Source organism: Pongo abelii, chromosome 12, assembly GCF_028885655.2.
Source record: "Pongo abelii isolate AG06213 chromosome 12, NHGRI_mPonAbe1-v2.0_pri, whole genome shotgun sequence".
Lineage (NCBI taxonomy): Eukaryota > Metazoa > Chordata > Mammalia > Primates > Hominidae > Pongo > Pongo abelii.
In genome coordinates, this window is record NC_071997.2 from 85,894,337 (window position 1) to 86,016,232 (window position 121,896).

At 40.7% G+C, this 121,896-nt stretch overlaps 3 protein-coding genes and 1 long non-coding RNA gene across 11 annotated transcripts; 2 read left to right on the plus strand and 2 right to left on the minus strand.

Moving 5' to 3' along the window:
- Positions 1–20,529: 20,529 nt before the first annotated feature.
- CRIPT (CXXC repeat containing interactor of PDZ3 domain) lies at positions 20,530–28,619 on the minus strand. Its single transcript, XM_002812059.4, has 5 exons — positions 28,384–28,619; positions 26,834–26,899; positions 26,000–26,054; positions 21,725–21,828; positions 20,530–21,422 (listed from the first exon to the last, which is right to left on the minus strand). The coding sequence occupies exons 1-5, from the start codon at positions 28,397–28,399 to the stop codon at positions 21,358–21,360; spliced, it is 306 nt and encodes a 101-aa protein (XP_002812105.1). The 5' UTR covers positions 28,400–28,619; the 3' UTR covers positions 20,530–21,357.
- On the plus strand, positions 28,577–70,134 carry PIGF (phosphatidylinositol glycan anchor biosynthesis class F). Of its 4 annotated transcripts, XR_008522148.2 has the most exons (7): positions 28,577–28,713; positions 30,506–30,754; positions 31,905–31,996; positions 33,280–33,396; positions 58,806–58,914; positions 59,466–59,588; positions 69,828–69,904. XR_008522148.2 is itself a non-coding variant. In XM_009237345.3 (6 exons), exons 2-6 carry the CDS (start codon positions 30,527–30,529, stop codon positions 69,939–69,941), a joined length of 660 nt encoding a protein of 219 aa, XP_009235620.1. In that variant the 5' UTR covers positions 28,577–28,713; positions 30,506–30,526; the 3' UTR covers positions 69,942–70,134. The 4 variants fall into 4 exon arrangements, 3 of the variants coding, with proteins under 3 accessions (XP_009235620.1, XP_063569777.1, XP_054403566.1); XM_009237345.3 differs by lacking the exon at positions 59,466–59,588 and having other exon boundaries at positions 69,828–70,134; XM_054547591.2 differs by lacking the exon at positions 59,466–59,588 and having other exon boundaries at positions 28,623–28,713; positions 30,510–30,754; positions 69,828–70,134.
- RHOQ (ras homolog family member Q) lies at positions 68,301–105,405 on the minus strand. Of its 4 annotated transcripts, XM_002812061.6 has the most exons (5): positions 104,577–104,872; positions 103,953–104,011; positions 75,153–75,317; positions 74,747–74,842; positions 68,301–70,491 (listed from the first exon to the last, which is right to left on the minus strand). In XM_002812061.6, exons 1-5 carry the CDS (start codon positions 104,716–104,718, stop codon positions 70,336–70,338), a joined length of 618 nt encoding a protein of 205 aa, XP_002812107.3. In that variant the 5' UTR covers positions 104,719–104,872; the 3' UTR covers positions 68,301–70,335. The 4 variants fall into 4 exon arrangements, 2 of the variants coding, with proteins under 2 accessions (XP_002812107.3, XP_063569776.1); XR_010136303.1 differs by lacking the exons at positions 68,301–70,491; positions 74,747–74,842 and adding an exon at positions 102,636–102,710 and having other exon boundaries at positions 75,186–75,317; positions 104,577–105,405; XR_010136302.1 differs by lacking the exons at positions 68,301–70,491; positions 74,747–74,842 and adding an exon at positions 85,327–85,520 and having other exon boundaries at positions 75,191–75,317; positions 104,577–105,405.
- On the plus strand, positions 105,284–120,648 carry LOC103889854 (uncharacterized). Of its 2 annotated transcripts, XR_008522149.1 has the most exons (7): positions 105,284–105,511; positions 106,083–106,340; positions 111,017–111,109; positions 111,812–111,924; positions 113,981–114,086; positions 115,867–115,931; positions 119,671–120,648. It is a non-coding gene; the product is annotated as an uncharacterized LOC103889854 (long non-coding RNA). The 2 variants fall into 2 exon arrangements; XR_010136304.1 differs by lacking the exon at positions 119,671–120,648 and having other exon boundaries at positions 115,867–116,595.
- The last annotated feature ends 1,248 nt before the right edge of the window (positions 120,649–121,896 follow it).

Sequence of the window (121,896 nt, forward strand, 5' to 3'; positions counted from 1 at the left end):
AACACAACAACTTCAAGAGTCACCTCACAAACATCCTAGATAGATACTCTGATATTAGTGTTACTCAACTGGAATATGGCAATGTCTGGAGACATTTTTTCTTTTCTTTTTTGAGACGGAGTCTTACTCTGTCGCCCAGGCTAGAGTTCAGTGGCATGATCTCGGCTCACTGTAACTTCTGCCTCCCAGGTTCAAGCAATTCTCCTGCCTCAGACTCCTGAGTACCTGGGACTATAGGTGCGTGCCACCACACCCGACTAATTTTTGTATTTTTAGTAGAGATGGGGTTTTACCACGTAGGCCAGGCAGGTCTCGAACTCCTGATCTCAGGTGAGCCGCCTGCCTCGGCCTCCCAAAGTCTTGGGATTACAGGCGTGAGCCACTGCACCCGGCCCGAAGACATTTTTGATTGCCACAAAACTAGGGGTGGGAGGTGGAAGTGTGTTACTGGCATCTAGTTGATAGAGGCCAAGGATGCTGCTAAACATCCTATAATGCACAACAAACGCCTCCCACAACAAAGAATTATCCAGTCCAAAATATCATTAGTGTCATTAGTGTCACTGTTGATAAACTCTGCCTTACATTAAACTCATAGTCAACTGGACCACCAATACAAGCAGTTTTCAAACAACCCAATGGTCCTCCCACTCTATTAAGAATGAGCAAGATGCCAGGTGCAGTGGCTCACGCTTGTAATCCCAGCACTTTGGGAGGCCAAGGTGGGCAGACTGCTTGAGCCCAGGAGTTTGAGACCAGCCTGGGCAACATGGCAAAATCCCATCTCTACAAAAATACAAAAATTAGCTGGATGTGGTGGCATGCACCTGTAATCCCAGCTACTTGGGAGGCTGAGGTGGGAGGATCACCTGAGATGGGGAAGTTGAGGCTGCAGTGAGCCATGAGTGTGCCACTGCACTCCAGCCTGGGTGAGAGAGTAAGACCTGAAAAAGAAAGAAAAAAAGAAAAGAAAGCACAGACAACAACAAATGACCAGATATCTGAGGAAAACCTCTAACAACAAACAGAGATCTAAACAAACAGAACGCAGCAACTGGGAGTAATAGAGACTCTACAGGAAGATGAAAATTTTTAAAAACTATAATCGATTTCCACTTAGGGCCATGACTGACTGTGAGGGACCAGATTTACCTTCTTGCCCTAAGCAGCTAGAAAACTGGGATATTTGGAAAGTATTTTCTGATAGTGAATAGCAGGCTGCACAGGACTGTGACTCCTGAGAGGGGTGAGTCCTGAAGACACATTCCATACCCAAGCAGATGTTGTTAATCTTACTGAGTCAAGAAAAACAGATTAGGCTGGGCGTCGTGGCTCACGCCTGTAATCCCAGCACTTTGGGAGACCAAGGCAGGAGGATCACGAGGTCAGGAGTTCGAGACCAGCCGGGCCAACATGGTGAAACCCCGTCTCTACTAAAAATACAAAAAAAAATTAGCTGGGCATGGTGGCACCTGCCTGTAATCCCAGCTACTTGGGAGGCTGACACAGGAGAATCACTTGAACCCAGGAGGCGGAGTTTGCAGTGAGCTGAGATCATGCCACCGCACTCCAGCCTGGGCAACAGAGTGAGACGCCATCTAAAAAAAAAAAAAAAAGCACTCAACCCAAAAGAAAGCACAAAAAGAGGAAAATAGGCACAAACAACAGGTAGGACAAATAAACAAGTAGCAAGTTATTAGATTTCAACCTAACCACTGAATAGTTACACTAAATGAAAATAATCTAAACACTTCATAGACAGGCTGAATTTTTTCTAAAAGTCAGACTGGATAAAAAATAATACCCAAATATAGGCTGTATACAAGAAACCCACTTTAATCATAAAGGCATAGATAGATTAAAAGTAAAATCATGTAAAAATATATGTCATAAAAACACTAATTATAAGAAAGCCAGAATGGTTATATTAACATCAGACAAAGTAGACTTCAGTACAAAAAATATTACCAGGGATAATGAAGGATATTTGATAATGATAAAGGATTAATTCATAAAGAGGGCATAAAAATCTTAAATGTGTATGCATTTTTAAAAAGACCCTCAAAATACATGAAATGAAAACTGAAAGAACTGCAAGGAGAAATAGAAAAATCTACTATAGTTGAAGATTTAATCCGCCTGTCTCAGTAATTGATAGTACAAGTGGAAAAAAAATCAGTAAAGCCATAGAACTAAATAACAGCATTAACTAATTTGACCTATCAACATTTCTAGAACACTGATCCAACAAGAGCAAGATTGTTGTATTTTTTTCAAGCATATGGAACATTCACCAAGATAAATCATATGCTGGGCCATACAGCTCAATTAAAAAAAAACTGTCAATATACTCATAGGCAGAAGAGAAGCTAGTATACCCATGGAACAAGAATACTCTAAAAAATCATAGAATAATAACAGTAAAACCTTAGAAATTATAAATACACAAGATAGAAGAAATGAAACACTACAGACATGTGACACGATAAAGCGAGGAAATCTCCCATAAAGTAGAAGAAACTGCAAACACACATGCACACAAGGGGAATGGTAAAGATGAAAACTTGTGTGACATCTGAATAAAAGGAGTTTTGGAAAGAGAACAGAAAATTTGAAGGGGAGAAAATAGTCACATACTACTTTAAGAAAATTTTCTTAAAGGACATTGGTGTCTAGACTAAAAGGGCCTATTGAGTATCCAGTATATTGGACGAAAATAGACTCACCCTAAAGCAAGTCATCATGAAATACTGAGGATGAATGAAAGATGCTACGAGTTTCCAGGGGGGCAGGAGCAATAAAGGATCTGAAATCACAATGGCTTCTTTCAACAGCGACACTGGGATCTAAAAGATAATAGAGCAATGCCTTCAACATTCTGAAGGCAAGTGCTTTTTAATTTGAATTTGATACCTTACCAAACTATCGATTAAACATGAGAGTAGAATAAAGACAAATTCTAGAAATCCAAGGTCTCAAAATTTTACCATCCATGTATCCTTGATCAGGAATTTACTGGAGGATGTGCTCCAGGAAAACAATGGAGTGTTTAGGAAGCTGAGGTGGGAGGATCACTTGAGCCCAGGAGTTCAAGACTGTACTGGGCAACATAGTGAGACCCTGTCTCTACAAAAAAATAAAAAAAAATTACTCAAGTGTGGTGGCGCATGTCTGTTGTTCCAGCTACTTGGGAGGCCAAGGCAGGAGGAATGCTTGAGCCCAGGGAAGTCAAGGCTGCAGTGAGCCGTGATTGCACCACTGCACTCCAGCCTGGGCAACACAGCAAGACCCTGCCTCAAAACAAACAAACAAACCTAAGGAAACTAAGAAAAAGAAAGACATAGTGATAAAGAAATAGGACATTCAACACGGAAGAGAGGTGTAGGGAAATCCAAAGGTGACAGCTGTGCACCAGCTGTAGATATAATCAGTTCATATTAGAGTGAGTCTTAAGAGACAGGTACACTGAGGGCTATCATCACCAACGTGCTTGCTGCCATTATCCTTTTTAATTTTTTAAATCTGAACCTGACCAAGTTTATCTGTATTTGGCTTGCCTAGATCATGTCATGGTAAAATTCATGTGTTCTCCGCCACACCTTACAGCTTGGATCAGCTGAAGATACTCATTTCATCCTATAGACATGTTTTCTCTGACCCATTCCTGAGAGCTGGGGGTAATTAAGATTGAGTTTAGAAGCCAAATTCCTGCTGCTGTACATGGTCCACGGTACATGACCAGTGAATGGTCAGTACATGGTCTACGGTACAGGATGGCCACATGCCTACACCATAGCAAGTGCTATGCTCCCCAATACTCATTCATTACTTTGCCTGCTGACTTTCTAGAAGGGTATTCTTGTATACTTTTCAAAACGCTGAAGCCGAAACTATGAGTTTGTGTAGCTTATCTTCTCTTAGGAACTTTTATTTTGTTTTGCCCTCTTTTGGCACAGATAGGTTTGTGCTTGCTCCTAAGCTTTTATGTTAAAACTTTCATGCTAATTTATATATAAAAATTGCAGAAAATTTTAAACATATGATTGACAGATTTGGTGACAGTAAAAAACAATAATATGAAGTAGGCTGTATCAGTTATCTCAGCAGAGGTGGGAGCAGGCAATAAGAAAGGACTTGAAAAATGCAGTGGGTGTTACAAGACCCAAGGAAGTTTTCAAGGCACACAACACACACTTCACATCTCCCCATAAAGACGTTTCTCCCTCTGTTCTTATGCACACCTTTCCCTCTTGAAATGTTCAATTCTGTCTTATCTTTTAAGTGTCAACTCTAATGTCTGCTTTAGAGAGGCCTACTCTGACCACACTCCTCACTCACTCTCTGTCACTTTTCACACTCTGTAAACATCTTGTTTACTTGGTTACTATGTACCTTTGCATAGTCACCACCTCAGTGTAAGCTCTGTGAGGGCAGAGAGCTTGTCTTGCTCACTACTGTATCCTTGGTGTTTGAAAGTGTCTGGCAAATACTAATCTCACCAAAAATGACGTTGAATGAATGTTACTGAAGGAAGTTGGTTTTCCTTTTTTTTTTTTTTTTTTTGGTCTAGAAAATAATTTTTTTTTTCTTTTTATTATTATTATTATTATTATTATTATTATTATTATACTTTAGGCTCTATGGTACATGTGCGCAACGTGCAGGTAAGTTACATATGTATACATGTGCCATGCTGGTGCGCTGCACCCACCAACTCGTCATCTAGCATTAGGTATATCTCCCAATGCTATCCCTCCCCCCTCCCCCCACCCCACAACAGTCCCCGAAGTGTGATGTTCCCCTTCCTGTGTCCATGTGTTCTCATTGTTCAATTCCCACCTATGAGTGAGAATATGCAGTGTTTGGTTTTTTGTTCTTGCGATAGTTTACTGAGAATGATGATTTCCAATTTCATCCATGTCCCTACAAAGGACGTGAACTCATCATTTTTTATGGCTGCATAGTATTCCATGGTGTATATGTGCCACATTTTCTTAATCCAGTCTATCATTGTTGGACATTTGGGTTGGTTCCAAGTCTTTGCTATTGTGAATAATGCCGCAATAAACATACGTGTGCATGTGTCTTTATAGCAGCATGATTTATAGTCCTTTGGGTATATACCCAGTAATGGGATGGCTGGGTCAAATGGAATTTCTAGATCTAGATCCCTGAGGAATCGCCACACTGACTTCCACAAGGGTTGAACTAGTTTACAGTCCCAGCAACAGTGTAAAAGTGTTCCTATTTCTCCACATCCTCTCCAGCACCTGTTGTTTCCTGACTTTTTAATGATTGCCATTCTAACTGGTGTGAGATGGTATCTCATTGTGGTTTTGATTTGCATTTCTCTAATGGCCAGTGATGGTGAGCATTTTTTCATGTGTTTTTTGGCTGCATAAATGTCTTCTTTTGAGAAGTGTCTGTTCATGTCCTTTGCCCACTTTTTGATGGGGTTGTTTGTTTTTTTCTTGTAAATTTGTTAGAGTTCATTTTAGATTCTGGATATTAGCCCTTTGTCAGATGAGTAGGTTGCGAAAATTTTCTCCCATTTTGTAGGTTGCCTGTTCACTCTGATGGTAGTTTCCTTTGCTATGCAGAAGCTCTTTAGTTTAATTAGATCCCATTTGTCAATTTTGGCTTTTGTTGCCATTGCTTTTGGTGTTTTAGACATGAAGTCTTTGCCCATGCCTATGTCCTGAATGGTATTGCCTAGGTTTTCTTCTAGGGTTTTTATGGTTTTAGGTCTAACATTTAAGTCTTTAATCCATCTTGAATTGATTTTTGTATAAGGTGTAAGGAAGGGATCCAGTTTCAGCTTTCTACATATGGCTAGCCAGTTTTCCCAGCACCATTTATTAAATAGGGAATCCTTTCCCCATTTCTTGTTTTTGTCAGGTTTGTCAAAGATCAGATAGTTGTAGATATGTGGCATTATTTCTGACGGCTCTGTTCTGTTCTATTGATCTATATCTCTGTTTTGGTACCAGTACCATGCTGTTTTGGTTACTGTAGCCTTGTAGTATAGTTTGAAGTCAGGTAGCGTGATGCCTCCAGCTTTGTTCTTTTGGCTTAGGATTGACTTGGCGATGCAGGCTCTTTTTTGGTTCCATATGAACCTTAAAGTAGTTTTTTCCAATTCTGTGAAGAAAGTCATTGGTAACTTGATGGGGATGGCATTGAATCTGTAAATTACCTTGGGAAGGATGGCCATTTTCATGATATTGATTCTTCCTACCCATGAGCATGGAATGTTCTTCCATTTGTTTGTATCCTCTTTTATTTCCTTGAGCAGTGGTTTGTGGTTCTCCTTGAAGAGGTCCTTCACATCCCTTGTAAGTTGGATTCCTAGGTATTTTATTCTCTTTGAAGCAATTGTGAATGGGAGTTCACTCATGATTTGGCTCTCTGTTTGTCTGTTATTGATGTCTAAGAATGCTTGTGATTTTTGTACATTGATTTTGTATCCTGAGACTTTGCTGAAGTTGCTTATCAGCTTAAGGAGATTTTGGGCTGAGACAATGGGGTTTTCTAGATATACTATCATGTCATCTGCAAACAGGGACGATTTGACTTCCTCTTTTCCTAATTGAATACCCTTGATTTCCTTCTCTTGCCTAATTGCCCTGGCCAGAACTTCCAACACTATGTTGAATAGAAGTGGTGAGAGAGGGCATCCCTGTCTTGTGCCAGTTTTCAAAGGGAATGCTTCCAGTTTTTGCCTATTCAGTATGATATTGGCTGTGGGTTTGTCATAAATAGCTCTTATTATTTTGAGATACGACCCATCAATACCTAATTTATTGAGAGTTTTTAGCATGAAGGGTTGTTGAATTTTGTCAAAGGCCTTTTCTGCATCTATTGAGATAATCATGTAGTTTTTGACTTTGGTTCTGTTTATATGCTGGATTACATTTATTGATTTGCGTATATTGAACCAGCCTTGCATCCCAGGGATGAAGCCCACTTGATCATGGTGGATAAGCTTTTTGATGTGCTGCTGGATTCTGTTTGCCAGTATTTTATTGAGGATTTTTGCATCAATGTTCATCAAGGATATTGGTCTAAAATTCTCTTTTTTTGTTGTGTCTCTGCCAGGCTTTGGTATCAGGATGATGCTGGCCTCATAAAATGAGTTAGGGAGGATTCCCTCTTTTTCTATTGATTGGAATAGTTTCAGAAGGAATGGTACCAGCTCCTCCTTGTACCTCTGGTAGAATTCGGCTGTAAACCCATCTGGTCCTGGACTTTTTTTGGTTGGTAAGCTATTGATTATTGCCACAATTTCAGCTCCTGTTATTGGTCTATTCAGAGATTCAACTTCTTCCTGGTTTAGTCTTGGGAGGGTGTATGTGTTGAGGAATTTATCCATTTCTTCTAGATTTTCTAGTTTATTTGCGTAGAGGTGTTTGTAATATTCTCTGATGGTAGTTTGTATTTCTGTGGGATCGGTGGTGATATCCCCTTTATCATTTTTTATTGCATCTATTTGATTCTTCTCTCTTTTTTTCTTTATTAATCTTGCTAGCGGTCTATCAATTTTGTTGATCCTTTCAAAAAACCAGCTCCTGGATTCATTTATTTTTTGAAGGGTTTTTTGTGTCTCTATTTCCTTCAGTTCTGCTCTGATTTTAGTTATTTCTTGCCTTCTGCTAGCTTTTGAATGTGTTTGCTCTTGCTTTTCTAGTTCTTTTAATTGTGATGTTAGGGTGTCAATTTTGGATCTTTCCTGCTTTCTCTTGTGGGCATTTGGTGCTATAAATTTCCCTCTACACACTGCTTTGAATGCATCCCAGAGATTCTAGTATGTTGTGTCTTGGTTCTCGTTGGTTTCAAAGAACATCTTTATTTCTGCCTTCATTTCGTTATGTACCCAGTAGTCATTCAGGAGCAGGTTGTTCAGTTTCCACGTAGTTGAGCGGTTTTAAGTGAGATTCTTAATCCTGAGTTCTAGCTTGATTGCACTGTGATCTGAGAGATAGTTTGTTATAATTTCTGTTCTTTTACATTTATTGAGGAGAGCTTTACTTCCAAGTAAATGGTCAATTTTGGAATAGGTGTGGTGTGGTGCTGAAAAAAATGTATATTCTGTTGATTTGGGGTGGAGAGTTCTGTAGATGTCTATTAGGTCTGCTTGGTGCAGAGCTGAGTTCAATTCCTGGGTATCCTTGTTGATTTTCTGTTTCGTTGATCTGTCTAATGTTGACAGTGGGGTGTTAAAGTCTCCCATTATTAATGTGTGGGAGTCTAAGTCTCTTTGTAGGTCACTCAGGACTTGCTTTGTGAATCTGGGTGCTCCTGTATTGGGTGTATATATATTTAGGATAGTTAGCTCTTCTTGTTGAATTAATCCCTTTACCATTATGTAATGGCCTTCTTTGTCTCTTTTGATCTTTGTTGGTTTAAAGTCTGTTTTATCAGAGACTAGGATTGCAACCCCTGCCTTTTTTTGTTTTCCATTTGCTTGGTAGATCTTCCTCCAGCCTTTTATTTTGAGCCTATGTGTGTCTCTGCACGTGAGATGGGTTTCCTGAATACAGCACACTGATGGGTCTTGAGTCTTTATCCAGTTTGCCAGTCTGTGTCTTTTAATTGGAGCATTTAGTCCATTTACATTTAAAGTTAATATTGTTATGTGTGAATCTGATCCTGTCATTATGATGTTAGCTGGTTATTTTGCTCGTTAGTTGATGCAGTCTCTTTCTAGTCTCGATGGTCTTTACATTTCGGTATGATTTTGCAGTGGCTGGTACCGGTTGTGCCTTTCCATGTTTAGCGCTTCCTTCAGGAGCTCTTTTAGGGCAGGCCTGGTGGTGACAAAATCTCTCAGCATTTGCTTGTCTGTAAAGTATTTTATTTCTCCTTCACTTATGAAGCTTAGTTTGGCAGGATATGAAATTCTGGGTTGAAAATTCTTTTCTTTAAGAATGTTGAATATTGGCCCCCACTCTCTTCTGGCTTGTACGGTTTCTGCCGAGAGATCCGCTGTTAGTCTGATGGGCTTCCCTTTGATGGTAACCTGACCTTTCTCTCTGGCTGCCCTTAACATTTTTTCCTTCATTTCAACTTTGGTGAATCTGACAATTATGTGTCTTGGAGTTGCTCTTCTCGAGGAGTATCTTTGTGGCGTTCTCTGCATTTCCTGAATCTGAATGTTGGCCTGCCTTGCTAGATTGGGGAAGTTCTCCTGGATAATATCCTGCAGAGTGTTTTCCAACTTGGTTCCATTCTCCCCGTCACTTTCAGGTACACCAATCAGACGTAGATTTGGTCTTTTCACATAGTCCCACATTTCTTGGAGGCTTTGCTCGTTTCTTTTTATTCTTTTTTCTCTAAACTTCCCTTCTCGCTCCATTTCATTCATTTCATCTTCCAGGGCTGATACCCTTTCTTCCATTTGATCGCATCGGCTCCTGAGGCTTCTGCATTCTTCACGTAGTTCTCGAGCCTTGGTTTTCAGCTCCATCAGCTCCTTTAAGCACTTCTCTGTATTGGTTATTCTAGTTATACATTGTTCTAAATTTTTTTCAAAGTTTTCAACTTCTTTGCCTTTGGTTTGAATATCCTCCCGTAGCTCGGAGTAATTTGATCGTCTGAAGCCTTCTTCTCTCAGCTCGTCAAAGTCATTCTCCGTCCAGCTTTGTTCCGTTGCTGGTGAGGAACTGCGTTCCTTTGGAGGAGGAGAGGTACTCTGCTTTTTAGAGTTTCCAGTTTTTCTGCTCTGTTTTTTCCCCATCTTTGTGGTTTTATCTACTTTTGGTCTTTGATGATGGTGATGTACAGATGGGTTTTTGGTGTGGATGTCCTTTCTGTTAGTTTTCCTTCTAACAGACAGGACCCTCAGCTGCAGGTCTGTTGGAGTACCTGGCCGGCCATGTGAGGTGTCAGTCTGCCCCTGCTGGGGGGTGCCTCCCAGTTAGGCTGCTCGGGGGTCAGGGGTCAGGGACCCACTTGAGGAGGCAGTCAGCCCGTTCTCAGATCTCCAGTTGCGTGCTGGGAGAACCACTGCTCTCCTCAAAGCTGTCAGACAGGGACATTTAAGTCTGCAGAGGTTACTGCTGTCTTTTTGTTTGTCTGTGCCCTGCCCCCAGAGGTGGAGCCTACAGAGGCAGGCAGGCCTCCTTGAGCTGTGGTGGGCTCCACCCAGTTCAAGCTTCCAGGCTGCTTTGTTTACCTAAGCGAGCCTGGGCAATGGCGGGCGCCCCTCCCCCAGCCTCGCTGCCGACTTGCTGTTTGATCTCAGACTGCTGTGCTAGCAATCAGCGAGACTCCGTGGGCGTAGGACCCTCTGAGCCAGGTGCGGGCTATACTCTCCTGGGGCACCGTTTCCTAAGCCCGTCGGAAAAGCACAGTATTCGGGTGGCCCGATTTTCCAGGTGCCGTCTGTCACCCCTGGAAAGGGAACTCCCTGACCCCTTGCGCTTCCCGAGTGAGGCAATGCCTCGCCCCTGCTTCGGCTGGCGCACGGTGCACTCACCCACTGACCTGCGCCCACTGTCTGGCACTCCCTAGTGAGATGAACACGGTACCTCAGATGGAAATGCAGAAATCACCCGTCTTCTGTGTCGCTCGCGCTGGGAGCTGTAGACCGGAGCTGTTCCTATTCAGCCATCTTGGCTCGGAAGTTGGTTTTTCAAGTGAATGATGTGGAAGCAAAAACAAAGTTGAAAACCACAAAAAAAGTTAAATTAATTTTGAAACATGGAACCTCATTCATATTTGTTCTCTAAAGGTTTTGTCTTTTACATCTAAGTCCTGGGTTTGATTTTTTGTGTGTGCGTGTATGGTTAAGAGATAGGAATCCAGTCTGAATTTACTGACGAATTTCCCCAGTGATCTACAATACTACCTGTGTCATATATCACTTTACATAAATGTAGTTATCTACTCCTGGTCTGTTTTTGTGTTGGTGCGTATCGTCTCAATATTTCAGCTTTAAAATATGCTTTGACACGTGGTAGAGCAGGTGTGTTACGAAAAATTTTAGGCTGGGCGTGGTGGCTCATGCCTGTAATCCCAACACTTTGGGAGGCCAAGGCGGGTGGATCGCAAGGTCAGGAGTTCAAGACCAGCCAATATGGTGAAACCCCGTCTCTACTAAAATACAAAGATTAGCTGGGCATGATGGCAGGCGCCTGTAGTCCCAGCTACTTGGGAGGCTGAGGCAGGAGAATAGCTTGAACCCGGGAGGCGGAGGTTGCAGTGAACCGAGATCACACCACTGCACTCCAGCCTGGGTGACAGAGCGAGATTCCATTTCAAAAAAGAAAAAGAAAAATTTTAAATATATATAAATGTAGAGAGAATAAGTTCTTCTGGAACTTAGGGTATATATCAGACCTTTTCCTTCTATTGTTCATGTCTCAACTTCTATTTCATATTTTTTTTCTAATGTCTTTGCTCATGAGTGATAATTACCTGTCATTTTATTTTTTTTTGAGACAGAATTTCACTCTTTCGCCAAGGCTGGAGTTAAGTGGTGCAATCTCGGCTCACTGCAACCTCCACTACCGAGTTCAAGCAATTCTCCTGCCTCAGCCTCCCAAGTAGCTGGGATTACAGGCGCGTGCCACCACACCCAGCTAATTTTTATATTTTTAGTAGAGATGGGGTTTCGCCTTGTTGGCCAGGCTGGTCTCGAATTCCTGATCTCAGGTGATCCACTTGCCTTGGCCTCCCAAAATGCTGGGATTACAGGCATGAGCCACTGCGCCCGGCCTGTCATTTTCCTTTCTTTATAATACTTGCTTGGTTTTGGTAATTAGCCTTTTAAGTGAGTTGGGAGTATTCTCACTTTTTCATTGTTTGAAAAAGTTGTGCAAGTTTGGAATTAGCTGTTATTAGAATTTTGGTATAACTTGCCTATAAAACCACTTCATTCTGGTGTTTCAATTATTGTTTTTTTAAGGAAACTATCCATTTCTTCTATTTTTTCAAATATAGATGCAACAAAGATCACAAAGAGACCGTTATGAGCTATCTTACCTCAATATATATTTTTTTTGAGACAGAGTCTCGCTCTGTTGCCCAGGCTGCAGTACAGTGGTGTGATCATGGCTCACTGCAACCTCCACCTCCTGGGCACAAGTGATCCTCCCACCTCAGCCGCCTGAGTAGCTGGAACTACAGGTGTGTGCCACCATAGGCATGAGCCATTGCGCTTGGCTTTTTTTTTTTTTTTTGAGGCAGGGTCTTACTCTGTTGCCCAGGCTGGAGTGCCGTGGTGTGACCATGGCTCACTGCAGCCTCAACATCTTGAGCTCAAGCAATCCTCTCATCTTAGCCTCCTGAGTAGCTGGGACTACAGGTGCACACCACTACATCTGGCTAATTAAAAATTTTTTTTTTGCAGAGACAGAGTCTCACGTTGCCCAGGCTGGTCTTGAACTCCTGGGCTGAGACAATCCTCCTGCTTGGGCTTCCCAAAGTGCTAGGATTACTGGCATGAACCACCACGCCTGGCCTATTTGTCATATTTTCTATCACTGGACCTTTGTGCTTAAGTTTTTGGAGAGGTTTCCAATTTTTTTCTTTCCCACTCTTCCCGGGGCTAAGGCCAAGATACAAAAGTATTCTCACTGTCTTTCTCAGCATATGTGACGGGATATTCTAGTAAACACACCGAAACTGCTGCTTTTCAGGGCTCTATGCTTTGGGCACATATCTCTGATCTAACCTCCTCGACTTGCTCAAGTCCTGGGCTTTGTCTTCCATGCATACGATGCCCTTTGAAGCATAGGCTTTAGACCCTGAGGGAATGGCGGATATTCCTAGGGCAAGCATTAGTACTTTTTTTGAATTTGTACTTTCCCTTTTTTTCTAGTCTCAGAAGATAATCATTACCTCTTGATAGTTTAATCATACTCATGTTTTAAAATTATATATATATTTCCATATGTATATGCACATGTGTGTTTATATACCTATTTTTTTTCAGGCTTTTTATTGTTGTTTAGCAAGTTTCTCTGGCAGTTGTTAGAAACTTAAGTCTATCTATTTGATCTTTAAATTGCTGTAATTGCAAATCTCTTAGCGTGGCAAATTAAAAACTAAGAAAAGAGCATCATTGCCATCTGGTGGAGAGACCTACTATTACCAATCTAAATGAGACCCAATGATTCAGGCAAGGCCTTCTCATTCCTCCCACATTTAGTAACTGAGTCCTGTCAAATCTTTAATTATTAGGTCTTTCAAATCTGTACCTTGACTTCCATTCTCCCAGTGCCTTAATCCAGTTTCTTTTTTTCTTTCTTTTTTTTTTTTTGGCTAAAATCATTGCTTTTGAATTGGTCTCCTTCTTCTTTTTTTTCTAAAGAGAAGGGGTCTCACTTTGTCACCCAGACTGGAGTGGAATGGCATGATCATAGCTTATTGCCACCTTGAATTCCTAGGCTCAAGGGAACTCCTCCCACCTCAACCTTCAGAACAGCTGGGACAACAGGCGCATGCCACTGTACCCAGCTGATTTTTAAATTTTCTGTAGAGATGTGGTCTCACCATCTTGCCCAGAGTGGTCTTCAACTCTTGGGCTCAAATGATTCTCTCGCCTCAGCCTCCCAAAGTGCTGGGATTACAGGCGTAAGCCACTACACTTGGCTTTTCTCCCTTTAGTTACTATTCTTTCAAAATATTTTCCTTGTTCCTGTTGTCAATCTTGTTTTTACACTTCCACATTAATTTGATGTTTTTATTTTTATTTTTTTTTTTGAGACTGAGTCTCACTCTATTGCCCAGGCTGGAGTGCAGTGGCACTATCTGGGCTCATTGCAACCTCCACCTCCCAGGTTCAAGCGATTCTCCTGCCTCAGTCTCCCGAGTAGGTGAGATTACAGGTGTGCGCCACCACACTCAGCTAATTTTGTATTTCTAGTAGAGATGGGGTTTCACCATGTTAGTCAGGCTGGTCTTGAACTCCTGACCCCAGGTGATCCACCCGCCTCAGCCTCCCAAAGTGCTGGGATTACAGGCGTGAGCCACTGCACCCGGCCTTAATTTGATGGGTTCTGTATCAAGTTCTTGCTTATGAGCAAAAACTGTGGAACCAATAACAGCAGTCTGGCTAGAGATGAGAACAATGTAGAAGTCCAATAAATGTTGGCTGAATTGAAAAAGTGGCATCATTTGCTCGTTTGCCTAATTTATCTAGGAAGCAGTACACGCGCAGAAATTCCCAAGCTGTTTTCTATAATAACATATTAATGAATGACATTCACATGTGTAATACTCCTGTGGGCTTACCCAGAGTTTTTTTTTTAAACTTAAAATTATTTTTAATTACAAAAGGCATACATACCTAACACTTTAAAAATTCACAGTTTTGTGAATGAACAAATACACTGATAATGCTGAGTGCCAGGGTTTTGACTGTGGAAGAAGATAAAAGTAAGGAGTAGGGAAAGGCAAAGAAGAACCCTGTAGGGTTGGACTGGAACTGGAGATAACAGTAAAACTTGTGATTTCTAATATATGTTTCCTAGCTCTTTCTGTCAAAGGGGCCTAAAAGCAATGACAACCCAGGAGGCTCAGATCATGGTTTCTAAAAACCATTCTCCACTAAAAGAAACTAAGGCTCTTTGGAGAAATGGCTGATTCCAAGGCTTTAGTAGAATGTTTTCCTTATAGTAGAATGCCACAGAATAAACATAGAAATAATAATACAATTGGAAGAATCCCCACTTGGCAACACCAGAGTAACAATTAATTCCACCAAGAAATATCACTGGATGCTAAAATGAATGTGTGAAAGTTTGTTGAGAAACAAAATAGTTATCATCTGAAAGTATTTCCCCACAAAATGCTTATTAACTTAATGTAAAAAATTAGAAACTTTACAGTAGAGTAATATAGCAGATATCACCTAAAACAAGTGATCAAAATTAACATCCTTGTAATGGGACAACTGACACCATGATACGGTGCACTGAAAAGAACAATGACATTTCTGTGGTATCCTTGCCAAAAATGTATAAGCTCAGCCTAATCATCAAGAAATACCAGAAAAACCCAGATGAAGAGTTACTCTATAAAAAGTCTATGGGTTGGGAACAATAGACACTGGGGACTACTAGAGGAGGGAGGGACAGAAGGTGCAAGGGTTGGAAAACTACCTATTGGGTACTATGCTCACTACCTGGGTATCGGGATCAATGGTGCCCCAAACCTCAGCATCACACAATATACCCATGTAACAAACTTGCACATATACTCCCTGAGCCTAAAATAAAAGTTGAAATTAAAAAAAAAATACAACTGGCCCATAACCTTAGCATTTTGAAAGACTGGTTGAAGAACTGCTCCAGAATAAAGGAGACTACAGACATGACAACTAAATGTAATATACTCCAGACTGGATCCCAGATCAGACTTTTTTTTTTTTTTTTTTTTTTTGCATATTACTGAAACAATTAGCAAAATATGAAAAAGATTTGATAATAGTAATGTATTAATGTTAATTTTCTGATTTTGGTAATTGTGCTATGGCTATGCAGGAAAACACCCTTGTTCTTTGGAAACACAAACTTAAGTAATTGGGGTAAAGAGGCATCACATCTGTAAGGAACATTCAAATGGCTCAGAAAAAAGTACTTACTCGAAGTTGATGAGAAAGGGAAACCTCTTCCTTACAGTAGAATGACAACTAATTAATACAGAAATAATAATGGAGTTAGAACAATCACAATTTTGGAAACATCCTAGTAAAAATTTATTCAGACAAGAATCGTCAAAGGATGCTAAATCAAGGAGGGGTAGATTTGATGAGGAACAGAATTGTCAACAAAGTCTCAAAGTTTCTCCTCACAAATTACCCACTAATTGCAAAAGGAAAAACAATAATGATACAGTGGAGAAACTGGACATCTTACCCAAGTGATCAAAATTAGCATCACCAATAAGGGGCAAATGGACATTCTGTGCATCTGGATGTATACCTGCAATACATATCACTTACAGCATTTCAAACCTCACTGCACAATCCGAATCTAACCATGAGGAAACATCAGAAAACCCCAAATCGAAGAATACTCTATCCTTTAGCTGTCCTGTATTTTTCAAATATATTACTATTATAAAAAATAAAGAAAAGCTGAGGAACTGCTCCAGATTAGAGAGTTATGGCATTACAACATATGATCCTAGGCTGGATCGTGGAGCTGAAAAAAATTACCAATAAAACAGCAAATGAAATTGAAATATGGACTGTAAAGTATTATGTCAACGTTAAGTTTCTGAACTTGATAGCTGTACTTGGGTAAGACAGCATGCTTGTTCTTATGAAGTATATATGTAGTATTAAAGGGTAAAGAGTATGATGTCTACAATATACTTTCTAATGGGTCAAGGATTCTAGGATACACACCCCCAGGTAAGGGAACTGGGAGTTAAAAGGTATTCGAAGGCTGCCATAAGGATGTAAAGAGTTAAGTCTCTACCCTTATACCCACTCCAGAGAAAAACAGTACTATTAGCTTCCTGTGTTTTCCATATGGATACATAAACTTCTGCACACATATGTAATTCTTCTATCGTTCTGACAGCTATATATTCTAATGGATGAATATATAAAATGTCCTTCAGTGTTCTATTGGCATTTGTTTCTAGTATCTTTTATATTACAATCTGATATCTTAACAATTAGATTCTTTCATCACTTTTACATTTATTTTGATAAAAGTTATGTTTGGCTTTAATTGTTTGTTTTTAAACTTTTTTTCTGCTTTTTATTTTTCAACTCTGGCTGTGGCATAAGGCCTTAATTCTGTCATCTTATTTTGTTATAGTGTCTGTTTGTATGCCTTCCTTTTAAAAACATTTTATGTTCATGTTTTGTTTTAGGGTTTTCCTCTTCATACAGTAAATACTTCTATTCAATTTATGACCATCATTATTATTATTTAGAGAATATGGAGATGGTTCTGAGGTACAATACAACAAAAATCTTCATAGGAGAACCTAAGTGTGGCCATTGGATGATCCATTCATGGAAGGAGGCTACTCAAAGTATGAAGATAAAATGTGAGCTGGACAAGAACTACAAAACACGCTGAAAGAAATCAGAGACGACACAAACAAATGGAAAAACATTCCAAGCTCATGAGCTTGAAGAATAATGTCATTAAAATGGCCATACTGCCCAAAGCAATCCACAGATTCAATGCTATTCCTATCAAACTACAAACATCATTTTTCACAGAATTAGAAAAATTCTGCCGGGCCCAGTGGCTCACGCCTGTAATCCCAGCACTTTGGAAGGCTGAGGTGGGTGGATCACAGGGTCAGGAGTTCAAGACCAGCCTGGCTAAGATGATGAAACCCCATCTCTACTAAAATTACATAAATTAGCTGAGCATGGTTGGCGGGCTCCTTAATCCCAGCTATTCGGGAGGCTGGGGCAGGAGAATTGCTTGAACTTGGGAGGCAGAGGTTGCAGTGAGCCGAGATTGCACCACTGCATTCAGAGCCTGGGAGACAGAGCAAGACTCCGTCTCAAAAACAAAAAAAAAGAAAAATCCACTCTAAAATTCATATGGAACCAAAAAATCAATCCTAAGCAAATAAAACAAAGCTGAGGTATCACATTACCTGAGTTAAACTATACTATAAAGAGGCTACAATAACCAAAACAGCACGGTACAGGTATAAAAACAGACCCATAGACCAATGGAATGGAACAGACAGAAATAAAGCTACACCCCTACAGCCATCTGACCTTTAACAAAGTTAACAAAAATAAGCAACAGAGAAAGGATTCCCTAATTCGATAAATGGTGCTAGAATAGCTGTCTAGCCATATGCAGAAGAATCAAACTGGACCCCTATCTTTCACCATATACAAAAATTACCTCAAGATAGATTAAAGACTTAAATATAAGGGGCCGGGTGCAGTGGCTCATGCCTGTAATCTCAGCACTTTGGGAGACTGAGGTGGGTGGATCACTTGAGGTTAGGAGTTTAAGACCAGCCTGGCCAACATGGTGAAACCCCGTCCCTACTAAAAATAGAAAAATTAGCCAGGCATGGTGGCATGTGCCTGTAATCCTAGTTAGGTCAGGAGGCTGAGGCATGAGAATCGCTTGAGCCTGGGAGGTGGAGGTTGTGGTGAGCCAAGATTGCACCACTGTACTCCAGCCTGGGCAACAGAGGGAGACTCTGTCTTTGAAAAAAAAAAAAAAAAAAGATTTAAATGTAAGACTTCAAGCTGTAAGAGTCCTGGAAGAAAACCTACAAAATAATATCTGGACATCAGCTATGGGAAAGAACTTACAGCTAAGTCCTCAAAAGCAACTGCAACAAAAACAAAAATTGGCAAGTGGAGCCTAATTAAACTAAAGAGCTTCTGCACCGCAAAAGGAACTATCAATACAGTAAACAGACAACCTACAGAATGGGAGAAAATATTCACAAACTATGCATCTGAAAAAGGTCTAATGTCCAAAATCTATAAGGAACTAAAACAATTCAGAAAACAAAAACCAAATAACTTGTGGCCAGGTGTGGTGGCTCACTCCTGTAATCCCTGCACTTCGGGAGGCTGAGATGGGTGGATCACCTGAGGTCAGGAATTCGAGATCAGGCTGGCCAGCATGGTGAAACCCTGTCTCTACTAAAAGTACCAAAATTAGCCACGCGTGGTGGCAGGCACCTGTAATCCCAGCTACTCAGGAGGCTGGGGCAGGAGAATCGCTTGAACCCGGGAGGTGGAAGTTGCAGTGAGCTGAGATGGTGCCATTGCACTCTAGCCTGGGTGACAACAGCGAAACTCCATCTCAAAACAAAAACAAAAACAAACATACACACACAGAAACAAAAAACCATTAAAAAAATGCCAAAAGACATGAACAGACACTTCTCAAAAGACGACATACAAGTGGTTAACAAACATGAAAAAATGCTCAACATTACTAATCAGATAAATGCAAATCAAAACCACAATGAGTTACAATATCACACCAGTCAGAATGGCTATTATCAAAAAGTCAAAAAAATAACAGATGCTGGTGAGGCTGTGGGAAAAAGGGAATGCTTCAACACCGTAAAAGCCAGTACAATGTAGAATGTGCCTACACTGATGGAAATGCAAATTAGTTCAGCCACTGTGAAAGCAGTTTGGAGATTTCTCAAAGAAGTTAAAACACAACTACCATTTGAACCAGCAATTCCATGACTGGATATACATCCAAATGAAAATAAATTGTTCTACCAAAAAGACACATACACTCACATATTCATCACAGCACTATTCACAACAGCAAAGACACAGAATCAACCTAGATGCTCGTCAATAGTGGACTGGATAAAGAAAATTGGTACATATACACCACAGAATACTATGCAGCCATAAAAAAGAACGAAAATCATGTCTTTTGCAGCAACATGGATGCAGCTGGAGGTCATTATAGTGAATATACACAGGAACAGAAAACCGAAGACCCCATGTTCTCACTTATCAGTGGGAACTAAGCAATGGGTACACATGGACATAAAAATGAGAACAGACATAGGGGACTACTGGAGGGAAGAGGGGAGGGAAGGGGTGAAAAACCACCTGTTGGACTATGCTCACTACCTGGGTGACAGGATCATTTGTACCTCAAACCTCAGCATCACAAAATATACCCATATAACTCACCTGCACATGTACCCCCTACATCTAAAATAAAAGTCGAAATTCTAAAAAAAAAACAAAAAAAAATGAAATGTGAGTTAGGCAAGTCCAGATTCTAGTTGATCCCTGAGAAATGTACTTTTCTCCAAGTCAATTAATCCAATCTTTAATGGATCTGGGACGCTCTCTGACCAGGTCGTTATGAGTTCCCTATGTTATAATTAAAAACCCCAAACTGATTAAGCATGAGAGGATACGTCCTGCTCTCAGAGAAATTATTATATTCTGCATTATCCTTGTAATTTTTCTGGATATGAATAAATAACAATGTATCTCAGAAAAACACATTTTGAAAAGCCTTATAAAGTTAAAACTTTAAATGCTTTTCATCAAAATGTTATGACCAATAAAAATGCCATTCATGTATCTCATCACACTTTCTATACATTTTGTAGTGATATGTATTTATACATACTGCAGTTGGAAATAGGGAATGCTTTTTTGGTCTCCCATGGTAGGCTGCAGGTTTTAAAAGCAGAAGTCCTGAACCTCTGAAGGCAACATAAGAAAAGTATTCATTTGAAACCTGTAGTGTTAAAAAAAAACGAAAGAGAGAGGCCAAGTTCTGTGGCTCACACCTGTATCCCAGCACTTTGGAAGGCTGAGGCCAGAGGATTGCTTGAGATCAGAAGTTCGAGAACAGCTTGGGCAACATAGCGAGTCCTGGTCTCTACTAAAAATAAAAACTAGCTGAGCACAGTGGCACACGCCTGTAGTCCCCAGCTACTTAGGAGGCTGAGGTGGAAGAAGTGCTTGAGCCCAGCAGATGGAGGCTGCAGAGAGCTTGATGATACCCTCTGCACTCCAGCCTGGGCAACAGAGTCAGATCCTGTATCCAAAAAAAAAAAAAAAAAAAACAAAACAAATTTTAAAAAGGGAGAGTCAAGATGTTTGCTTTATTTATTTCTTTCAGGGGGCAAGACAGGAGGTAAAAAAAAAAAAAAAAGTTTGGTTTTTGCTTCAAAGAGCTTTTCTCAGAGTAGGGATTTATTTTCATTACATGCAACATGGACAAACACTGTTCTGGTTTTCACGACAATTTGAATTCAAAGTAATATGTTTTTCTAAAATTCAGTGTATTTATTTGGACATATGGATGCTCCTTGTGTTCTTGGTCACATATTAAAGGAACTGGCACTTTGGCTGCAAGAACAAATAAACAATATCGTAAATCCAACTGGTCTTTGATTTGGGTCTAGGTTAATAACTAAAGAACCATTCAGCAATAATGGCTTGAAACATTTATATATCCTATGAAACTGCAATTAGTTAACAGGCTGCTGATTCTAATAACTATGACACCAGTAAGAGAGTGAGGGGAGAAATGTTAAATCTGGATGCCAAATTCAGAGCAAAATATCTATTATCTTCTTACTTTTGCAGTATCTATAAATAAAGTGGGGGGGGAGAATTATACGAATAATGTTAAATAAAAGTGCATACAGAACTGAGAAATATTTTCATGGAATTTGCCACTTAGTTCTTAAAATGCTTATAAGGAAAATAACCATTTACAGCAAAAGACTAGTTACACTGTTGCTGTTTAGAACATGAGAGCAAAATGAATAACAATCAAATTCTCTGGTTTAAACTTAATCGTCTTAAAATGTTATACTATAAGTTGACATCTATGCCTTGAAAATTCAAGGCAGAAAGTAAAATCATTTAGAAAGCCAGAAATTCCACCAATACATCTAGACAGATGTTTGCTTGTAGTTTTTGGTATCCAAAACCTTTTTTCCACACATCGCACAGATGCCTGAAACAAAAGAAGATATGTGATCAATCAAATCATAATACCAACTGTTTGGTTTAAGTCAATCCTGAAGCTTAAAACATAATTTAACAGCATCAGGAAAGAAAAGAAAAGAAAAAAAAATATATATATATATATATATATATACTTTTAATTATAAACAGGTTTTAGGTTCTATTTTGCCTTAGGATAAAGAGAGTGTCTGGCTAACAGAATTTATGACAGGCTACATCTTTTCTGTTAACCAAATTAGCAGCAAATGAAGTAGGTTTTATGAATAGAAAATGGTATTAAAAGAAACTTACCTTTTTTGTAGGCACAGCCCTGGCAGTAATGAGAACCTGGTTGGTGCACAGAACTTTTACAAATTCTGCAAGTGGAGAACTTATTCTTTCCATATGGATCAAATCTAGAAATTTTTTTTAAAGAGAGAAAATTGTATATTACACTAGAAACACTCTTAAATAACCCCACTTACGCAACACACAGGATTAATCCATGCTCTCCATCCCTCCATCAACCTCTACAATTGATGGGTTTAGCCTATTCCAGACGGCTACTGTCCGATATGCCTGTACATCTCTGCTCTGCTCCATCCATGTGAGATATATACTTATAAAGAATCAGTTGTACAGTATTTATTCTTGATGTGTTCATATCAATTGTATCTGTCATTCTATTTGTGTGACATAAATATCATGGAAACTGATGAAATGTGGGTGCAAAAAGAGTGACTGATTCCATAAAACCTAAGTGACTATTTTAGGATGACCAGGAATCATCTGAATTGCTATTGAATTAGGTATGGGTAAGACAACTGTTGAAAACTGGGGGAAAATCACTAGGAAAGGAACTCCACACCTCAAGCATCAATTTTTGCTCTACTTTAAAGATACTGAACATATTCTGATTGTGATTTTTGTGACGACAATCATGTAGGGCACTTATCAGTCCATTTATGCTCAAAAAGCTTTGTTTCAATACCAAATGATTAATACATCTACAGTTATGTGCTTTAATTTAAAATAAGGTATGTGTATCTTTTAATGACTGCTTACATTAGCTGACATTTTTAATTAACTGACTCAATCCTTTTAGATAAAAGGGATTCCACTATATAAAAATGCCATCTTATACTGACAGGAGTGAAAAAAAGAAATACTTTCCCCTAAAATGGCAATAATACTCTGCTTTAAATGTGCTTCCCTAACTACAAAATGAGTTTTTGTAATGATCCTCATAAACTAGATACAAAACACCATCCTAGACCTGGTGTCTTCTCTTGGGTATAGCACAACAGCCCATTTACAAAGGTTAATTTTTCCAAACTACAGGGAATATCACTTTTTTTTTTTTTTTGAGACTGAATCTCACTCTATCGCCCAGGCTGGAGTGCAATGGTGCAATCTTGGCTCACTGCAACCTTTGCCTCCCAGGTTCAAGCAATTCTCCTGTCTCAGCCTCCCAAGTAGCTGGGATTACAGGCATGCGCCACCACGCCTGGCTAATTTTGTATTTTTAGTAGAGACGGGGTTTCTCCATGTTGGTCAGGCTGGTCTCGAACTCCCAACCTCAGGAGATCCGCCTGCGTCGGCCTCCCAAAGTGCTGAGATCACAGGCGTGAGCCACCACGCCCAGCTGAGAATATCACTTTACTCCCTACAAAAGATAGGTACTCTTCTTCCTTTCAACAAGTTCAATTTGTTTGGACATGCATTTCCAGAGGCTATTTTTTCTTAAACCCATATTTTATTATTCAAAAATACACATTTTAACCTTGGAAATCTTCTTTTTTGTTTTTTTTGAGATGGAGTCTCGCTCTGTCGCCCAGGCTGGAGTGCAGTGGTGTGATCTCAGCTCACTGCAAGCTCCGCCTCGTGGGTTCACGCCATTCTCCTGCCTCAGCCTCCCGAGTAGCTGGGATTACAGGCGCCCGCCACCACGCCCAGCTAACTTTTTTGTATTTTTAGTAGAGACTGGGTTTCACCATGTTAGCCAGGTTGGTCTTGATCTCCAGACCTTGTGATCCGCCTGCCTCGGCCTCCCAAAGTGCTGGGATTACAGGCGTGAGCCACTGCGCCTGGCCTAACCTTCGAAATCTTAAAACTGGCAGAGTTTTTTCTTAAAGTAACAATGCATCTTATAAATAACGGTACCATAGATTCAAAGCAATACTGTAGTACATTTTCCAAAGTGAGAGAGTACCCAAGAGTAACAGCTACTTTTTAACGATATCAGAGTAAGTTTGAGAGCATAAAGGAAGTGGAAGTATATAAAACCATAAAATCTGTACAAATAATAGCTCAGTTAATAAAAACAGAATGGTCCTCAAAGACGTCAATAAATCAGTCAACAATATATAGTGTGACTCTGCATTAAAGATGCTATTATGTGCCAGGCACTGTATGTAGTTAAGGCTTTATTGTTGTTATTTCTAATCCTTGGGATTAGATACAGTGAGGAGGAATAAGGTAAAGCCAGCCGGATTATAACAGATAGCTTGGTTCTGAGTGCTAGGAACCACCTAACTCTGTTTTATTGCAAATGGAATGATGTACATCAGAAAACAGGTATTTATTCATTCAGCAAATATATACTGAGTGCTTACTATTACATGGTATTTACTGTTCTAAATACCAAAGATGAACATGATAGGCAAAGCCCTTGCCCTCATCAGATAATATTCTAGTGAGAAGAGGTAAACAGTAAGTAAGGAAACAGACAATCTAATAAAACAAGCAAGGTTTTCAAACAGTGGCATTATAGAGAAAATTCTAACAGGATACTAAGGCAGAGATGAGGAAAAGGAAAGAAGAGATTAGTTTAGATGCTGATTAGGGAAACTTCTCTGAAGCTGAGACCCAAACAAGAAGGAGGCAGATACGTAAGCTCCAACGGAAGACTCCTAGGAGACAGCAGCAAGTACAAATCTCTTTGGATGGGAGTGGGCTTGGCAGAACTAATAAGGACGGCATATGATGAATGAGGAGCAGTGTGGTACAATACGAAGCCAGAGAGGTGGGAGGGGTCCTATCAAGGAGGACCTTGTAAGAACATGGTAGGGGGCTTAGATTTTATTCTATGTGAAAAAGAAAACCAGTGGCAGATTTTAAGCAAAGGAACTTTGTAAAGGATCACTCTCGTTACTATGAGACAACTGGGGGAAACTAGAGAAGAAGCAGGAAGACAGTTCAATAGTTATTACAGTTCCAAGTAAGAAATAACAGTGGTTCGGAACAGGATAACAGCAGCGAGATGGACAGAAGCAGGTGGTTTCAGGTTACATTTTACATTTTGGAGGTAGATCCAAAGAACTTGCTGAATGGTTAGGGGAAGTAGGGGAAAGGGAGGACTCAGTGAGGAATTCTAGCTTTTAGGCTTCAACAACTGGATTAGAGGGTGATGCTACTATGATGATAAGACGGAAGGAAAAAGAAGTGGCCTGTTAGACATTAAATGAGGTATGTCAGATAAGCTGCTAGATTTATGTTTACAGCTCAGAGAAGTCAGGCCAGAGGTATAAATTTGGGAGTTATATATATAAAATAATATTATTTTTTATATATATATATATAACATATAGCTTGAATTTAAAGCCAGTAGATTGAAGTCACTCTAAAAGGTCGCTTGTGATCTCGACAAGAACAGTTTCAGGGCTGTTGTGGGGATAACACATGACTAGAGTGGCTGAAGGAAGGAAAGGAACTTAAGGACACTGAAAAAGTGTCTAGGTAAGACTTTGGAAAACTTCTGATGTGAAGGGGAGCAAAGAAATCGGATGGCAGATGAAAGGGTTCACGAAATTTTTTTTCTGAAAGAGAGTCTCACTCTGTCACCCAGGCTGGAGATCAGTAGTGCGATCCTGGCTCACTGCAGCCTTGACCTCCCTGGGCTCAAGTGATCCTCCCACGTCAGCCTCCTGAGTAGCTGGGACTACAGGCGTGTGCTGCCACACCCAGCTAATTTTTCTATCTTTTGTAGGACAGGGTTTCACATGTTGCCCAGGCTGGTCTCAAACTCCTGGGCTCAAGTAATCTGTCTGCCTTGGCTTCCCAAAGTGCTAGGATTACAGGTGTGAGTCACCTTACCCAGCTGAATTTTTAAGACTGGATATAATAAAGTGTGGTATCAAAAACTTGTTTTTAAGATGGGAGACTTTTTATCCAATTCTCAGGAAAAAGTAAAGTTTAGAAAGGTCAAGAAACTTGCTTAACTTGCTTAAGGTCAAAAGGCTAGACAGTGAGTCTAGATTCAAATTTAGGTCTGACTCCAAAGCTTATGATCTTTCCACATTTCCCTGCTGTCTCTGATTCATAGGATAATTAAGAAGGAGATAAAATAAAAGTCATGTTTTCTGGTGAAACTGTAAGAGAATAACACTAATATCTTCATATATTGATACAGTGAGGAGGAATAAGGTAAAACCGGCCGGATTATAACAGATAGCTTGGTTCTGAGTGCTAGGAACCACCTAACTCTGTTTTATTGCAAATGGAATGATGTACATCAAATTCACTCCAGCAGACTTAATACTAAAAGAAGGAAATTTATATGATCCATCTATGGATCCTCTTACTCACCTTGCTTTTTTTGAAGTCAAAGCTTTATTTTCATTCAGCTTTCTTCCACCACTTTCTGTATCAGAATAAAAGATATTTTAGTGGGTTATTTTTATACATTTAACATATAATATTAAGAAGTTCATTCCTTGACTTTCTACCAAAATAGTAGCCTATATCTAATTTTTAAATCCTCATTTAATAGGTTATTAAGACACTGCTTAAAAAGAAAACATTAGGGAAACAGTAAACATTTGTATAAAATACAATCATTTTATTTCTCAGACTCAAGGGAGTACTTTAGGAATGGGTCTATATTTACTCTATATAGCGTAAAATCTAGAAGCCACTACTGCAGTGTCATAGACCTTGAATATAATGAAAATGTTTATTTTTCTACCCATTGAAAACATGCTTTACTATATGTATTTAATAATAATGAAGGTAAATACTTCATCATAAGTAATTAATGATAATGAAGGTAAAATGGGTTAAAGCATTTATTCAAGAATATAAAAATCAGAAGATTAAAAAAAATTTCTCCTCAGAAGAGTGCAGAAATTAGACTCTAAATAAGCTGAATCAAATCAAATACTGTGATAATCAAATACTGTGATATTGCCATCACTTGACAATCATTTAATAATTTTGCTATCTCCTGATATTAGGAACCTGTACAAATAACTGAGAACTAAATAGAAGATATTAAATCACTTGGGGACCCAGTATTCTTTAATGTTTAATAGATAAAATACTTTGAACACATAACATTTCATTGTACAAATAATGTAAAAGCTGAAGTATTATTCACAGTAAGTATTTGGTTAAATTCCTATTTTCTAAAAGAAGAAATACCTGTGGTATTCCTAGCACCATCTTTCCACGTATCTGGAGTGATAACAGTACCAAGTTTCTTTTCACCTGTTAGAACAAGATAGTACAAGGAAAATTAAAATTTACTATTTAATAAGTGCATTACATTGTGCCTAAGGTTCACAATGGTATTGAATATCAATGCTATTACCGTAGCAGCCTGTTAATGCTGGGAGAGCAGCCAGTCAACTGAGACTCATGTTAACTGTGGCCAATGAATGACTGACCCTCAGTAAAATCCGTAGGATAATAAGATGACTTATAATAAGCTTTCACTGTTTGTTTATACTTTAAATACTTTAAAGAAATCTGGTAAGTCTATTTGTTCCATAAATATTTACTAAGCATCTATCATGTATAAACTATACAAAGTGCTGAGAAAAATAAAGTGATGAATCAGACACAATTTTAAAGAGATTATAGTATACTAATTTCTTTAACAGCAATCTGTAACCTGGGTTCCACAGGTGGATCTTAAGAGATATGTGAACAAGGTGGAGTTGTACACAAACCTTTTATATATTCATTTGTTTTTCCTGGCAAGAGTCTATAGTTTTCATCAGATTATCAGAGGGATCAGAGACCCTTCCCCCAAAAAGAACCATTCAACCAAAATGTAAGCTTAAAAAATAAAAGGTATAATAATTGAGAGCTAAAGTACTAGGAGAAATTCCATGCAGGAAGAAATAACCCTAGCTAAGGAAATCCAAGAAAAGAAAGTCTGGGGAGAAGGCAAGAGAGAGGATTTGAATATGTGGCAATAGGACTGTGAACAAAAAGGAGTAAAGAGGATGAAGGCAAACTAGATAAAGGACACATTCTGAGGAAAGGCGTAGAAAGCTTAGAGTACACATGGGCACAAAGAGTATTTTGTTTGGTCAAAATGTGAAGAGGATAAGGGTCAGTGAAGATGAAGCTGGAAAAATAAGTTGGGGCCTTAGTGTGGAGGGTCCTGAACGCCAGGTTCCAAATATAGAATCCCCAAATTATTCTCTGCACACTGAGAATTTATTAAAGGTTTTAAGTTAGGGAAATAATAATTTGCACTTACGTTGATTTTCAATTCAAACATCTTCTGGGCTTACTCTAAGCCACATCCTGGCATAATGACTAATGAGAATGAATAAGGCAAAGTCCTTAGTCTTTGGTTCTAGTGTCTAGCATTTGACAGGAGTACAATACTTATTACATGAATAGAAAGGAAAGGTCAGGAATTGCCAAGACAGAAAGGTGTCGTTGGGGTTTAATTGAACATTTTTATATGGGAGGAGAGCTGATGAGATCTGGGGCTGGGGGAAGGCAACAGAAATAGACAAGGAGGTGCAGAACTCACACCATTCTGAGTACAAAATATATAGGACTGTATGGTCGTTGGGGAGGTGCAAAAATGGTCAAAGGATAGGGTAGAAAGACAGCGGATAGAATCAGAGACTTGTGGGCGAAGAAAAAACAAAGAGAAGGCAAAGTTCCCGGGAGAGCTCAGTTAGGTTCTCCCAGCCTCCTCCTCCCGCAGAAGCGGCCCCTTAACTCACATTTTTCGCACACCATCCTTCCCCACGACGGTTCCCCTAGCCGCAACAGCAGCAGCAGCAGCAGGCTGAAAACATCAACACTACAACTTGGAAGTATTCCCCTTCCGGGCTACGTCAACCCACTTCCGGCTTCTAAGCCCATGCTCCCGCCTACCCCAAACCTGGAAAGCCGCTGCCCCATTTGCCCGCCCCTCCCTTTCTGCGACTGGCTGTTAGGCCGTGGGTCTCCGCCCCACAGCCCTGCGCCTGCGCGTGGGCCTGGGCCGCCCGTCGTACCTGATGGTAGGAGGCAGTAGTTCCCCGCTTCCCTTCCGCGGGAGGGTGAGTTAGGTAAGCCCCGCTGGACGCCCTCGGCGCTCTCGCCTCACGGGGTGCAAGCTACCCCCGCGAACTGCCGAAGCAGCCCTGAGCCTCGGCGCCCCGGCCCGCCCGCGCTCGCCGTCAGCTCGAGCGCCACTCTTCCGGCGTGCCCTGATGGACAGACCCCCTTTCGGATCCGAGTTTTCGCCTCTGTCCCCCAGTTTTCCCTTGTCTTCAACTCCCGAGCTCTTTGATCCTGCCTCTCAGCTGGTTCCTCGCTGCCCACGCTCGCGCTGGCCTAGGCTCGGGCAGAATCCCGAGGGACCCGGGTTGGGGTGGGGCTGCCGGTGAAGGTGCGGCGATGCCCGCGAAGGCTCCTCTGGGGGCCACTCGGAAGAGCCTTCTCTCCGCTGCGGTGCCTGGCGAGGTGGGCCGGATCATGCCCGTGGCACTTCTGCAGGCGTCCTGGGGGCGCGCCAGGGCCTAACACGGTGCTGGTTACCTCTTTGCCTACTCTGGTTCCTTCATTCAGCAAACATTTGAGTTTGGGTCCTGCTCACTGTATTACATCCACATCTGCTGATGGCAGCTGCGATTCCGAGGGTGGCTCAGAAAAATCGCTGAAGGGCTATCTGTTGAGAGAATGGATTCCTGATCCCCTTGCCCTCCCTGAATCAGCTTAAGATAGAATCTATGGGAAACTTTCCCTTTGTCCCTTCTTGCCATCCGTTTGCTTCTTCATGCCTAGTGTATTTCCTTATACCAGAGAGATGGCTGTAGCGCATGGGACCTTGGACCACTTCACCTGTTTGCCGTGTTTCCTTATCAGTAAAATATCTGCCTTTGAAAAGCATTGGATGAATTAAATGAGAGCTATTAGGATAAGGCCCACCAGCTTCGCCCTTCTGCTTTTCGCACTAGTGGGCGCCCCTCCGCCCATGCGCGCGCGCGTGTGCGTGTGTGCGTGTGTGTGTGTGTGTATAGTATTTTTTTCTGAGATATTTCTATTTTCTGGAATATTCTCCATAATGTAACATATTGACTGTTACTTTAAATTAATAAAGTCCTTGTTTAACAGTACAATTAGCTCTCAGGTAATTTAAATACGTGTATTTTAGAGACGGTAATTTTTTTTTCCTCCTTCCATTCGTGTTCTGCTTTTGGTTGGAATTTAACACCTGTAACAGACGTTGTCATCTTGGTATTTCTGAAGCATTGGGATCCCTTGGTTTAGTGTGGTGCTCTTTGAACTCTTGATTCCACTGGCCACCATTTGAGTATTGGAATGTGCACTTGGTGTCATTTGGCATTTGCTAGAAGATGTGAACTACTGTAATGTTAGACAAGGGTAAAAAAAAATACCAACAATTCAGCCTAAGTATATTTGGGGGTTGTTGGAATTATAACCTATGCATTCTAGAAACCTCATAAATAAACTTTGGTTATAATTCCAACAGGCAGTAGATAATTTAATCCACACAGTTGATTTCATCTCTGTGATATCGGCCAAAAAAGTTTAAATGAATTGCTTTATTGGTCCTAGAACATGACCCTTTTGCAGAAACCAGTCACAATATTTAAGAAATTAGTAAATTTGTTCTTTTTAGGCTCTGAGAGATGTTTGTACCATATTAAGAAAATAAAAGGTAGAATAGAAAGCTAAGTCTGTATGTGCATCTACACGTCTGCATCTTCTGTGTTTTGAAACAAATACATTGCTCATAGAAAATTGACTTTATGACTTATTTTTAGGGGTCAAAACATTTAAGACTATGGAAAAAGTCGTTATTGCATATGCTCTTCTTTTCTCGTTTTTTGTTAGCTAGCCATCCAAGAAAACACCATGAAAGATACCGATATCAAGAGACTACTGTATACCCATCTTTTATGCATATTTTCAATTATCCTAAGTGTCTTCATTCCATCACTCTTCTTGGAGAACTTCTCAATATTGGAAACACACTTGACATGGTTGTGCATCTGTTCTGGTTTTGTAACTGCTGTCAATCTAGTACTATATTTAGTAGTGAAACCAAATACATCCTCTAAAAGAAGTTCATTATCACACAAGGTAAGGCTTATGTCTCAATAACTGATTTTTGGATGGAGCTAGTGTTTCTTTTAATGGAAGAATAGAGTATTCGTCAAGTCTTCATTAGGTTATTTATAGTGAGTAAAGGGAACCTGATTTTTTTCCCCCCAAATTGGTAGGCTGTTACTTGCTGGAAGGCTGCCCACAATGTTCGATTGATCCTTGCCTTGCATTAATTGTGGAATTATGACTTCTTCAGAGCGTATTATAATATTGTGAGCCTATATAGTCATTGTTTTATGTCACCATTGAAAAAAATACATGTGACATTCTATCTTTAAACCTTACTCAATAAGACATTGCAGTTTATTTTTATTATTTTTGCATTTCTGAAAGCCACTTAATGGGTTTTTCAGAAATTGCAATATAAACCTGTGGTAATGCTTGTTTCCAACATGGCCTTCCTTGACTAAACAATTTTCAGATATTAGAATCAATTTTCCAGAATATTCACTGCAGTGGATATTCGCTTGGCTATTACTAATAATGTCCACACTTAACATTATTTTCTACCATGTATAAGCTCTGTTAGGTCATTTACTGCCTATGATTGGAAAAGCTGAATGTATGTGTTATGTTTATATATTCTTAAGCTCCAAATCAAGAAGATCTCATGTTTCTTTGTAGATGTTCAGGTCTTTTTTCTTATGGGTCATGTAATATGAGTGTGATTTCAAGAATTATTTAGTATTTTGCTTTTTTAGTGCAGTTTTCCCAGGAATTTTGTTTTAAAATGAAAAAAATTGTTATTTTCTGCAGATATTTCCTCTATCATCGCATAATACTGTATTTTTTGTATACTAGCTCTCTGATGTCAATCAGTATTTGATAAATATTGATTAATGACATAGCTCTGTATTACCATGGAAACAGAACCTCTTTTTGACTCATGTAGGTCGGATGGGTAGAATATGGGCGGAAGGTGGTATTTGCCTTTTAGGCTTTTTTAGTCTGTATCGAGGGCTGTGTATGTGACGGTACAGGACATGTGATCTGATTTGAGTATACCCAAGAACATTTGAACTGTTTTACACATTATGGGAACAAGTTGTGTTTGTAGATAAAATGCAAGAATTTATCGTCCTTTAGGCATTATCTTGAATCTTCAGGTTATTCATTTCTCTTTTAGGTAACCAGATTTTTGAAATGCTGTATCTACTTTCTTATGTCTTGTTTCTCCTTTCATGTAATTTTTGTTCTGTATGGAGCACCACTAATAGAGTAAGTTTGAAATTTTCACCCTAAATTTATATTTTAAAACATTCATTTACCGAACTGTGTGCTAATTCTTAGCAACTAGAGAAAAACCGTGATGTGCATCATTAATAGATCAAGTAAGGACACCAACATCATTAGCAGTGTTATTCTTTTTTAAAAAAAACAGCAGAATAACTTAATTTATTAAATACTCTTGTTACCTGGCCTTCTAGTATCCAATTGCATGTTGAGAGAAGGGAGAGTAGAGAAACTATACTATACCAATAAGTATTTGGCCCTTAGAACCTCTGAGAGAACTTACTATGATTATATGTGTAAGTTAGTTATAATTAGCATATCAGTTCTTACAAATGTGATTCTAAAGTACTTGAATGGAGTTTTTCTTAACAAAAGTCAATAGATTCCTGTATTCAAATGCTTAATTAGCTGGTGTTTATAGTTTAAAGGTAAAATTTAACACTTTTTCTGAACTGACAAATTTCAAATTCTTAGAAACAAAATTCATGAATGTTTCTTACATAATGTTTATCATAGTTTGAGAAGCTTCAGTTTAGCAGTGATTAATGATCACGGTGAAATGAGTGATGAGATACATATACATATACACACAGATATATATGTGTTGCTAAGTATACCTTTTTATATATATATATATATATTTATACATAGTTTTACGTACACACACTAAACTGACAGGTTATTCTTTTCTAGATGGGAGAGAACAAGACCTTTGTAATGGAAAATGGTGGTTCCTGTCTAATCCATTTTAAAGTAGAATGAATGTGTCTGGCACATTGGTTCTCAAAATGTGGTTTTCAAACCAGCAGCATCAGCATTTTATCAAAATGCAAATACTCAAGCTTCAGTCAGAAACTCTAGGGGTAGAGCCCCCGCCAGTCTTTAGTTTATCCAGCTCTCCAGGTGTTTCCAATATATGTTAACATTGAACCACTAGTTGTAGAGAAAGTTCCAGAGGCTATTGAGGAGAAAGCTAACTATCTAGAAATGGATTTTGTTTGTTTGTTTTTGCAATGAAAGTCTCAGCATGGATCCTAGGGTCTTTAACACTTCTGAAATCTATCATTAAAGCGAAATACTTGCTAGATTGTTTTTTAAAGCTACACGTTGGTGGTAAAATTATTTATAGTCATCATTTTGGTGGCATTCATATTGCCTTTCAAAGTAAAGCATAGGAAGATATTTCATATTTTACTTATATAATAAAGATTATGTATGTGTATGTGTACCTTTAACACTTTTTTAAAAATTAATCTTTTTTTTTCTAGGTTGGCATTGGAAACATTTTTATTTGCAGTTATTTTGTCTGCTTTTACTACTGTGCCTTGCTTATGTTTGTTAGGACCAAACCTCAAAGCATGGCTAAGAGTGTTCAGTAGAAATGGGTAAGTTTTAATTTTATATTATAATGATATTGAAATTAAAAAATAATTAATGAAGTATTTTTCTATTCATGGCAGTTTGCTGATTATTCTGAGTGCTTCTCATTGCTGATGGTGCTCAGAGATGCCTTAAGGGATCACTGCAATTGGGGACTGGGGACAGGGCAGGCAGAACTACAAGCCCCTCCCTCCGCATTAGCAAGGTCAGCTCTGCTTTTTTCTGTGTGGTAGAATTCCACCTACCCTTTTGTTTGTTTAAAAAAAAAAGAAGAAGAAATAAAAAAAAAATTCTGCTATTAAAAGAAAGCCTTGAAAACCATGGTTCTGGGATAATTTGGCACTGTGATAAAACTGCTGTAAATAAAATTGCTTACATACATTTTATAAGGTAGAAGTGGGGTCCACAATCTAAAAATGTGTTGTGTAACAATGATAATTTCTTGTTTAGCCTTTTTCGTGATAAGATACCGAGCGCAAGTTTTATGAGATTTCATTTCCTTGGCAGCCGTATATGTTTTCAGCATGGCTAAGTTAAAATTTTAACTTCTTGAAAGTCATTTAAATGATATGCACCAGAAATAGTGGAGATCTAGCTAAGAAAGCCAGAAGGTTATTTGATTCTTTCCTATTTATCACCCAGCAGCAAGAACTTCTTGAGCACTTACTCTGTGCTCTGTGTTATGCTAAGCTGTGTGGTTTCTGAAGTATTAGGAGGATTCGTTTTTTTTTTTTTTTTTTTTTTGAGACGGAACCTCGCTCTGTCGCCAGGCTGGAGTGCACTGGCATGATTTCGGCTCACTGCAACCTCCACCTCCCAGGTTCAAGTGATTCTCCTGCCTCAGCCTCCCAAGTAGCTGGGACTACAGGTGCACGCCACCATGCCCAGCTAATTTTTGTATTTTTAGTAGAGATGGGGTTTCACCACATTGGCAAGGATGGTCTTAATCTTGACCTCATGATCTGCCCTGCCTCGCCTCCCAAAGTGCTGGGATTACAGGTGTGAGCCACCCCACCCGGCCTTATTAGGAAGATTCTTTTTCTGAGGAGCTTATCTGTTCAAGGGACAAAAATGAGCAAATAACATCAGATTACAAATGTGTAAATCCAGCAATAAGTGCTGTAGGAACTCAAAGGGACAGAGCATCAGTAAAGAATGGAGGGGGAGATGGGAATGATCTATCATGGACTTAAGTCAAGAGTATATGATTTGGTGAGACCAAGAAGGAAGAGAAAGGCACCTCGTGCAAGGAGAATGGATAAAAGCATTGAAACTGAAATGAACAGGGTATTTTTGTGTGATTTGAAAGGTAACAGTCCAATGAGAGCAAAAGATGCATGCTGAGTAGCTTGGCTTCATAAATTACCGACTTATTCCCTTTGAAATCAGTACTGTTTGGGACGGGTGTGGTGGCTCACGCCTGTAATCTCAGCACTTTGGGAGGCCAAGGCGGGTGGATCACCTGAGGTCAGGAGTTCAAGACCAGCCTGGCCAACCTGGTGAAACCCCATCTCTACTAAAAATACAAAAATTAGCTGGGCATGGTGGCGGGTGCCTGTAGTCCCAGCTACTTGGGAAGCTGAGGCAGGAGAATTGCTTGAACCCAGGAGGCGGAGGTTGCAGTGAGGCGAGATCGCACCACTGGACTCCAGCCTGGGCAACACAGTGAGACTGTGTCTAAAAAAAAAAAAAAAAAAAGGAATTAGTACTGTTTGTTTTCCCTTGGAACCGTCTTCTAATATTCATAAAGTCTCTAGAAAACAGAAGTGTAACAACTGAAAGCATTTTCTACATTATTACCATAATATCCCAAATGGTATTAATTGCTTTTAGCCTTTTAGTTTGAAATTTTTAAATAGTGAAATTGGATTGAAATCTTGTTACTTTGGATTAGTGATTTCTCCAGTTTTCAAATCTGTGTCTAATAATGGGTGTATTTGGGGGAAATACTGTCATGTGATTTTACAATTAGTTCTGCTGTAATGTGGCCTGTGTGTTCCTAAAAATCACTACGCTGTACAAAATGGGCAATAAAAACCACAGAGCTTATGGGAAAGATGGGGTTAGGTCATAACACTAAAACAATTCATCAGTGACATGTAGAGAGAAGATGGGAACTTAATAAAAATGGTAGCACAGTTTTACACGTGTAAAATGGTTACAAAATACAGGCATACCTCATTTTATTGTTCCTAACTTTATTGTACTTCTCAGATATTGCTCAGATACTGTTTTTTATAAATTGAAGGTTTGTGGCAACCCTGCATCAAGCAAATGTATCAGCACCATTTTTCCAATAGCATGTGTTCTCTTCATTGGAAACTCTCACAATATTTCAAGCTTTTTCATTATTATTATATCTATTATGGTGATCTGTGGTCTTTGCTGTTACTTTTTGTCATTGTTTTGGGGCACCATGGCTCATGCCCATATAAGATGACGATCTTAAGATCTTAATAAATGTTGTACGTGTTCTGACTGCTTCACCACCAACATGTTCTCTCTCTCTCTTTCCCTCCCCCACCCTCCCTCTGTCTCCCCTCCCTGTTCCCTGAGATACAAAAATATCAAATTTAGGCCAGTTAATAACCCTACTATGGTCTCTTAAGTGTTCAAGTGAAAGGAAAAAGTTTACTTGTCTCTCACTTTAAATCAAAAGCTAGAAGTGATTAAGCTTAATGAAAAAATTAGGTTGTCAAGAACTGAGACGGACTAAAAGTGAAGCCCCTTGTGCCAAATAGCCAAGTTGTGAATGCAAAGGAAAAGTTCTTAAAGGAAATTTAAAGTCTACTCTAGTAAACACATGAGTGACAAGAAAGTGGAACAGCCTTATTGCTGATGGGGAGAAAGTTTTATGGTCTGGACGAAAGATCAAACCAGGTACAACATTCTAAGCCAAATCCTAATCCAGAGTAAGGCTCTCACTCTCTTCAATTCTGTGAAGGCTGAAAGAGGTGAGAAAGTTACAGAAGAAAGGTTTGAAACTAGCAGTGGTTGATTCATGAGGCTTAAGGAAAGAAACCATCACCATCACATAAAAGTGCAAGGTGAAGCAACAAGTGCTGATGTAGAAGCTGGAGCAAGTGATCCAGAAGATCTGGCTAAGATCGTTGGTGAAGGTGGGTAAATAACAGATTTTTAATGTAGACAAAACAGCCTTCTATTGAAAGAAGATGCCATCTAGGACTTTTAAAGTTAGAGAGGAGAAGTCAGTGGCCACCTTCAATGCTTGACAGGCTGACTCTCTTGTTAGGGGCCAGTGCAGCTAGAGACTTTAAGTTGAAGTCAATGCTAATTTACCATTTTGCAAATCCTAGGGCCCTTAAGAATATGCTGAATCTACTTTGCCTATATACTGTCAATGGAACAGCACATCTGTTTATAACATGGTTTACTGAATATTTTAAGCTCACTTTTGAGACCTACTGCTCAGAAAAAAAAAATCCTTTCAAAATATTGCTGCTCATTGACAATGTGCCTAGTCACCCAAGAGCTCTGTAGGAGATGTACAAGAATATTAATTTTTTTTCATGCCTACAACGCAAGATCCATTCTGTAGCCTATGGATCAAGGAGTAATTTTGATTTTCAAGTCTTATTACTTAAGAAACACATTTTGTAAGGCTATAGCTGCCATAGATAGTGATTCCTCTGATGGATTTGGAAAAAGTAAATTGAAAACCTTCTGGAAAGGACCATTCTAGATGGATGCCATTGAGGACATTTGTGATTCAAGGGAGGAGATAAAAATATCAACATTGACGAGAAGCTGATTCCATTCCTCATGAATGATGTCGAGAGGTTCAGGACTTCAGTGGAGGAAACCACTGCAGATGTGGTGGAAATAGCCAGAGCACTAGAATTAGAACAGGAGCCTGAAGATGTGACTGAGTTGCTGCAACATTATGATAAAACTTGAACAGATGAGGAATTACTTCTGGATGAGAAAGAAAATGGTCTCCTGAGATGGAATCTACTGGTGAAGATGCCATGAATATTGTTGAAATGACAACAAAGGATTTAGGATATTGCATAAACTTAGTTAATAAAGCAAAGCAATGGCAGGGTTTGAGAGGGTTGACTCCAATTTTGAAAGAAGGTCTACTCTGGGTAAAATGCTATCAAACAGCATGGCACGCTACAGATAAATCTTTTCTGGAAGGAAGAGTCAATTGATGCAACCAACTTCATGGTTAAAATTTCACTTTAAGAAATTGCTGGCTGGGCTCGGTGGCTCATGCCTGTAATCCCAGCACTTTGGGAGGCTGAGGCAGGCAGATCACTTGAGGTCAGGAGTTTGAGACCAGCCTGGCCAACATGGTGAAACTCTGTCTCTACTAAAAATACAAGAAAAATTAGCTGGGCGTGCTGGTAGGCACCTGTAATCCCAGCTACTTGGGAGGCTGAGGCACAAGAATCGCTTTAACCCAGGAGGCAGAGGTTGCAGTGAGCCGAGATTGTGCCACTGCTCTCCAGCCTGGGCGATAGAGTGAGACTCAGTCTTAAAAAAGAAAAGAAATTTCCACAGCCTCCCCAACCACCACCCTGATCAGTCAGCAGCCATCAACATGAAGGCCACACCTTCCACCAGCAAAAAGATTACAACTTGCTGAAGGCTCAGATAATTATTAACATTTCTTAGTAATAAAGTATTTTTAAACTATGTGCATTTAAAAAACATAATGCTATTGTCCACTTAATAGACTATGATATAGTAGAAATATAACTTTTATACGCACCGGGAAACCAGAAAATACATATGACTCACTTTATTGTGCAATTTGCTTTATTCTGGTGGTCTGGAACCAAATCTGCAGTATCTAAAAGGTATGCCTGCACCCAAGTATTACAATAAATATAGCACTTTTCCTTGGAAAAGGTTTCCTTGGTAAAGGTTTACTTCTGGAAATAGACATGAGAAGGGTTGCCTATTGTGAGTTATTGCGAAGTGGTGAGATGGTTGTTGGAAATCTGAGGGAAAATTAACACCAGATGTGCGTATGTGTGGCTCATGACACATAGTAAACTGAGGTAGCTGGGAGGTGGGTATTTTTTAAAACGGTATTGAGGTATAATTCACATACCGTACACAACAATTCAGTGGTTTTTTGCAACCACTAATCTACTTACTGTCTCTATAGATTTGCCTATCCTGGAAATTTGTTATAAATTGGGTCCTGTAATATGTGATCTTTTGTGACTGCCTTTTCTTACTTAGCATAATGTTTTCAAGGTTTATCTATGTTGTAGCATGCTTCAGTACTTCATTCCTTTTTGTGGCTGAATAATATTCCATTGTATGGGTATATATCAAATTTTGTTTACCCATTTATCAGTCGATGGACATCTAGGTTCTTTCCACATTTTGCATTTTGGCTGTTGTGAATAAGCTGCATCAAACATTTGTGTATAGTTTTTTTTATGGACATATGTGTTTATTTCTCTTGGGTATGCCTAGAAGCGGGATTGCTGGGTCACATGGTAGTGTTAAGGGTTTGAGAAGCAAGCTCCAGTGTTCAAACTCTATAAAGTGCAGTTTGGTACTATCTGTAAAAATTACAAATACACTTCTTCAACCCAGCAATTCTACTTCTTGGATTTTTATCCAGTAGATATACTTGCACACTTACAAAATGTTGAATATATAAGATTACTCATTTCAGCATTGAAAATTACCTAAATATCCTTTAATAAGGGATAGGGTTAGGATAAATGTAACCCACACTGTGAAGTACTATGCATTTGTAAAAACTAAACACATAAAAACAGAAAAAAACCCCAAAACAAAACTGTTTATTTACTGATAAGTTAGTGGAAAAAAGCAAGGTGAAAAAATGTGTACAGGATGCTACCATTTACGTAAAAAGTTGTCAGAGGGCACAGATACATGTATATTTCTGGAAGGACGTGTGAGAAACTGATAAAACCTGTTGTCTCTTGCGAGGGGATCTGAGAAGCTAGAGGACAAAGTGAGGAGACTTTCCACTGAATATCCTTTGCTATCTTTTGAAATTTAAACCACATTAATGTACTACCTAGTCAAAATAAAAGTTATAATGAGTTAGATTTTGCCAGTACTTAACTTTCTTCTTGCTTATGGAAAGTAGGCCTATGTCAGGAAATTGCTAGATTTTTCTGATGTCACCTAAACTTCAGTAGACTGCAAAAGTTGTCCTAAAATTTCCAACATACTGGAGAACAGCCTAGTCTCCAGAGGACTATGGCTAAAAATTATCAATTTGTAATGTAAAACATTTTATATAATATCACATAGCACATGACATGAAATAGCAATGCAAAAATATTTTAATAACTTTTAAAGCATTTTCGTTATAGTTTCTCAGAGCAATCTAGTGAGATGCTCACTTTCACCATTTTCTAGATGAAGAACCTAGAAAGCTGACAAGTTAAGTGATTTGCCCCAGTTCTGTAGCCAGGAAGTAGTAGAGCTGGGATTGGAATCTAGATCATTAGATGGTATAGAAGTTAGACGACTCCAGTAATTGAGGATCAGAAAACAGGTTCTTGCCCTGTTTTTACTACTTAGCAGCCAAGTGATCTTAGACAAGCTACTTAACTTCACATATCCTTATATGTAATATGATTGGAATAAAACCAGTATGTACTTTGCAGGGCTATGTCAGAACTGAGTGAAATGAATGAAATCAAATAGGTGCTCAAGAAATGTTTGTTGAATGGATTAAAAAATGTCAGGGAGCATTTTATATATCATACTTTCAGTCCTTACTGCAGTTTGTCTCAGTATTTCTTCCTAGTTTAGGTGACAGACTAAGGAGCACAGTGCATAGATAACTATGGAGGAGGGCTGGTTTTTTCATTTAATTTAATGTGAAGTTAATTTGAACTTTGACATAAGAGAAGAATCTAAGTCTTTTATGTTTCCACCATAAACTAGAGTTAGTCCACTTCTTCTTTGTACTTTTATTATACTTCCAAATTTTGCTATAGAAAGCATGTCAAATTTTGAATAAGCTAGGAAATAATTAGATTAACTTGTTGAACATTAGTTTGCCCTCTTAAATGTTCACTTTTAAGCAAAAATGTTTAAAAATTCAAAGATCTATGGTTTTGCAGTGATAATATAAATATTCACAAAAAATTACTAGTTATACTGAGATTGCTTTAATATGTAGTTAGCATTATTCATATTGAATCACAACTTTATTTTTTAATTTTTATTTTTTTGTGTGTACATAGTAGATATATACATTTCTGGAGTACATGAGATATTTTGATACAGACACAATGCATAATAATCACATTAGGGTATTCACATCAAGCATTTATCTTTTGTATGTATGGTTGTACAAGCAATCTAATTATACTCTTAGTTATTTTTAAATGTACAGTTAAATTATTATTGACTATAGTCACCCTGTTTTGCTATCAAATACTAGATCTTACTCATTCTATCTTTTTCGTGCCTATTAATCACATTCTCTGCACCCCCCCACCCCCACTACTACCCTTCCCAGCCTGTGGTAACCATCCTTTTACTCTCTATCTCCATGAGTTCAATTGTTTTTTTAACTCCCACAAATAAGTGAGAACATGCGAAGTTTGCCTTTCTGTGCCTGGCTTATTTCATTTAACATAATGACCTCCAGTTCTGTCCACATTGTTGCAAATGGCAGGATCTCATTATTTTTTAATGGCCAAGTGGTACTCCACTGCATGTATGTATCACTTTTTTTTTAATCCATTAGTCTGTTGATGGACGCTTAGGTTGCTTCCAAGTCTTGGCTATTGTGATTAGTGATGCAATAAACATGGGAGTCCAGCTATCTCTTCAATATACTGATTTCCTTTCTTTTGGGTATGTACCTAGCAATGTGATTGCTGGATCATATGCTAGATCTGTTTTTATTTTTTTGAGAACTGATCTCCATAATGGTTGTACTAATTTACATTCCCACCAACGGTATATGAGAGTTCTCTTTCTCCACATCCTTGCCAGCATTTGTTATTGCCTGCCTTTTGGATAAAAGCCATTTTAACTGGGGTGAGATGATAATCTCATTGTAGTATTGATTTGCCTTTCTCTGACGACCAGTGATATTGAGCACCTTTTCATATACCTGTTTACCACCTGTATGTCTTTTTTTGAGAAATGTCTATTCAGATCTTTTGCCCATTTTTTAATTGGATTATTAGGGTTTTTTTTCCCTGTAGAGTTGTTTGAGCTCCCTATATAGTCTGGTTATTAACCCTTTGTTAGATAGATAGATTGGAAATATTTTCTTCCATTCTGTGGGTTGTCTCTTCACTTTCTTGATTGTTTCTTTTGCTGTACAGAAGCTTTTTAACTTGATGTGATTCCATTTGTCCATTTATGCTTTGGTTGCCTGTGCTTGTGGGGTATTATTCAAGAAATCTTAGCCCAATCCAGTGTCCTGGAAAGTTTCCCCAATGTTTCCTTTTAGTAGTTTCATAGTTTGTGGTCTTATATTTAAGTCTTTCATCCATCTTGGTTTGATTTTTGTATATGGCGAGAGTTAGGGGTCTAGTTTCATTCTTCTGCATATGGATATCCAGTTTTCCTGCCACCACTTATGGAAGAGACTGCTCTTTCCCCAGTGTGTGTTCTTGGCATCTCTGATGAAATGAGCTCACTGTAGATGTATGGATTTACTTCTGGGTTCTCTATTTGTTCTATTGATCTATGTGCCTGTTTTTATGCCAGTACCTTGCTGTTTTGGTTACAGTAGCTCTGTAGTATAATTTGAGTCAAGTAATATGATTCCTCCAGTTTTGTTCTTTTTGCTCAGGATAGCTTTGGCTATTCTGGGTCTTTGTGGTTCCATATAAATTTTAGGATTGTTTGTTATATTTATGTGAAGAATATTATTGATATTTTGATAGGGATTGCGTTGAATCTGTGGATTGCTTTGGGTAGTATGGATATTTTAACAATATTGATTCTTCCAGTTCACGAACATGAAATATCTTTCCATTTTTTGTATCCTCTTCAATTTCTCTCATCAGTGTTTTATAGTTTTCATTGTAGATCTCTTTCACTTCTTTGGTGAAGTTAATTCATAGATATTTAATTTTATTTCTAGCTGTTATAAATGGGATTACTTTTTTATTTCTTTTTCAGATTATTTGCTGTTGGCATATAGAAATGCTACTGATTTTTGTATGTTGATTTTGTATCCTGCAACTTTACTCAATTTGTTTATCAGTTCTAATGGTTTTTGGTTGTCTTTAGGTTTTTCCAAATATACGATTATATCATCTGCAAACAAGGATAATTTGACTTCTTTCTTTCCAATATGGATGCCCTTTATTTTTTTCTGTCATCTGATTGCTCTAGCTAGGACTTCCTGAGTCACAACTTTAATTTCAAAGAATTCTTTTTTTTTTTTTTTTCTTTTATTATTATTATTATTATACTTTAGGTTTTATGGTACATGTGCACAATGTGCAGGTAAGTTACATATGTATACATGTGCCATGCTGGTGTGCTGCACCCACCAACTCGTCATCTAGCATTAGGTATATCTCCCAGTGCTATCCCTCCCCCCTCCCCCCACCCCACAACAGTCCCCAGAGTGTGATGTTCCCCTTCCTGTGTCCATGTGTTCTCATTGTTTAATTCCCACCTATGAGTGAGAATATGCGGTGTTTGGTTTTTTGTTCTTGCGATAGTTTACTGAGAATGATGATTTCCAGTTTCATCCATGTCCCTACAAAGGACGTGAACTCATCATTTTTTATGGCTGCATAGTATTCCATGGTGTATATGTGCCACATTTTCTTAATCCAGTCTATCATTGTTGGACATTTGGGTTGGTTCCAAGTCTTTGCTATTGTGAATAATGCCGCAATAAACATACGTGTGCATGTGTCTTTAGAGCAGCATGATTTATAGTCCTTTGGGTATATACCCAGTAATGGGATGGCTGGGTCGAATGGAATTTCTAGTTCTAGATCCCTGAGGAATCGCCACACTGACTTCCACAAGGGTTGAACTAGTTTACAGTCCCACCAACAGTGTAAAAGTGTTCCTATTTCTCCACATCCTCTCCAGCACCTGTTGTTTCCTGACTTTTTAATGATTGCCATTCTAACTGGTGTGAGATGGTATCTCATTGTGGTTTTGATTTGCATTTCTCTGATGGCCAGTGATGGTGAGCATTTTTTCATGTGTTTTTTGGCTGCATAAATGTCTTCTTTTGAGAAGTGTCTGTTCATGTCCTTCGCCCACTTTTTGATGGGGTTGTTTGTTTTTTTCTTGTAAATTTGTTGGAGTTCATTGTAGATTCTGGATATTAGCCCTTTGTCAGATGAGTAGGTTGCGAAAATTTTCTCCCATTTTGTAGGTTGCCTGTTCACTCTGATGGTAGTTTCTTTTGCTGTGCAGAAGCTCTTGAGTTTAATTAGATCCCATTTGTCAATTTTGGCTTTTGTGGCCATTGCTTTTGCTGTTTTAGACATGAAGTCCTTGCCCATGCCTATGTCCTGAATGGTAATGCCTAGGTTTTCTTCTAGGGTTTTTATGGTTTTAGGTCTAACATTTAAGTCTTTAATCCATCTTGAATTGATTTTTGTATAAGGTGTAAGGAAGGGATCCAGTTTCAGCTTTCTACATATGGCTAGCCAGTTTTCCCAGCACCATTTATTAAATAGGGAATCCTTTCCCCATTTCTTGTTTTTGTCAGATTTGTCAAAGATCAGATACTTGTAGATATGTGGCATTATTTCTGACGGCTCTGTTCTGTTCCATTGATCTATATCTCTGTTTTGGTACCAGTACCATGCTGTTTTGGTTACTGTAGCCTTGTAGTATAGTTTGAAGTCAGGTAGTGTGATGCCTCCAGCTTTGTTCTTTTGGCTTAGGATTGACTTGGCGATGCGGGCTCTTTTTTGGTTCCATATGAACTTTAAAGTAGTTTTTTCCAATTCTGTGAAGAAAGTCATTGGTAGCTTGATGGGGATGGCATTGAATCTGTAAATTACCTTGGGAAGGATGGCCATTTTCATGATATTGATTCTTCCTACCCATGAGCATGGAATGTTCTTCCATTTGTTTGTATCCTCTTTTATTTCCCTGAGCAGTGGTTTGTAGTTCTCCTTGAAGAGGTCTTTCACATCCCTTGTAAGTTGGATTCCTAGGTATTTGATTCTCTTTGAAGCAATTGTGAATGGGAGTTCACTCATGATTTGGCTCTCTGTTTGTCTGTTATTGATGTATAAGAATGCTTGTGATTTTTGCACATTGATTTTGTATCCTGAGACTTTGCTGAAGTTGCTTATCAGCTTAAGGAGATTTTGGGCTGAGACAATGGGGTTTTCTAGATATACTATCATGTCATCTGCAAACAGGGACAATTTGACTTCCTCTTTTCCTAATTGAATACCCTTGATTTCCTTCTCCTGCCTAATTGCCCTGGCCAGAACTTCCAACACTATGTTGAATAGAAGTGGTGAGAGAGGGCATCCCTGTCTTGTGCCAGTTTTCAAAGGGAATGCTTCCAGTTTTTGCCCATTCAGTATGATATTGGCTGTGGGTTTGTCATAAATAGCTCTTATTATTTTGAGATACGTCCCATCAATTCCTAATTTATTGAGAGTTTTTAGCATGAAGGGTTGTTGAATTTTGTCAAAGGCCTTTTCTGCATCTATTGAGATAATCATGTGGTTTTTGTCTTTCGTTCTGTTTATATGCTGGATTACATTTATTGATTTGCGTATATTGAACCAGCCTTGCATCCCAGGGATGAAGCCCACTTGATCATGGTGGATAAGCTTTTTGATGTGCTGCTGGATTCTGTTTGCCAGTATTTTATTGAGGATTTTTGCATCAATGTTCATCAAGGATATTGGTCTAAAATTCTCTTTTTTTGTTGTGTCTCTGCCAGGCTTTGGTATCAGGATGATGCTGGCCTCATAAAATGAGTTAGGGAGGATTCCCTCTTTTTCTATTGATTGGAATAGTTTCAGAAGGAATGGTACCAGCTCCTCCTTGTACCTCTGGTAGAATTCGGCTGTGAATCCATCTGGTCCTGGACTTTTTTTGGTTGGTAAGCTATTGATTATTGCCACAATTTCAGCTACTGTTATTGGTCTATTCAGAGATTCAACTTCTTCCTGGTTTAGTCTTGGGAGGGTGTATGTGTTGAGGAATTTATCCATTTCTTCTAGATTTTCTAGTTTATTTGCATAGAGGTGTTTGTAATATTCTCTGATGGTAGTTTGTATTTCTGTGGGATCGGTGGTGATATCCCCTTTATCATTTTTTATTGCATCTATTTGATTCTTCTCTCTTTTTTTCTTTATTAATCTTGCTAGCGGTCTATCAATTTTGTTGATCCTTTCAAAAAACCAGCTCCTGGATTCATTTATTTTTTGAAGGGTTTTTTGTGTCTCTATTTCCTTCAGTTCTGCTCTGATTTTAGTTATTTCTTGCCTTCTGCTAGCTTTTGAATGTGTTTGCTCTTGCTTTTCTAGTTCTTTTAATTGTGATGTTAGGGTGCCAATTTTGGATCTTTCCTGCTTTCTCTTGTGGGCATTTAGTGCTATAAATTTCCCTCTACACACTGCTTTGAATGCATCCCAGAGATTCTGGTATGTTGTGTCTTGGTTCTCGTTGGTTTCAAAGAACATCTTTATTTCTGCCTTCATTTCGTTATGTACCCAGTAGTCATTCAGGAGCAGGTTGTTCAGTTTCCACGTAGTTGAGCGGTTTTGAGTGAGATTCTTAATCCTGAGTTCTAGCTTGATTGCACTGTGATCTGAGAGACAGTTTGTTACAATTTCTGTTCTTTTACATTTATTGAGGAGAGCTTTACTTCCAAGTATATGGTCAATTTTGGAATAGGTGTGGTGTGGTGCTGAAAAAAATGTATATTCTGTTGATTTGGGGTGGAGAGTTCTGTAGATGTCTATTAGGTCCGCTTGGTGCAGAGCTGAGTTCAATTCCTGGGTATCCTTGTTGACTTTCTGTCTCGTTGATCTGTCTAATGTTGATAGTGGGGTGTTAAAGTCTCCCATTATTAATGTGTGGGAGTCTAAGTCTCTTTGTAGGTCACTCAGGACTTGCTTTATGAATCTGGGTGCTCCTGTATTGGGTGCATATATATTTAGGATAGTTAGCTCTTCTTGTTGAATTAATCCCTTTACCATTATATAATGGCCTTCTTTGTCTCTTTTGATCTTTGTTGGTTTAAAGTCTGTTTTATCAGAGACTAGGATTGCAACCCCTGCCTTTTTTTGTTTTCCATTTGCTTGGTAGATCTTCCTCCATCCTTTTATTTTGAGCCTATGTGTGTCTCTGCACATGAGATGGGTTTCCTGAATACAGCACACTGATGGGTCTTGAGTCTTTATCCAGTTTGCCAGTCTGTGTCTTTTAATTGGAGCATTTAGTCCATTTACATTTAAAGTTAATATTGTTATGTGTGAATTTGATCCTGTCATTATGATGTTAGCTGGATATTTTGCTCGTTAGTTGATGCAGTCTCTTCCTAGTCTCGATGTTCTTTACATTTCGGTATGATTTTGCAGTGGCTGGTACCGGTTGTGCCTTTCCATGTTTAGCGCTTCCTTCAGGAGCTCTTTTAGGGCAGGCCTGGTGGTGACAAAATCTCTCAGCATTTGCTTGTCTGTAAAGTATTTTATTTCTCCTTCACTTATGAAGCTTAGTTTGGCAGGATATGAAATTCTGGGTTGAAAATTCTTTTCTTTAAGAATGTTGAATATTGGCCCCCACTCTCTTCTGGCTTGTAGGGTTTCTGCCGAGAGATCCGCTGTTAGTCTGATGGGCTTCCCTTTGATGGTAACCCGACCTTTCTCTCTGGCTGCCCTTAACATTTTTTCCTTCATTTCAACTTTGGTGAATCTGACAATTATGTGTCTTGGAGTTGCTCTTCTCGAGGAGTATCTTTGTGGCGTTCTCTGTATTTCCTGAATCTGAATGTTGGCCTGCCTTGCTAGATTGGGGAAGTTCTCCTGGATAATATCCTGCAGAGTGTTTTCCAACTTGTTTCCATTCTCCCCGTCATTTTCAGGTACACCAATCAGACGTAGATTTGGTCTTTTCACATAGTCCCACATTTCTTGGAGGCTTTGCTCATTTCTTTTTATTCTTTTTTTCTCTAAACTTCCCTTCTCGCTTCATTTCATTCATTTCATCTTCCAGGGCTGATACCCTTTCTTCCATTTGATCGCATCGGCTCCTGAGGCTTCTGCATTCTTCACGTAGTTCTCGAGCCTTGGTTTTCAGCTCCATCAGCTCCTTTAAGCACTTCTCTGTATTGGTTATTCTAGTTATACATTCTTCTAAATTTTTTTCAAAGTTTTCAACTTCTTTGCCTTTGGTTTGAATATCCTCCCGTAGCTCGGAGTAATTTGATCGTCTGAAGCCTTCTTCTCTCAGCTCGTCAAAGTCATTCTCCGTCCAGCTTTGTTCCGTTGCTGGTGAGGAACTGCGTTCCTTTGGAGGAGGAGAGGTACTCTGGTTTTTAGAGTTTCCAGCTTTTCTGCTCTGTTTTTTCCCCATCTTTGTGGTTTTATCTACTTTTGGTCTTTGATGATGGTGATGTACAGATGGGTTTTTGGTGTGGATGTCCTTTCTGTTAGTTTTCCTTCTAACAGACAGAACCCTCAGCTGCAGGTCTGTTGGAGTACCTGGCCGGCCGTGTGAGGTGTCAGTCTGCCCCTGCTGGGGGGTGCCTCCCAGTTAGGCTGCTCGGGGGTCAGGGGTCAGGGACCCACTTGAGGCAGTCAGCCCGTTCTCAGATCTCCAGCTGCGTGCTGGGAGAACCACTGCTCTCCTCACAGCTGTCAGACAGGGACATTTTCACAACTTTAATTTCAAAGAATTCTATTATTATTCAAGGAGATTGTACAAAATACATGAATAATACATGCTTTTTCCTACTCAATAATAATTTAGAACAGAAATTAAAATTTCAATTTGAAGTTCTTATGCTGTAGTTCTAATTAATAAAAAGTATTTAAAATACCTTGAAGTGTCAACTGAAGATTTTAGAGCTTTAAATATTTTTATCATTCATCCTGTATTTTAATATGTAAAACACAGTGGAGTTTTGTGTGTATTTTTTTTAACTTAAAGACAGCCCTTTTAGTATTATTAAAATATGAATAATTCAGATGTTCAGTGTGAACAGGGTAATTTTGAATTGGCATGACATCTCAATTAGTGTTGAATCAGTATAAATGTTGTATAATATTTTTAAGTGAAATAAGTTTATATACTAGTTTTTAATGTATTTATTTGCATGTTTGTAGAAAACTTACGTTGAACAGATGATAGTCATGTGAAGACAGAGAACACCAAAGCTTTGAGGTTGTGAACTGTATGGGAACTACATCCTACAAGTTAAGGATCAATTCTGATAGTATTGAGATTTTATTCATAACTAAAAGACACTATTTTAACAGGATTTCTCCTTACAGTAAATGTTAAGTTACTCCAGGAAAACAAAACAAAAGAATACTATTATAAAGAAACTTGGAAGTAGACAAGTCATTTGGTTTCTTAAAATATTCTGCCAACTTCTTATTGGTATACTTATTAAATAATATACTCAGTTTGTACTAATTTAATTCAGTTATTACATTGGCATTAAAATTATTTTGTTTTTGTTTTTTTCATTTGCAGATTTTCTTATAAAGGAAAGTAATAATCTGACTACCATACACCCGTGTAGTTCATTGAAACTTGCTTTTTGACATATCAGTTCTTTTATGCTGTTATTTGAATGTTTAAGTTAGAACCTGGTCACTTTTGTTGAACTAGATAGATTCCTGAATAGTACTAAACAAAAATCTTGCCAAGAGTAGTAATCTAGCCAAGGTGAAAACATTCAATAAGACCTATTTGTGTAGACAAAGATAACAGGCCTCTTTTTGTCATCTTTGTATTGAAATAGATTTTATATTGAAGCAATCACTGTGGACACTAAGAGTGAAAATATAGTGAATGACCAAAGATTTACTCATATAAAAAGTAGGTAATTTAGTATAAATATGGGCAAAAAATTCAGTGGCAAAGAGGCATTTGTTTTAATATTCAGTGGGGAAGGAAAACATTTATATTAGAATTTTGTAAAATACCTTTAGCCACTAGGAGGAGTTGTACAGTGTCTCTTTTTTAGATGAAGAGACTAGCAGCAGTTCAAAAAATTAAATCTATTTAAACAAACACTATTTTGATGACAGTGTATTTAAACCGTGAGTGTTTACTATGAACTACCTTCAGGTGCCTGATACAGTGTCTGGCAAGTAGTAGGCACTCAAAATGGCCTGTTTACTTCAATTAATATTTGATGTAATGAATTCCAGTGGAGTCAAATAATTTGGACAAGTACTTGGAGCACAGTGTCATGAAGGTTGGTCTGTAACATTGCTTTAGTCACTTTTTAAGTTTGTTCACAGGGGAGCCATTTATTTATTCTGAGCCCTATTGACTGTGCATATATTCCTTAACTTTGAAAAAATTAGCCAATAACTATAGAATTCAAATAGCTTTATTATGGAAACTTATAAAATGAGAGTACATCAATGTCAGTGATGCTAGAAATTAGCTAATACCTATTTTATTCTTTTTACCTTATTTATTACAAAATAATGTATATAAATGTTTGTAGTAAAAATTCAAACAGAAAAATATAGAAAGTTAAAGATCCTAGTAATGCTATCATGGAAGCAATGAACAACTACTAGCAGATTTTATATGTTCTTTTAATTTTGTATTATATATATATAATTTTAAAACAAAATAGTTAAAGTAGTCATGGCTTTATAACTTTTTTCCCACTAATGTGTTATGAACATCGTTATCTGTGTGTGTGTATAATCTACCTCTTCTTGCATAGTATTCTTAGCTAGTATATCTCTGTAAGTAACATAAAACTTCAGCTTATATTGGTTTGAATAATAAGGAAACTGATTATGTCACATAATGGAAATTGGATGGTTCTAGATACAGATAGTCATGGTATGGCTGTGCTTCTTAGTGATTCTCGTTGTTATTATCCTTAGGCTGGTAGTGGGATGGCAGCAGCTTCTCTTCCTTGAGTTTTCCTAATCATTGGGGAACAGAATGGGATCATCAGTATTTAATTAATTAGTCTAATCATCAGGGTTGAGATGAATGTTGAGCAATTAATCATCATTACAAGTATTCCATGTACCATGATTTATTTAACTAATTTCCTATTAAGGTTTATTATCAAATTTTTGTGATAATAAATAATGTTGTTAGGTATATCTTTGTACCATATAATTTTGTATACTTGTGCAAAGGTTTTTGTAGATTAGATTACTTGAGTAACATTCCTAGATCAAAGGAAGTTGATAGACACTGTCAAACTAAAGTTCTAATTTGAAGAATATGTATATACCCCCATACATATTCCTACCAATAGAGTGTAGGTTTCCCTGACTCCCCATCAGGCCTCTTTACCTCTTATCAATCTACCAGGGCTGCTACCTACAGGGATCTGCCAAGGGGGCAGACTGTGCACTATAGTAGCTTCATCTGATTTCTAAGAGGAGGCATAAGCCTTGGCCATGAATTTTTAAGTCTGATTTATAGAACCACCATTTATTAAATTTCAGTGGAATATTACTAACTGAATCACAGAGATAGCATTTATCTTACCCAGCCTCCCTGCCTCCATTCTCTTTCCTGCCTCATGTTACAGAAAACTCAGTAGAAAATAACATCCAGTCCTCAAAAGGCAGCTTCAAGACAGGGAAAATTGGGGCTAGTTAAGATAGGACATGTGCCCATGTGAAGTGTGAGCAAGAGAAAAGAAATGGCATGACAACCCTAAAAATGCACTATAGAAGAAGGAAAAAGGGCATGCAGAAGATGAAGAATCTGGCCTGAAAGAAAATGCTACCCTAGAAGCAAAAATAAACAAAAAAACCTCCACACAGTTTACCATGAAAAATAGTACTAAGGATATGAATTGAATAAATTAAGAGCAAAGATGAGATCATGAAACAAAATGACGTGGAGAAGAAGATTGCAGAATTAGTGAAATAAATTGAGAATGCAAAGGTCACTATTACAGGACATAAACTAAAAATATCAAGAAAGAGACAAATTAGAAAGTCAGGGTTTAGCATGGAAGAAAGGTTTGAGCTAATCAAAATGAATGAGGGGTAGGGAGGGGGTTGGGAAGAACAAAGCATTTAGAGAAGATGTGATAAATATAGAGGAGAAACGAAAGAGATGCAAACATAAGACTAGTTAGTGCCTCTAAAATACCCAGCAAAAAATGATTCAAAGATATGATAGAAGACAGTTTCCACAAATGAGGGGATTCTCTAGTTTGTACATTAAAGGGACTCACTATATCAAGGAAATAATTGAATGAATTGGGGTTGTAGAACAATGTAAATAAAAACTAATACAAGCAATGGAAGTTGAACAGTGCAGGGAGGAGAAGTGAAGAAAATATAATTGTACCCTTCATATCCCCAGCTATTCTGGCTGTCCCCAGATACTGAGCCTGTTGGGTACAACCTCTTTGGGGAATAAGTTTTAAATGAAATCCTACATCTCAAACCATGAGTCCCCACCTTACATCTAGCCCCTTTCTCCTGGTTGGCCCAAAAAGTACTGGGAGCCAGGCCTGTACCATCTAGGCAGAATATTGAAATATTTCTTTCGAGGGAAAATGGTACTGACATTTTGGGATTCTCTAAAGGAAAGTCAGGTTCCTACCCCGTCCCTAGTTCTGCGCATCCCCGTGCTTGAATTATCTTACTTATTCATTGTAAGCATCCAGTCAGCTGTTTTAGTGTTTCATTTTGTTGTTGCTGTTGTTTAAAAATAGTGTTATTGAGATATAACCGTATACCATAGAATTCACTCAAAGTGTATAATTCAGTGGTTTTTAGTATAGGCACAGTTTTACAGCCATTGCCACAATGTAATTTTGGGACATTTCACCACGTCAAAAAGAAGCTATAACTGTTAGCAGTCATCCCCTATTCCCACTCTTCTCTCCATGGCCCAGGCAACCACTACAGGAGTGTCCAATCTTTGGGCTTCTCTGGGCCGCATTGGAAGGAAAGAATTGTCTTGAGCCACACATGCAATACATCACTCACGATAGCTGATAAGCTAAAAAAAAAAAAAAAAAAAAAAAAAAATTGTGAGAAAAAAATCTCATAATGTTTTAAGAAAGTTTATGAATTTGTGTTGGGCCACATTCAAAGCCATCCTGGGCCACATGTGGCCTATGGGCCGTGGATTAGAGAAGCTTACACTAATATATTTTCTATCTCTGTAGATTTGCCTAATCTGGACATTACATACGTGGTGTTTTAAGTAGAATGAGAAGTGAAGAATCACCAGATATTTGAGGAATACCTCAAATAAAATCCAGAAATGAAAACAACAAAAAAGAAACTCATAAACTTTGCTTTATGATTCCATTTATATGAAATGTCCAGAATAGACAAATCCAGAGAGACAGAAAGTAGCTTAGTGGTTGCCTAGGGCTGGGAGGAAGGAGAAATGGAGAGTGATTGGTAATGGTTAAAGAGTCTGGGGATGATGAAAATGTTCTAAGACTTACAGTGGTGGTGGCTGCACGACTCTGTGAATATACTAAAAACCATTGATTTGTGTACTTGAAATTAGTGAATTGTATGGCTAGAAAGGATTTATGGCAGTATATAAAGACAGAAGATAACTTAAAAACGTACTTTTTTTTTTTTTTAAGTTTACCATAAAAGGTGAACAGGAGGCAGTCAAAATGAATATTCAGAGAACAAGAAAACTTTTGGGAACTAAAAATACTCAACAGAAGTAGAGACAAAAGTTGAAAAGATTCCCTAGTCAAACAAAAAGGTAAAGATTGCAAAATGAATTAAAAGATAAAAGCAGAAATTAGTTCAAAATAATAGTATTCCTAGCAAAAGAGTAAGGGAAAAATTCTTAAGTGATCTGATCAAACAAGGTCTTTAGGTAGAAGACAATTTTAAGAACCAGAATACCTGAGATTTTAGATTAAGAAGGCCCATATATTTTCAGCATAGTGGATGAAAAAACACTTTAAAAAACATTTTTGTGAAACTTTTGATAACCAGGAATAAAGAGATCATTCTAAAAGTTTCTAGAGAATGAGAGAAACATGATACCTACAAAGGATGGGAAACCAGAATGGCATTGAAGTCTCAAGTGGGAATCAGAAAACAGTGGAGCAGTGCCTTCCAAATTCTGAGGCAGGGCCAGGCGCTGTGGCTCACGCCTATAATCCCAGCACTTTGGGAGGCCGAGGTGGGTGGATCACTTGAGGTCAGGAGTTCGAGACCAGCCTGGCCAACAAGGTGAAACCCCATCTCTACTAAAAATACAAAAATTAGCTGGGCATGTTGATGGGTGCCTGTAATCCCAGCAACTCAGCAGGCTGAGGCAGGAGAATCGCTTGAGCGCAGGAGGCAGACGTTGCAGTAAGCCAAGATCGCGCCACTGCACTACAGCCTGGTTGACAGAGTGAGATTTCGTCTCAAAAAAAATAACAACAACAAAAAAAACCCCACAAATTCTGAAGCAGAATGATTCCCAAAAATTACAGTAAAGTCATTTTCAGACTTAAAACATCTCTAAGAATCTATTTTCCATGTACCCTTTCTCAGGAATCTATGGAAGGAGGTACTGAAAAAGAAAATTCCTTTTTCAGGAATCTATTGAAAGAGGTGCTTAAAAACAAAAGAAAAAGGAACATAGATGGAGGAAGTCTTGGAATTTAGGAAACAGCAGATCCAAAAGAACTGAGAGAGGCAAAGGGAATTCACAAGATGCTCGTGAAGGGACCCCACAGCACAGCAGTTGTGCAGCAGTCCTAGGTGGTTCCAAAAAGATGGAAGGAGCAGGGAGAAGAGATCAAGCATTTAGAGATACTACTAAGCTTCTGTGGAATATTTGAAGATTATTTAATGACAGGTACATAAGCAAATGGGGGGGGGGGGAAGAGGTAGTCCTTAACATCCATGGACAATTAAAGATTATATTTATTATGAGAAAAGAAATGTATAATTGTGGTTTACTGTGTGGTTCACTGTGATTAGCAGTTTTATAATCATCATAACGTAGACATTACTATTGATTCAGTTGAAAGGAGGAGATGTTACCATTGTAGAAGAGACATGAGTCAGGGAGAAATGTGTATGCGGAGGTAGGCAGCTTGTAGGTAAAAGGTGCTAAATCTTCTCCCATAGAAGAAGGCAGAAAGTAAGTTAATCTTAAAAAATCTATACTTAATTTATGTTTTTTTTTTTTTTTTAAATTTGAGGTAAATAGAAGAAACAGCAAAAAGAGTTGAAAATATCTGCCTTGGAGCAGACATCAGGAGTGGGGAGGGATGGAAGAGGAGACTACTATTTTTATTATTAGTTTAATTGTACTCCTTCACTTTAAAGATGTCACATATATTATTTTGATAAATATGAAATTTTTACTTTAAAAAGACAGGCTATAGAGCTTTTCTATTTTTAAAAATAGATCTCGGTTCCCTTTTTTCTACATTTATTATATGTAGGATCATAAACACTTGGCTACCACAAAATAGAGGGCAACCTCTTAGATGATCATACTTTTTATTTTAATAAACATAAGATGGCCACAAGTGTGCTGGAACCACGAAAAATGTGAAGGCATGGATCTTGCCTCTTAGCCCAAGGAACTTAGAGCTTAGAGGTTAGAAAGATACATACATCAATCTTTTTTTTTTTTTTTTCTTTTTTTTGAGACGGGATCTCGCTCTGTTGCCAGGCTGGAGTATAATGGCGTGGTCTCGGCTCACGGCAACCTCCATCTCCTGGGTTCAAGCAATTCTCCAGTCTCAGCCTCCCGAGTAGCTGGGATTACAGGTGCCTGATGCTGCGCCCAGCTAATTTTTTGTATTTTTAGTAGAGACAGGGTTTCACCATGTTGGCCAGGCTGGTCTTGAACTCCTGACCTTGTGATCCGCCCGCCTCTGCATCCTGAAGTGTTGGGATTTCAGGCGAGAGCCATTGCGCCCAGCCACATAAATCTTATTGAAACATCTCTGATTGTAAAGTTGCCTTGGTTAAAAACCTTCATGGTTCCTTAGTTTGACATTTAAGAATTTTCTAAAATCCTAACCCTAAATCTATCACCATGATACCATTTCACACCAATTATGATGACTGTAATAAAAAAAAGATAATGACAAGTGTCAGGAGGGTGTGGAAAAATTGGAATCCTCATACACTGCTGGTGGGAATATAACATGGTTCAGCCACTTTGGAAGAGTCTGGTAGTTAGTTCCTCAAGGGATTAAATATGAGTTTCCACAGGACCCAACAATTCCACTCCTAGGTGTAATCCCAAGAGAGATGAAAACATACGCTCACACAGAAACTTGTGCATAAATGTTCATAGCAACATTATTCATAATAACCAAAAAGCAGAAGCAACCCAAATATCCATCAGCTGTTGAATAGATAAAATGTGGAATATCCATTGAAGGGAATATGATTGAGCCATAAAAAGGAGTGAAATATTGATACATGCTACAACATGGATGAACCTTGAAAACATTATGCTAGGAAGAAGAAGCCAGTCACACATGCTTTATGATTCCATTTATATGAAATGTCCAGAACAGGCAAATCCGGAGAGACAGAAAGTAGCTTAGTGGTTGCCTAGGGCTGGGAGGAAAGAGAAATGGAGAGTGATTGGTAATGGTTAAAGAGTCTGGGGATGATGAAAATGTTCTAAAACTTACAGTGGTGGTGGCTGCACGACTCTGTGAATGAGTATACTAAAAACCATTGATTTGTATGCTTGAAATTAGTGAATTGTATGGCTAGAAAGGATTTTCTAGGATAATTTTTGGCTCTACTCAATAAAGCTGTTTTAAAAAATCCTAACTGTGGAGACCAGCCTGACCAAAATGGTGAAACCCCATCTCTACTAAAAAAAAATACAAAAAATTAGCCAGGTGTGGTGGCAGGCACCTATAATCCCCGCTATTCGGGAGGCTGAGGCAGGAGAATCCCTTGAATCCGGGAGGCGGACGTTGCAATGAGCCCAGGTTGCGCCATTGCATTCCAGCCTGGGCAACAAGAGTGAAACTCCATCTCAAAAAAAAAAAAAAAAAAAAAAATGGGTGGGGGCCGGGCGCAGTGGCTCATACCTGTAATCCCAGCACTTTGGGAGGCCGAGGCTGGCGCATCACAAAGTCAGGAGTTCGAGACCAGCCTGGGCAACGTGGTGAAACCCGTCTCTACTAAAAATACAAAAATTAGCCTGGTGTGATGGCACACACCTGTAATCCCAGCTACTCAGGAATCTGAGGCAGAAGAATGGCTTGAACCCGGGAGGCGGAGGTTGCGGTGAGCTGAGATCACTCTATTACACTCCAGCCTGGGCAACAAGAGCAAAAACTCCGTCTCAAAAAAAAAAAAAAAAAAAATCCTAACTCTGCCCTACTTTTCCAGCCTTATTTCTTGTTCTTCCACTTGGCCTCTAGCAATCTGACTTACGTTCTCTTGTCTGCAGTGCAGCTCTTTCTCCAGTCCTCCAGTTTAAGACCTAGTGCTACCTGTTCTTTCCAATCCAGCTGAACTTCCTGCTGTTGCATAAAATAGAAAAAGTGAATTCTTCCCAACAGAAAATAATCTCTGCTCTCAACCTCTACCACACCTTATGTTTCCAGGCACATCACTTTATATATTACAGTACAGAGGAGGTGTGTGTTAAGTTGAAGCTTTGTCATCATTGTCAGCCACATGTAGTCGAAAATTGCCCTAGAAAATCCTTTAAATTGCTTGAACAGTACAATTCCCTTTACATTGAACTTGGCCAGTTTTTCCTTCCAACATTGGAACAGATCTCTGTTCTATTGAATGCTAGTTGAAAAAGCTGACTTATATTTATAGGTGTTATATGAAATAAAAAAGAATAATAAAGCCCTACAAATAGTACAAATTTGGATATGTGTGATTGGCTCCAGCCCATTCTTAGCCCTGCTTCTCAATGGAAACAAGCTAAGGCTCTATCTTGTGTAGTTGGGGAGTATGAGATGGAGGATGATAGAGGGATTGGTTTGTGAACTGACTTGTCGTCATTTGGGACTTTTAAAATTCAGTGTATATTTTGTGTACATTCAGTGTAATAATTGGCCTGTTTCTAATTAAATAAATCATCTAACAAAACTAATGTTTTCCCCCGTACTATCTAGAAGAGGCTACTTTTCATTAACTTCACAGTAACTTCACCTTGCAATTTAAACAATTGAATATTTGGACCCTACTTATTGCATTGCAGTGGGCTTTTACCTGACTGTAACCAGACTCCTGTTCTACATGATGAAGTGTTCACACTATGAGGGCCAGGCTGAAACTAACACCTACTAAGAGAATGGCAGAATTAAGTCTTTCCACCTTTACACTCTCAGATGTGCACTTAGTAAATAGGAACGGTAGGCAAAATCACCAGATCTTTTGAAATATTTTGTTCTTGTTCTCTGCCTGTTTCTTGCCAAGTAAATTGGTTTGTACAAATGAAATGTGCTGTAAGAAAGACTAGTTGAGGCTGGGTGCAGTGGCTCATGCTGTAATCCCAACACTTTGGGAGGCCGAGGTGGGCAGATCACAAGGTTAGGAGTTCGAGACCAGCCTGGCCAATGCAGTGAAACCCCATCTCTACTAAAAGTACAAAAATTAGCTGGGCATGGTGGTGCACACTTGTAATCCCAGCTACTCAGGAGTCTGAGGCAGGAGAATTGCTTGAACCCGGGAGGCGGAGGTTGCAGTGAGCCGAGATCACTCCATTGCACTCCAGCCTGGGCAACAGAGTGAGACTCCGTCTGAAAAAAAAAAAAAAAAAGAAAGACTGGTTGAATAAATGATGCATCATCCATACAATGGAATACTGTTACAGCTGTTACCAAGGAAAAACAAGCAAAACTCGGTTTATAACATGATGCATCTGAGTTTTGTTTTGAAGAAATATACATATGTACGTGTGTATTTATGCAATGTACATGTATCCTTCAAAACAAAATTATGTGTGTACTTGTGCCTGTATAAAATATTTCTGGAAGAATATGTGATAATTTGGTAATAGCAGTTGCCTGTGGGGAAAGGAACCAGGAGTTGATGATGGGGTGGAAGACTTAGCTGTTTCTACAAATGCTCTTTAGCATGGTTTGACTCCTACTGCGTCTGTATATTACCTTTCCAATGGAAAACATTTATATCTTCTTACCAATTAACTATTAATAGTTCATGGTAAATATTTATATGTCATTTTGAGATTTTCATTTTAAATTAGCAGAAAATATATGTATACTGATCATGTGTGCTAGTGCTTGTTGGATTCTCCAGCAGCTCATGTATATACCACCAACGATGTACCAATTTGTGTTTCACAGAGTTACATCCATATGGGAGAATAGTCTCCAGATCACTACAATTTCTAGTTTTGTAGGAGCATGGCTTGGAGCACTTCCTATTCCACTGGATTGGGAAAGACCATGGCAGGTTGGTTTCAGTTACTTAAAGCAACAAAATAAATGTTTGTACAATGATAGTAAAACTGATGAAGCAAACTACTATGTATATGTAAATTGTTTTGTTGTTCAATTAAGTAGGGATACCACTTCTATCAGTCACTGTAATCTGGGCAGCTTCTTAATGGGGACTGTCCAGTGCCACAGGTATCTAGGTAGTCCTGGTTTTATCTTCTAGCACTATTTTTTGCACATGTGTAGATGAATAAACAAGCTTATTTTGTGATTGTATATAGGCGGTTTGTTTATTGTTTTTAAAAAAAAGACAGGTTCTCACTCTCTTGCCCAGGCTGTCCTCTAATGCTTGGGCCTAAACGATCCTCCTGCCTCAGCCTCCCAAGTGGCCAGGACTACAGGTGTGTGCCACTGAGCCCAGCCAGTATAGGAATTTTTAAAAACTAGGTTAATAGCTGCAGAAATGTCCTATTTTCAACTTTGATATTTATTGCCCTTGTGGTCTTATATTCATATCTTCTGAACTTGATTGATGGCCAAATTGAATGTTCATCTTGAAATTTTTAGAAGCAGATAGCAAGGTAATTTTTGCAGCCGCGGCCTGTGTTATCAAGAAAGCTCACAAACATCAGATTTTTCGTCTTGTATCGCAATAAGATAAAGCTGATATGCTAGGTAAAGCACTGTGAGGTAAGTGCCTTTTTATACCCACTTTACAGATGAGGAAACTGACACCTAGAGGGTATGTAACATTCCCAAGGTCACTGAACCTACAGTGATGACTGTATCTTTATCTTAATATTAATGACTTTGTAGTATGCCATTATATACTTTATAACTTATTTAACAAATTCACTATTGATCATTTAGATTATTGCCAGTATTTTATGATAATAAACACTGCTGTGATAAAATCTTTGAATCTATAGCTTCATGAATTTTTCTGATTAGTTTCATAGAGTAATTACTCCCCAAAAGAATTATGGTATTAAAAAATAAATGTGCTTTCTTTTTCCAACATGAAGATATTTTTTTTCTGATCACAAAGATAATGTATATTTATTTAGAAAATTTAAGCAATATTAGTAATTCTAAGGAAGAAAGTAAAAATTACTTTCCTCCCCAACCACCCAGAGGAAACCTCCATTTGTTTTTGGTGATAATTTTTGCAGCTATCTCTCTCTATGCCTGTAACTATAATATTCATGTTATTTTTAATCTGCTTTTTCCCCTCAGCAGTATATTATGGAGCTCATTCTATGTCAATGAAAACTTACATATATGTAATCTTCGATTATTTGTGTAAAATATTGTACCAGTTTTTTATTAAAGAACACTTAGGTCATTTCCTATTTTACTATTATTAATATTTTATTATCAAATATGGTCATTATCATACTTAAACATACATCTTTGAATGTTTGTCCAATTTTCTCTGTAGGGTAAAGTCCTAGCTAATGAATTGATGAATTAAATCTTTGATACATACCTCATTTGCCAAATGTGGGATCCAGATTGTGTGCTCTGCACATAACTGCCTACCTTTAGCTCCATTCTTTGTGCTTTCAGTTCGATGTCGTGTCTCCCCGAAAGTCAAATTGTTGTTTCATGTTTAATAAGTCTGGTAGGTTTGCCCTTCCCTGTTTTAACTCTTCATCACTATATTAGAGAAATCCTTGGAGGTTTGGGGTGTGTATCGTCACAGATTCCCATCCCAAGTTTTTGGTGCTAGTAAAGGTTTCTTAAGTTGACATCTTATAGAAGTCATCCATACTTGATGTCATTCAACAGTGTCAGTGATTTCTAAATTGGAGGACAATCAAAATCATTGAAAAGTATACACAGAAAATTGTTTGAAACTGTGTAGATTCATTACTGTCAAGTAATGCAATTAAATCTAAATAGAAAGTATTGATAAAGTACTATGGGACATCAACTTTAATGAGTTGGTAAGATAATATATAATAAACGTATCATTTTGTATATGATGCAATATATTAGGGTGTAAAGGTTTGATATATTACACATAATTTAAGTCTTTTCTGTTTACAAGACAGTGCAGAAGTAGAAACTGAACTAAGGGGAATGAATATATGTGCTTTATAAAATATGTGTTTAGGTTTGCTTAGAAAATATATATCTTAACTATTTACAGTTCAATCACCCATTTTGAGATTGTTCAGGCTTTTAGCTGATGACCCATTTTTCTACCACAGTGCTTGTTAACAGTAAGGATGAACTAGATCCAAATTGATGGTATTACTTTTTAAATTAATGTAAAGTTTCCATTTGAATTACTGACTTTTTAAAAAGATTTTCTAGCTAGCTGGAAATTAATTTAATTTTAAATCTAATTTAAATACATAACAAGTGTTGGTTTCCATTAAGAGCGTTTCATTCAGCTGGAATATTACTGGCCGTGTAATTATCTTTACTATTGGGTTGTTTTTAGAATATTCCAAGTTAATGACCCACGTATTCACTGTAAACCTTTTAAATTATTAAGTGTATTGTTGAGGGAATGATAGAATTGATGTATAATTAAAAATCTTTTATTCATATAGCACTCATCTGCCCCTTGCCCTTTTAGCAGTTATTTACTAATAAACTAAAGAAATGAGGTTTTTTTTTTCACTTTTTATTTCCAGCAAACAAGGTTGGTTGTTTTTTTGTCATTGCTATTTTTTAATAATTCTAACTCCACAGAACAGCATTTCCCAGAGAAGCAATAAATGAGATAAGGGAATATGGCATTTTCTAAAAGTGGAGATGTTGTTAGAGCAAAATTTCATGAGAAGACAATACAGTGTACACTTTATTATCTAAAATAGAACATGTATTAAGAAGAGATTCTTGTTCTGTGTTCCTTGTAGCCCAATACCGATTTGATCTGTTTGTGATAAAGCAAGCTTTTCTGGATTGTGTTCTGGTTTTGTTTATATTCCAGTGAGAGAAACAGGAATATCTGGTTAAGCAATTATACCTTTAAAAACACACACATGCATGCACACACACACAATACCCCACAAAATCTACTACATGTTTTAATTCAGTTTTCTTTACTTTGAACTCAAATCATTGCATAACATTCCTGAGGCCAAGCATAAGATTATAGTGATGTGGATTCTGTAATGAGCTGTTTCAAGCATATTTTTATGTTTAAAATAATTTCTTCATTAAATGACTGGAAAGGCCCACTGAAAATATGTGATCTCAATGAAAAAGTTTTTTAACTTAGTATAAATCTTAAGTGATTTTAAATAATGGCAAGTGATGAAAGATTAAGCATCTTTATAGTTGGAGGAAGCCTTTCTTTTGTAGAAGGCAGCAAGGGGATGTGATTAAAGAGAATACGGTAGGGTAGCTACCCATTATACTGTTGGTCATCTTTGTTGTTGTTTTAATATTTGAAAGTCATCTTCTTGCCTCTCCCTTAATTATTTGCCTTAAAATCTCAGCAAGAAAACAAATGTTTGAATTTCCCATAATCCAGATAGCCTTTTTCAACTTCTAGAGAAAGCTTATAGTTGCTGACAAAATAAATATTTGGACTACAGAAAACCTTTGTATTTTATAATTTGATTCTTTATCTGCTGTAACTAAATAGCTAATCAATAAGTATTTGTTGTTATTACTGTATGCAAAGCATATGTTCTGTGTAAGTAAGTACAACAGATACTTAAATACACCCAGGACTGGAATTTTATTATTTAATAATTCAGATTTGAACTGTGATTTAGATTTAATATGCTGTAACTATTTCATAGAATATGTAGCTATGAGGTTTTTCATCTGGAAAATGTCTTATCAAAACATGGCTAGTATTTCATGTTATAAAAAATTAGTGGAAGGTTAAGAAATATTGTTGGTTATTCTGAGCACAGGAAATTGACCATGAGGTTTTTAAACTCACATGTTTTATTCATGGGTAGGCAGGTAACACGATGATTAGGAGTCCTGGCATCAGATTACTGGGTTGAAATCCTGGCTCTGTCACTTGCTAGTGAGGATGAAATAATAAAATCCCTCTAAAATACCTAGCTCAGCACCTGACATGTGGTTATTACTTAATTAATGTTACAGGCATTTGTGACCTACAAAAGACATAGTTTAATGACTATATTTTTAGCCTTCAAAAATGCAAATTCCATTATTTTTTTGAGTTCTCATATATTAGAGAATATGTTAATTGTCTCAGTTTGTTGTTTTATTTTTTCTGCCCAGCAGTCTTTCAGTTGGTAGAGTGGACTGTTAATTTATCTATTTCTCTGGTATTTAGTTATGCCAATTTAGGGTATTTGGATTTCACATAATTTTCAATACTGTCTGACATTTCAGATGACAGTAGAAAGAAAACGTAGCATTTGTAGATCTCTCCATGTACCCTGCATGGGGCTTAGCACTGTCAAACGAGTAACTTAATCCTGACAACCGTAGTGCAAGGTAGGTTTTACTCCCATTTTATACACTAGAAAGTCCAAGTGTGAGAGGGGAGGAGTACACATCTTGCTTAGCATTACTCAGGTGGGAAGAGGGAGACTTAAGATTCACATGAGAGGCCCACTGCACCATGATTCTTTTCATTGCTGGAGACTAAAACATGGCTTTTCTTTTTAAAAAGTGGTCATAGCTTAGGTCTCTTTGGAATAGCTAAAGTACTTATTATATTTCATTTCTTTCCCCACATTGTTTTCATTAAATGCCTTGACCATTGTGGTGGTGTCTGTATTTTAGGCCGTAATTTATTTGTAGGAGAATAGTTAAAGCTAATATGCAATGCTTTTGTCCCTAACAAATCCACACATGCCTTTAAACTATGGACTTCAGTGCTACAATCTTTAAAAAGATTTGAACCAAATAATCAAGTCTCTTCTAGGATGCTTATTTCTTATGAAGGTAAAAAGGAAAATTGATATAAAGTATTTTAAATAACTGAATTCAGAGATTTTGAATTTTAGACACCTGAGATTGTCTTTGAAACAATTTAAAGTTGTTTTAAAATATTTGTACTTATTCCCATCAGACACCAGATAAATGAGGCATTGTTGTATTTAAAAATTTTCTGGGGTTTTTTTTTCAGTTTTACCAGATTAGAAATTTAGTATTTGTGAAATATGTATATTCATTTCCTAAAGTCACAGATGCCACAGATAATTCTTTCATAAGTTGAAACTAGGAATCATAGGATTATAACTACATGAATTACTGCAAAATGCTGGAGGGAGATTAAAACTAAGATTATGGATTTGACTGATTGAAGAGCTGCAGGTTTTTACGTTAATTGGTATTTCCATTACCAAAGGGATGATACTGTGTTTTAGACCAAAATAAAATACTCATTTATATGAATATGGTTTATATGTTTCAAGCATGAGAAAAATGTGTTAACACTTAACTGGCATGAAATGGTTCTGGATTTAAAAGGCATGTTCATTGTAGGGTAATCATGTTGATAATGCTCTGCTAACAGGACTTTCATGTGAGAGAGAATAATGCTGGCCAAGTTAACTCATTTGCATGAGTTGTGACCAGGACCTTTTAGTGTCATTTTGACAAGAATTCCAGATCAGGAACTACACACCCCTTTGCAAATAACTCTTCCTAAAGTAGTATTCTTAGTCACAGGAGAGTGTATACGTGGATGAGTGCAGATTTTTAACTAGAGAAATGTATCCCAATGAATAGATTCATTTGTGCATGTATTCCTGTATCAGACAATAACATTTACTTTAGGAATATCTGGAAAAACATACTGTTCAAGACCAATTTTGGAGGAGAATATAAATGATTATTTATAACCAGTAGGTCAGCAGGCTTTGAAAGATGAACTCTCTCAGTCATGCAAATGCAAATTTGTGATAAGCACAATCTACAAAACAAACATATTGAAAAGTAGCTCATGAGAGATTAAGAACTGGATTTTATCTTCCTTTTTATCTCGAGAGAGACAGTGATCCTAATGGTTGTGAGTTGTTGTAAATGTCTGTAGGTGTTCTGATTTGCAGATAGGTCAGTTTCTCCATGTTATCTGTGACAGTGTAAATCTCCCCCAAAATTATAAGTAATATTTATTATATTGGAACACATTTTTAAGAATTTATACTAAAATGTATCCAAAATTAAATAATTTAATCTTACTTTACACCTTTAACTGCTGGGTTAAGGTAGGGGCTCAATAAATAGTTTCGAATGAATGGAGTCATTCATATGCGCCTTTAAAAATTAACACAAATGCCTACCAATGATTAGTTTAAAACCACTATCTGTACTTAAAATTTTGTTTCTTAAAATTTATGAAAAATGACAGCAGCAGAGAATCATTCCTCCTTCTGAGGTGAGGCTACAGATGGTTAACATAATGCCAGTATGTTGTACAGCTCCTGAATTTGCTCTTGTAACAGACATTTCACATGAAGAACAGCATGTATTAAAGATAATTGCTTTATGGCTGGGCGTGGTGGCTCACGCCTGTAATCCCAGCACTTTGGGAGGCTGAGGCGGGCGGATCACGAGGTCAGGAGATCGAGACCATCCTGGCTAACACATTGAAACCCTGTCTCTACTAAAAATACAAAAAAATTAGCCGGGCGTGGTGGCAGGCACCTGTAGTCCCAGCTACTCGGGAGGCTGAGGCAGGAGAATAGCATGAACCTGGGGGGCGGAGCTTGCAGTGAGCCGAGATTGTGCCACTGCACTCCAGCCTGGGCAACAGAGCAAGACTCCGTCTCAAAAACAAAACAAAACAACACAAAACAAAAAGATGATTGCTTTACAAGGGTAAGGAATAGTTCCTACCACTTCCTACCACACAGTATAACATATTACTCATGAACTATTCGTTTTAAACTGCCGGTTCTACTTATTACCTAGTAGTGTCAGTGACCAAAGAAATACTGTTTGTGTAAGTTTAATTTTTTTCAAGTTAAAACATGTAATATACAGAATACTGGTACATGGTACCTTATAGCTTTCATGACAAATTTTAAGAGATTACTTCAGCCCTGCGTTTTAAGTATAGTAGGTACTTCTGTCCCTGTTCTGTAGATGGGGAAACTGAGGCTCAGATGTTAAAATGAGCTGGCCAAAGTCACTTAACATCTGATGTATCACTAATTTTTTAAATAGATTTTTCTTCTTCCTGGTAATTTTAATAATTTTACCCACTTGAGTTGTAATATATTTGATTATACACCATAGGTTGTGTCTTCTATTTACTGGCTTAAAAAAAATGTAAATTTATAAAAAATGCTCACTGCCTTGCCCAGGCTGGCCTCCAGTGCTTGGGCCCTTGTCATTTTGGTGGCAAACACTTGTGAATGACTTCCTTTACATGAATGTCTTTGTTCTATTTTCTTTAAACAAAATAATTATATAAAGCCATCTCAGATTACCATAATTTGGAGAAATCTTTATAGCGATGCGGCTGAATTATGTGTTTAATAGATACCACTTTTAAAAAAAATCCTATTTGTGGCATGAAGAACGTTGAATAGAAACATGTCTGTATGTGAGATAAGGAAATAGTTTTAAAGGAAAACCTTAGGATCTAATTATGAAAATACCTGATTAAGCTAGGATTTACAAATGAATTCTGTTGCCATAGTGTAGTTTAAAAATTTTTAGAATAATTAAAATCAGTAGGAAATTGCTTGAAGAATAGTTCTTAGTGGGCAGCCTCCCTCCTTTTGCTGTTCCCTATTTTGATAATCTATTTTGATCTTCAAAAATCATGAAAACTGCCCTTAAAGAAATTATCTTTTAAAAAAATGACAGTGTTACATTAAGAAATGCTTATTTCAGGAAAGCCAAGCAGGTACTTTTGTAAGTACAAAGCCTGACCCATCATTAACAGTCCTCAAAGCCAGTCCACATTTTAATTTGCTCATGGCATGCCCTTCTTGATTTACATAACATGAATAACCAAGTGTTCCAAGCCGTAACCCTTCATTAGACAAAATTTTTTAACATTTCATTTTTGACATTCTGTTGGAGGTGAGGTGTGGCAGCTGTTTAAAGAATGTGCATGGTGGTATGTATGTGTTTGAGAACAAAGAGCCATACTGAAATTACAAAATGATTAAAATACAATTTAGTAACCCAAATTGGAATCCAGCTAGGATTCATGAGGGATTACTATTCTCCCTATACTTTAACAGTGAGCTTTTTTAACAGAGTATAGGGACTCATACCTTGCCAATGATTAGTAGACTCTCAGCATAAACAGAGGAAAGAGTATTATCCTAAATGTTTACATAGGGTAGTAAATGAAAACTACTAAGGTAAAAAGTTCAGTGCTTTACGTAGATAGTAAACTATGCATAGTATTTTATTTGTAACCCCATGTGTTAAGAAGCGACACTGTTAAAGTAACAATCATTTAAAAGTAACAACCAACAAACTGGTATTTAATTTGGTATTTTAAATAGTTAAAAATCAAATGGAAACAGTGTCTAAAGTCACTAAGATAATTCATAACAAAACCCATTAATCCAAGCTCTACTTATTGTAAATAGAATTCACCATGAGCTAACCTAAAATGTACCTGTGGAGATAAAACAAGAGTGTAAGTTAGCAAAGTATTAAATAAAATTTCAGGGAGCCCCTAAATTTATTTTTAAGAACTTTAGAACTAATTCTCTATATGCAAATACTGATTAACTCAAATATCTTGTAAGTTCATTCATACATGGCCTTATTTGAGGCAGTGTATTTGTATTCACTAGCAAAATTCATGTCAGTAAAATATTTTTGAAGCAGTTTATTTCCCAGATATTTCACTAGTTTGAAATAGTCATTTTAGTGATTAGTCTGAATTTCTATTGAAGCCTAAGCTTTTAATGAAGACATGCTTCTGAAAATAAGGCAGTTTTTCTCTAGTCTGCTTATGAGTAGAAAACAAATCTTTGGTTTTTAGTTAAAGTGACAGGAAGGATTTTTGCAAAAAGAAAGACTAAAGAACCAAAGCAATTAAAAAGCTCTTGATAAGCAATAGGGAACTCCAAACCCATTAAGGTCAGTAGAGTACCTAAGGCACCTCAGCTTCAGATATGACAGTCATCTTTGCTTAAGTTCTGATAATCTATATACATGATTTTTACCATCTTGAGAATGTGAAACTGAAAAGGTAACATCCAACGATTACTGTGAATAAGAAAATTATTGTGATAAATGGGAGAGACGTTGGAGATCTCTGTTCTACCTCCCATATTTATGAGGAAACCAAAGCCCAGTCAAGAAACAGGTGACACCAGTTTTTGTCGACAAATTCCTAATCTGTTTCTGTTAGGGCAGGACAAATTCTAGACTTCTAACTTTGAATTAGTAAACCAAGTGTGAAGGGTTTCAGAGATATGAATTGGAGCCCCCTTCCCCCCCAAAAAAAATCCTCATAAATCCCCAAAGGCAAGTTGGAAATGTATAATAGTTTACTGTTGTAATTCGTTTATACCATGTGTTGGACAACTTAGCTAATATGTTAATTGATTTATACAATTCCTTTCAATTTTATCTAAAAATAGCAGACCAAAATTAAATAAGAAAGTTACATAAGATTCCATTTGAGCATACATAAGGCCATGATACTTTAATGTGAACCACCATTTCTTGGAAGAAAGAAGACATCCAAATGTCCGATTCAGAGAGAAAGTTCCTGGCCAGTCATCCAGTAGACTCTCTCCACTCTTCAATGGGAAGGTGATGCTTATATTTTAAAAAATCTCTACAAAGCTCACATACAACAAGACAGTACATCCTAGATTTGTGACTGATATGAGCATTTAAGGCTGTCATTTTCAAGTATAAAAGTTTAGTGTTCCATTACCCAATCTGTGCAGTAGACATAGCTATAAGCTCAAGTCATGTGAATTAACAGAAGCCCACCAAAGACATTTAAAAAATTATAATTTAGGCAACAGCAAGTTTAAATGTAGGAAAGGCTAGAAAAAAATGTGTACATGAGATTGTTTCTCTAAAATGCATTAGGTTGTTCACAATGAAGCTTTGTCTAACACCATTATCTGATGCATGGCATATGCAATAAGGCAGATCCACAGCAGACCAAACAAGGAAGCTGAATTAGGTAATAGAACTAGTAATTAAGATGGTTCACCTCTAACACAGTTCTGTGGCCTGTTCCCCCTGGAGAAAGATTAGAAATGGCTCCAGTGTACCAAATAAGCTTCACAGAAGAACACGAAAATTTTTCTCCAACAACTTTTTTTTTTTTTTTTTTTTTTTTTTTTTAAGCAGAGCCTTTCACTTAGGGACCAACTGCTTGTAGATGAAATAAATCAACATTAATTACTTCTAGCCTAATGTAATATGGCTGGAGAAAATGGGTCTCTGGAAGCTGGTATTTTGTTTAACTTACATTCTAGGTGTGTATATAAGTTGTTGCTCTATAACTTCTGCTGTGGTTCCAACATCTATATCTGAAAGGTGGAAGCAGCTGCTCTGTTACAATTTTCATGTAACATGCTTGGATTCTAGGTCTTTCCTCTTTAACACAACTTAAAGAAAGTTTCTTGTGGTTTGGTCAGCATACACACTTCTCATTTCATTTGATGTACACAGCCAAAGTGGGAATTAAAAAAAAAATTACCAACTAGTTCAGAGTGCTAAATTGAGTCCAGCATTATGGCAAAGTCTGACCCAAAATTTTAATTTGTAATTTTAGCATGTGTCTCATGCACTTTGGGGAGCGTCAAACTAAATCTACAATTGCCAGAAGCCTTGTTACAGTTTAATGCACATTAACTAAAATGTGTACATTTTTAGTGTTCATGATAAATGCAGTTATGACCTTATTACACTTTTGGCATTCTTTAAGAAAGCACATTAAGCTTTAATATAGAAATATTTAGGTTACACTTGTGCTCAAGTAATAATAAAACATTTGTTCTTTTTTGATCTCATACATTCTCTCCTCAGGTATGGCCCATCTCCTGTACGCTTGGAGCGACCTTTGGCTACGTGGCTGGCCTTGTTATTTCACCACTCTGGATATACTGGAATAGAAAGCAACTTACATACAAGAACAATTAACTGGAGCAAAGGGAGATATTTCTTTGTGCAGATTCTGTAAGGGCTGTGCAGAAATATGTATGGTCAAAGCCAAGCAGTTCCATTTACAGCTCTGTTTTTTATGTAGTTACAACACGATGTGATTGTAGCTTTTTAAACTATGAAACCCCTGAGAGATTGTACCTTCTAGTTGAAATAAAGTATTTATAATAGATTGTGGCTTCAGATGCTGCTTACTGCTTCTTAAACCTTTAAGGAACATTCTTAATACACTTTATAGAATTCTGAGGACAGGTTTTGTTTTCTTTCAAGTTTTGAACTGCTTCATTACCTATAAAAGGTCTGGGTATAGCTGTAGCATTTCATTTGCTTTCTGAGAGAAATGGACAGTTTCCTTGGCCACTGAAGATGTTTCTCACGTAATTAAACAACAGTTTATACATCTTGATCCTATTCTTTTTTTTACAGTGTGTTTCTTTGGAGTTAAAATGGCTATGATAGCCTCATCAAAAACAGTCTTCAATCCCTTCTGGGTTAAAGCTGAACATTCCACATAGCAGCATGCTCCTATCTGGGAGGGAGAAAAAAAATCACAAATATATAAAATCATATTTATACAATTGGCATGACATAAACACATCATTATAAAGAAAATTATAAAATACAGCTATGCAAAAAGAATACATTCATCATCCATGTTCATAACCCCAGAGGAGATTTTAAAATACTAGTATATGTCCTTCCAGACTTTCTATGAAAAATTATTTCATTCACCACATATTTACTGGGTATCTACTATATGTCAAGCACTGTTTAGGTCCTGGGGATATGTCAGTGAACTGAACGGAAGAGCAGAGTCCCTGCTGTGTGGCGTCCACATGTGCTGACATCCGCTGGGTGAGAGGCACAGGGGAGGGAATACAGAGCAGATGGTGGCAAATGCTGTGGGGAAAAAGCAGAGTGAGGGAGGCGGGGAGTGCTGAGGACAATGGTAGTGGGGGTCCGAGGAGGCTTCTCAATGGGGAAGTTTGAGCAGTGAGGGATACCTAGGGGAAGAGCTCCAGGCAGATAGATCCTGATGCAGGAGCATGCCTGGAGCAGTCAAGGAACAGGATCACACTGAGGATGTGGTATTTGAGCAGAGACCTGAAAAGAGTGAAAGAATGAATCACGTCCATAGGGAAGAACATTCCAGGCAGAGGGAGCAGCAAACGTACAAAGGTTCTCAGGTAGAACTTTGAGGGAACAGCAAGGAGACCAGGAAGCCTGGGGAACAACGAGTAAGGCAGAGAGGGAACAGAGGCTTGTAGGCCACAGTGTGGAATTTGGCGTTTAGTCTGAGCTGGGGACCCACTGGAGGATTCTGAGCAGAGCAGTGACATGATTGCGCTTACATTTTGAAGACTTACCCTGGCTGCTGTGTTGAGAACAGATGATCATGGGGCATAGACAGAAGCAGAAAGGTGAGTTGGAAGCTATTCCAGTAAAGCAGGCCAGAGATGGAGGAGGCCTGAACCAGGTAATAGAGGGAAGAGATAGAAAAAAGTGTCTGGATTCTGGATATGTTCTGAAGGTATGTTGTGCCAAAGGCTAGATGTGTGGTATGAGAGAAAGAGCAAGGTTAAGTATGACTTCAGGGCTTTTTTTTTTTTTTTTTTTGAGACAGTTTCACTCTTATTGCCCAGGCTGGAGTACAATGGTTCGATCTCGGCTCACCACAACCTCTGCCTTCCGGGTTCAAGCGGTTCTGCCTCAACTTCCTGACTAGCTGGGATTACAGGCATGTGCCACCACACCCAGCTAATTTTGTATTAGTAGAGATGGGGTTTCTCCATGTTGGTCAGGCTGGTCTCCAACTCCCAACCTCAGGTGATTCTGCCCGCCTCGGGCTCCCAAAGTGCTAGGATTACAGGCGTGAGCCACTGCACCCAGCTGAGGGCTTTTGACCTGAGTAACTGGGATGACAGGCTTGGAGGGTAAAAGAAGAATCTTAGACATGTTAATTTTGAGATACTCAGCCACCTAGGATGGACTTGTTGAGTAAACAGCTGGATAACCAAATTGAGAATTTAGGAAAGCGGTCCAGGCTGGAGATGGAAATCTAGGAATCTTTGGTTATAGACTGTAGAAGCTACAAGACTGACAGAAGCTCATTTAGGCCTAGGGAGTGTAGCTATAGAAGAAGACATCCACAAAGCTGAGTGCTCATCCCTGGGGCCCTCCAACCAGGGACCAAGGAGGTAAAGAGATGGAACAGAGTCCAATGACAGGGGAGAAAAACCAAGAGAGTCCAAGTGAAGAGAGTTTCAGGAAGGACGCAACTTTGCCAAATACTGATGAGTCTAGGAATGAGATCATACTGTTTTGCAACTACTTTTTTCCCTTTAACTACATAATAAATATGAAATCTTAACAGATAGTATGAAGTTTTAATAGATGCAGGGAATTTTTGCCATAAACAATTCAGCATCTTTGTAGCTCTAAGTACATCCCTAATAATTTATTTTATTATTAAATATTATAAGTGGACAAATTATAATTTTATATATGAGGTACAAAGCAATATTTTCTCTATATATACATACACACACACAAGTGAAATGATTAAATCAACATAATTAACATCTATCACCTTAAATACTCATCATTTTGTGTGGTGAGAACATTTAAAATTTACTCTTGTAGCAATTTTGAAATATGCTGTCCACCTTTATTTATTTATTTATTTATTTATTTATTTATTTATTTATTTTGAGACAGGGTCTCACTCTGTCATCCAGGCTGGAGTGCAATGGCACTGTCTTGGCTCACTGCAACTTCCACCTCCTGGGCTCAAGTGATCCTCCTTCCTCAGCCCCCCAAGTAGCTGGGACTACAGATATGTGCCACCATGCCTGGCTAATTTTTTTTTTTTTTTTTTTTGGTAGAGATGGGGTTTCACCATGTTGCCCAGGCTGGTCTCAAATTCCTGGGCTCAAATGATCTACCCACCTCCGCCTTCCAAAGTGCTGGGATTACAGGTGTGAGCCACCGCGCCCAGCACCACCGTTACTAACTGTAGTACCATGTTGTGCAGTGTTATCTCAAAAAACGTATTCCTCCTAACACTGTACCCTTTGACCAACATCCTAATGATTTGCTTAGGATAAACTTACATATGGAATTGCTTGATCAAAAGTGTCCATGATTTTAAGGATTTTGCATACTGTCAAGACTGCTTTGATTCAACAACCATAGTACAACAGTGTCCACTTTACTACATGGGTATTATAATTAATTTCTCATTTTTTGCCAATTCTGTAGGTGCAAATTGAGCTTACATTTGACTACTAATAAGTTTGAACGTATTTCCTATCTTCAATGGCAATCTGCATTTTGGGGGGTGAATTTTTCATTGTTAGCCTATGTTTCTATTGGAATCTGTGGCTTCTTCTGATTAACTCATATGCAAGAGGTTCCTGTATACTAAGGATGTTAACCCATTTTTCTGCCATCCATCTCAGGTTATATGACTTTTCATTTTATTTCTGGCATTTGATGTGGTATTAAGTTTTTATGCAGTTAAATCATTAATATTTTCATTTGTGACTTTTATCTTTATGACATTTAGAAATTCCTTCTCTCCCCAAGATTACAAAATTGAATACATGGAATTTCTGAAGTGATTCGTTAGTAAAGCCATTTATTTTTTGCTTTAGGAAAAACTGTCCTCCAGAAAGTTTTCTTGCTTTCTTTTGCCTCCTGATACTACATTTTAAAAGACTATATATGGGCCAGGCGCGGTGGCTCATGCCTGTAATCCCAGCACTTTGGGAGGACGAGGCGGGCAGATCACGAGGCCGGGAGATCGAGACCATCCTGGCTAACATGGTGAAACCCTGTCTCCACTAAAAATGCAAAAAAAAAAAAAAAAATAGCTGGGTATGGTGGCAGGCACCTGTAGTCTCAGCTACTCGGGAGACTGAGGCAGGAGAATGGCGTGAACACGGGAGGCAGAGCTTGCAGTGAGCTGAGATCCCGCCACTGCACTCCAACCTGGGCCACAGAGTGGGACTCCGTCTCAAAAAAAAAAAAAAAAAGACCATATATGGATTCTGTTTCCACAAAAGTCCTATTGAAATCACAACATTTAAAAAATAGAATCCAATAATGTTAAGGCCAAATGGGAAAAAAGGGGAAAAAGTAAACCTAGCTTTGGGGCACGAAGGAAGATATAGGCTACAAGGTATTGCATGCATCACTGTTATATATATTTTTAGAATTTTTGTATTTTCTATCCTCTTTTCATAAAAAGATTGCAGAAATTTCAACACATTTCTTTTCAAACCCAGTCATCATTCTTTGGTTTTAACCACAAATTTAAACTGTCATCCTAGGTGGCTCCACTGTCTAACTCAATGAGTCTTAAGACAGAGCTGATTTGGCACAGTGCAAATGTTTAAGTAATGAAGAAGGGTTGAAAGTAGTGACACATATTTCCGATGCTTTTTTCCATTTGTAACTTTTTAGGAAAATATCACTGGCAATGTAGCACAGATGTAAGAGCCTCGGCCCAGGAGTCAGGCTTTGGACTGAAACCCAACTCTGCCATTTATTACCTGCAGGATCTTGGGCAAATTATCTGACATCACCAAGCCTCCACTCTCTCTTCTGTGTAACGGGAAACAGACCTACCTCACTGAGTTCATGCAAGGATTAAATGAGATAATGCATGTAAAGCACTCAGCACAGTGCCTGGCACACAGTAAATGCACAATAAAATCAGCTTCTATTGTTATCTTAGCATCTTTTACATTCATGCTGAAATTCTGTAAGTGTTCCATTACCTCTTTTGCTAGTTTCTGTCCTTGTTCCACACATATAGGTTTTTCTTTCATATCATTCAGTCTTGCTAAAGTTTTGGGGTCATCTCGGAGATCAATCTAATTAAGAAAGGTCAATAATGTCCCATAATATTACAAATCTTTAAAGAAAAATCAAAGCATGTAATCCCACTTAATTCCCACATACCAAAAAAAGATTAAACAAAAGAACTTAGTTTTTAAAAACCAGGAATATAATTTCTTTCTTTTGGCACAATTTTTTCCAAAAATATGATAGAACTCATTAACTTGCAGCTGAGATTAAACACTTAACATCATTTGCTCAGCTTTGGGACTGTTTGTCTGAGAGCAGCCCCTACGACAGGCCAAAGAGCTTATTCTAAAATGCAGAAAATCAAACCAGACATACCTGAGTTCCTATTAATAAAAAGGGTACATTTGGTGCGTATTCCTTAAGTTCCGGTACCCACTCCTCTTTCACATTTTGAAATGAGGCTGGATTTACCACCGAGAAGCATATAAGGAAGACATCGGTCATTGGGTAAGATAAAGGCCTCAGACGGTCATAGTCTTCCTGAGGAACAAAGAAAAGCCTCATTATGCATTTACATTTCTATTATTTACTAGTAATATGTACATTAGATTACATGGTCAAAGATGCAAATTCAGGAGTACTCCACTAGTGGAATGTATGGCACTCTAAGTAAAATCAGATAACTCTGTTTTTGTTATTCTTCTTTGTGAAGTTCTGAACACCCGTGAGGTAAAAAAAAAAATGACAATATCATTAACAATGACAATGAAAACTTTCGAAAAATACATTATGATCACTAATGCTGTCACTAAAAACATTTTTAACTAAAAAGTTTGCACAAAGAATTGAATATAGCTAGACATTGCCTAAGTATTATAATTTATAATAATTAATACATACTAAATATTTACTATGTGTCAGGCACTAGTCTATATGCTCTCTCATGGATTACTTATTTAATCCTTGTAACAACAATATGACACAAGTACCCTTAATCCTGACTTTCATTTGAGTAAACTGAAGCACAGAAGTTAAATTACTTGCGTAAGGATGTGTAGCCAGTAAGTCAAGGAGCTGAGATTCAAATCCTGGCAGTTTTTACTCCAGAGTCTATACTCTTAACCACTATACAGCTTCACTGAGACCTTCAAGCTTTGCTTTCGTTGTTTCTATAGTTTTATTAATTGTGTGTGTGTGTGTGTGAAAATTTAAAGAGAAACATATACAGTAAATCCACCAAAATCCTCCTTTACTCTCCAACTTTCATTCCCTCTACTTAATATTTTCATGTTTATTCTTCCAGTTCTTTTTCTATGCATGAATATAGCAGTAACTGCACATATTCGTACATCTGTACATAAAATGAAATCATGCAGTACTTGTTGCTCTGCACTTTCTTTGTCTTGGACATCTTTCTAAATCAGAATACGTTAGACTACCATATCATTTTACACTGTTGCTTCAGAGTCCCCAGAACAGCTATACTCCTGATGGTTATTTTAGTCTCTATCACAAAAGGCAGTGAATATCCTTTTTTGCATAGACTATTTTATGTGACACAAAATTCTACTTATTTACATTCTCGAGAGTGAACAGAGTCCGGATTCCATTTTTGGCATAGCTAGACTCTCATCTGGTTTCAAAGAAACTTTATTTTTAGCCTGGGCCACCTCCCCTCTTAAATGACTCGTTTCACTACAGAACTACACAAATGTGGAACTAAGGGAATATTAAAAACATCATCTTCCACTTGGAGTTTCAGCAGTAGTATTTCCCTCATGGAACAATTTTCCTTTCATGCATTTTTCTGACATTTTTCATAATATAACTTTCAACTCAAGCATGTTAATATCTCAAACCCTTGACTGGTGGGTAACCCTTTTGTTTTTCTGTGATGCTTTTGAAGGGCACACCTATAATCTGGAGCTGTGGGCATTAAAAGATTTCTCAGGTGTTGGCTATCACAGGACGAGAGGGGAAATGCCACCCCCAATCTTCTGCAACTTTTATTTTTTAAAGTGAACGCCTCTAAATGGTTTTGATTAAAGCAGTGCTCTGGTGTTAAGAAATTCACAATGAAGAAATCAAACAGGGTGGGTATGAAACACGTTACACCCCCAGACAGTTACTAGAGGAAGACTTCTTGAAAATTTAACATTTTTAAAATCAGCTTGTGTTAAACAGTACAATTGGGTGCCTTATATGTACTTTCTGGGCTCTACTGCCTGTTTCAAACTGCAAGTCCATAAAAGAAAAAAAAAAAAAAAAAGAAACAGTATGTCATCTTAGCATCGCACCCAGCAACTCCACACTTCTGAGCAAACCTGCAGTTGGCATGGCCGGAAAATGGGGTGTTCTCATTAAAAAGCACTCCTCATCCATATTTAGATTTCCAATTTTCACAGAAATAGGAATGGGAATACTATCCCATAGGATTATGAGGAATAAATGAAATAATGCAACTAAAGCACTACGCCTAATACCTGGTACATCAAAGAACTCTTTCAATGCTTAAACATAAATTCTCTATCCCATGGGAAACCAAGTCTCTTATTCCTCTGCAAATCCATGCAGGGTCCCCTGAGTCCCACACTTGCCTCAGCTTTGCAGCTCCCTCCAATCACAGAGAAGTCTTCTAGTAAGAAATAAAATCAAAACACACAAAACTCAGGTCTCTTGAGACAGTATAATTTTCAGATGAATAAAAGAGAATGATATATTATTACTGTACTAGTCACGTAGCCTTAAGACTATTTAAAATGCAACAAAAATAGACATATTTAAGAAAGCCAAATTAGAGATTTTAATGGAAATTTTACTTTTCAAGCAAGTTTACCTCCTCAGGGAAACAGAAGTGTGCGCTCTTTCTCTAGTGAGAGATGACAAGAAATAAAAACTAATTGAATGCCATGTTCTCTAGAAATGCTTAACAATATTAATCCAAATATTTTACACAAGGTAAATATATTGTACAGATTCTCTTCATAACCACAGTGAATCCTGACTTTCCTCCGTGAGAGACATGTGGGCACAAAGGAGGACAACTGGACCAATCATTTCTAGATATTTCTTAAATAGCAGGTTTTGTTTGATTAATTAAAATGTGAAGAACTGGGGCTATTAAAAAATAAAACACACACATATGTTTAGACCTCCTTGGAAAGAAATGTTACTTCTTAAGTCTGAACTATCTAAAATGAATTCCTTCTGCCTGTCATCTCTGGCTAAATAATTGGCAGTTAGTGGCCGGGCATGATGGCCCACGCCTGTAATCCCAGCACTTTGGGAGGCTGAGGTGGGACTCTTGAGGTCAGCAGTCCAAGACCAGCCTGGCCAATGTGGTGAAACACCATCTCTACTAAAAATAGAAAAATTATCTGGGTGTGGTGGTGCACACCTGTAATCCCAGCTATTCGGAAGGCTGAGGCAGGAGAATCACTTGAACCCAGGAGGCAGAGGTTGCAGTGAGCAGAGATTGTACCACTGCACTACAGCCTGGGCAACAGAGCTAGACTCCGTCTCAAAAAAAAAAAAAAAATTGGCAGTTAGTACAAGAATGAGACCTTTCTGCTTCTATCCAGCTGAGTAATTAGAAGTCTAATAACAGATAGCAAATTTAGCAAATAAATTATCCCCTGTGCATACTGTACTCTGCATCATATAAAATGGTTTATATCCATCACACAGTATCCTGAGTGAATTTAATATGAAATGTGGGATTTGGGAATGAATAAGTGGAAGTGTGCAGAATCTTTCATCTTGAGCCATATATTTTAAATTTGACAACACAAAGAAGTCAAATGTAGAGCAACTGCCCTTACTTTTAAAAGATCAACTTATCAAAGTCACAACTTCTCACAGCCAACTCTCCAGTGTCCTCCTAATTAACAAACCAATTATATTTTAGTTCTAATTTTAAAATGTAGGTATTTAAACATTTCAGCATGGTAACTAGAACATTCTCAGGGGTAGAGAAAAGTGTATTAAAAACATCAAAACAATGAAAGAACTGGTGAGTTTAGTCAACATGGCTGTTAGACTGCATGGCAGACTCTTTAGCTTCTTACCAGTTGGCTAAGTACCAGAAGTATCAAGTTTTTAAGTGTGTTCTGGCAGCTTAGTGTTCAGGCTCTCCCTTGTTGAAGAGTCCTCGATATGTGATAATGACAACCTTACATTAAAAATATCACACATGGCCAGGTGCGGTGGCTCACACCTGTAATCCCACCACTTTGGGAGGCCGAGGTGGGAAGATTGCTTGAGTCCAGGAGTTCGAGACCAGTCTTCCCAATGTGGTGAAATCCTGTCTCTACTAAAAATACAAAAATTAGCTGGGCATGGTGGCACATGCCTGCAGTCCCAGCTACTCAGGAGGCTGAGGTGGGTGGATCACTTGAGCTCAAGAGGTTGGGCCTGCAGTGAGCCATGAACATGCCTGGGTGACAGAGTAAGACCCTGTCTTTAAAAAAAAAAAAAAAAAAAAAAAAAAGAAAAGAAAAAGAAATCACACACTTACCACCTGACAAGAATCTGCAAACAAAAAACTAAAGAAATGTGCTCTGAGAGGAAACAAAAGCTCTTCCAATGCCACAGAGAAATGTAGCCAACGGCCATCAGCTGAAGACCCCTTTCTGTGTGCAGCTCAGCCAGCAGTGCCCATGAGCCTCCTACTTCTGCACCATTCTTTGTCCCCTTTATGTGGACCTGGGTGTTCCCTCCTACCTTAGTGATCTCTGTTTAAAATATATGTTTTTGGGATGTGTATGTCTATTTTAAAATACATATCCAAAACATATCTTAAATAAAAACACTCACATTGGACGATTTACCTTGTGCCATACTTTGTTAGCTGGTATGCTATCATGTGTTATTTAAAAGCAATCAGCAAAGATTTATTGAGACTATAGCCCTCTGGAGCTTGCTGTTTAGTTGGGAATTCAAGACATAAACATATAAAAAGACAGTCATATACAACAATAGGAGGGAATAAAAGTGTAAGCTGGAGCAAGTGAATATAGAAATGCTTAAGGAACATTACTAAGCACCTACTATGTGCCCAGAACAGTGCTAACTGCAATAAATAAAGGAGGGAAGGATGAGATTCAAATAACAGCTATTTGTAAAACACCTTGTAAACATTTACAAAGCTCTCTCATTAAATATCTGTATGTTAAAAATAAGACAATGCACTTGAATGTGCAGCAGTGCCCACAATGTGCCTGGACACCACTCCAGCGCCTTGCAGACCTCCAAGCCACAGCCTAGAAGAGGAAACTGCAGGCTGGTGTGGGAACGTGCATCAGGTTAGCACCCAAGAACAATTCTGGTAGGTGAGGAGATACACACAAATGCATAATGGCTTTCGCTCTTAGGATGTTCATGGTAAGGTAGACAAGATGTATGTGAACATGATATTACAAGTTAGAATGTGGTAAATATAAAAAGTAGTAATGAGGGGACACTAAGAAAAGACTTCTTGGAAGACGCACTTGAGTTGGTCCTTACAGAATGGAGAGAACTTGAACGTATCCAGCATGCTAGGAATGCGACTTTAGTCCAGTCCCTTATTCCTTAGGACCTTAGTTTCTCTGTCTGAAAAACGGAAGACTTATCAGTGACAAATGCTTTGAAGACCATAAAGTACTATAGGAATGTATTATAATCCCAAATAATGCAGGATAGTACTTTGATGTAGGAAATAGTCATTTATCAAAACCTACTAGAGTTTTCCTCTGTAACAACCTAGAATGAGAAACAACCTAGAACAAGGGGTAACAGATAAGCCCCAGCCTTCCAAAATCTAAAGCAGCTTCTGACTACTTGAAGAGAGATATAAAACGTATGACAACTAAGTAAGAATGTTCCTGAAAAGTGGTGGCTTTGTGGTCTGTGCAGTAGCAATTCTCTGTGTCACTTCCAAGGCACACAGTAGTAATCTTCATCTACAATATCTGTTTCTAGCAAGAAGTCCAAAACAGGCATCCGGCTCTTGAAACCCTCCACCCTTCAAAGGGTGCTACACGGAAGCCCATAGGACACATGTCATGAAGCCAGCTTCTGAGAATGCAACTGTTTTCTCCTACATCTAACTTATATATCACAACATGTCTATGGTAATGCTTGGTCAGAGTAGCCTATGAAACCTCATTTCATTTTTTTTTTTTATTTTTTGAGATGGAGTCTCACTCTTATAGCCCAGACTGGAGTGCAATAGCATGTTCTCGGCTCACTGCCACCTCCGCCTCCCGGGTTCAAGCAATTCTCCTGCCTCTGCCTCCTGAGTAGCTGGGATTACAGGTGCCTGCCACCACGCCTGGCTAACTTTTTGTATTTTTAGTAGAGACGGGTGTTCACCGTGTTAGCCAGGAGGGTCTCAATCTCCTGACCGCGTGATCTGCCTCCCTCGGCCTCCCAAAGTGCTGGGATTACAGGCATGAGCCACCACGCCTGGCCTGAAACCTCATTTCTATTGTGTAGTCATTTTGACACTTTTGAGTTCATTTTATATTTAACTTTGTGAAATGAAAATATCAGTTTTTACCTACTTAAAAATAACTCTGTTTTTCAAGGAAGCTGGGTTGGGTCCTTTTTGAAAACACTTTGGTAAGTTTGGTTCAAAACTCACCAGTGATGAGTTTACTGAATTTGCCTACCACTTCCTACTACCTCCCAGCACTCCTGGACTAAAGAAAATTTGGGGAAGAGAAAGGTTTTTTTTAGGTGCTATAAATTCTTAAGAGGTCACTGTTTTTCAAAAACTTTGCAAACATCTGGTGTTTTCTTTTCTTTTTTAATTTTCAGTTCAGTTGTGAAATGGTATTTATATGTCACTGGCCTGATCAGCACTTAGTAAAAGAATTCTTGAAATTAAAGGTTTAGCTTCTTACTTTTAGCTACTGTCATCTTCATATATTTTGATTTATAATAAGTCAGCCTCCTAATTAATATACCAATTCTTTAGGAGCTAGGGAACCAGATCTTGGGCTTCTTTTCCATTGTGCTTTCCTTTTGGCCACCTGACTGATCGTAACTCCTGTTTAGGTTGGCTGGAGGAAACAGAGAGAAAATTTACATCTGGTGGAGCAGAAAGAAACCAGCTAGAGGACTGGCCTTGTCATTATCTAACTGTGTTGTGATGAATTGGCACTTCCTCATCTCTAAAAGCAGGGCACTGAACTAGAAGACCGCCATGTCACATGATAAAAAACACTCAAACTAACACTTCTTACCCTTGTGAGCAGCCCTACTAGCAGATTTAATGTGGGAGGAGGTTCACACTACGGGATAAAAATCAAGTTTTAGGATTCCATTTTATCTAAGCTGACCACCACAAGGCAGAGGATCAAGACTTAGCTAAATACGGCCCTCAGGCAAGCTTCACTTCCCCATCTGTGAAGGGAGAATAAATATAGCATACACATGTTAAGATAAATGAGAGAGCTGGTCAAGTGTTTCAAGCTCTTCGGCAGACAAGCCTGACTTTCCAAAAAAAGACAAACCACAACTTCGGAGCCAGTGCTATTTCTTCTGTGCATGGTGAGGTGACTTCCCAGTTGTAAAGGATTTAGAGCTGAAATTCCATATTGTCTGGAGCTATAATTACAAGTCTCTTGCACTAAAACAGAGGTCAGCTGGCCTAAAGCATGCTGAAAGAAGGTAAATGGCTGGTCACATTTCCATGTGGTATACTCCTTTTCTAACTTTTTGGCACAAATTTCATGTTGATAGAATATTCATTCATTCACTCCACAAATATCTGGCAAGTAGGTGCTGAGTGCTGTGTATAGACGAGTGAACACAACACAGACCCTGCCCTCATTCTGTGTAGAGTACAGCAGAGGAGTAGGCACACGGCTCTCAGCTAGGGCAGTACCACCCTATGTCTGGGGGGCATTTCGGACATTTGGGAGGTGCTGTCAATTGTCAAAATGAATGGGGAAACTCTGCTAGCATTTAAGGGTGGGAGCCATGGTGCTACATGACCTGTATGAGGAAAACCAGCCCCAGGCCCGCATGACTGGTGAGTGTACTGCTAGATGTTCATAAATATGAAAAACTCTTTTGTGGGAAAACAGCCTGTTGCATAGCAAGAGTGACGCCATCTTGAAGTAAAACTGCCATGATGACCAATGTTTGACACCTACAATTCAAGGTGTTCCAGTAGCACAGATAAGCCCTCATAACCTCCCCGTGGTCATGAGTTTCTAAAGGAAGTCAGGGATGATGAGCTTCCTGTGTCTCTACCCTAAAAGCTTGCTATATAAAGGATACTTTCTGGAGATTGGTTGTGAGAATCCACCATCTCTTGGCCTACCTAGACATCATTTCTGTTTCTAAGTCTCTATTAAATATTTCTTTCTGAGAAACTGGATTTGTCAGTCTCTTTCTTCAGCCTCTCAGCTCCCTCGGCCTTTGAAGGTAGGTTTGCATAGACCTGCTCACCATGGAACACCTTTTATAATCGCATGAATCTAGGACCTGATTCTGCTGCATATATAAAAATAAAGTTTTTTGGCATAACTTTAGCGCATGTTTTAAACTTTTTCTTTTTTGAGCACGGTTTTACTCTGTCACCCAGGCTGGAGTGCAATAGTATGATCACAGATTGCTACAGCCTTGACCTCCTGGGCTCTAGCCTCCACTTCAGCCTCCTGAGTAGCTGATACTACAGGCATGTGCCACCATGCCCAGCTAGTCAGAAATTTTTTTATTTTTTTTTGTAGAGACAGGGGTCTTGCTCTGTTGCCTGGGCTAGTATCGAACTCCTGGGCTCAAGCAATTATCCTGCCTCAGCCCCCTAAAATGTTGGGATTATAGGCATGAGCCACGGCCCTCAGACTTTAATGAATTTTCTAGGAAGGTAATTTCAGTCCACATTGAAGGAGAAACATTGAACTTTATTTCATTTGAAACATCACAGGAGGCTGGGTGCAGTGGCTTATGCCTGTAATCACAGCACTCTGGGAGGCTGAGACAGGTGGATTGCTTGAGTCCAGGAGTTCAAGATCAGTGTGGGCAACACGGCAAAATGCCATCTCTACAAAAATAAAAAATGAGCCAGGTGTGGTGGTATGTGCCTATAGTCCCAGCTACTTGGCAGGCTGAGGTGGGACGATCACTTGAGCCTGGGAGATTGAGGCTGCAGTGAGCTGAGATCACGCCACTGCATTCCAGCCTGGGTGACAGAACAAGACCCTGTCTCAAAGAAAAAAAAAAAAAGAAGAAGAAAAAGAGAAAACAAACATCACAGGAGTTACTTACCATCACAGAAAACCACATGCCACTGGCAACACTGCTGTTAGTATCTAAGTCACTAATAAAACATAACTATGTTAGCCAATATTTGTAACTGTTGCATTCATGGTCATTTTACCTAATAGGTGCAGGCCTGATTACTTCATTATGATTTCTGGAGTAGTCAGCCTTGGGAGTTTAGGAATTTAACACTGAAATAAATAGTTTTATGATGAATTACTTTCCTTTTTATTTCTCCTTTATATCACTGCCAGGATGTTATACTGATTTAAAATTACATGTATAGGGAGGTTAGATTATCTATAGATTTCATTTGAGGATAAGTAAAAAGGAAGTATTTGTTATAAAAATGGGAGATGGGTCTGATAAAATTGAGGTATCAAATCAGGCATTTAACAAATTGGGACAAAAATGACTATAAATGCAAATTGGGACAGGTGCTATGAAGGAAAAGAGCCAGGTTCTGGGAGAGAGAATAACCAGGAAGATGAGTTTCAGTCTGGGCAGGCAAGAAAGACCTCTCTGCAGGGGTGATGTTGAACCTGAGACCTGAGGGACCGCTTAAGGAGACAGACAACAAGACAATGTATGCAAACGTCCCAAGGCAGAAAAGCCCTGACATACTGAAGACCACAGGGAAAAGCCAGGGTGACAGGTGGGGCTGGAGAAGGAGTCAGCTTGGACCACCAGGGCCCACCTGCAATGGAAAGTCATTAAAAGGTGAGCCCCCCGCCCCCACAAAAAAGTCACAAAACTTGAAAAAGATAAACCAGTCTACTTTGAGGAGAATGAATTAGGCAGGCAGGCTTATAAGGGGAGAGGTTATTATAGTAATTCAGCTGAGAGAAGATGGAAGCTTAGACTAAGGGATGGCAGTTGACAGCTAGAGAAATGGTGGATTCTAGATATATTCTGGATATATCTAGATGATACGGCATCTTTTAGAGGGACGAGGAAGACTGAGGGTAGGGTAGAGAAGCACCATAGGGAGAGAACTCAAGAGGACAGTTTGGGACGTGTTAAGCTTGAGATGTCAAGCAGGTGGTCAGAGGAGGTCTCTGCCTCTGAGTTCCAGAACTAGCTTATTACTATGTACCTCCTTTTAGCTGAACCAGAACCATCTCAAATTCAACATTTCTGAACTAAATTCATTTCTTCCCAATCAAAACTGCAACTCCTCCTGTGTTCATCATCTCACTAAAAGATATCACCACTCAATCAGGGTGCACAAGGCAGAAACCTGAAAGTTCTCAGGATCAACCCCTAACACAAACACACACACTAAAGCAGTCACCTGCCCAGCGAGTTTCCGTTTCTTCTCTCTCTCTGTATTTCTTCACCTGGGAGCTCCCACTCGTCTTCTAGGTTTGAGTCTGGAAATCACTTCATCCAGCAGATCTTCTCTGAATTCCCAATTCAGCTTAAGCGTCGCCATGCTCCACACTTCTGTGGCACCACGAGCTTCTCCTGTCATCCTGTTTGTTTATACTGTAATACAATTGCCTCTTTTCTGATCTGCATCTTCCCCTTCTGCATCAGGACTCCCTGAGGGCAGGGGACTATTGCTCAAGGCCTGGCTCATGGTAGCAGCTTATTACGTTCCTGCTGAATCAATGACGGTGGCTCATGGGAAGGTGAAGTGAGAAAAGTCAGCTGCAGTCATTGTGCAAGTAGCTTGCACAGTGCTAGCTGCACCTCCTTCACCAGCTACAAAGCTTGAGAAAGTGGATCAAATACCTGAATTCTCTCCAGTAACAGGTTAATTTCTCAGGCTGCTGACGTCACTTTCGGCCAGATATCAAATTGCCTCCTGTGAGCAGGGCCATTTTTCTGTGGCACACCAATGGGTCCAACCTACCTCCCTGAATAATGTGAACTCTTAATACGAGAGCCTCAGACTGAGTGATGCTTTAAGCATTTTAGTTCCTGCTGCTGCTTTTCACCACAACTTTTTCTGCATTGTCTTGACATTTGTCTTAATCTAGGTATGGAGAATACAGTTGACTGTCTATCCAGCATTCTTCTCCTACTTCCTCCTTCTTTCCAAAACTCTGATTCAGTTCAGGACCTACCACCCCTCCTCCACTCACACACAAGCCCCTGGGGACCCTGGCCCCATACTTGGCTATATAGAGAGTCCCTGCTTGGATTAAGCCAATCATTGAGTTTCATTTCCCACTCCTGCCCCTCCCACTAAGTCACTGGTTTTTGGTGGGCACATGACCTGGGTTGTCCAATCAGAGCAAAGTATTCACTGGCTTGTCCTCCTGCCCCACCTTCTCCTTCTGCAGCTGCTCCCCACCTCCTCTCCCCCACAGTATAAAAGGATTTGCCACTCACTGGCCCTATCTCTGCAGCTCATGGAGATTATTCAGGGCTCCCTCTACACAGGCCCTTGCTGTGTTTTCTGTTATCACCACCAGGGTCTATGCGACAGCTCAGTCCCAGAACCCGCTCTTACTTATCTCCAGGACTAGCTATGGAGAGGGAGGCGTACAGACATCCCAGGTCTGACACTTCTACCAGAGCAGCCCTCTCACCCTTTTCAACACTTGGCCTACAGAGGCTGAAGTCCCCCGTTGACATACATACTTACACACATCCTTTTAACAGACAAAGGCAACAAGCAGCCAAGCAGCAAAGAGAAGACCCCGGTAACTACGCTCAGATGAAGGCTGCAGTGCTGCTTTCCTCTGTCCAGATGAGGCAGCCAGAGTGCACAGAGGAGTTAAGCCATGACCAACAAACCCATGTGGAATGTGAATACTTGAGCCCCACTCTGCTGGCCAAACAAACGCATACAGTGCAATCTGCCATCTGAGGACGAGGATGGCTTCCCAGCAGGCGAAATCAGGATGCCCTCACAGACACGCTTGCACAGAACAGGCCCTTTCAAAAACACACACAATTTCTGAGGAGGAGATGAAAATGTTTTGGAGCTGGCAGAGCTGGTGGTTGTACAACACTGTGAATGTATTAAATGCCACTGGATTGTATACTTTATTTTTTAATTTTTCTTTTAGAGACAGGAGACAGGATCTCACTCTGTCTCCCAGGCTGGTGTGTAGTGGTGCGATCGTGGCTCACTACAGAGTCAAACTCCTGGGCTTAAGCAATCTTCCTGCCTCAGTCTTCCAAGCAGCTGGGACTACAGGTACGTGCCACCACATCTGGCCAATTTTTTATTTTTTGTAGAGATGGGGGTCTCACTGTGTTGCCTAGGCTGGTCTTGAACTCCTAAGCTCAAGCAATCCTCCTGCCTTGGCCTCCCAAAGTGCTAGGATTATAGGCATGAGCTACCGCATCCAGCCTGATTATATACTTAAAAATGGTTAAATTTATGTTGTGTAAATTTCGCCTCAATTTAAAAAAAAATACACACTGGGGCCGGGCGTGGTAGCTCACGCCTATAATCCTAGCACTTTGGGAAGCCAAGGCAGGAGGATCCCTTGAGCCCAGGAGTTTGAGACCAGCCTGGGCAACATAGGGAGACCCTGTCTCTATTAAGAAAAAGAGAAAAAAAGAGGAAAGAAATACACACAGGTCCACAAGTGTGCAAAGGTAGGATCTTGCCTTGCAGGTACCCACACACACATACATGTGTATGCACACATACACACTCACCTAGATTTCTTTGAAAATTCAGAAAATTCTTGCAGAATTACCCTGCAAGAAGTCCCTGGAGGCCAAGAGTTGATGTGTTGACATCAACTCTTCGCAATATGCATCCATCACCACTGAGCACAGCTTATCCTCCTTGCATGGGTTTGATGCCCTCCCTTCCCCTGCCTGTTCTGTATTACTTCCCTTTATCTTCTTCCCACCAGCTCTGGCCCTTTTACACTACAGACGGTTCCCTGTGGGGGCTCTTCCTGGCCTATCACAAAACAAATAGCCTCACCACATTACTACAGCCTATGTAACTTTACAGCCCAGAAGAGTGCCTGCTCATGCTTTCACAGCAACCCAGGCTACCCACTGGCTCTTCACTATCAGCCTAGGAGATAGGTCAGCTGCCACCTCACTGATGAGGAAATAGGATCAAAGAAGCTCACCACCCGTCCAGAGTCACATGGAGAGGCGGGTAGGAGTGAAGCAGGAATGCAATTCTCCTAACCACAAGTGTAGGACCCTCTCCCACACAACCCCTCTTTGTTTCAACCAGGTAGTCGATCATGGGGTTTCAGACACAGACCTCCTGAGTCTCTGAGTTAGGCTTCCTAGCTGCATGGCCCTGGGCAAGTTATTACCTTTTCTGTTTCTTTTATCTATAAAATGGACTACTAATGGAGCCTCCTCTTAAATGCTGGGAAAAGAAATGAGCTAAGGTATGAAAGGCACTTAACACATGTGCTGGCTGCTAATTTATAACCATGTCCACCGAATAGTGTTCCTTTTCCATTCAGTTTCAGCAGATTTGGGGCAGAGTAATAAATAGGCAGAAAATGAGAACTGAATGTGAAATTAACTTCAGCACAAACACACTGAGAAATTTTGCTGGTTTAAATAAGTGCGTAGGTTTACATGGCAGGCAAGGACTAAAGTCAGGTATTTTATTAAAATACTGAGAAAATAGCTAAACTGATATATCTCAAATATGTTTTTCAAAAAAAATCAAAGGCTGGGAAGGGAGAAGAGTCAAATGCACACAGGCTTTGATGTGGCCACGGAGTCCTCTCGGCCCGCTTTGCACACAGCAGGCAGCTTTCAGTGGCTCCCTGTACAATAATGCACACATGCCTACACTAGCATTCTCTGTGTTCCAAGAAATTCAGACAATCTAGCTGCTCAACTTCTTGATATCCTACTCTAAAGGACCTGGCTAGGGAGGCGTGCCATTTCTGAAGCAAAGCAAGAGCCAGTGAGACAAAATCAAAGAGAAGCAACAGTACAGATAGAGGAGGAAACTAGCAACAATAGAACTTTATAGGAAAATCACCAGATAAACTGTCATTCCAGTGGTTTCAAGTAGCTACTCTCTTTTGTGTATTCTCATAAAAGCCTTAGAGTCAGCAATGGGACAGGCGGTGTCATTCCTCTCTTTCTCCAGGGCAGTGAGGGCAGCAGCTGAGCCCAGGCTCTCGGTGAAGTGGTGGAAAACTATCACTGGAGCAGTTGGGCTGGCAGCAGTGGGGGTGAGGGAGTTTCGGACTTAGAGGTATGGACCCTACAGTCTGGTGAAATTGCATAGGAACCGGCTAGGTCCCTGTTCTTATCCCCACCCTGTGCTGCCGGTAAGTGAGTCTTGTCAGAGCCTGTGCTCCATCGCTTGGGCCTGTGTTATGTGCTGCCTGGAAAATCAAATCGTGTGAGTCTCCCTTCAAAGAGCCACTGGCTTAGTTAAGCAACCAGTGAGACACTGGCAGCAAGGGTATGTCACGAGAACAGCGGAATGCAGATCTGGAGTCAGAGGGCCTGGCCCGATGTCCAGGGTGGCCTCTCACTGGCCATGTATGTAATCTTGTTCAAGTCATTTCCCTGTCTCTGACCCTATTTCCTCATCCACTAAAAAAATGGGGTGCAGAGAGAGGGGTAGACAGTATGACCTACCTCTTAATGTCATTGTTAGGGCTAAATGGGATAAACGGGTCCAAGGTAGCCTCCAATGTAGGCACAGATGAATACAAGAGCCAACAGCCATTGATGCTAAGTGCCACAGGGATTCAGAGTGGAGAGAATACATCTGCCCTTGACAAATAGAAAAGGCTATGTGGAAAAATAGGTATTACTGGATGTTCTCTGTTAATCTCTCTATCAAGGCACCCATCTTCAGAAGACTGTGCCCTTTAGAAGTCCAAACTATGTAGCTCAGAGTTCAAGGCTGGCCATGCAGTCATCAAACCTCTCTTCCCACCTTAGATTTAATGGCTTCTCCGATGAACGACTACTCTGTAGCCAAAATGAACATAGGCTGCTCCCACACCTCCCCATCTACCCCAGCTTCTCCCACATGACTCTTTCTGTGCTCTTTTCTTGGCCTGGAATACTCTGTCTTGCCTGGGCTCCCTTCCCACCCCAAACCATACACACACACCAGCTACTCACTTAGGAAAACTGTCCAGACCCTCCCCCACCATCCCCAGAGCTGGACGTACTCTTTCCTGCCTGGCCAATGTCTTTGATACCTGTATCAAAGGTATATATACATATGTACGTATATACACATATATATACACACACATATATATGTGCACATATATACATACACATACACATATAAATGTGCACGCACACACGCATACCTGTATATACATATATATACCTAATATATTAGAGATATATATATCTATATACAGGTTTTGTGTGTGTGTGTGTGTGTGTGTGTGTTTATGGGGTCTATAGTAGGACACGCTACTCATTTGAGAGAGGGCTACATTTTGAAAATTAAGTTAATGAAAATCAATTTGTAATAGTTATTAGTCATCTGTAATATGGTTTATATTCAGATGACTGAGACACTTGAAAACACCCAAATCTAATCAAGGTGACTGCAATGTAACTAAAGAAAGCTATAATCTAATAGAGTATGTTTTGGCCTATCTGAAAAATATGTTAACTGAAAAGTCATGGTCTATACAGACTCTACACAGAGTCTAGCAAAGTAGAAATTGCATAATGAGAATATTAGTGTCCATCTACCTCTGTCCAGCAGTAAGATAGCAGATGCTGGAGCTAGTGGACACAACAGATCCTGGCCACTAGAAAGCCATGCTCTCGTATGGAAGGAAAACGTGATCACGTGGCCCCAGGACCCGGATGAAACAGAAATCTCCTCCCAGAAATCCAACTTGTTTTGCTCCAAAGCCTGTATGCCAAGCAACTTCTTTATGAATTCATCAGGAGCCTCGCCCTGAACAGAATATCCACCACTACAACTTTGTTCTTCATATTTATGTTTCTAACTATAAAAAAAGAGAAGACTTCAGTTAAGTCCCAGACAAATGAACACATGCATAAATTTATCTTTGACCTCTCCAAAATCCTCTAACATGTACAGTAATTATTTTAAAAAACATAAAGCCACAAGGACAAAAGAAATAGGAAAAGAAATAACAGCAACAAAATTTAGAAGCTAAAAGGCAAAAAAATAAGTGGAACTGACTTAACAGGCCCAGGGAGCCAAATTCGAAGCCAGCAATGAGGTGTTCCTCACCTCACTTTTATGTCTAATGGATACTTATATGTTTGATAAATAAAGCTATTAGGGTGTGGTTGGGGTGGGAGAGTATATGAACAGAGGCACAGAGAAAACAAGAACACTGGAAGGTCCAGATCCAAGCATTAAAAGGCACAAAAAAAAAAATTTTTTTTTTTAAGAAAAAGAATATCAGAAGGGTAGAGAAGAGGTCAGCCCTCGCCTCTACCTGAACCAGGGGCGAAGCCAGCACCACAAGTGCACAACTAGCAGAACTTCACTTTTTACCGTGAAACCCTGAAAATAGTCCCCAGAGCCTGGGAAAGAATGGCCATGGAAGAACGACTGAAAAAGAGCGGGGGCAGGAATAAAATGGAAAGAGAAGGATCACAGAGCCATAAAAAGGAATGGAACGTTGATACCTTCTACAACATGGATGAACCTTAGAAAATGTTATGCTAAGTGAAAGAAGCCAGACACAAAGGGCAAACATTGCAGGATTCCATTAATATGAAATGTCCAGAATAGGTAAATCCATAGAAACAGAAAGACAGATTAGTGGTTGCCAGGAGACGGGGAAGGAGGAATGGTGGGGAGTGACTGTCGGTGGGTATGGGGTTTCGTTCTGGGGTGATTAAAGTGTTCTCTGAATTATGTCTCAAAAAATAAAACAAAGGAAAGAGGAGGAAACTTACATATCAAGCAGTTTGACACACCAGCAATTTCTCTGAGTAATTACTTTCTTCTTAACACCAGCTTGCCTAGATGCTGATACTTCCATACTACCTTGTTCAGACAACAGGAGGCATTCCGGGTCTCCCGGTCAAGACACAAGTGAGCAGGTCAGCATCCTCACCATGTCCCCCTCCTCCCGACTTATCACAGAGGGCCACAGGCCACTCTGGAAGCACACTTGACATAAAGCTCAGTGAAGGACTCCTACAGGTCTAGACTTGCTGGAGAACAGTACATGCCCATAGCCAGTATTTCATCCAAACAGACCTGGCAGCCTGTCTGCTAATGAGCTCTGTGAGTCCGGAAATGAATCCCACTTTGCTTAAATGGTCAATGTATTCAAATCGCCACCTATAACCTGCTTTAAAGCCACTCAATAATGTCCAGACAGGTCAGAATTTCCTCTCAAATGAGCTGATAGGAAAGCCAATATGGAGATGTTATAAAGTGATGAGAAAGGTTCTTTCCATAATAATCTTACCACCAGACTCCCCTAAATTTAACACACACCTAGTTCCTACTGGGGCCCCCAACATTTGTGCAAAGTGCTACGTGCTACGTGCAGTCCTGCAGGGACAGGAAGGGGAAGAGTTTACAATCTGCATGGGGAGCAAAGATTTACACATGAATAAAACCAAATGCTAGAGTGCAGCCTGGAGACAATTCACTTAGTGGAAATTCTAAGGAGGGACTCGACCACTAGAGGGCCGGAGTCAGAGGTGAGGAGGTCATGGGGTGCCTCAGCCTCAGCTGGACTTCTCACTTTCCGCAGTGGATGAATATCCAAAGCTCTCGCCTGTTGGACGAAGTCCCTGTCCGAAGGAAGCAGAGCCCCCATCTGCCTGCTCTGTCCCTCCTCGTGTCCAGTCCCTTCCCCATTCCTCCAGGGCCAAGGAGGCTGCTGGAACACCTTCGGGTAATCAGCTCACTGGGGAAGACAACTCTGTGAAAAGTAAGCTGGATTAAATGGAATTTTAATTGAACTGGATGCTCAAAATTAAATGCTCTCTCAGTGGCAGCTCCTAGAGGGGGCACACTTTGAGCCAACTCATTTATAATCCCAACCATTATGCCATTTGAAAGAGAATGGGTTTTCTAGATTGGAACAAATTTGAAAAAAAAGAAAGAAAGAAAGAAAAAATGTAAAAGAGCGGGGGCAGGAGAATAAAGGGAGGGGAGGACACTTGCACAGAAAGCAGAGGTCAGCCAGGAAAGAAGTAATTACTGGCAAGATGGGTGTTTGAGTAACACAGCCCTTCCTCTCCCTTCAGCCACTCCTTGTGACCCGCCTGGGGAATGTTAACACAGAAAGGATGTCATTGCCCATCTGATGCTTTGGAACTAATTTAGCACAAACCAAGCTGCCATCCTTCTCAGGGACAGGGTCTGTCACCACCCAGAGGAGTGCTAACCTCAGCCACAATGAACAGAGCCCTGTCCAGGCATCCTGTCTATTGAGCCCCTTAATATGCGGGAGAGAAATAGCTTGGTGTTTAGGCCTCATCAAGAAATACCTGCAGAGCCTACTGGGCGCACAGCCCTAGGTCACATAGCACACTAATGGAGCCAAGGTACCCCACAAAATTCTGCTTCCATTTTTTTTCTCCTGATAGCACTGCGGCCCTTCTCCACCAGGTGAACTGGATAGGGAGCACCCATGGCTGAATCATTCAATTCATTCCAGTAACTACAGACAATCTCAACCATGTGTAAAGAACTAGAAATGAGGGTGTATGGGGGTGTGTTTTGTGGGGCTGGGGGTTTAAAAATTTATAAATTAAAAAACACACACACACACAATGAGATCCTGCCATTTGCAACAGCATGGATAGAACTGGAGATCTTTAAGTAAAATAAGTCAGCAACAGAAAGACAAACATCATGTATTCTCACTTATTTGTAGGATCTTAAAAATCAAAACAATTGAACTCATGGACATAGGGAGTAGAAGGATGGGTACCAGCGGCTGGGATGTGTAGCTGGGGGCTTGGCGGGAGGTAGGGATGGTTAATGGGTACAAAAAAATAGTTAGGGCCAGGCACGGTGGCTCACGCCTGTAATCCCAGCACTTTGGAAGGCTGAAGTGGGTGGATCACAAGGTCAGAAGTTTGGGACCAGCTTGGCCAATATGGTGAAACCCTGTCTCTACTAATAATACCAAAATTAGCTGGGCATGGTGGCGGGCACCTGTAGTCCCAGCTACTTGGGAGGCTGAGGCAGGAGAATTGCTTGAAACCAGGAGGTGGAGGCTGAGTGAGCCAAGACCGTGCCACTGCACTCCAGTCTGGGCGATAGAGCAAGACTCTGTCTCAAAAAAAAAAAAAGTTAGAAAAAACATGACACTATTTGATGGCACAACAGGGCGACTATAGTCAATAACAACGCAACTGTACATTTAAAAATAACTCAAAGACTGTAATTGGATTGTTTGTAGCACAAAGGATAACTGCTTGAGGGGATGGATACGCTATTCTCCATGATGTGCTTATTTCACATTGCATGCCTGTATCAAAACATCTCATGTGCCCCACAAATGTTTACACCTACTATACACCCACAACATTGTTTTAAAAATTGAAAAAATAAAAAAAAGAATAAAATAACTCATGTTCTCTGCACTTCAGGGACAGTGTGTATGGAAGACAGGGGTGGATGTGGTAGGGAGGGCAGGGGGCAGGGGGAAGAAATGGGTTGCAAAGAGCAGGTACAGAAGTGCACAGTCATTAATTCAGTGGCTCTGACATTTTAGCCTGCATCAGAATCACCTGAAGGGCTTTTATGAAAGAAATTTCTTAGTTTTTCATTCAGAGGATTTGGGGTAGAGCCTAAGAATTTGGATGTCTAACAAGTTCCCAGGAAATCCATGTTGGTTTGAGGATCACACTTTGAGAACCAGTGCCACCTATTCAAGGCCTCACTGAGCATCTAGTACATGTAAGAATCCAAACTGATCAGTTTCTCCAGCTAAAAAACAACTTTCGTGGAAACAACCTTACTCAACTTAACTCTTACTAGCATTTCACCTCCTTGGAAGGATAAGCCTTCCTCCTCTGTGCCCCCAGTAAATAGGCCCCACTGCCCTCCCATCACTCATGGTTGACCTACCCTTCAAAACACTGTGCCTCTGGGGGCCAGGCCTGTGCCTGACGGATCTTCTAACACCTGCCCCTGGCCCAGATCTGGTGCTCAGGAAATGTATGTTGACTGACTGGATGAATGTTCTCTTCTAGGCTTGCCAGCCACCACAGGAAGCAGCCAGGCAGGATTTGGGAGCCCATACAGAGGTGGTGGCAATGGGGATGGCCCAAGAGGGCAAACAATATGAACAGCAGGTGGCAGAGGAAGTTTTGCGCCATATTTAGAGAATATTCAGATGAAAGAGGGACAAACAGATTTGAAGAGGTAGGCTTCCCCTGAATAAGAAAATCCTTGAAGGGAGAAAGGAAAGGCCTGAGTTAGCCTCCATGGGACAGAAATGACACCTGTCATTTGCAGGCTAAAGCTGGCCTGCCTGGCAGCCCCCCAAACAGCATTTCCCTGTCCCTCTCTTCTGGGAAGGGGCCACAACTTTAGGCAAATGGCATGAGCTTCTTCCACACATACTTCAGCAATGGGGCCATCAGCGCCACTTCAGGCCTGTGCCTTTTTGAGGAAGCATGGTGGTTTAGGGACAAATTGACAAAACACCCGTAACGTCACATGGGGCAGAAGTTTTTGTAGGAGCTGTTTTAGCTGCAGTCCCTACGTGTTCCATCTATACACAATGTTCCACCAACTCTTCTATCTAGAAAAGCGATATGCTTGGAATGTACCTTTTACATGAAACGCTGAACAATGGAGTGCATGTGATAAAAGAGGCATTTAACATGGGCCAGATGATTAGGGAGAGTAACTTAACATCAAGAACCCAGGGCTTAAAGTCCGACAGCCTGCCTGGTGATCTTGGCTTTGCCTTTTACCAACTGTGTGGCCTGGAACGAGTCATTTAACCTCCCCAAACCTGCAAAATGAGACAGCCACCACTGGCTTCCTTTACTCACAGAGCAGGTGAGGGAACTCAAGGCGGTACCAGGTGCAACATGCTTTATGTGCTGTAAAAATGTCATATGATGATGAGCCTGCCACTTTTAAGCCCCTCAGTCTACCCTGAGCCTGAGTAGAGTAGGAAAATCTAGGGATCTGGAGAGGCGGCTGCTTCAGTGCTCTCACCATTCACTCAAAAAGGAACAGAGACAGCAATAAAGACCCCTTCCCCCACATTCTTTTCTTTCTATTAAAATCAACAAGCAACACAGCACCAGATTAATATCTCTTTAATTACCAAGTTGTCAGTCACCAGGTGAAAAACTCCATAATTTAGTTATCAACCCTGCTCCACATGTTGACACTGATAGCAGGGATCTGGGTTCCATAAAAAGACGCTTTGGGGTCACCCCCTCTGCCGTTCCTCCCTACACTGCTCTTCCCACTCAGAATATGAGCTCTCCATACCCCTCTGCCTGCTGGAACTCATTTAGGTCAATGCTTCCCAAATCTTCACTTCATGGCACACAGAGAAAATGAGATGATGTGTTCAGCACACATTGGGTGGGGTAGAGGAGCCACTGCTGCATGCCTGAGGTGAGACTGCTCAAGCTAGGACAACCTGAGCCCCGGCTTGTCCCAGGCCCTACCCAGCTGCCCTGAGGGCTGAGGAAATCCCTTATCTGGGAGCTGGGAAGCTCCGACATATCTAACAACCCCACAAGGAGGTACTATCATAATCTCCATTTTACAGATAAGGAAACAGGTTTCCGAAGGTTAAGCCCCTTGCTGGGAAGTGGCAGAGCTGAAGTTGGGCCCTGGCAGTCCAGTGTGGGGGTCCACATGGCGACCAGTACTCTGCTGGCCCCCATCTCTTCCTGCAAGCGTAGATCTTCCAAAAAGCTCCTCCCTGTCACCTCTTCCTGTGTGGGACCCTGCAGCACTCAGTTTCACACAATGAACTTGCCCAGTTGTGTAGTGGACCTTTCTGTGGCCCGATCCCCCACCTTCTCCTGTGGAAGGTGGGAACACACACCAGGCATTGAATCAACACCAACCGAACTGAGCCAGTGTGGAGCCCCCAAAGCTGGCCTGGGCCCGCACTCTCAGCACCAAGCCCTACAGGGTAATGACATACATCATTTCTAATCCTTACAGCTATGCTGCAGGGTACAGATTATCTCCACACTTCACACAGAAGGAAGAGAGGCTCACAGAAGTGAGCCGGCTGGCCGATGTCTCATAGCTACAAAGAGGTAGAGCTAGGATTCGAAGTTCATCTGGAGGCTCCAAAACCCACACTCTTTCCACTGCCAACCTGTCTCCTCCTCAGGGGATCTGGGAGCAAGAGGTCTCAGGAAACATGCAAAGGCCGGAGTCTGAGAGAGAGTGTTGGGGGACAGACAGCCCCACTGGTGATCACTAAGGCCCCTAGGCCCATGTAAAGACAAAACTGGTGGCCTGCCCCATACCTACGTGCCTGTTTCTCCTTTGAACCTTAGAGACTTCTACTGTATTAGTGAAGCTTTCCTGGGAAAGGGGTTGTGCTGATGCTATTATTTAGCAGCTATGACTTTAGTCCTTGGTTAACATTTTAGCAGAAACAAGCTGACAGTCAAATGAGAATCAATTCTTTTTTTTTTTTTTTTTTTTTTTTACATAAACATGGTCTCGCTCTATTGCCTAGGCTAGAGTGCAATGAAACCTTGTATTATAGCTCACTGCAGCTTTGAATTCCTGCACTCAAGTGATCCTCCCACCTCAGCCTCCTGAGCAGCTGGGACTACAGAGGCATGCACTACCATATCTGGCTAATTAAAAAAAAAATTTTAGTAGAAGTGGGGGTCTTGCTGTGTTGTCCAGGCTGGTCTGGAACTCCTAACCTCAAATGATCCTCCCGCCTTGACCTCCCAAAGTACTGAGATTACAGACAAGAACATGCCACCCTGCCTGGCCAAGAATCGCCTTATTTTAAGATTTATTTCTTGCATGCCTACAAGGTACCAGGCACCGGGCTGAGCACTGCAACATGGTAGAGAAAGACACTGTTCTTGAAGAGAGCAAGAACGCATCCAGGAGGTCCTGGCAGGCACTGGGCTGGAGAAGGTTCTACCCAGGGAGCCGGGGGACCCCTGAGAGTTCAGACAGCCTGGCCTCCGTACATGCAAAGCAGCTGTGGTCAGAAACTAAAAGAGGAATGGCAAATTGCTGAGGGCAAGGAAAGCTGCTCTCTGACCCAAGTGTGCCAAATTAGGGCAAAGCCAAGCCTCTCAGAGAGAAAGGAAATTCAGCTGAGAGTCAGGAATTTTAATTTTTAAGAGCCACACATGGTCTTCCGTCTTGTTTCTTTGTAACTGCGTCCCTCTCCTCCTGAAGCATTGCTGTTGTGTCTGAGGCCTCTGTAGCACCCACAGCTGCCAACACATGTGCCCTTTCTGGAAACCGACACCCCCGTGGAGAGCTGCTTTGTTGGCTTTGTTTTCATACCATTAGATCTCATCTCTTGAAACCCCAAATTGCACAACAAAACCGCAAAAGCCCAATTCTCCATGGGGCCTCTGACTCTGAGGGGCTTAAAGCAATGCTTCCCACCTTTTTCACATCACAGCACCCACAGCAACTGACAATACATGCTCAACCCCCTTAGGATGTCACTCCCCCGGCCCCTCAGAGATGAGAGCTTGGCATCTCAGCACACCTGTAACACTCATGCCTGAGATACCTGCGGGGAAGCTTTCGTTCAAAGCGTGGGAATGTCACCGAACCTCAGGAGAATCATGATGGAAGTGGAGAAGCCAAACAGACCAAAGGTCCAGGACGGGGATGGGGCACAGATTATGTGCCCGATTATGAGGCACAATTGGAGACCAACCAGAGCTGGTGGGGACTGCCCCCACCCTAAAGTCCCTGCCTGCCAGCCCACAGTCTAAGCTGGCATAACCCAAACCCACATCAGAGTCCCAAGGAGGGGAACACAGGGCATTCAGACTTTGGAGAGAACACAGCAAAGGCTTTGGAGTCAACAAAGGCTATCCACCTTCCCAACGCAGAGGAGGAAACCAGCATTCCCGTGTGATGCGGTGCAGGCTAGAGATATAAATAGCTTCTAAAAAGGTTAGCAAAATGCACAGATGACAAATCTACAGTAGGTTACTAAGGGAAACCAGGATGCTCAGTGCCAGCATTTCACCTGTTGCAACTGATGCCTGGAAGGAACCCTGGGGCTCCTCCCAGGCTCTGCTCACCGGGCTGAGCAAGGATGGAACACGGGGCTACAAGGACCCAGAGTCTGATGTTGTGAGTGGCATTTCCTAAACCCTGCTAATGTTCCCTACAGGCCTTCTCCAAAGTAGAAAACCTTTTTCCTAATCACATCTCTGTCTGGTTCCCAAAAGCCCACTTGTTCCCAATTTCCTCATCTGGGAGAAGTCTACTTTGAAGAGTGTTGTGAGGATGACTTGCCTGGAGGTAGGAGGAGCCTGGTGAGTGGCGATCCCATGGCCCTTTCTCCTTCCCCTTTCTCATCATGCCAGGTCCTTCTGCTAAAATGCAGAAGGTGGGGCATGCCAAGCCTGCCTCCGGTGGAGATTCCCTTCTGTAGGGGAAGTGCCTTGTGGGCACCCAGAGGGCATGCAGGGCAGCCACAGCTGCTGGGTTATATCAAGTGTAAAACAAATCTCACTTGTCATTGAAAAAGCAACACCAAGGGACACCAGAGTAAAAGATATTTATAGCTGTCATGGATGCTTCCCTGAACTTGTGTGTTTAAGTTAACAGACATAGAAACAATACATCCCAAAGCACACAAATGGACTTCCACACTCTGAGACAGTGGCTAAATCTGGAACTCTAGGGATCCCAAATTCACCCCCAACACACATCCTCCTGAGTGTGGATATTCTGGGACCTGAATAAACTGGGCTTCAGTCCTTCCCTCTCCAGGGTATCAAGTTCTGCCTTCCTGCCAAGGATTAAGAGATCAGCCTGGAGCCCACAGCTAGAGAGCAGCTTGCCAGGCAGCTCCCCACTGGCCTGTCTGGACAGAGAGGGAGAGCTCTTTCCACTTCCCATCGCTCCAAACAGTGCAGTAGTAGGAGGGAAAATCCCATCTCTCCAGTCCCTCCTTGAGCAGACAATGGGGTTGCTGCAGAGCCTACACTGAAGTCCTGAAGGCTGGGCAAGAAAGGAGAAGCTCCACAGAGGCCCAGGCAGGAAGCCAACCCCTCACCCCCAAAACACACGCAAGGCCCCCAGTGAGAAGGAAGATGCCTCGGTCAACTTCCACTCCAAAATGCTTGGCAGTCAAAATGTCACAGCTGCTCCTGGACCACCCATTGGCTTGGCCAACAGAGGGGAAGCCTTCCCTTTGGCAGTGATGCTCTGAGTGTGCTGGGATGTCCCCAGGCAGTGCACATGATGGGGACTGAAGTCCAATACACTCTCTCTCCCATTCTCTCTCTTTGTCTGCTAATAGCGGCAGAGGTCAAGTGGAAAGCAGCCTGCTCTAGAAGGCCAAAGGTCATCTACAACAATCACCCTTTGACTGGTAGATTCCCTAATACGTCAATTGGACAAATGATGCCTATGGCTTTGAACTTGACTGGGGTTAAGGCAGGGACCGTGAGTGAGCAAGTGGACTAGAGGTTCCAAACTGAGGGAGGCACTGTTGCTGTTATTCAAATACAATGAGTGCCCACATGCATGAGTGAACATTTTGGAGAGAAGGCAACTGACCTGTAGTGCCATGAGCTGCCTCATTCCATCTTAACTCTCTGAAAGTAGAACCAACTGAAGCCTACATACCCTACTTGTTTGTCAAATTCTACATGGAACTCTAAGCTATTTCTCTTCTATCAGTGGGGATACGGGCTCTGCTTAAGACAGAAAACCATCTGATACAACAGGGCATTTACGGCAGGGAGCACTGGGCTTGGAACCATGGATCCCACAATGGCGACTATGGGAATTACAATGCGCAAGACTGTTGCACACCTTGGTTGTTCAACCTTGCTTGAAAAGGTTCTAGGATCTGGCATTCTAGTGGAATTTCTATCAACTCCAGGCACAATATACTGTTCTCTTCCACTCTGTGAACCTTTCTCCCCACAAAACTTCCCATAGTGGAATATAATAATTTCCTGTACTACTTGTCACTCACCCACTATGCACAAAGTGTCAGCTGCTTTTAAATATGTTAAAGAGTTTAAGCCAGCCTATGACCTTGCAATGCAGATTCTAATTATCCACGTTTTTACTAGATCACAAAGGTAAATAATTTAGCTAGAATCACATGACTAGCTAAGGTGGAGATCTGAGCCCAGGCCTGTTTTGTTCCAAAGCCCATGGACGTTTTTCTGCTGCCCACTAGGCTTAAGGATTTGTATATATATATGTATATGTGTATATGGATACATATATATATAAACCCTTAATGTTTTTATTTACTTTTTATTTACACGTTTATTTATCATTGTTATTATTGTAAGACAAATCTGATATGGATTCCTAGAAGCCTGAGGTCTTAATGACCAAGTACAACGTAGAAAGCTCCTACATAACACATGAACAGAGACCTGAGACAGACATTTCTCCCTTTGCTGACATCAGCTGTGGTAGATCCCCATTTTAAATTCATTCCTTTGCACTCCCCAGGTGCAAAAGTACCTGGACATAGTACCAGGTACACAGCAGGCACTTGCCATTTGGTCTCATCATTGCTAAGTTGCTTATTAGTAATAAACCCTCAAATGCTGGGAGATGAAATATTACTAGCTTTGATGCAAAAATAAAAGTCTAGACACTGGGAAAAACACCAATGGGGCCTAACACACATCTAGGCCAACCGAGTAGGTGTCCCACCACTGGGTGAAAACAGTAGTATTTGAGCCTTACTAATATGTTCATCATGCTTGGTCTATATCTTATGATCCTCCACTAGAAAAAGTAATTATGGCAATACATGGAAAGCCCTGGTTTTGTAAGTGGGGTCAACTTCAAGTGACTCTGGATCTAAGTTCTCTCCTCTGTAGAGGTGCCATCCAACACCCACTCAGAGAATGGCTGTGAAGATTACAGGTACCACATCTATGGACGTGCAAACAATCCAATCAACCCCGTGGCATCTCAGCATTCCCATGGTGTCCTGTGTGTATAACTACTTCAAACTGGAGCAGACTCAGACCCCTGTCCCAATCCTAGCAACATCCCTCAGTAGCTGTGTGACCTCAGGCAAGCAACCTAGCTTCTCTGAGCCTGTTTCCTCACCGCAAGATGGAATACCACCTATCTCATGGGGTTGTTTTATAGACTAAATAAAGTAATATTTGCATGTGGCTGCCCCTGGCCGGATATGTAGGAAAAAACTCAGTAAATACTAGTAGGGTTTAAATGTGCTCAGAACAGCTCTGACTACACACATCCTGTTGAATAGGGAGTGTGGTCAAAAATTATCATGGTCACAAGTAAAGGAGATAAGAGAAAGGAAGGTAGTGAGAAGTTCAAATTAGAGGTGATTTTTTAAAACCTTCCTCTTTTCAACCAATAAGGTCAAACTCTTGTTTATCAATAATACGACTTAAAAGTCAGTCTTAGTTGATTGAGCAAGCTCTGCCCCTTGCCGTCCACATCCTCCGATGAAGGTAGAAGGAATAACAACTACAGGGCAGGCAACCAAAGGGGGCCCAGGAGAGCTGAGAACTGGCTGTACTGACCTGGGTCATTTTGGTGAAAGGGGGTGGCCTCAGGTACCTTGAACTGCCGGCAGTTCTCTATCTTCAGACGTTCCTCTAACAGTTTAGAAACCAGAGGTCACATCAAGGCACTCCCCCTCAATAAGGCATGTTTCAGAATCCAACCCAAACTCTAATCACAGTTCTGAAATCCAAATCTAGACAAGCTTCAAAGTACATCACTCCCTTTATTGAGCACCTAGTGTGTGCCAGGTTCAATGCTAAACATTTGCCATACAATATCTGCACAAGGGGATCATCTTATTTTTTTAAACCCCATTTTGCAGATAAGGAAATTCTACTACTGGACATTCCCCAAAGTCATTCTCTAAGACTTTCAGCTGCTCCTGTGTTCTCAAGGACGTAAGTCTGTATGACATGTGGAAACTTCTGCCAGAGTCTTCAACTCTAATCATAGTGCTGGATTCTACAAAATTCATCACACACAACTTATCCCCAGAGCAAAAGTGGGTTTGGGAAGAGGCTGAAGCTGGGACAGGGAGACAGAGAGAAGACCTTAGTCCTTTAGAATCACAGCCTGGCCACCTCTGATGTGCAAACCCTGGCCAGAGGCTTCAGGGCAAAGTGTGCATCTTCTTTCTGCACAATTAATCTCTCCCAAAGAAAACCCAGACAAAGTCACCTGGCCCTTCTGAAGTAGGGCCGGGGGGAACCCCTCCTCCTCCAAGATTCACTCTGAACTCCTAACCCTTCCTCCCCACCTCAGGGAGTGGCTAGATGGTTGTTGTTTCTTTTCTTTTTTCCCTGTGGTCCTTCGGTAACACCACAAATTACGTTTTCAGGGACTGGAGTCCCAGAGTGCAATGATGTTGTAATAAACATAACCAGGACCAAATGCCTTCCCATCATATTAGATGATGCCATTTCCCACCAATCAGGCTCCTTGGGCAGGCAGACCACTCACCAATGAGGGACCAGACAGAGGCTGTGGGGGGGGAGACCTGGTCATCTGCAACTAAAAATAAGGGCGCTTCATGATTGGCCGCTGCCACTTTGCAACAGGAGTTGGGACCCACACACCAGGCGCCACACAGAACGACCCACACAGGCAAAAACTTTCACAGCCCAGGGGTTCACATGGGTGGGCTGATCCGGGTCTGTTTGTTTTGTCTGTTTTCCTAATTTGCTGACTTGTTACAAGAAATAAAGACCTAATCCAGGGGGAGTCCCTCGCAGACACACCCTCCCACCCAGACACCTCGGTTTTCAAAGGCCATTCGCAGCCACAAAGAACTGGGGAACAGGAGGGGGGCGTCGGCCAGAGGCCAAGACACTCACCTGTCCGGCCGTGTCATAGAGTCCTAGGAGGTACTGCTTGCCCCCCACGGTGACGCTGACTGCAAGGACAGAAGTGGGGGCGGGGAGAGAAGCTCACAATGACCTGGGCTCTGGGGCAATTTCGCTCCCCACCCGGACCCTCCTCTCCCAACCCAGCTAGAGGCGTGGGGGCGCTCCCCGCGAGATGTCACCCCCTTTTCCCGTGCGCCCAGCTCACTGTGAACCGGCAAGGGGCCAGGGTGTGATGTGGTCCCCAGCCGTCCACCCCCTTCTCCCAAGTCCCGTAGCCACGTCTCGCCCGGTCCCCTCGAATGTTTCCCCCAGGGCCTTGGGGCAGTAGGAAAGGGGATGTGGGAAGGTCAAGGAGGACGGCCCAGGGCGCCGAGGGGTAGGAAGTGCAGGGAGCAGGAGCCGCGTGGGGGGCGGGTGGGAAAGGGGGTGGATCAGCGGGCTAGGGGTTGCCAGGAGCGAAGCTTCGGGGGTGGGGCCGGCCGCCTGGCAGAGGGCGCGGCGGGGGAGGGGAGAGGAGCGCGCTCTGGGTAAGCGGCAAGGGGGCTCCGCCAAAGTTGCTCCAAAGTTCCCGGCCCGGGGAGCGGCCCCTTAGTCAGCAGTTCCGAGGCTTACCTGCGTAGTGGTCGAAGACGGTGGGCACGTACTCCTCCGGGAAGGCGTCGTTGGCATAGCTCATGAGTAGGCACGTCTTGCCCACCGCCCCGTCGCCGACCACCACGCACTTGAGCATCAGCGCGCCGGGCCCGTGAGCCATGCTGCTGCCGGCCGGCCTCCGGGCATGGTCCCCCCGGAGCCCCCGCCCCGGCCCCGGGCTCAGCCCCAGCCCGCCTGGGGGGTCCGCCGCCGTCGCCGCCGCTCCGCGCCGCAGGGCCGCCCCCCCGGCCCCATGCAGCGGCTCCCCTCGCCGGAGGGGAGGGGGCGGCGGGCCCGGGGCGCTGCCGCCGCCGCGGTCGCCGCCCGGATCCCCGCCCCGGCCCCGGTCGCCGCGCCCGCCCGCTGCCCCCGCCACTCGGCACCCGCGCCCTCTCCCCGGCCCGGCCTCCCCAAGAGGATCCGCCGGATCATAAGACCGGCCGGCCCCGGGGGAGACGGCAACTTTGGGGAGGGCGGCGGAGGGGAGGGGCCAGGCGGCTCTCCCCGCCCCGCGCCAGCCCGGGCCCCTCCCGCGGCGCCCCGGAGGAGGGCGGGCCCAGGCGCCTCCCCGAGCGCGGCCCTGCCGGCGCACCCGAGCCCCACTCCCTGCGAGGGCCGCGCGGAGGGGCGCGCAGGAGGAGGAGGAGCCGAGGACCGCGGAGGGGAGGAGGGGAGCCGCCTGGGGAGCCGAGGGCTCCTCGCGCAAGTGCCCGCAGCGCCCGGAAGCGTCCAAAGGCCCCGATGCTGGGAGAAGACGTGGAGGCCTTTCGGGGAACCACGACGACTTCCACGATGACGCAATAGTCATGCCAAATTATACATGTATATTTCACCTCCACCCGGAAGGCTAGAGCCATCCTCTCGGCCTCTAAGTGCACAACGGAACTAGAAATCAAGGAAGAGAGACCAAAAGGGTAAAAAAAAAAAAAAAAAAAAAAATTTAAGGCGCGTGGGGTGGTGGCGGTCCTTGAGCTGGAAAGCAGGGACCCTGGCTTATTGCGTGGCCCCCCCACCACCACCCCACGCCTTCCGTAGCACAAGCTTTAATCATTTACTATGAAACCGGTGACTAAGGGAGATACAGCGTGTTGAACCACTGAAGCACGCCCCCCCCCCCCCACACACCAGCCAGAAAAGGGATACCCCGTCGGCTCTGGACCCGGCAAATGTACCTGGGCTCCCCCTGGAGGCCACATTCTCCGAGGTCCCCTTTCGGTCCCCAGTGTCCCTCAAAGGTATTCCGTTGTAATCCCGGAGAACTGATACACCCTAGTGCTCTGAAACTTGGCCTGTGCTCGAGGCGGCAACCCCTGCCCCTCTGCCTGGCGATGCCTGAACACACCCATCTGGCCAGATCCTGTTCACTGGCCAAGAATGCAGCATTGAACATTGGGCACTGGGGCGGGGGTGCACTCCGCGCTGACACCGCACCCCTCCCCTCAACTTGCTGACTAGAGGTAATCGCTTCCTTTCATCGATTCACAGCGCTAGAAAAATGCAGCATTGAGAGGCAGCGCGGAGGTCAACTGGACCATCCCCCTTAGGTTGTGGGGAAGAAAACTGAGACCTAAAAAGGTGAAGCGGTCGTCCCAAAGGCTTCCAGCTGCTCCCAGTACTCAAGGACTTGGAGCACACTTGGGGAAATGCTCACTGTTGTATTCCCATTCCTCACTATCCGGGAGGCCTGAACTCTCAAACTCCGAATCTGATTTCCACTCTCCCAGGAAGGCTTCGGAAATCACTGTAAGTTCCTTGCAGATTCTCATTGAGCCTCTCCCCAGGACCCACCCTTTGGCCCTGCGTGTCTGCGAGTAGATATGCGCATTGCTAGCTGCTTTAGATGCAATTAATCTGGAAGATATTTTGTATGGACTGAATAACAGGTTGAGGAAGGCAGAACAGTGCCTTAAGGTCAGTTCCTGGTTCAAGACCGGCCTCTGCTAGTTGCTCTTAGAGAGAAAGAGAGCAGGGCCTGCCCCATTCTTGGCTTTCAGGACCATTTGTTCAGGCAGCATTTGCAGGGACTCGTGTCCTGAAAGGAGGGTCTATCCAGGAGCTTGAGAAGGAGAGCACTCAGCCAGGAGAGCTGAGTTTGGTCCTAGCTCTGACCCTGGTTAGCAGTGTTACCTTGAGCATGTCACTTCCCTTCTCAGGGCCTCCGTTTTCTCATCTATAAATGTGAACTAAGAGTAGGAGAAGCTCTGGGAATGTCATAGCACTCCCAGTGGGGAACTGATGTCCGATGAATCATGCAGTGGTGACTTCATTGGTGACAGTGACCTCATTCTTTTGGCCCACAGAGTTGCCAAAACTGACTGCCAGGAATACTTAGAGCTCTGGGGCTGATCCCACTTGGTGTGTATGTGGGATGGGGAGGGGGGCTATCCAGAATGCCCCCCTGTCAGCCCATGAATGCCTTAGCTGGAAGCACCAATCAGACCTCAACAGAAACCTCACTTTCCCATGAGCAAAGAAGATAATGTCCAAGTGGTTAAAAAACAAACAAAAAAAAAGGGTTACAGAAAAAGCTCTCAAATTTCAGGGATTGGAGATAGAAAGCACTTTGTTTCTGAATGTCCCATAGGCTGTCTGCTTGCTTCTCTCCTTTTATTTGTGCAAATGTTGAAACAGACACAGGTCTGTGAAGAGAACAGTGAAATTTCTTTTTCTTTTCTTTTCTTTTTTTTTTTTTTTTTGAGACAGGGTCTTGCTCTGTCGTTCAGGCTGGCGTGCAAAGGCATGATCTTGGTTCACTGCAACCTCTGCCTCCCTGGTTCAAGTGATTCTCCAGCCTCAGCCTCCAAGTAGCTAGGATTACAGGCATGTGCCATCATGCCCGGCTAATTTTTGTATTTTTTTGCAGAGCGGGGTTTCGCCATGTTGCCCAGGCTAGTCTCGAACTCTTGAGTTCAAAGTGATCCGCATGCCTCAGCCTCCCAAAGTTCTGGGCTTACAGGTCACTGCACCTGGCTGAGAACAGTGAAATTGCTAATTAGCCTTCTCTTACTCTTTTTCCTGTACTCCCTCCTTCTTCCCCTACTTAATGCATTCCATATTTCAATTAACAAGCATTTATTGAGGTCTGCTAGATGCCAGATTTTATTCCTGGGCTGGGGACAAAGAGCTGGAAAGCCACAGTCACTTCTAGCTAAAGCATTCAAGGAACTTATTAGCAAACAGGCAAGCACTCTATAGTGTGAGCAGTGCTGTGCTAGAGAATAGAGAATAGGCTTCTGGAGGCGCAGAGGAGGCAATTAGTACATAGCTCCAGGTGTGCTGAGGAAGGATTTGTGGAAGTGATGTCACTGACCTGAGGCTTAAGAGTCTAATGGGAGTAAGGTAAGAATGCCTGGGAAAGGCCAAGAGCCCTGCATCAAAGCAAGAAGGAACAGCACACAACTTCCTGGGAATGGTGAGGCATGTAAGGTGGACAGAGTGCATGATTAGTGGTGCTGGGGAACTGGTTTGTATTTAATTGGGAACCATATAATGCAGGCAGTCCATGAGCTTCTGAAAGCCATATGAAGAAGAATGCAGGGTCTGGCATGGGTTGGGCAGTCTCCACTGTACAAAGGCCGAAGGCCAGGGCCAATGGGGCCACTGAGGAAGAAATCTGACCCACACGCTTACTACAAAGGCATGGCCCCAGCTCAATGCTGTGTTCATTGTAAGAAGGGCACTTTTTTCTTATCACAAATGTGACTTCTGTTTGTCAAACCCTGTGCCCATAGGGGTGCATCCACTCAGAGGGGAACCTTGGTCTATGTAGCAAAAGATGAAGGCACTGTCTAGGCAAGCAGTGGTTCTGGGAGAGAGGATGTAATGAAGGGAATAAACACAAATTTCTAGAGCATCTGCTGTATACTGTATCCAGTTATGGTCCTGGGTATTTGGTGCTCATTGATATAGGACATCTTATTTCATCCCCAAACAACCTTGTAAACTTTGTAGAGAGTATGTATTGGTTTGTCTATCCAGAACAGCACCATTCACTTCTGCTAAATGTTTTTATAATGTAATCTCTGTAATCATGTGGTTTAAATGGAAGCTGCCATCTTCTTATACATCCTGCCCCTGGTACCTATTGAGCCCTAGGTGGACACCTGATTCAAGATGGGACAATTAGAACTCTTTCCTGAATTTTTTTTTTTTTTTTTGAGACAGAGTCTCACTCTGTTGCCCAGGCTGGAATGCAGTGGTGCAGTCTCGGCTCACTATAGCCTCAACCTCCCAGGCTCAAGCAATTCTCTCACCTCAGCCTCCCAAGAAGCTGGGATTATAGGCGTGAGCCACCAAGCCTTTCCTGAGAATTTTGAATTTGGGATTCACGGCAGGAGTTTCTCCTCTTTTGCTAACTGAACTGGGCGATGTGAGCCTGGAAGCTGTAGGTCATTTATGTTTCAGCCATTCACAAAGTAGCCAGTCCAAGGAAATGTAGCTAAAGTGCAGAGAGAAGCAAAGAGAGAGAGAGAACACCACCACCACCACCACCACCACTACTCCCCCATCACAAAGGGCAGAGAGGAAACAGGCCATCTGTGAGTTACTGATTTGCATCACCCCTGAGATCCTGTTGCACAACTGTTCTCTGACTGGTCATTTGAGTTAATGAATCTTCCCCTTTTTTTTGCCCAGTGAGTAGGGGTTAGTTTTCTGTAACTGGTAACCAAAGGAATCCTATTACAATATTATATCTATAGTTCAGATTAGATGATGAGATTAAGAAGCTTGCCCCAAATCACACAGCTGGTAAGTGGCAGAGCTAGGTTTCAAAATCATCTCTCTTCAAAGCTAATGCATTTGCCATATTCCACGTTGACAAAGTATCAAAAGTTTTTGAGTAAAAAAATGACAAGCTTGGACCTGTCATTTGGGAAGGTCACTCTGGGACTCATAGAAAATGGATTTGGAAAGGATAAGGGTGAAGGCAGAAAGAGCCAGGAGGAGACAGATCACAACAGTCTGACCCAAGCATGGCAGTGAACATGAAGAGGAGGCAGTGGGTTTCAGGGAGATTTGGATGACGGAATCCACAGGGCTTGGTAGCAGTGTGGGGATATGGGGATGACAGAGGATGTGAGAGAGAACAAGGTTTTACGATAACTCTGAGGCATCTACATTATGATTTCATCTACTTTCTTTTTTTTTTCTTTTTAATGTCCTCTGTTGTTATCTTCCCACTTCTTCTTTGGACTTCTTCCTCGCTTTTTAAGCCTTTCCATCTCCGATTGTTTCCTAACCACGCAACTGACTGTCTAAATCAAGCTGAGATTAGAACTCTAGAGGACAGTATGTTCTAAAACACATTCATTTGCATCATTTTGTGTGTTCCCTCATGTCTGCTTAGGAAATGGAAAAATGGACTCCAAGGGATCATTTGGTGTTGTGGCTAGGATGTTTTAGGTTGCAAGTCATAGAAAATTCAACTTGAACCAGCTTCAGCAATGAGGGAAGTGTATGGACTTCTGTTATGGAAAAATCCAGAAGTAGTCCAAGCTTCAGGCATGAATTGATCAGAACTCTTTTTTTTTTTTTTTTTTCTGCACATCTCTCAGTTTTTCTTCTTCTCTATGGGTCAGCTTTCTACTCAGCATACCTTCTTTCCTGGAAGCAAAATGGTTGCACCAAGTCCAGGCATCACCATCCATATACCATGTTTTCCAGAAGGAAAGAGAGCTTCTCTTGACCCACTTATTGAACAAAGTCTTGAACTTCGTCTGATTAGTTCAACTTAGTTCATCCCTGAACCAGTCATGGTGGGTAGTAAACTGTCAGGTGACTGTTGCCTTAGGCCTGGGCTACTGTCCATCCCTAAAACCATCACTGTGGCAAGGAGTTGGGACTATCCTAATTGGGCCTATCAGCCCTGCCCCGACAGGGGCTGGGGTTTCACAGCTACCCAGGTTCTATGGTTTCTGCACAGTGAGTGACAAGTTTGGGGGAATGCATGCCGAGGAGGCAACCAGCAATATACATCTACATTGTTGCCTAAGGGTCAGCGTTCCTAGGCCTTCCCCTGGCTACACTGGAAATAAAGAATTTTAGGATAGGCCAGGTACAGTGGCTTATACCTGTAATCCCAGCACTTTGGGAGGCCGAGGTGGGAGGATCAGTTGAGGTCAGGAGTTTGAGACCAGCCTGGCCAACATGGTGAAACCCCGTCTCCACTAAAAGTACAAAAATTAGCCAGACGTGGTGGCGGGCGCCTGTAATCCCAGCTACTCGGGAGGCTGAGTTAGGAGAATCACTTGAAACGGGAGGCAGAGGTTGCAATGAGCTGAGATGGTGCCACTGCACTCCAGGCTGGGCGCCAGAGCAAGACTCTCTCAAAAAAAAAAGTTTAGGAGACAGGCAAATGTTAAGAGGAGAGGAAGGTGAGAAGGCTCCAAATCAAATCTGTGATTTGTTCCAAATTTCAGGTGGATCGTCAATACAGGAGTCCATACTGACTCAATCCCTAATTTTGGCCTGTATTCTTCTCCCTGTCTGAACCATCTTCTTAGAAGTCACTGGTAAGGAGATAAAATGATGGTCATTCTTTAACACTGGTGCTGCCCTGCTGTTCTGTTATGCTTCTTCCCACCACAATGCCCAGAATCCTCACACTGCAGCCTCTTCACTCCGCAGGGCACCTGTTGGCCTTCCCTACAGCATCCTGCCACATACCCTACCTATCCCTATCCCTATTTTTCTCCCTGCCACTAAAACCTCCCATTGGCACCCTCTTCTCTTTGCACTCCAGTGTAGGTACACTGCACAATATTCTGAGCTAAGGTATTAATGGCTTAAACACCACAGCAATTTCTTAAAGGTCACTGGTTCCTAATGATCAGGCTGATAAATAAATCCAGTAGGATTGGTTTGCCTGGTTTTCATTCCCAGTTAGAATGTACATAGATCTCTTTTTCTAGTTGATTACATACCACAAACTCAGAAGAATGGCCCAGCCTCTGAGAACTTCGGCTCAAGCACTCTTAATGTTTTGCCGTTTTCATTTCTGTTTTCTGCTGCAACCTAAGGTCGGGAGACTAGTCATTGTGACTGACGGCATCACCACCCATTGCTGAACTATAGGAAAGGACATTTCCTTAGAGGTTGCTAGTATGGAATACTCATATGATTTAGGAGTGGTCTCCTCTCATAGGCTCCAAAGGACGCTAGGTCACAGATCCCTCCTCCAAAAATGAAATTAATTATTTTATTTTATGTTTCAGAACCAAGAGTGCCAGAAAACCATCCCAAGACTCACATAGTTGTTCCTCCATAGTGGATGTTTTGGCCACTGGACATCAGAACCACATATTGGGTTTGAAGAATCTTCTACATGGTGAGCCTTGGTGGGAAGAAAAGAATATCCCTTCCTTATAGAAGCTGAAATTACAGACTCTTGCTTTCCTTGTCAGACTTAAAAGCTAGTGTAGCTAGAGTTAAATACAGGGCACACTGTCTCTGGAGGCTGCAGCTTTAGTGGTGGGTACACAATTCAGTTCCTGACCCAGGAAGTGGCACATCAGGGCAGGCAGTGGTGTTGGTTGTGGTATAATTGAGTTCCTGGTTCAGAAGTGACAACTGTACACATGAGTTGTCTAGGGTTTGGTGAAAACAATGGTATTGAAAGTGGTTTTCTCATCAAATTAGTTCCTGAGTCATGTGTCGAACACTGTTTCTATCTTGAGCAGCTTCTCTAGCCTTTCTACAATCCTGTGACCTGCCTGTGATCCTTTTAAGATTTCTTTCTGTTTAATCGACCACAAACAGCTTCTGTTGCTTGCAACCCAGGCTCCTGAGAAGGGATTGGAGAAGCAGATCACTTTATTAATGTGCTTCATGTAGAGAGAGTAGAGATTTCCACCTCTACCGTACCTAAATAGCTGGTACTGGATGTACCTTTCTAATGTGAGCAACTTTAAAATTGAACAGAATATATGAAACCTCTCTTTTCAGACATTGAACAGCATGTAGCACAGGACCGTGATTCCTGAAAGTAGGGAACAAATGGGGCAAACCCTATCACTCTAACTTTCTGCTGAAAAATTCTGTCTAAATTGTAGCACAATGAGGGGGAACCCAAGCAGAGCATAGTGGTCTTGCTGAGTTGAGGAGATAGTTGAGCAGACTTTTCAAGGCAGAGTATCAGAGAGAATATAACAGCAAAACAAGCTCCTGGAATCCCTTTGAATCTGTTGCTGAATACTAAGCTGCACATGCATAAGGTGAAACTTCACAGTGCGAGGCAAAGAACTACCGCAGAGCTGTGAGCTGATTGGTTCCCAGGGCTCACTGGGCAATATTTGAGTTTCAACTCGCCAATGTGAAGAAACCTTGCTGAGTGTCCAGGGAATTCAGTAGAAATCCCAAAAGGGTAAGGCATTAGTAGAAGGGCTAACTAAGCTGAAAAGTGAGGTAACTCTAGACTTCCTCCAACAAGGTTTAGAAAGCAGCCTCAAAAAGAGGAAGTTCATCCGCTACTACCGTAACTGCCAGCCAAAACAAATTTTACCATTTTTAAAACAACAAAATACAGACATTTAACAACATTAAATTCAGAATGTTAGAAATACTAGATATGCAAATAAGTAGGGAAATAGAACCCAAAATCAGGAGAAAAATCATTTACTAGAAACAAACCCAAAAATGACAGAGATAATAACATTAGCAGACAAGGACTTAAAAAATTGAAATAAACACAAGGATTTAAAGGAAAACATGAACATAGTGAAGAAAAAACTAGAAGATATAGAAAATAACCAAATGGAACTTCTGGAGCTGAAAAATACAACACCTATAATGAATAATTCAGTGGTTGAGCTTAACAGTAGATTAGATATTGTGGAATGAAATATCTGTGACACTGAAGACATAGCAATAGAAACTGTCCAAATTAAAGCAGAGAGAAAGGAAACAAAAGAAACACAGACACACAGAGCCTCAATCACCTTAAGACGATATTAAAAACTGGAGTCCTCGAAAAGGATTAAGGGTGATGATTTAAAGGCCAAAAACAAAGTCCCAAATTTCATGAAAATTGTAAACATATAGCTCCAAGAAGCTCAACAAATCCAAAGTAGGAGAAAAACAAAGCAAACCATATCAAGTGAGGCAGTTTGTAATTAAATCACTGAAAACCAGTAATAAGTAGAAAAAATTTAAAAAAAGAGAAAAAAAGACACATTTTATACAGGGAACAAAGACAGATATAATTGCAGACTTCTCTTCAGAAATAATGCAAACTAGAACTTAATGAAATCGCATCTTTAAAGTGATAAAAGAAAAAGAAAGCACTGTCAATCTAGAATTCTATATCCACCAGAAATATTCTGTAAAATTGAAGGTAAAATAAATGTTTGTCGACAACAAAAGGCTTAAAGTTTTTTTTAAACCAGAAGATCTTCAATACAAGAAATACGAAATAAAGTTCCTGAGGCAGAAAAAACATGGTACCAGATGAAACCACTGACCTACACAAAGAAATGAAGAGCACCATAAATGGTAAATACATGGGTAAATATGAGACATTTCTTTCTCTGTTACAAAATCCTTTAAAACATAATTGACCTTGGCCGGGTATGGTGGCTCACACCTGTAATCCCAGAACTTTTGGAGGCTGAGGCAGGTATATTGCTTGAACTCGAGAGTTTAAGACCAGCCTAGGCAACATGGCAAAACCCCATCTCTACAAAAAATACAAAAATATAGCTGGGTGTGGTGGCACACTCCTATAGTCCCAGCTACTCAGGTGGCTGAGGTGGAAGGATCACTTGAGCCCAGGAGGTCAAGGCTGCATGAGCTGAGATCATGCCACTGCACTCCAGTCTGGGTGATAGAGCCAGACCATGTCTCAAAAAAAAAAAACAACAAAAAAAACCCAAACCATTATATCTATCTAACTATCTATCTATCTATCTATCTATCTATCTATCTATCTATCTATCTACACATACATGCACACACTATATATGATATGACATTATATATAATGTTAGACATATAATATGTTAGATATATAATATAACGTTAGATATATAATATAATTTTAGATATATAACGTTAGATATATATATAATTAAAAATAAAAAACACAATTGACCATCTAAAGCAAAACTAATAGCAGTATATTACATGGTTTGTAACATGTAGAAATAAAACCTATAACAATAATAACAAAAGGGATAGAAAAACAGAAATAGAACTATATTCTTAAAAAATCCTTACATTGCACATTAAATGATATAGTATTATCTGAAGGTTGTCTTAGTCTCTTCCTGCTGTCATAGCAATCTACCATAGACTGGGTCATTCATAAATAATAAAAATTCATTTCTCATAGTTCTAGAGGCTGGGAAGTCTAAGATCAAGGAATCAGCAGATTTGGCATCTGGTGAGGGCTCACTTTCTGCTTCCAAGATGGCATTTTGTTGCCGCATGCTTCAGAGGGAAAGGAACAAACACTATGACCTCACATGGTAGAAGGGAAAAGGGGGTTAAAGCAAATAACAAAAAACTCTCTTAAGCCCTTTTATAAGGGCACTAATCCCATCCATGAGGGCTCTCCCCTTCCAAATTACCTCCCAAAGTTTCCTCCTCTTAATACCATCACCTTGGGGTTTAAGTTTCAACATAAATTTTGGAAGGACACATACATTCAAACTATAACAAAGGTTGACTAAGAAAACTTAAAGATGCATGTTGTAACCTAGAGCAATCACTATAAATAAATAAATAAATACATAAATACATAAATAAAGCAAAGAGGTATTTTTAATAAGCCAACAGTAAAGACAAAGTAGAATACCAAAAAAAACCAAAAAATCAAAAAGAAAGTCAGGAGGGTGCCAAGATCATTCAATGGTCTTAGGAAAAGAGTAGTCTCTTCAATAAATGGTGATGAGACAAACTAGATATCCACATGCAAAAGAATGAATCTGGATCCTTCCCTCTCAACATATACAAACATTTACTCAAAATGAATTGACAAACAAAAGACATGAGCTAAGACCATAAACTTTTAGGAGAAAACCTAGGGATAGATCAACACTTTCTTATATATGATGTCAAAAGCATAGCAACAAAAGTAAAACCAAAACTGGACTTCATAAAAATTACAAATCTTTTCTGCATCAAAGGACATTATCAAGAAAGTGAAAAGACAGCATACAGAATGAGAGAAAATACTTACAAATCAAATAGCTCATAAGACTCTAGCATCCAGAATGTATAAAGTTCTCTTATCATTCAACAATAAAATGACAAATAATTTATTTTTTTAAAGGGGCAAAAGACTTGAACAGACATTTCTCCAAACAAGATATAAATCACCAACAAGCACATGAAAAGGTATTCAACATCGTTAGTAGTTAGTCTTTAGGTAAATGTAAAGAAAAACCTCAATGAGGTACCCCTTTACACCCATTAGGATGGCTATAATTAGGGGTGGGGAAGGAAAATAAGTGTTGGTGAAGATGTGAAGAAATTGGAACCCTTTAGATTGCTGGTGGGAACATAAAATGGTTCAACCTCTGGAAAACAGTTCGAAGGTCTTTGAAAAAGTTAATTATAGAATTACAATATGACCCAGCAATTCTAGAGCTAGGTATATATCCAAAAGAATTGAAAACAGGTCCTCAAATAAATACATGTGCATACCATGTTCACAGTGGCACTATTCCCAGTAGCCAAAAGGTGAAGACAGCTCAAATGTTTATCAATCGGTGAGTAGATAAATTGTGGTATATTGATACAGTGGAATATTATTGAGCCATAAAAAGTAATGCAGTACTGATAGCTGCTACAATGTGGATGAATCTCTAAAACGTTATGCAAAGTGAAAGTAGCCAGACACAAAATGCTATGTGTTGTATGTTTCCATTTACATGAAATATCCAGAACAGGTAAATTCATAGACAGAATGTAGGTTGGTGGTTGCTATGGGCTGGGGATGGTAGGGTTTGAAGGGAAAATGAGGAGCAACTGCTTAATGAATATGAGGTTTCCTTTTGGAGTGATAAAAGTGTTTTGAAACTAGATAGAGGCAATGGTTGTACAACCTTGTGAATGTAATAAATGCTACTGAAATATTACTTTAAATTCACCTCAATTTCAAAAAATGTATTCATCAACCAAGAGAAAAAAAGTCAGGTAATATGGTTTGGCTGTGTCCTCACCCAAATCTCATCTTGAATTGTAGCTCCCATAATTCCCACGTGCCATGGGAGGGGCCCGGTGGGAAGTAATTGAATCATGGGCTTGGGTCTTTTCTGTGCTGTTCTTGTGCTAGTGAATAAGTCTCATGAGATCTGATGGTTTTACAAAGGGGAGTTCCCCTGTACAAGCTTTCTCTTGCCTGCTGCCGTGTAAGATGTGTCTTGCTTCCCCTTTGCTTTCTGCCATGATTGTAAGGCCTCCCAGACATGCTGAACTGTGAGTCAATGAAACCTCTTTCCTTTATATATTACCCAGTCCTGGTTATGTCTTTATTAGCAGTGTGAGAACAAACTAATACATCAGGAAAAGAGGAAAAAAGGAAGAAAGAATAGCTGGTTAAAATAGAAAACAAATAGCAAAATAAAAGACTTAAATCCAACCATACTGATAATTATATAATATATAATAACACTTGAGGAGAGTGCAGGGCAGGTGGCCAGGGAAAGCAGGTAATAATGAGAACCTTTGTGTTTGAAGACCTAAATGACAAACTGTTTGACCTCTGAAATGAGTATTGGAGAAAGGAGGAGGATGATGGTTCTTGGTTCCTGAGAGGTGGATGCCTGACCTACCCTGAGATAGTGGCAGAATTGGGGGCATGACCACCCCACCCACCACCATCATCCCTTTACTGTGCACAGGCCTGAACCTCTTCTCAGCTTCTGTTCAGCCCAGTGCTTCCCTCCTGGAGCCATCCTGGTGTCTCACATGCTGTAGGGACCAGGGAATCCTGGGGCTGGAAGAGGAGAGGGCTCTGTGTGTAGGTGGTAGGAGACTGAGCTGCATTCTGGAGATGTGCAGTTGTGGCCTGAACTGAGTGATCCTGAGACCTTCAGTTAAAGGTGGGAATTTCCAGCAGATGCCTTACAGTCAGGGATATCCTTCAACCTCCTTTGCAACAATGTAACAGGACAGGTTATAAAAATACTGAAATAATTTCTTTCTGGTTCGAAAACATTTCCTACCCTGAGCTCCCTGAGTGCCCTGATCAGGCCACTGCATCACCCTCATGTTCATCATCTTTGTACCCCCATCTCCTTCAACTCAAAGAAGGTTGCAAATTCCTAAGATTGTTGAGAGCCTATTGGGGAGACTACTTCCTCACCACCCAAACCATTCATCCATGGGTTCAATAAATTGTTATTATTATTATCATCATCATCATCATCATCATCATTATTAAAGACAGATGTCACTCTGTTACCCAGGCTGGAGTGCAGTGGCACTATCACAGCTCACTGCAGCCTCAAACGCTTGGGCTCTAGTGATCCTCCCGCCTCAGCTTCCTGAGTAGCTGAGACCATAGGTGCACACCACCATGCCTAGCTCATTTTTAAAATTTTTTGTAGAGATGGGGTCTTGCTACGTTTCCCAGGCTGGTCTCAAACTCCTGGCCTCAAGCAATCCTCCTGCCTTGGCCTTCCAAAGCACTGGGATTACAGGCGTGAGCCACCACACCCAGCCAAATCATTATTAAGCTACTGCTATGTACTAGACTCTGTGGGCAGTGTTGAAATGAGTGCAGAGTGGGTCAGAAATAGTCCTCTTCCCAAGAAGATCACTGAGGAAGCCCCTAGGCATGGTGAGGGACAGCACTGAATGGGTACAGTCTTTTCCTTGCAAACCAGTACCTTCCCTGCATTATAGGTTGAGCTGTGTCTAACAGCAAATGTGAGGCCAGCCAGGACTTGTCATGGTGAGAATTAAGTCAGTATCAAAGCAGTGTTGGGCATCTGAATGTGTAACTCAAGGCTGAGGACTAGTAGACACTGCTTCTGGTGTTCCTGCCCTCCCTCTTGGAGCTGTCCCTACCCACGACTTACAGGTTGGAGGCTTGGGCAGCCAGCTGCCTTTGAAGAGCTATTTCCCAGGGCTCCTTGCTGACTTCATACCTACCCTTGGCCCCTCTGGAGGCTGCCTGGGGCTCTGACCTCCAGCCTGGGCCAACTTCTCCATAGGCAGCTCTAGGAGTATGGTTCTAGGAAGGGCAGAATGAGGGGCTCTGGGAGCCCGTGGGCAGGGAAGTGGTGCTTTGTGAAAGACAGCATCTGATATTTCTCTCTCACTTTACAAAACTTGTTTGCTTCTTCCACTATTCGGCCTTCTCAGCTCCACTGTGAGGGCAACAGAACTCCTCATCAACATCCTGGTTTTACAGAAGTAGTTTTGTGTCTCTAGGTGAATTGAGGCAGATTGTCAGCCTTTATCCAGATTGCCCAACCTATGAGTGGCATCAGGACTGGGGTCTGAACCTCTGATGCCCAGTCCTGGATGCATCTTGTGACATCAAGCGGCTGCCCATGGAGCCTCCAAGGCAGAGGGAGACCTCCTATTCCAGGGGCAGCCTGGTTTCCACCCTCATGAAGTGGAAGAAGGGAGTCCTGCCCCAGAGGAGTCACCATCCTGTGATGTCCCATGTCTACCCAGCATGTGGGGCATGCCCACTATTAGCCACATAAACTGCTTATATGCCATGCAGCCAGACTCTCAGATCACTGCCACCACCCTGTTCCCACCTTCAAAGAGGGCTATTTCGGGGGGTGAATACTTTGACAAGTGGATTGAGTGGGTACATGAGACCTTCCAAGATCTTCTTAAGTAACAACTGATGGTTGCTTCACTGCTTTCTAAGAAGGGTGAATTTATTTAACTTGTAGTGCAGTGTTTCTCAAATATTTTGTCCTGCAAATTGCAGTAACAAATACATTTTTCATTGTGAACTGGAATACATACACATACATATATTATGTTTGTGTGTGTGCACATGTATCTATACATATAACAAAAGGTTTAATATAACAGTACTTAACCTTACCACCTGTAATGAATTCTGGATTTTTGATTCTATTTGGTTTCATTTCTTTTTAGTCAGTGATGATCCACTAAATGATTTCATAGTCCACCAAAGGGTCACTCACGGTTCACACTTGGAGACACCCAATGCAGGTCTCTGCTGGCTGAGTGCACTGGCTTGTGGCTGGAGGTGAGTGCTCAGGACCACAGATGGATAAAGAACCTCTATAACTCAACAACGACAAAAAAACAAACAACCTGATTTTAAAAATGGGCAAAGAACTTGAGTAGACAGTTTCCAAAGAAGATAAGCAAATGGCCAATAAGCGCATGAAAAGATGCTTAATATCACTTATTATTAGGGAAATGCAAGTCAAAACCACAATGGTACCACAATGGGTAATTTCATATCCATTAGGATGGCTATTATTTAAAAACAAAAAAAACCGCCAACAACAAACCCAGGACAAGGCATGGTGGCTCACACCTGTAATCCCAGCACTTTGGGAGGCTGAAGGGGAGTATCACTTGAGGCCAAGAGTTCAAGACCAGCCTGGGCAACAAAGTGAGACTCCTTCCTCTACAAAAAAATTTAAAAATTAGTTGGACTGGCCGGGCGCGGTGGCTCCCGCCTGTAATCCCAGCTCTTTGGGAGGCCAAGGTGGGCGGATCATGAGGTCAGGAGATCGAGACCATCCTGGCTAACAAGGTGAAACCCTGTCTCTACTAAAAATACAAAAAATTAGCCAGGCATGGTGGCAGGTGCCTGTAGTCCCAACCACTCAGGAGGCTGAGGCAGGAGAATGGCATGAACCTGGTAGGCAGAGCTTGCAGTGAGCCGAGATCGCGCCACTGCACACCAGCCTGGGCGACAGAGCGAGACTCTTGTCTCAAAAAAAATAAATAAATAAATAAAAATTAGATATGATGGTGTGCACCTGTAGTCCCAGCTACTCAGGAAGCTGAAGTGGGAAGATTGCTTGAGCCAGGAGTTTGAGGCTGCAGTTAGCTATGATCATGCCACTACACTCCAACCTGGGCAACAGAGCCAAGACACAAAAGAAAGAAAAAAACAAAAACAAAACCAGAAAACAGCAAGTACTGGCAAAGATGTGGAAACATGGGAACCCATGTGCATTGCTGTGAACTGTAAAATAGTGCGGCTGCTGGGGAAAATGGCGCGGACGTTCCTCAAAACACTGAGCTTAGAACTACTATATGATCCAGCAATTCCACTTCTAGGCATATGCCCCAAAGAAGTGAAAGCAGGTCTTTGAACAGATATTTATATATCCATGTTCATAGCAGCATTATTCACAACAGCCAAGAAAGGAGAGCACCCCAAGTCTCTATGAATGGATGAATAGACAAAATGTGGTATATACACACAATGAAATATCCAGCCATAAAAACGAAGGAAATTCTGACCTGTGCTACAACATGGGGAATCCTAAACACACCATACTAAGTGAAATAAGCCAGCCAAGGAAGGACAAATATTATGATTCTATTTATATGAGGTACCTGGAGTACTCAAATTCACAGAGACAGGAAGTAGAATGGTGGTTGCCAACAGTTACTTGGGGAAGAGTATGTGGGAAGACGAAAAAGTTCTGGAGATGGATGGTGGTGATAGTTGCAAAACCATGTGAATATTCTTAATGCTACATAAATGTACACTTAAAAAGGCAGGGTGTGGTGGTTCACACCTGTAATCCCAGCACTTGGGAGGCTGAGGCAGGTGGAACACTGGAGGTCAGGAGTTCGAGACCAGTCTGGCCAACATGGTGAAAACCCATTTCTACTAAAAATACATAATTAGCCAGGTGTGGTGATGCACGCCTGTAGTCCCAGCTACTCGGGAGGCTGAGGCACAAGAATTACTTGAAGCCAGGAGGCGGAGGTTGTAGTGAGCCGAGATCACACCACCTCACTCCAGCCTGGGCAACAAGAGTGAAACTCCGTCTCAAAATAATAATAATAAAAAATAATGTACACTTAAAACTGGTTAAATGGCAAAATTTGTTATGTACATTTTACCACAATAAAACAAAAAAGATAGGTTTCACTTTTAAAATAGGATTTCCAACTTCTCTAAAAAATCAGATCTTATGACATCCTAGTCCACATTTTCTAAGGCAACAGACCGGGGAAGTATTTGCCCCTTTGGACAGGGATGGAAACGAAGGGCTTTCCTTTTTGGAGAAACTGCTACTGGAAACTTCTAGATATGCAGCTTTGAAGCAAATGACTCTTGGGGAGAACCTGACTGCTTTGAAGTAACCTGCCTGCAGATGTTTTAGAA

Excerpts from the sequence above, each read along its gene's own strand:
- RHOQ (XM_063713706.1), bottom strand. The coding sequence starts at position 105,405 with ATGACTATTGCGTCATCGTGGAAGTCGTCGTGGTTCCCCGAAAGGCCT. Across the intron at positions 104,012-104,576 it reads CGTCTTCGACCACTACGCAG|TCAGCGTCACCGTGGGGGGC; the intron begins GTAAGCCTCGGA and ends CTGTCCTTGCAG. Across the intron at positions 70,492-103,952 it reads TCTATGACACGGCCGGACAG|ATAGGAGCATGCTGCTATGT; the intron begins GTGAGTGTCTTG and ends TCTCCCTCCCAG.
- CRIPT (XM_002812059.4), bottom strand. Across the intron at positions 26,055-26,833 it reads TGGTGCTAGGAATACCACAG|AAAGTGGTGGAAGAAAGCTG; the intron begins GTATTTCTTCTT and ends ATTCTGATACAG. Across the intron at positions 21,423-21,724 it reads GGGCTGTGCCTACAAAAAAG|GCATCTGTGCGATGTGTGGA; the intron begins GTAAGTTTCTTT and ends CTTTTGTTTCAG.
- PIGF (XM_009237345.3), top strand. The coding sequence starts at position 30,527 with ATGAAAGATACCGATATCAAGAGACTACTGTATACCCATCTTTTATGC. Across the intron at positions 31,997-33,279 it reads TATGGAGCACCACTAATAGA|GTTGGCATTGGAAACATTTT; the intron begins GTAAGTTTGAAA and ends TTTTTTTTCTAG. Across the intron at positions 33,397-58,805 it reads AGAGTGTTCAGTAGAAATGG|AGTTACATCCATATGGGAGA; the intron begins GTAAGTTTTAAT and ends TGTGTTTCACAG.